General features: G+C 42.4%; 2 protein-coding genes and 1 pseudogene across 3 annotated transcripts; 2 read left to right on the top strand and 1 right to left on the bottom strand.

Annotated features, from left to right (window-relative positions):
- Window positions 1–36,553: 36,553 nt before the first annotated feature.
- Window positions 36,554–70,464, top strand: ABCB10 (ATP binding cassette subfamily B member 10). 2 transcript variants are annotated; one of them, XM_070364905.1, is made up of 13 exons: window positions 36,556–37,120; window positions 46,411–46,611; window positions 47,348–47,550; window positions 52,402–52,536; window positions 53,290–53,436; window positions 54,549–54,684; window positions 56,891–56,986; window positions 58,129–58,338; window positions 60,126–60,205; window positions 61,333–61,513; window positions 65,759–65,802; window positions 67,819–67,853; window positions 68,314–70,464. In XM_070364905.1, the coding sequence occupies exons 1-13, from the start codon at window positions 36,637–36,639 to the stop codon at window positions 68,543–68,545; spliced, it is 2,184 nt and encodes a 727-aa protein (XP_070221006.1). In that variant the 5' UTR covers window positions 36,556–36,636; the 3' UTR covers window positions 68,546–70,464. The 2 variants fall into 2 exon arrangements, with proteins under 2 accessions (XP_070221007.1, XP_070221006.1); XM_070364906.1 differs by lacking the exons at window positions 67,819–67,853; window positions 68,314–70,464 and adding an exon at window positions 65,996–67,804 and having other exon boundaries at window positions 36,554–37,120.
- A 6,704-nt stretch (window positions 70,465–77,168) lies between these two features.
- Window positions 77,169–132,842, top strand: NUP133 (nucleoporin 133). Its single transcript, XM_005896705.3, has 26 exons — window positions 77,169–77,466; window positions 79,483–79,601; window positions 84,100–84,203; window positions 85,333–85,440; window positions 87,470–87,604; window positions 88,480–88,650; window positions 90,277–90,432; window positions 90,744–90,814; window positions 94,013–94,160; window positions 96,107–96,254; window positions 96,992–97,149; window positions 98,742–98,833; window positions 101,980–102,143; window positions 103,505–103,599; window positions 105,910–106,134; window positions 110,538–110,660; window positions 111,272–111,371; window positions 112,240–112,491; window positions 113,139–113,272; window positions 115,543–115,701; window positions 116,320–116,455; window positions 119,407–119,525; window positions 120,938–121,018; window positions 122,945–123,009; window positions 124,678–124,766; window positions 132,098–132,842. Exons 1-26 carry the CDS (start codon window positions 77,285–77,287, stop codon window positions 132,232–132,234), a joined length of 3,471 nt encoding a protein of 1,156 aa, XP_005896767.2. The 5' UTR covers window positions 77,169–77,284; the 3' UTR covers window positions 132,235–132,842.
- Window positions 80,820–81,640, bottom strand: LOC102272284 (sodium/potassium-transporting ATPase subunit beta-3 pseudogene; annotated as a pseudogene).
- Window positions 132,843–133,109: the final 267 nt, after the last annotated feature.

Here is a 133,109-nt window from a genome sequence, read left to right as displayed (position 1 = left end):
CACTTTGGATCAGTCAGTTCAGTCACTCAGTCATGTCCAACTCTTTGTGAGCCCATGAACTGCAGCACACCAGGCCTCCCTGTCCATCACCAACTCCCAGAGTCCACCCAAACCCATGTGCATCGAGTCGGTGATGCCATCCAGCCATCTCATCCTCTGTCGTCCCCTTCTCCTCCTGCCCCCAATCCCTCCCAGCATCAGGGTCTTTTCCAATGAGTCAGCTTTTCGCATCAGGTGGCCAAAGTATTGGAGTTTCAGCTTCAGCATCAGTCCTTCCAATGAACACCCAGGACTGGTCTCCTTTAGGATGGACTGGTTGGATCTCCTGGCAGTCCAAGGGACTCTCAAGAGTCTTCTCCAACACCACAGTTCAAAAGCATCAATTCTTCAGCACTCAGCTTTCTTTATAGTCCAACTCTCACATCCATACATGACCACTGGAAAAACCATAACCTTGACTAGATGGACCTTTGTTGGCAAAGCAATGTCTCTGCTTTTTAATATGCTGTCTAACTTCCCTGGTGGCTCAGACAGTAAAGCGTCTGTCTACAATGCGGGAGACCCGGGTTCGAGCCCTGGGTTGGGAAGATCCCCTGAAGAAGGAAATGGCAATCCACTCCAGTACTATTGCCTGGAAAATCCCATGGACAGAGGAGCCTGGTAGGCTACAGTCCATGAGGTCACAAAGAGTCGGACACGACTGAGCAACTTCACTTTCTTTCACTTTAATATGCTGTTTAGGTTGGTCATAACTTTACTTCCAAGGAGTAAGTATCTTTTAATTTCATGCCTGCAATCACCATCTGCAGTCATTTTGGAGCCCCAAAATATAAAGTCTGCCACTGTTTCCAGTTTCCCCATCTATTTGCCATGAAGTGATGGGACCAGATGCCATGATCTTCGTTTTCTGAATGTTGAGCTTTAAGCCAAGTTTTTCACTCTCCACTTTCACTTTCATCAAGAGGCTCTTTAATTCTTCACTTTCTGCCATAAGGGTGGTGTCATCTGCATATCTGAGGTTATTGATACTTCTGGCAATCTTGATTCCAGCTTGTGCTTCTTCCAGCCCAGCATTTCTCATGATGTACTCTGCATAGAAGTTATATAAACAGGGTGACAATAGACAGCCTTGACGTACTCCTTTTCCTATTTGGATCCGGTCTGTTGTTCCATGTCCAGTTCTAACTGTTGCTTCCTGACCTGCATACTGGTTTCTCAAGAGGCAGGTCAGGTGGTCTGGTATTCCCATCTCTTTCAGAATTTTCCAGTTTATTGTGGTCCACACAGTCAAAGGCTTTGGCATAGTCAATAAAGCAAAAATAGATGTTTTTCTGGAACTCTCTTGCTTTTTCAATACTTTGGATACTCCCCTGTGAGTGACTGAAATTCAAAAAAAATTACCCTAATGTGTCTGTTATGATCAAATGTGTTAGTGGGTGGAAATAAAACGGATACTGTCCCTGGCGTGAATTTAGAGAAGGGGGCAGGTATTAATCAAATGATAGCCAGAAACGTAATTTCAATCTGTAGTGCACGCTGTACTATACTATGGATGCTATGGAAGAGTATACCCAGGGATCTGAAGAAGTAGTTCAGCTCAGACCTGGACAGTGGCTGGGAGTTAGCCAGGTGGAGTTCAAGAGGGAACCCACTACACCAAGGAGTCCAGCAGGGCTGAGGCAGTGTAACAAGCCCACACATAACTGGCACAGCTTTGGGCACCATCAGGAGTTCAGCTTTTATCCCTGGTGTGGTGGGAGCCACTGCAGGATATAAAAGTTTCCCTCTTGATATCACTGGCAACAGGAGGCATACAGACATCACGTATACAACTGGAATTCAATGTCTGGGTAACTAGGCATCATTCACTGAACCCAAAATGCCAGGCACTGCAGGGCACTGCTGAGAGATGGAAGCCATCTGCCCTACCAAGTGGCCCCTGGGGCAATGAACTGAGAGCAGCCTCCAACCAAGAGCCAGTGAGGACCTAACTCTGCCAACAGCCACACAGTTGAGCTTGGGTGCAGACTCTGCCTGGCCAAACCTTCAAATAAGACTGCTCCTGGCTGACCTGGAGGCAGAGGCATTGCATAAGTGTACAGATTCCCAACCCACACTGGAGTTTGGGATGGTTTCTTGTGTAGCAGTAGATAACCAGCCCATCTGTCCCACTCCACAGTCTACTCTCTCAACTAGTACAGTACAGACAATGACAGAATTACTGATTTAAAAAGTGATCACTGGCAGGCACAAGGAACACAGAACAGAGGGCCCAACGAAGTTCACTGCAGTTGTGCAGGGGAGAGAGGCAGACGGCTGGGGCCAGAGTGGCCACAGAAGACATGGAGAGAAGAGGATACATGCACTGAGTGCTTCAGAGTGCGATTTGGCTGGACTCTGTCCTGGATGGGATGGGAGGAAAGAAGAAAGGATATGTGGCTGATCCCTGTGGTTCTGGTGGCTAGTGTTGCCACCCACTGTGATGAAACTACTAGAGGAAGTAGAGCTTCAAGGAAAAGATAGTTTGCACCTCTTAGGTTTGAGGTGCTTATGAGAGAACCAAGTGAAGATGTCAGACTGGCCTTTGGAGAGGGACAGATGACTGTGCTCAGGAGAGGTCGAGCCTGAGAGGCTAGTTCAGAGGTTGTCTTCATTACAGTGCTTTCTGCCACTTGGAACAGAAACAGGACTCCAAGTGGCTTTTAAAATAAGGAACCTTATTCATTCATATAACAAAGTGGAGAGGTCAGGTATCTCATGTGCATCTCACTAAGGATTCTGCTCTGTCTGTAATTCCACTGCTCTTCTTGGCTGCCTTCATCACAGGCCGGCTTTCCTCAAGGTTGTGAGAGGGCTACTGACAGCAGCCTCATCAATGTCCCGTGGGCATGTGACCTTACTTTGTAGATCTGACATCAAACCTCCAATTTAAATTAGGCCTGCTAATCACTGAGCCAGGCCTTGACACAGGCAAGAATCCTTGACATGTAGTTGGAAAGTTTGGAAATAGATGTGGTGGCCAAGAATACTCAGGAGGCAATCAGGGCTTAAAACGTGAAGTTCTTGACATTTATAGGTCAGAAAGGAGTTACAGCCAACTAAGGAAGAAAAACAGGCGTGGGCTTTTCCTCCAGAAACCTAGAGGAGAAAATGCTTCAAAATCAGAGTGGTCAGCTTACTACCAAGAATTCAAATGAGATAAGGATTCGAGAATATCCATTAGATTTGAGGGGTGGGGGCGGAGCACTAAAAGTTATGATTGAATAATGAATTAGAGCATTGAAACTGCTCGAAAAGTTAAAAGGTAATAGGAAGCAAATATGAACACTGTGAAGGTGACACAAAAGGGAAGAAGGACAGAACTGGACCACAGTGCTGAGACAACTGGCTATCCACAGGGGAAAAATTAAAATTAGACCCCTACCTCACTACATGTGAAAATCAATTTGAGGTAAGTGAAAACCTAAATGTGAAAGGCAGAAACACAAAGCATTTAAAAGAATATCCTCATGACTTTGAGACAGGAAAGAAGAAAAGGATTGATTAAGTTTAAAAACATCCATTCATCAAAAGAACCACAAAAAGAAATAATGGACAGGGTATGAATGGGAGCTGGTACCTGTAACGCGGGAGGGACAGAGACAAAAGTCTAGAGCTGTACTTTGCAGGAGAACCAGCTGTGGGGCTGGGAATGTGCTCTGGTTCTGTCCTGTGGAACGTTCTGTGAGGCTGGGAATGTTATCCTGTTCTCTACTGTCCAGTAAGGTAGCTAGTAGCACATTTCAGCATTTGAAATAGTGATAGTGTAACTGAGGACGTGATTTTTTTTTAATTTAATGAATTTAACCTCTTGAGACTATCTGGCTAACATATTAGTCTGCAGAATTCTAAATTACGAAGAAATCGTGTAAACCAGTGAGAAAAAAAGCCTACAGTCAATGGGGAAGAAAAGCAAAAGTCTTAAAGAGAAACACTCCAGAAAAGAAACTCAATTGGTCAGTAAACAAATTTAAAATTATGCATCCTTGTATTACTCAGGAAAATGCAATTTAAAACAGTGAGATTCTATTATAGACACATCAGACTAACAACACCATAAAAGCTCAACAGTGCTAAGTGTTGGTGTTTTGGGACCCTCCTAACACAGGTTGGGAATGGATATTCCTGATGTCTTTCAGACACGGTCTGGAATCACACAGCGAAGCTGGAGAAAAGCAGACTCTGCCATCACCTACCATCCCACCGCTGTCTGGGCTGCAGGCTCACACTGCCCAGGAGTGGACCCTGAAACTCACACAACAGTGTTCTCCATTCCCCAGAGCTGAAAACAAACTCAGTGCAGCTGAGGAGAAAGGAAATGTTCATTATTGAGTAGTCACATGGTGATAAACTGCAACAGGAAAACCCGACAGAGCTACAAGCAAGGAAGTGGATGTCCCTCACAGTGCTGAGTGAAGAGAAAGAAAGTCCTCAGAATGTATCCATGTACACAGAGTTCAAATCTCACAGAACGAACCATAGTATTTTCTAATATGTGTTCAAAGACAAACTGTAAGAGGGCTGGAGTCCAGGTCAGAAGGGGCCACCAGCGTGCCGGGCGTGACTTAGGTAGCGGTGGCCCCCGCAGGCACTCGAGAACTGCCGCTTATGTGTTATGTGGCGCAGCTAAGCCTTATTTCCATTATGTTTAAAACATTTCCAAAAGAGTAAAAAGTTGAGGTGAGAGTGCAGGGTGGAGCTAGTGCAGGAGACGTCTTAAAAGGGGCAGAAACAGACGTGTGAAAGCAGACAGAATTCGTTTGCCTGCTTTTTTGTTTTTGTTGATTTTAATGAAAGTTCCCAAAGCAAGGCTTTTAAACTTTTAGACTTCAACCTGTAGGAAAAAAATATGTTTTATACTGTGACAGAGAACGCATAGATACAGGGTTTCATTGAACCTAAGACTCCATTGATTATGAGGCATTTTTAAACTCTCATCAAATGATGAACTATGCTTTATCATTGTTTGTAAGTTTTATTTTATGTTTATGTGATGCTTTTGAACTGTTGTGTTGGAGAAGACGCTTGAGAGTCCCTTGGACTGCAAGGAGATCCAACCAGTCAATCCTATAGGAAATTAGTCCTGAATATTCACTGGAAGGACTGATGCTGAAACTGAAACTCCAATACTTTGGCCACCTGATGTGAAGAACTGACTCATTGGTGGGACCCTGATGGTGGGAAAGATTGAAGGCAGGAGGAGAAGGATGAAATGGCTGGATGATATCACTGACTTGAAGGACATGAGTTTCAGCAGGCTCTGGGAGTTGGTGATGGACAGGGAGCCTGGTAGGCTGCAGTCCATGGGGTTGCAAAGAGTCAGACACGACTGAGCAACTGAGCTGAATTGAACTGATGTTTATTTGAAGCACTTTCAGACTTATACAGTCTTTGAAGTGAAATACATTGGTATCGGTTTTCCTAAAGCTTCCTCACCATGAGTCCCAACTTTCTGAGTCAATCATCAGTGTCTAAATTTGCCCCTCTTTGACCTCAAATACACCTTGGATGGAACATCTCAGAAGACGGCAGAGTCTTGTCTCTAGGATTTCATTCCAGGCCATCAATACCCATCTGGCAAGGCTTGATGTTGGCACCTTCTTTATCTTGGTGTCAATAGAAGCTTTCTGAAAGCAAACAGGCTTCTTATTCCTTCCTAAATCATCCTTAAATATTTTGCTGGCAGAACTAACGAGTGACTGCAGCGTTGAGGGCCTGGCACCTGGACTAACAAACCACTTCACATGTCACAACTGCTACCTGGCCAAGGGCAGGTACGTTGCCATCCAGTTGTGAGGCCCATCCTCTCCTGATTCCAGAAATGTTCAAAAGTGTGTTTTGTAAATTCCATTGTAGACTCAAAAGAATACAGCACATAGAAAACCATTTCCATGTGTGATGTGCTGTGAGATATTAACTTTAATACTGGTCACAACACATGCATTAAGTTCATGGCCCACAAGGGGCTTCCCTGGTGGCCCACTGGTTGCGAGTTCGATCCCTAGCTGGGGAACTAAGGCCTCACAAGCCATGCAGCAACCCCACCAAAGACGTTCACAGCCCCTGAGTGGGGCCATCACAGGCAAATGGGTCAGTGCTGTCTAGGCCTCCTGAATGCTGGCAAGAGAAGCCCAGAGTGGAGAGAGGTGAGCAAGAGGCACGTCACTGGCAGAGAGAAGCTTGGCAGCAGGAGTCAAGGAAAAGAAAGGGCAAGGGAGACAGGCTGTAGATTAAAGAATGAGCTTCAGGACCCACATAGGTTTAATCACTGGGATTATTATTAAAACTGTATTAGGTTTTGTTCACATCATTCAGCTTTGATGACCGATATGTTTCCCAGAGCAAGTGACTTTTAGCCCCTCTGAACTTGAGACTATTTTTTTCAAAATATGAAGGAAAAAACAAGAGAACTAGAGAGTTGCCCTGATGCTGACATCTTGTCTGGGACAGCCCCAGTGACCCTGCTGCCCTCAGCCTGGACTTGAGCCCCCTGTAACCTCTCCACACTGCTTCCCTCTGGCTTCCATGAGAAGCAGTGCCCTTCTGAGACCCCTGAGGTGCCTTGGCAGCCACAGGGCATCCCTTCCTGGCCTCACCTGAGTCTGCTCTGCTCTGAGCTATACTGGGATGGTTTTGGACTTATTCTCACACGGTCTTATGTTCTGATAACATAGTTCTTAAGAGTCAGTGGTTGCAGGCGTGCTTAGTCATATTCGATTCTTTGCAACCCCATGGACTGTAGCCTACCAGGCTCCTCTGCCCATGGGGATTCTCCAGGCAAGAATACTGGAGTGTGTTGCTGTGCCCTCCTCCAGGGGATCTTCTCAACGCAGGGATTGAACCTGAGTCTCCTGTGTCTTCTGCATTGGCAGGTGAATTCTTTACCACTGCACAATTAGCTCGCTCATTTTTGAAGGTCCTGGAGAGCTTCCCTTACTCCCCCCATCCTTTCATCTTCTTGGTGAAATGCAAAGAGTGAACCCTTTGAGGAGATGAAAGGTGGTTCTTCTCTGTGGAGCCCCACAGTGCAGCAGCAGGACTGGGCCTTAGGTTGTAAGCAATGTTCAAAGCAAAGCTATGGTAAATAAGAAACTCTTTGGGGCAATGCTCTGGTAACTGAGACATTTGGAGGTGGGAGGGGAGAGGGGAGTAGATAAAAAAGAAGGGAGCAGGATCATAATAAAAGGTACCACTTATAGACTATACTCTGTGTGCCAGGCGTCAGGCTGGATACCAGAGACTCTGTGATAAATCAGATGAGCTGGCACAGGACCGGCACTTTCGTCTTCCAGACCAGAGAGGCCATGGTCTCAGCAGGCACTCAGACAGCACTGAGCTTAAATGTTCGCTGACAGGTGGAATGTCAGCACCGTAAAATCCATCTGCTTCTCAGACGTGTGCACAACAGCCCACGAAATTCCTGTGAGCCGTGATGCTGCAGATCTGACATCTTATCAAAAACAAATACCTAAAATACTTCCAGCAGGTCAGCAGGGGTGATGCAGCACAGGGCACTGTCTACTGGTGTGGTATCCTGCAAGTTCAAAGAGAAGAATGTTAAGTGTGTCCAGGAATTTTAAGATAATGTAAAAAAAAATGTATTACACTTAAACCTACATCAACTAAGCCTTTTCAATATTTGTGAGTGGTGCCCACTTCTAGAAGAGGTTATCAAGACTGTGTCATGTATGGTAACTATTTCACACTTCCAGATTTGCTTAACTACTACCTCAGTCTTTCAGTTAACAGAGAGGTCAGATGTGTGACTAGGTACTCAGATACCTGAAATGTTGGCGTGTAGGTCGAACACTAACAGCATTTCCTAAGCCTTCCTGGTAACTTGTTTCGTGTGGGTTTTTTGTACCCAGGCATTTAAGCAGTTCCAAAGAACTTGAATGCCCTGCTGCTGCTGCTGCTGCTGCTGCTAAGTCACTTCAGTCGTGTCTGACTCTGTGTGATCCCATAGACGTCAGCCCACCAGGCTCCCCTATCCCTGGGATTCTCCAGGAAGGAACACTGGAGTGGGTTGCCATTTCCTTCTCCAGTGCATGAGAGTGAAAAAGTGAAAGTGAAGTGGCTCAGTCGTGTCCGACTCTTCGCGACCCCATGGACTGCAGCCCACCAGGCTCCTCCATCCCTGGGATTTTCCAGGCAAGAGTACTGGAGTGGGGTGCCATTGCCTTCTCCGTGAAAGCCCTAGATCTAGCCTATTAAGTAAAAACAAATTTCTTCTGCAGGTCAGTTGATTTAAAACAATGCTCAAAATCGAATTTGATGACAAATTTCAACACTTTGTCTAAAACTTAACTCATTTTTTTTCATGTTATACGTTCTCTGACCTGATGATCCGGTCCCATACAAAAGCAGAAAATTGGCAAACTATTTTTCTTAATATTTCATTTACTGCTTTAAGACCACAGAGATGTAGGTCATGTGTTTCTAGCATTTTTTGTGCCTGACCCAACCTGTGCATATGCAGGTCAGGAAGCAACAGTTAGAACTGGACATGGAACAACAGATTGGTTCCAAATAGGAAAAGGAGTTTGTCAAGGCTGTCTATTGTCACCCTGCTTATGTAACTTATATACAGAGTACATCATGAAAAACACTGGGCTGGAAGAAGCACAAGCTGGAATCAAGATTGCCAGGAGAAATATCAATAACCTCAGATATGCAGATAACACCACCCTTATGGCAGAAAGTGAAGAGGAACTCAAAAGCCTCTTGATGAAAGTGAAAGTGGAGAGTGAAAAAGTTGGCTTAAAGCTCAACATTCAGAAAACGAAGATCATGGCATCTGGTCCCATCACTTCATGGCAAATAGATGGGGAAACAGTGGAAACAGTATCAGACTTTATTTTGGGGGCTCCAAAATCACTGCAGATGGTGACTGCAGCCATGAAATTAAAAGACGCTTACTCCTTGGAAGGAAAGTTATGACCAACCTAGATAGCATATTCAAAAGCAGAGACATTAGTTTGCCAACAAAGGTCCATCTAGTCAAGGCTATGGTTTTTCCAGTGGTCATGTATGGATGTGAGAGTTGGACTGTGAAGAAAGCTGAGTGCTGAAGAATTGATGCTTTTGAACTGTGGTGTTGGAGAAGACTCTTGAGAGTCCCTTGGACTGCAAGGAGATCCAACCAGTCCATTCTGAAGGAGATCAGCCCTGGGATTTCTTTGGAAGGAATGATGCTAAAGCTGAAACTCCAGTACTTTGGCCACCTCATGCAAAGAGTTGACTCATTGGAAAAGACTCTGACGCTGGGAGGGATTGGGGGCAGGAGGAGAAGGGGACAACAGAGGATGAGATGGCTGGATGGCATCACTGACTCGATGGACATGAGTCTGAGCGAACTCTGGGAGTTGGTGATGGATAGGGAGGCCTGGTGTGCTGCGATTCATGGGGTCGCAAAGAATCGGACACGACTGAGTGACTGAACTGAACTGAACTGAAATGACCCAACCTGTGAGAAGGCAACCAACCCTTCTAGGCATATAACAACATGCAGTGCTGGTGTCAAGCTGGTCCAGCTGGACAAGCAAGCAGTGGCCAGCATGCTGGAGCTGTGATAAGACACAAAGATAATCTCCATAAAGATTCAGGAGCTCGCCTATCAGGTCAGGGGCCTGCTGGGACACACGTGCAAAGTGAAAGACCAATTGCAGCTCCTGGCATTCCTCCCCACAGAGAGAGAAGCCTCTCTGAATTCTGGTGAAACATTCCACCCTCAGGACAACCCCTCTAGTCCACACACCCCATCACACAAATGTGCATGGGGCATGGAACAGGAAAAACTCTTCACCAGGCCCAGGCTGCAGGCAAAACAGTTCTGCTCGGGCCACATGATCCAACAGTCGTGAAGCTAGTGGAGATGAGGCTGTGAGGAGCCGATGGTCAGCTCAAGGGAGAGGCACGATGCAAGCCTAGCTCTGGAAAAAGGTTGTCCTATCTGCTACTTGAAAAATAGCTCCTGATTACATGACTCGAATGGTAAAGAATCTGCCTGCAATGCAGGAAACTTGGGTTTAAACCCTGGGTCAGGAAGATCCTCTGGAGAAGAGAATGGCTCCCCGCTCCAGTATTCTTGCCTGGAGAATCCCATGGAAAGAGAAGCCTGGAGGGTCTACAGTCCATGGGGTCACAAAGAATGGGACATGACTGAGTGACTAACATGTTCCACTTTTCATGCTACAGGCTCTGGGAGGGCTAAAGGGCCCTGCATCAGCACCGTCCAACACGTGCTACGTGGTGTCAGATGCCTCAGTTCACAGGGTCGGGGAGCCCAGAGACAGCCCGTCACAAGATGGTGCATCCAGTTTGAGCCCGAGCAAGACAAGAGGGCACATGTGAGCCATGTGAGCAGTAGCCAAACGCCCACCCACCATGGCTGCAGTGGCACCCCTCCCTCAGCTGACAGGGACGGCTACCTGAGGGGGCTTCCCTACAAACAGCTGAAGCGGGAAGAAAGTGCCCAGACTCAATTTATGAGGGGGAGGCTCAATGAGAAAATTCAAGTCAGAAAATGGATTGCAGCTTCATTGTAGCCACACTCAGGAGTGACCCTGAGAGATAGCAGAAAGGGGAAATCTCCTAGAGGACAGTGTACCTGGTTATGTGCTCTGAGCAAAAGAAAGGGGGCCCAGAATGAGAATATACAGGGGCTCACGGGCAGTGGTGAATGACCTGGCTGGCTATTTCAGTGCCATGGAAGACCAAGGACAAGGAGGTTGGAGATGGAGGACCCCTACATGGATGGCCATCAGGGCCTGGGCTCAGGGTGGGAAGAAATGGGAAGAGCAAGCCATGCTCAGCAGAAAGCATCCACTGCGGAAGAGGCACCAATCAGCTACACCGATGACCAACTCAGCCTGTGGATGTCAGCCAATCTTCATCATCAGCCACCCCGGCAATGGAGAGATGGACACAAATATGGAATGACCACAGTGCCAGAGATGGACAGCTGACATGCAGCCCATCATGTGGACTCTCACTGGCCAAGCCTGATCTAGCTACCACTGTCTGGATGTCCAGCCTACCACCTCCCTGGTAGCACTATTTTTTGATACAACCAACCACCTACTTCGTGGCAACTTTACATCACCCTGGAAAGGCTCACAGTTTGTCCTACAGGAATAAACCCTGTTCCAAGCAGGATTGCCCTTCCTTCCCAGAGAACTACAGCCAGCCCCAAATTTGGGGGCTGTGAAGTGCCTGACCCACCTGGCGCTCACCCTAGAGACCCACTTCAGCATCCCACGTGTCCCAGCACAGGCAGGACCCAGGCACTGAGGGGAGGCCCTGCCTTAGCACAACAGAGGAGCCACCTGGAAACAACATTCTGCCAGAATGAGATGCCATCTTCCAGGTCTCATGTTCTGGGTCTGAGGCCTCTGTGCAGCTGTGTCTTCACTAGACAGGATCCAAGGATCCAAGAACCAAGGACATGGGAGTGGCCTGCTCACCATCCTTCTTCAGAGCCCACTGCCATCCCTACCCTTCTGCACTCTGCAGAGTCAGGGGTCCCAAGGTGAGCCCACCCTTGTCACAAAACAAAGTGTGTACAGAAACAAGTGGATACGGCTGCTATCTGGATGCTTGGTACCCATGTGTCCAGAGACCCAGAGGTAAGAGGACAAGCCCCCATCTTGGCAGGAGTACCTGGCTGTGAGCATCAGGAAGAAGCAGGGCTGCTGCCTGACCACAGGGCAGTGGTCACTCAAGTGGTCAGCCTGTGTTGGCCGGTGGACTCCCCCTTCCCCGTTATGCCCACACATGCTTGAGTGAAACAACCCCAAGCTGGGAAGAAGATTGTACCCTCAGAAATGAGGGCTGGGGTCACACCAGCAAGCCAGTCTCCAGGACTAGCAGAAATGACAGGTGAGGGCAGGGGGACTAGAACAGCCAGTGGAGGAGGAGCCAGTGTGTGCTGGCTGTGGCCCCAAATCCACGAGCAGTGACATGCTACCCTCCAGGGGTCAGGAGCCGCTTTGGGGATGAACACACCCAAGTGCCCTGGAGCAGCTGCTCCCCAAACCACAGGTAGTGTGAAGCCCTGTGGCATGGGAGGCAGCCAGGGCTGCCAGGAGCTGTGTTCTTAAACCTCTCTCCGAGACAGAACTCACTGGCCGTGACACTGTAGCCACAGTGTCTGGGGGCTCCATCCAGCCTTCAATCTGCCATTATGCTCTTCCAGGAACTCCCAGTCAAGGACTGGGCATGACCTTGTTTGCCCAAAGTTGGACTCCTTGAAGGGACAGCATCGACCCCAGCATTCCCACTGAGCTGAGCGAGCCTTTGTCAGATGTACATCCTATGTGAAGGCCCGCCTGCCTGTTCTGCTTCCTTCCTCCATTCCTTCCACTTGTGTCAGGCCCCCATTATGACCCGCGAGCTTTCCCTGCTAAGTTTTGCTTCTGCTGATTCTCCTCAGTCTTTCCTAAGCTCCACCTCACTCCCCGCCTTCCGTGAACATGTGGCCATAAATTGGGTGTCTGTCTACAACAGTCTGTAGTGCCTCAGTTCTGGAGCCGGAAGTCCAGACTCGAGGTGTCAGAGGTATCAGTAGGCTGACGGAGGAATGGGCCCTTGCCTCTCTCCTATCTTCCAGGGCTCGGGTTCCAGCGACCCTTGGTGTTCCCAGCTTGGGTCACCCCAATCTCTGCCCCCAGCCTGAACACAGTGCTCTGTCCTGTGTGGTGGTTTCTTTTCTCTTGAGGGCACCAGTCATATCGGACTAAAGGCCACCCTGCCCCAGAGTGACCACCTCCAATTTACATCTTAATTATATTTGCAAATATCCGCTTTCAAAATAGTCGCGTTCACAGGTGTTGGGGGATAGGGTTTCAACATATCTTTTTTGTTGGCAGCCAGAACATGATTCAACTTACACACCGCTAGTAACTCACTTACGTTCAGTGTCTGCTTCCAGAGGCCACAACTGACACAAAAGGTAAAAAGGTGGGTGACATGTCAATTCAGTTTACACAAAGAATTACTCAGTCATCTAGCAGGATGTACCATGTTTGACTTTGTTATTTATCATTTCATTGAAGCCCCAATACTGTGAAGCAGCAATATATAGATTTCTATCAGACAGAAAAGGTCGGCCCAGAGGTTATTGTCCTCTAGGACATTAACCCATTGGCCAGTTCATTTCAATATTCCCTGGACTGACTGCAGATCTCTACTTCTCAAATTCCCTTCTGAACCAAGCATGTCATCTTGCTGGTTCCCCACTAATCTCAGGATGAATACAATCTCTGACAGGTGTTCCTTTTGTATTCATCTGAGAGTCGCACTGTATACCTGTTAACACTGTACTTCACCACCACCTTGGACCTCCTTGTGACTATGAATTCACCTCCTGGCACCTGCATCCCTCCTCCCAGGAGCCCTGGGCATCCCACACTGAAAGAACACATTTTTGTGGGTCAGCCTTGCAGAAAAACCATGAGCCCATAAAGTTGACACTAGAAATGCTTAAAGCTCAAAGGTGACAAATTTCCATTGTGTTTTCTCAACTGATAAATCTAGGAAGTTGGTAAATAATAGGAAACTGAAGAAGGCCACTAACAGAATTGTTTAAATTCAGATTTTGCACGTGAGAATAATGCATTGTCTGCAGTTTGAAAGGGCTCTAGTACCTAATTCAAACCTCACTATGATATTACACACATTTTTATGGATGAGAAAACTGACTCTCAAAAGAATGTGAGCAATCTTAAGCTATCACCTGGCATGGCTGGGAGTCAAGTCTACATTTTCAGTCTCTACAGCAGCCTTCTTCACACCTCAACTTCTGGAGAGGGTACTCTTCCTAAAAGTTACATCATGTGTGTTTTACCCATGTTGCCAATACATGTGAGTCTAATAATTATGCATACAAAAAAAGTAATGGGATATCTACCAGTAATTTCTAAAGTAAATATCACCATTATTTCTCTATATCTTAGCATAATATAAATTATTGAAAGTGAAAGTGTGTGTCCAACTTGTGTCCAACTCTTTGCAACCCCATGGACTATACAGTCCATGGAATTCTCCAAGCCAGAATACTGGAGTGGGAAGCCTTTCCCTTCTCCAGGGGATCTTCCCAACCCAGGGGTTCTAAAGTGAATCCAACTCTAAAGTAAATCATATGTATTCTTTTTTTATTGAAATATATTTGATTTACAATGTCTTGTTAGTATCAGGATACACCACAGTGACTCAGTAATATATGTGTGTGTGTGTATATATATATGCTACACTAAGTCACTGCAGTCGTGTCCGACTCTGTGCGACCCCATAGACGGCAGCCCACCAGGCTCCCCCGTCCCTGGGATTCTCCAGGCAAGAACACTGGAGTGGGCTGCCATTTCCTTCTCCAATGCATGAAAGTAAAAGTGAAAAAGTGAAGTCACTCAGTCGTGTCCGACTCTTAGCGACCCCATGGATTGCAGCCTACCAGGCTCCCCATCCATGGGATTTTCTAAGCAAGAGTACTGGAGTGGGGTGCCATTGCCTTCTCCGATATATATATATATTCTTTTTTTGAGATTCTTTTCCCTTATATTAATAGACTATTATAAAATATTGAGTATAGTTCCTTGTGCTATAAAGTAGGGCCTTGTTGATTATATTTTATATATATATATATATATATATAAATGTGTGTGTTAATCCCAGCCTTCTAATTTATTCCTCTACTCACTTCTTCCCCTACTTTGGTAACCATAAATTACTTTTCTATGTCTGTGAGTCTATTTCTGTTTTGAAAATCATTTTTCTGGATTCCACATATAAGTGATATCATATGATATTTGTCTTTCTCTAACTTACTTCATTTAGTATGATAACCTCTAGGTCTATTCATATTGCTGCAAATGGTATTAATTCTCTTTTATGGCTGAGTAATATTCCATTGTATATTTACACCATATCTTTTTTGTCTATTTATCTGCAGTGGACTTTAGTTTGCCTCCATGTCTTGGCTATTGTAAATAGTGTGGCTCTAAATGTTTGGATTTGTGTTTCCTTTTGAATTATAGTTTTCTCTAGATATATGCCCAAGAGTGGGATTGCAGGATCATATAGTAACTCTAGTTTTAGTTTTTTTAAGGAACTTCTGTACTATTCTCTCGAGTGGCTGCAATTTACAATCCCACCAACAGTGTAGGAGAGTTCCTTTTTATTTACACCCTCTCTCGTATTTATTATTTTTAGACTTCTTGATTATAGCCATTCTGAAGGGAGTGAAGTGATACCTCGTTATAGTTTTGATTTGCATTTCTCTAATAATTAGCAGTGTTGAACATTTTTTTCATATGCCTGTTGATCATTGATATTTCTTCTTTGGAATAATGCCTATTTAGATCTCTCCATTTTTTGATTGGGTTGGGTTTTTTTTAATATAAAAAAGTTGCATGAGCCTGTTGGTATATTTTAGAAACTAATCCCTTGTCAGCTGCATCATTGGCAAATATTTTCTCCCGTTTTGTTTTTATTTTCATTAGGAGATGAATTCATTTTAGGAGATGAATCAGAAAAGATACTATTGCAATTTATGTGGACAAGTGTTCTGCCTGTTTTCCTCTAGGAGTCTCATAGTATACAGTCTTACATTTGACTCATGTTTCTTTAATACAAGGGTAAAATTTTCCCCTACCACCTTTCATTCTGTGAGTGTGTGGTATGGCAGTTATTGAGCCTGGAAAGCATACCCTGAATTTGGAGATGTGGAAGACCAGTGCTTGATTCAACCTAAATGCTCAAATGGGATGTGTGCGCAAGATGAGCAAAACTGTGCTGGGATTAGTCTCCACTCCCAGCGTTTGTCAGGATGGGATCACAAATGCGTCCTGTGGACCAGACGTGGGTCATGCCAGAGAGTTCCCTCATGTGGTCATCATGTGCCCTACAGATACTCTGTGAGGCCAGAGGGGACCCAAGCCTCAATTCCTAAGGGCTGAGGAAAGAGGACCAAGTGAGTACTTCTAATAGTGTTGCATCAGCCTGGATCACGGAACAAGGATCCCCAGTAGACTCTCCTGGGATCCCGTGGTACCACCTGTAAGAGGCAACTGACTCATTAAATGTCACTGAAACATCTACCCTGCCCAGAGAGCAGAAGGCAGCCTGAAGACTGTGCCAGTTCAAAGAGGGGCTTTCCTATTCCATATGCCTCTCCACCTATCACATCCTTTTCCAACACTGGAGGACCAAGAAACTGGATAGGATGCGGGTGCAGGAAGAGAGAATAAGAGGCTGACTGCAAGACAGGGAAAATGGAACAAAGCCTTGTCCTGATCCACAGGGGCCTGCCCTGATCCACAGTGGGGAAGGTAAGGAGGTTTGGTGCTTAGTTAGAATGCACTGTTACCTCTGAATAGCAGGAAATCCTTGTGCCTGCCTGCCTTTTCTTCTAAGAACAAGGGAAGTTTACCTCTGCTCAATAAACTTTATAAGGGCTGTGGAAGACGAAAATAAAATTGAATTTCAAGTATGTTACAAATACTGATTGTTTCACATACCAGTTATATGCATATCAACACCCAGTAAGAAGGAAACCTGTTTAGCTTTGGCTTAAGGTGCTTACTAAGTAATCCATTGTTGTGCAGAAGCTTTTAATTTTAATTAGCTCCCATTTGTTTATTTTTGTTTTATTTCCAATATTCTGGAAGGCGGCTCATAGAGGATCCTGCTGTGATTTTATGTCGGAGAGTGTTTTGCCTGTGTTTTCCTCTAGGAGTTTTATAGTTTCTGGTCTTATGTTTAGATCTTTAATCCATTTTGAGTTTATTTTTGTGTATGGTGTTAGAAAGTGTTCTAGTTTCATTCTTTTACAAGTGGTTGACCAGTTTTCCCAGCACCACTTGTTAAAGAGATTGTCTTTTCTCCATTGCATATTCTTGCCTCCTTTGTTAAAAGCTTCTGCACAACAAAGGAAACTATAAGCAAGGTGAAAAGACTGCCTTCAGAATGGGAGAAAATAATAGCAAACGAAGCAATGGACAAAGAATTAATCTCACAAATATACAAGCAACTCCTGCAGATCAATTTCAGAAAAATAAATGACCCAATCAAAAAGTGGGCCAAAGAACTAAACATACATTTCTCCAAAGAAGACATACAGATGGCTAACAAACACATGAAAAGATGCTCAACATCACTCATTATCAGAGAAATGCAAATCAAAACCACAATGAGGTACCATTTCACGCCAGTCAGAATGGCTGCTATCCAAAAGTTTATAAGCAATAAATGCTGGAGAGGATGTGGAGAAAAGGGAACCCTCTTACACTGCTGGTGGGAACGCAAACTAGTACAGCCACTATGGAGAACAGTGTGGAGATTCCTGAAAAAACTGGAAATAGAACTGCCATATGACCCAGCAATCCCACTGCTGGGCATACACACTGAGGAAACCAGAATTGAAAGAGACACGTGTACCCCAAAGTTCATTACAGTACTATTTATAATGGCTAGGACATGGAAGCAGCCTAGATGTCCATCAGCAGACAAATGGATAAGAAAGTAGTGGTACATATACACAATGGAATATTACTCAGTCATTAAAAAGAATGCATTTGAATCAGTTCTAATGAGGTGGATGAAACTGGAGCCTATTATACAGAGTGAAGTAAGCCAGAAAGAAAAACACCAATACATACTAACACATATATATAGAATTTAGAAAGATGGTAACGATAACCCTGTATGCGAGACAGCAAAAGAGACACGGATGTATAGAACAGTCTTTTGGACTCTGTGGGAGAGGGCGAGGGTTGGATGATATAGGAGAATGGCATTGAAACATGTAAATTATCATATGTGAAATGAATCGCCAGTTCAGGTTCAATGCATGATACAGGGTGCTTGGGGTTGGTGCACTGGGATGACCCAGAGGGACAGGATGGGGAGGAGGTAGGAGGGCTTCAGGATGGGGAACACATGTACACCCATGGCTGATTCATGTCAATGTATGGCAAAACCAATACAATATTGTAAAGTAAATAAATAAATAAAACTGAAAAAAAGAAAAGTAATCCAAAATTTGGAAAGAGGCAAAGAGGATTACTAGCTGCTGTTTCTGTGTCCAGCTCAAAGTTTCTAACAAGCTTCCTAGAAAAATCTTCTTAGTATTGATCAGGCTATTTTACAATTCTAAAGGAGATTAATGTGAAGAAAATTGATAATACAGAAAATGATATTTGTCTTAAGAGTAGAGACAACATCCAAAACCATTATTTATTGCTCTGTGGGAAATTATCCATGCTTGTAGTAATGGAGCAATCTCATTCTACATTAAAAAAAAGTCTTTCCTGATTAACATATGGACTCTTGTTCCTCAAATGCTCCTTGAAGCTTTACCACCCTGCCGGTCCCCTCATTAATGACTTAATCAATCCCTGACACATTGTGATTTTATATTTATATGAAATAGTCATACAAATGACTTTGTAACTTTTTGAAAATTAAACTTTACAACTGTTTCCAAAACTTACTTAGCTGTCAAAACCCTATAAGCTTTTTTCCTAATCTCATGAAGCCCATTGATGTCCCTGGGAACCATATTTCAAGGAATTTACTTTGGAAACAGCTGCCAAGGCAGTCTATTAGGAGAACACAGGCAGTGCATGGCTTGTAAATAGGCATGATGATCCTTGAGAGTCCCTTGGACAGCAAGGAGATCAAACCAGTCAATCCTAAAGGAAATCAGTCCTGAATATTCATTGGAAGGACTGATGCTGAAGCTGAAGCTCCAGTACTTTGGCCCCCTGATGCAAAGAGCTGAGTCATTGGAAAAGACCATGATGCTGGGAAAGATTAAGGGCAGGAGGAGAAAGAAGTGGCAGAGGATGAGATGGTTAGATAGCATCACTGATAATGTACATGAATTTGAGCAAACTCTGGGAGACATTGGAGGACAGAGGAGCCATGGGGTCGCAAAGAGTCGGACACAACTTAGCAACTCAGTAACAATGAACAATGATGATCCTCATTGATTAAGCAAAAGGAAGATTTCAGGCAGTCCAAAAAGACTAAAAATCAAGACAGTACCCCAATTCACACATTCCTTTCATCCCCCAATCAACCCTGAGAGTAAGGTGAAGTACTACTGTTTGGGAAGATAGAACTAAAACATCCTCATGTCAAATATTTTATTAGGTATTTGAATTTTGGCATAGATACATAGATACATGTAGGAACATATGAGATTGCTTTTTAATTAAAAGGTTCTTATTTTATTGATGGCTACTTGGAGAAGACCAATAATCACAAAACTATATATTGGAATTACAGGTAACTGCACCCTCAGAGAAAACTGAGCAATGTCCACCTGTTTAACCAACTGATTCCATCTGCAGAATCAGGATCAAATCTAAGATGCTATTAATGTCATCTCCTTACTTCATTTAATAATTTGTCATAAATGTTTCCCTTGTCATGAAATATTGTTCTGCATGATTTTTAATGGGCTCAAAGTAGTCCATTCTAGGGAGGTACCAAAATTTATTTGACGAACTATGGACCATTGAATTATGGACTATTCAGGTTGCTGCAAATTCCTAACACTTTCTTTAGGCTGCATTCCTAGAAGTAGAATGTTAAAATGAAGTGTATTTGTCAAAAATTTTTTAACATGTTGCCAAATCGTCTTCCAAAAAGATTGTACAATTAAGAATTCCACCAATAGATTTATGAATGTGCTGTTTTTTTTTATTCTCCACAAAATGGGGTATTGTACTTTTAAATATTTTGGTTTATTATACTGATTAATATAACTGGTTATTTAACAGACTGATATCTCATAGATTTAATTAGCATTTGATTACTGGTAAGGTCAATACTTTTCCATAAATTTTGGTCAAGTTTTCCTACTTGTGTGTTTATTTTTCCACATGAACTTTAGTATCAAATTGATTAAAACTAGAAAGACTATTGGTATTTTTATTGAGGTTGTGTTAAATTTCTAAATTAACTTACAAAGAACTAATGTGTTTATGATACTCAGATGTTCTATCCAAGAACACTGGATGTATTTCCATTTGTTTAAAATTCATTTTTGTATCTTTTAGAAGTGTTTCAAAGTATACTTAAATTTATATTTATGTTTAATATTCATCCTTAAATACATTTACTATATTAAGTTGTCTAATTGTGTATCTGAAGGCTCTTTTTTTTTTTTGTATGCAGTTACTGTATTTTGTTATCTTAACGAAACCTTTTGTTGACTCAGTTTTATCATTGATTCTGAGGTTTTTTTAGGGATACTATTGTATTATCCCTAGTAATAAAAGTAAACTTCTTTTTACTTCTTTTTTTAACCAATTCTCCTACTTCTAGCTGATTTCTTTTTCTAATTAGCATTGGCTAATACCTCTAGTACAATGTTAAATACTCATGTAGATAATGGACATCCTTTCCTTTACTTGACCTAATAGAAATGCCTCTAGTATTTTCCCTTTAAGTGAGATGGCAGTTTAGAGCAAAGATATATGATATTATATATAAATATATATATATATGGAAAGTATCCATCAATTTATATTTTTAGGATTTCTTTTTTAAATCAGGAATAAGAGTTGAACTCTGTCAATGATTTTTCACAGTCTAGGGATATAATATTATTTTTCTCCTTAAATCTGTTAATATGATAAACAGTTGACCCTTTAACAACATGGTTTGAACTCCAGGGGTCCACTTACACTCAAATTTTTTTCAGTAGTAAATACTATGAAAGTCAGTGTTAGTCGCTCAGTAGTGTCCAACTCTTTGCAACCTCATAGACTGTAGCCCTCCAGGCTCCTCTGTCCATGGAATTCTACAGGCAGGAATACTTGAATGGGTAGCCAATCCCTTCTCAAGGGGCTCTTCCTGACCCAGGATTGAACCCAGGTCTCCTGCACTGCAGGCAGATTCTTTACCGTCTGAGCCACCAGTGTAGCACTACACAATCCATGATTGGATTCCTCCATATCCTCAAACGGGAACTGGGGATATGCAGGAACCTCAGACACAGAGAAACTATATATACTAAGGGTCAACTATAAATTATTGGATTTGCAACTGACAGGATCAGTGCCCCAAACTCACATGTTATTCGAGGGTCAACTATATTATATTAATGAATTTCCTAATACTGTACCAACCTTGCCTTTCAGGATTAAATTGTTTTTGGACATGATGCATTTTTTCTTGGTCATATTTTGTGGCATGTGACCAACCAGGGATCAAACTTGTGCCTCCCTGCAGTGGGAGGATGGAGTTTTAACCAGTAGACCATCAGAGAAGTCTTGATGCATTGTTTTCTTAATGCGGTGTTTGATTCTATCCACTAATACATTGTTTGGTATCTGTCAAGGACTGAACTGTGTCCACCTAAAATGCTGAGTCATAGCAAACACCCTCTTTCAACAACACAAGAGAAGACTCTACACATGGACATCACCAGATGGTCAACACCGAAATCAGATTGATTATATTCTTTGCAGCCAAAGATGGAGAAGCTCTATACAGTCAGTAAAAACAAGACAAAGCGGACTGTGGCTCAGATCATGAACTCTTTACTCCAAATTCAGACTTAAATTGAAGAAAGTGGGGAAAACCACTAGACCATTCAAGTATGACCTAAATCAAATCCCTTATGATTATACAGTGGAAGTGACAAATAGATTTAAGGGACTAGATCTGATAGATAGAGTGCCTAATGTACTGTGATGGAGGTTCGTGACATAGTACGGGAGACAGGGGTCAAGACCATCCCCAAGAAAAAGAAATGCAAAAAATTAAAATGGCTGTCTGAAGAGGCCTTACAAATAGCTGTGAAAAGAAGAGAAGCCAAAAGCAAAGGAGAAAAGGAAAGATATACCCATTTGAATGCAGAGTTCCAAAGAATAGCAAGGAGAGATAAGACAGCCTTCCTCAGTGATCAATGCAAAGAAATAGAGGAAAACAATAGAATGGGAAAGACTAGAGATCTCTTCAAGAAAATTAGAGATAGCAAAGGAACATTTCATGTAAAGATGGGCTCAATAAAGGACAGAAATGGTATGGATCTAATAGAAGCAGAAGATATTAAGAAGAGGTGGCAAGAATTCACAGAAGAACTGTACAAAAATGATCTTCACGACCCAGATAATCACGATGGTATCATCACTCACCTAGAGCCAGACATCCTGGAATGTGAAGTCAAGTGGGCCTTAGGAAGCATCATGACAAACAAAGCTAGTGGAGCTGATGGAATTCCAGTTGAACTATTTCAAATCCTGAAAGATGATGCTGTGAAAGTGCTGCACTCAATATGCCAGCAAATTTGGAAAACTCAGCAGTGGCCACAGGACTAGAAAAGGTCAGTTTTCATTCCAATCCCAAAGAAAGGCAGTACCAAAGAATGCTCAAACTACCATACAATTGCACTCAACTCACACACTAATGAAGTAATGCTTAAAATTCTCCAAGCCAGGCTTCAGCAATATGTGAACCATGAACTTCCAGATGTCAAAGCTGGTTTTAGAAAAGGCAGAGGAACCAGAGTTCAAATTGCCAACGTCTGCTGGATCATGGAAAAAGCAAGAGAGTTCCAGAAAAACATCTATTTCTGTTTTATTGACTGTGCCAAAGCCTTTGACTGTGTGGATCACAATAAACTGTAGAAAATTCTGAAAGAGACAGGAATACCAGACCACCTGACCTGCCTCTTAAGAAAACTGTATGCAGGTCAGGGAGCAACAGTTAGAATTGGACATGGAACAACAGACTGGTTCCAAATAGGAAAAGGAGTACGTCAAGGCTGTCTATTGTCACCCTGCTTATTTAACTTATATGCAGAGTATATCATGAGAAATGCTGGGCTGGAGGAAGCATAAGCTGGAATCAAGATTGCCAGGATCAATAACCTCAGATATGCAGATGACACCACCCTTATGGCAGAAAGTGAAGAAGAACTAAAGAGCCTCTTGATGAAAGTGAAAGACGAGAGTGAGAAAGTTGGCTTAAAGCTCAACATTCAGAAAACTAAGATCATGGCATCTGGTCCCATCACTTCATGGCAAATAGATGGGAAAACAGTGGAAACAGTGGCTGACTTTATTTTTGGGGGCTCCAAAATCACTGCAGATGGTGATTGCAGCCAATAAATTAAAAGACGCTTACTCCTTGGAAGGAAAGTTATGACCAACCTAGACAGCGTATTAAAAAGGAAAGGCATTACTTTGCCAACAAAGGTCCATCTATGGTTTTTCCAGTGGTCATATATGTATGTAAGAGTTGGACTATAAAGAAAGCTGAGCACCAAAGAATTGATGCTTTTGAACTGTGGTGTTGGAGAAGACTCTTGAGAGTCCCTTGGACTGCAAGGAGATCCAACCAGTCCATCCTAAAGGAGATCAGTCCTGGGTGTTCATTGGAAGGACTGATGCTGAAGCTGAAACTCCAATACTTTGGCCACCTGATGCGAAGAGCTGACTCATTTGGAAAGACCCTGATGCTGGGAAAGATTGAAGGCAGGAGGAGAAGGGGACGACAGAGGATGAGATTGTTGGATGGCATCACTGACTCAATGGACATGGGTTTGGGTGGACTCTGGGAGTTGGTGATGGACAGGGAGACCTGGCGTGCTGCAGTTCATGGGGTCGCAAAGAGTTGAACCTGACTGAGCAACTGAACTGAACTGAAAATGCTGAGTCCTATGCCACAGTACCTCAGAATGTTTGGAGACAGAGTTTTTAAAGAGGTGACAAATTAAAATTAGGTCTTTAGGGTGGGTCCTAATCCAATGTGACTGGTTTCCATACAAAAAGAGGAGATTTGGACCCAGATAGGCATGCATATGGAAGAAAGGCCAGGCCGTGTATGGACTAAAGGAGAAGGTGGCTGTCTGCAAGGCAAGGACGAGGCCTCAGAAGAAATCAGACTTGCTATCCTCCAGGACTGTGAGAAAATAAATTTCTGTTGTTTAAGCCACCAAGTCTGTGGTATTTTGTTCAGGCAGCCCTAGCAAATAATAAAGTATCTTAGCCTTGATAATCATAAGTGACATCAATCTGTAATTATTTTTGCTATCATTTTAAGCGGAAACCAGTATAAATGGTATACTGGCTTTACAAAAGATTTCCCCAACATCTCTTTGTTGAAGTTAATCCTCTAATAGACTCCTCAAAAGGAACTCATAAACTCCATATCTCCCAAGCTTTTGCATACTCAAAACAATTTTTCTATAGTTTTAAGACTTGAAGGACAACATAGTGGGTTGAATGGTGTCCCACAAAAAAAGATGTTCAAGTACTAACCTCTGATACCTGTACATCACCTTATTTGGAAAATGGATTTTTGCAAATATGCATGTGTGCATACTCAGTCACTTCCGTCATGTCTGACTCTTTGCAACCCTATGGACTGTAGCCCAACAGGGTCCTCTGTCCATGGGATTCTCCACACAAGAATACTGGAATGGGTTGCCATGCCCTCCTTCAGGGGATCTTCCCAACCCAGGGATCGAACGCATGATCTTATGTCTCCTGCATTGGCAGGTGGGTTCTTTACCACTAGCGCCACCTGGGAAGCCCTTTTGAAATAAATAAATAAATATCTGCAGTCTTGGGATCAGAGTATCCTGGGTTTAGTATGAACCTGAAATGCAATGACTGATGTCCTTCTAGAAAAAAGAGAGTGAGATTTTAAACACAGAGACACAGAGGGAAAGGCTTTGTGAAGCCAGAGACAGAGATTGGAGTCATGCAGCTACAAGCCAAGAATATGGAGAGCTGCTGGCATCTGCTGGAAACCAGGAAGGAAGCTGGAACAGATTGTCCCTCAGGGCCACCAGAAGAAGCCAATGCTGTCATCACCTTGATTTCAGATTTCTGGCCTCCAGCACTCTGAGAGAAAAAATGTCCAGTGTTCTAAGCCATCAAGTTTGGTAATTGACTATAACAGCTGGAGGCAACTAGCACGGACTGAAATCTTCGTTCACATTTTGTTCAGTGCTGTTCCACGATTGCCTGCCTTGTGTGTTACTTGGGAGAAGTCTGAAGTCCGATGGCTGTCTAATTGTCCTGCCCTTGCAAGTTATTTAACATTTTTGCCTGGAGGCTCTGAGAACTTTTTCTTTAAGGTATAATTTACTATACTAGGTCTCAGAATTGACCATTCTGTGTCAATTTTCTCAAATAGTTGTGGGTTCTTTCTTATAAAGAATGATGGAGATTAGTATTTTATTTGTTTCTCTTTTTGGCTGCATCATAGCCTGCAGGATCTCCGTTACCCGCCTAGGGATTGAACATGAGCCACAATAGTGAAGGCCTAGAAACCTAACCGTGAGGTCAGCAGGGAGCTTCCACGTGGGTTCTTTATATAGTAGATTCAAGTTATTTTTATTTTGGAATTTTTCTTGGATTATAGGTTGAAATATTAGTTCTGGTCTATTGTTTTGATATGCTTCTCTAATTATAGAAATTTTGGACCTTTATTACCTACCTTCCATTTCAGCCATTTATTCTCTGGCCCTTTATACTTCTTTTTCTCATTTTTATCCTTTGAGGTTTTTCTGACTTTTAATACTTCTCATCAGATTTTTAAAATTTAAACTATTCTCCCTTGGGCTTGGGCACTTTGGCATTTTTTCTTTAATTTGAGATGAGCTTTGAGTTCAATCAACTCATTTCCTACTTTTTGTGTATTTTGTTCTTAGTTCATTAATCTCTTATTCAATATTTTCTTCATATCCCAAATGCTTATTTGGAGATAATTCATTTGCTTTTCTTTGTTGTATTATAATTTTCTTATGCTTTGTGCTCATTTAGGGGGGAAGGAGGGCTTCCCTGATGGCTCAGACAGTAAAGAATCTGCCTGCAATGCGAGAGACCCGGGTTTGATCCCTGGGTCCAGAAGATCCTCTGGAGAAGGGAAGGGCAACCCACTCCAGTATTCTTGCCTAGAGAATTCCATGGACAGAAGAGCCTGGCAGGCTATATAGTTCACAGGTTCACAGAATCAGACATGACTGAGCAACTAACAATTTCACTTTCAATTTTTATCAGTTGAAATGAATTTATTTTCCTTATCTGTTTCCTACTTAAAATAATTTTGTGTTGATGAAAATTCTCCATTCCATGAATGGTGGTTTAGGGTTATATCACAAGATCATAGCTCAGGACTGCCCTCTCTTGTCAGTGTAACAAAGTTCAATTTCTTTAATGAATGACTTTCTTTAGGAAAGGAAGAGAAAAAAATTGTATGACCTTTGATTTCAGTTCTTATAATACCAAATTTCCTTCTCTCTTTTTTTCTCTGTACCACCAAATCTTCAAAGAACACTTTTCCTTTCCTTTTAAACTTTCTTCCCCTCTTCTCCTTTTCCCTTTTTGAGCCAATTACCTTGGTCCAGCTCACTTTTAGTTTCTTGCCTTGTAGTCAGTGTTTGATCCACTAGAACACTGTCTCTCTTTTAAAAACTTAGTTTCATCCTTAGGTTCTCCTTTCTCTTGTGATCTTAGGTTGACTTTTTTTAAAAAAAGACAGTTGGTGATCAGAGTTTTTTTCCACTTGTTTACTTTCATTTTTCGTTGTTCTGGATCAGTGTTGCAATGCATGGGTTTAGTTGCCCCGTGGCATGTGTGGTCTTAGTTCCCCAACCAGGGATTGAACCCCAGTTCCCTGCACTGGAAGGTGGACTCACCACAGGATCTGGTACTTATCAAGAGACTAATTACATTATAATCATATCATCATTCAGTCTTTACTTCAGGAAAATTTTTATTTCCTATTTCATTTGTATCTTCTTGTTTTCCTCTCAGTAAAATTTTATTATCTTCACAATTGTCTTGCCTGTTGCTTTTGACTCCTAGGTGTTTTATATTTTTATTGCAATTCTTAAGCTATTTTTTGCAGTGTATTCTTTACCTTCATAAAGGAACACTATTGTTTTTGTCAATTTTGGATTCAACTACCTTGTAGAATTCTTTTACTATTTTTTCACTTGACTCCCTTAGTTTTTGAAGGAGACACAACTATCATTTGCATATAATGATATTTTATCTTTTTTTTGCTGATAATGACACCTCATTGATTGCTATCTCTTCCGATGGCTGGGACCTCCAGCACACATGTAACAATAGCAGGAATGACCAGCATCTTTGTCTTCCTTCTGTTTTAGATAAGAAATACCTCTAGTATTTCACTACTAAGCATAACTGAAGCTGATGATTCGACATGCTGTTGTTGTTGCTTAGTCACTAAGTCACATCCAACTCTTTGAGACCCTGTGAACTGCAGCACATCAGGCTTCCCTGTCCTTTACTCTCTCCCTGAGTTCGCTCAAACTCATGTCCATTGAGTCAGTGATGTCATCTAACCATCTAATCCTCTGTCGTCCCCTTCTCCTTTTGCCCTTAATCCTTCCCAGCATCAGGGTCTTTTCCAATGAGTTGGCTCTTTGCATTAAGTGGCCAAAGTATTGGAGCTTCAGCTTCAGCATCAGTCCTTCCAATGAATACTCAGGACTGATTTCCTTTAGGATTGACTGGTTGGATCTCCTTGCAGTCCAGGGGACTCTCAAGAGTCTTCTCGAACACCACAGTTTGAAAGTATCAATTCTTCAGTGCTTTACCTTCTTTATGGTCCAATTCTCACATCCATCACTACTGGAAAAACCACAGCTTTGACTATACAGACCTTTGTTGGCAAAGTGATGTCTCTGATTTTTAATGAACTGTCTAGGTTGGTCATAGGTTTTCTTCTAAGCAGCAAGCATCTTTTAATTTCATGGCTGCAGTCACCATCTGCAGTGATTTTGGAACCTAAGAAAACGAAATGTGACACTATTTCCACTTTTTCTCCATCTATTTGCCATGAAGTGATAGGACAGGATGCCATGACCTTTGCTTTTTGAATGTTCAATAGATTCAACAGACTAGATCCATTGAATGACAGAGTGCCTGAAGAACTATAGACAGAGGTTTGTAACACTGTACAAGAGGTGGCGACCAAAACCATCCCCAAGAAAAGCAAATGCAAGAAGACAAAGTGGTTGTCTGAGGAGGCCTTACAAATAGCTGAGAAAAAAAGAGACGCAAAAGGCAAAGGAGAAAGGGAATGATATACCCAACTGAATGCAGAGTTCCAGAGAACAGCAAGGGGAGATAAGAAAGCCTTCTTAAGTGAATAATGCAAAGAACTAGAGGAAAACAATAGAATAGGAAAGACTAGAGATCTCTTTAAGAAAATTGGAGATACCAAGGGAAAGATAGACATGATAAAAGACAAAAATTGCAAGAACCTAACAGAAGCAGAAGATATTAAGAAAAGGTGGCAAGAATACACAGAAGAACTGTACAAAAAAGCTCTAATGACCCAGATAACCACAATGGTGTGATCACTCACCTAGAGCCAGACATCCTTGGAGTGTGAACTAAAGCGGGCCTTAGGAAGCATTACTACGAACAAAGCTAGTAGAGGTGACGGAATTCCAGCTGAGTTATTTCAAATCCTAAAAGACGATGTTATTAAAGTACTGCACTCATGCCAGCAAGTTTGGGAAACTCAGCAGTGGCCACAGCACTGGAAAAGGTCAGTTTTCATTCCAATCCCAAAGAAAGACAATGCCAAAGAATGTTCAAATTACCATACAGTTGCACTCACTTCACATGCTAACAAGATTATGCTCAAAATCCTTTAACCTAGGCTTCAGTAGTACGTGAACCGAGAACTTCCAGATGTACAAGCTGGATTTAGAAAAGGCAGAGGAACCAGAGAAAAATTGCCAACACATGCTGGTTTGATATAGTATTTTTTAAATCAGGTGTGTGTTGTACAAAGTGGCAGTTCTATTTTTATTGTGTTAGTTTAATACTAATAATATTTTCTTAAGTCTTTTAACATTGTACTGGATTTGATTTGCTGTTAAGAAATTTTCCATTTGTCTGTGTTTTGATTTTGTGGATATCTTTAACAGCAGTTATGAATAAAGCTGCTATTCATAATGGCTAATGAATTCCATAAATTGAATTAAGAAACCTATCTTTTTCTATGATTTGATACGAGAATTAATTACTCTTTAAAAATTTGGAAACAACTTGCCACATTTTCTTTTCTTTTGTTCTTTTTTTATTTTGCCATGCTGCCCAGCTTTCAGAATCTGTTTCCCATCCAGGGATTAAACCTGGGCCACAGCAATGAAAGCCCTGAATCCTAACCAGTAGACCACCAGGAACTCCTCCACATTTTTCTTTTAGGTACTCCTTAGTATCTTAAAAATTCTCTTTTTCCTTTATCTCTACATAGATTATCTTTAATTGTTTTCTTTGATTTTTGAATAATGGTGAAAAATCCAAGTTACAGAAGGACACTTACCCTTATATACCATTCACTTCTCCCCAGAAGGAATCACTGCTTCTTGTGTATCCTTCCTAACATATTCTGTGAATGTGAGTATAAGTAGCTGTCAGTGTATTTATATTTTATTTTTTACAGAGATATACTATACTACACATGCAGTTCTGCACCTTGCTGTTTTCATCGTATATCTTAGGGTATGGGTCCAAACTGGTCCATGCAGAGCTGTCTCTACATGGTCTTCCATTGCCTGAATGTACCTCAATTTAATTCATTTAATTAATGTCCTGATGCTGGACCAAAATGTACAGCCTTGCTATTGTAAACAATACTGTAATAAATGTTTTTGTACACATTATTATTCTAAGTGACACACCTATTAGAAAGGCTAAAATCCAAAACACTGAAACAGCAAACGCTGATGAGGGTGTGGAGCAACAGGAACTCTCATTCATTGTTGGTGGGAACGCAGAATGTACAAACACTTTGGCAGGCAGTTGGATGGTTTCTTACAAAACTAAACATACTCTTATGATCCAACAATTGTTCTCCTTTATGTTTACTCCAAGAAGTAGAAAACTATATGCATACAAAAACCTGCCCACAGATGTCTACAGCAGCTTTATTTATAATTGGCAAAATTGGGAGGCAACCAAGATATCTTTCACTAGGTGAGTGGATAAATAAACTGTGGTACAAACAGGCAATAGAGTTAGTCAATAATAAATATAAATGAACTATCAAGCCATGAAAAGACATGAATGAAACTTAAATGCATGTTATAAGTGAAAGAAGCTAATCTGAAAGGCTACATACTACATGATTTCAGCTGTATTGTGTTCTGGGAAAGGCAAAATTATGAAGACAGTAAAAAGATTAGTGGTTGTTGGAAGCTACAGAGAGAGAGGGATGAATAGGCAAAGAGTAGAGGATTTTTAGGGCGATGAAAATACTCTCCATGATACTATAACAGTGGATACATGTCACTATACATTTGTCAAACTCACAGGATGTATAACACCAAGAATGAACTCTAATGTAAACTATGGGCTTTGGATTATAATGATGTGTCAGTGCAGATTCATCCTTTGTAACAAATGTCCCATCTGGTGGGAATGTGGTGGTAGGGGAGGTTGGGAATGTATGTGGACAAAGGTGGTACATGGGAAACGTTTGTACTTGCCACTCAATTTTGCTGTGAACCTAAAACTTCTCTAGAAAAGAAAGTCCACTTTTGAGGTCATAGGGGAGATATTTCAGGGTTAAAGGACACATACATTTAAGTTTTTAATATACATAATGCTGCTGCTGCTAAGTCACTTCAGTCATGTCCGATTCTGTGCGACCCCATAGACGGAAGCCCACCAGGCTCCCCCGTCCCTGGGATTCTCCAGGCAAGAACACTGGAGTGGATTGTAATTTCCATCTCCAATGCATGAAAGTGAAAAGTGAAAGTGAAGTCGCTCAGTCATGTCTAACTCTTCGTGACCCCATGGACTGCAGCCCACCAGGCTCCTCCATCCATGGGACTTTCCAGGCAAGAGTACTGGAGTGGGTTGCCATTGCCTTCTCCGTTCCTAGAGCTACCTTAATACAAAACAACAACAACAACTGGATAGTTTAAAACAGATTTACTGTCCCATGGTTCTGGAGGCTAGAAGTCTGAAATCAGGCTTTTTAAGAGCTATGCTCCCTCTGATACTTGTGAAAGAGTCCCTCCTTGCCTCTCGGCAGCTTCTAGTGGCTTGGTGGCCATCTCTGGCATTCCCTGGCGTGCCGGCGTGTAACTGCCATATCTGCTTTGTCATCACAGGGCATCTTCCTTGTGGGTCTCTGTCTTTGCAGGGCCATCTTCTTATAAGGATACACCACTCCTAATCCAATATGACCTCATCTTACATCTGCAATAACTCCATTTCCAAGTAAGGTCCCATTCTGAAGTCCTGGGGTTTAGGATTTAAACATACCTTTTATGAAGGGACACAATTTAATCCATAACAACCTTTCACTAGATTATTTTGGTAGAAGGTGAGAGAAGATGAAAGTCAAAGATTTTGACCCCTTCTTTATCCATAGCATTCAGCCTACCTGAGCCACATGGGCATTGGCTGTAAGCACACAGTGCGGAAGAGTTACCAAAAGTTTAGATTTCAGAGGAACTTACAAAGCATTTCTGCCCCTGGTGGATCCTACCCCTTTCCTCGTTTGTGATTCACTGAACTGCATGCTCCTCCTTCAGTCATCACCCTGCCACCCTGTCCCTGACAGGATGAGCTGCAAGCTGAAGAAAAAAAGAAATGAACTAAGAAAGGTGAAATGACCACCCCCTCCCCCGCCCCTGCAATCAGATTACAGATCAGACTGTCGGCTGGGGGATACTTTTGTCCACTTCCTGGGCTATTGTGCCTCCTGCTGTCCACCTTGCCGCCTTTTTAAAAAGACAAGAACCCACAGGTAGAGCTATCCCTGAAGTAATCTCAACTGATCTCAAGTTTCGACCAAAGGACGTCCTTTTTGAATCTGACACCTGTTGGCCACCTAATCTATTAAGAGTCTATTCATCAAAGGCCAGATTTTGCTACTTGGTTCAGTTACCTCTCCACCAAGAGTCCTCTGTCTCACTGTGGGTAGCATTTGAACTTTCGCTTGTTTTCTCAGAATTAATGTGCAGCCTTTCCCTGTTTTCCTGAGGAATTTTGTACTATTAATCCACTCACATCTAAGTGGTTTGTTTTCTTTTTTCCCGAACACATTTTAGAACATTTCTTGCCTTTTTCAGTGGCCAAGGGATTTTATGGTAACTTCTGAAAAGGTAATGAAACGCTACTGTCATTTTTAATTTACTTTGGCTGCGCTAGGTCTTAGTGCTCTGGTTGGGCTTTCTCTAGTTGTGTTGTAGGCTTCTCTTATTGCGGCCCGTGGACTCTAGAGTGCACAGGCTCAGCAGTTGCAGCACAAGGGCTCAGTAGTTGTGGCGCCTGGGACTGGTTGCTCTGAGGCATGTGGATTCTTCCAAAACCAATGATCAAACCCACGTCCCCAGGATTTGCAGGCAGACTCTTAACCACTAGACCACCAGGGAAGGCATATCCTTATTTTAAAATGGGAAATGCATTATTATATATATATATATATATAATATATATATATATATAATATAGTGGATTGACAAAAACATTTATTCAGGTTTCCTGTAATATCTTACTGAAAAACCCAAACATTTTGGCCAAACCAGTATATTGGATATGTGTGTGTGTGTGTGTGTGTGTGTATTTAGAGTCGGCAAATCACTAGACCATTCAAGTATGACCTAAATCAAATCCCTTACAATTATACAATGGAAGTGAGAAATAGATTCTAGGGATTAGATCTGATAGACAGAGTGCCTGAAGAACTATGGATGGAGGTTCGTGACATCATACAGGAGGCAGGGATAAAGACCATCCCCAAGAAAAAGAAATGGAAAAAGGCAAAATGGTTGTCTGAGGAGGCCTTACAAATAGCTGAGAAAAGAAGAGAAGTGAAAGCAAAAGAGAAAGGGGAAGATATACCCATTTGAATGCAGAGTTCCAAAGAAAAGCAAGGAGAGATTAGAGAGCCTTTCTCAGCGATCAATGCAAAGAAATAGAGGAAAACAACAGAATGGGAAAGACTAGAGATCTCTTCAAGAAAATAAGAGATACCGAGGGAACGTTTCATGCAAAGATGGGCACAATAAAGGACAGAAATGGTAGGGACCTAACCATTTCTTCCTAACCAGAAGAAGATATTAAGAAGAGGTGGCAAGAATACACAGAACTGTACAATAAAGATCTTCATGACCCAGATAACCACGGTGTGATTATTCACCTAGAGTCAGACATCCTGGAATGTGAAGTCAAGTGGGCCTTAGGAAGCATCACTATGAACAAAGCTAGTGGAGGTAATGGAATTCCAGTTGAGCTATTTCACATCCTAAAAGATGATGCTGTGAAAGTGCTGCACTCAATATGCCAGCAAATTTGGAAAACTCAGCAGTGGCCACAGGACTGGAAAAGGTCAGTTTTCATTCCAATCCCAAAGAAGGGGAATGCCAAAGAATGCTCAAACTACTGCACAATTGCACTCATCTCACATGCTAGCAATGTTCAAAATTCTCCAAGTCAGGCTTCAACAGTACATGAACGGTGAAGTTCCAGGTGTTCAGGCTGGATTTAGAAAAGGCAGAGGAACCAGAGATCAAATTGCCAACATCTGTTCGATCATTGAAAAAACAACAGAGTTCCAGAAAAACATCTACTTCTGCTTTATTGACTATGCCAAAGCGTTTGCCTGCATGGATCACAATAAACTGTGGAAACTTCTTAAAGAGATGGGAATACCAGATCATCTGACCTGCCTCCCGAAAAATCTGCATGCAGGTCAAGAAGCAACCGTTAGAACTGGACATGGAACAACAAACTGGTTCCAAATCAGGAAAGGAACGCATCAAGGCTGTATATTGTCACCCTGCTTATTTAACTTATATGCAGAGTACATAATGAGAAATGCTGGGCTGGAAGAAGCACAAGCTGGAATCAAGATTGCTGGGAGAAATATCAATAACCTAAGATATGCAGATGACACGACCCTCATGGCAGAAAGTAAAGAACTAAAGGGCCTCTTGATGAAAGTGAAAGAGTAGAGTGAAAAAGTTGGCTTAAAGCTCAACATTCAGAAAACGAAGATCATGGCATCCAGTCCCATCACTGCATGGCAAATAGATGGGGAAACAGTGGAACAGTGGCAGACTTTATTTTTGGGGGGCTCCAAAAACATTGCAGATGGTGACTGCAGCCATGAAATTAAAAGACACTTACTCCTTGGAAGGAAAGTTATGACCAACTTAGACAGCATATTAAAAAGCAGAGACATTACTTTGCCAACAAAGGTCCCTCTAGTCAAGGCTATAATTTTTTCCAGTAGTCATGTATGGATGTGAGAGTTGGACTATAAGGAAAGTTGAGCACCAAAGAATTGATGCTTTTGAACTGTGGTGTTGGAGAAGACTCTTGAGAGTCCCTTGGACTGCAAGGAGATCCAACCAGTCCGTCCTAAAGGAAATCAGTCCTGAATGTTCATTGGAAGGACTGATGTTGAAGCTGAAACTCTAATACTTTGGCCATCTGATGCAAAGAACTGACTCCTTGGAAAAGACCCTGATGCTGGGAAAGATTGAAGGCAGGAGAAGGGGATGACAGGATGAGATGGTTGGATGGCATCACTGCCTCAATGGACATGAGTGTGAGTAAACTCCGGGAGTTGGTGATGGACAGGGAGGCATGGCATGCTGCAGTCCATGGGGTTGCAAAGAGTCAGACACGACTGAGGGACTGAACTGAACACTTTTTTTTCCTTTTTTTGGTGTGATGATCATATAAGTCCAGAGGATCCTTTAGCCAATATTTATTCCCTGCTTCTTTCCCCCACTGGGTTTTTTTTAAAAGAACCATGGGTGTTTTCTCTAGATTCTATGTTAGTAAATAAAAAAAATCTTCCTCATATATCATGATAGGTGGGTGGGTTTTTTTTTCAAGCATGACAATTTTGTCAGGGATAATTTTCAGATTATCATCTGACTGATTGTTAGAAGTGCAGGCAACACAGAGAGTTATGGTATCTTCATGAGCTACACTTCAGGTATTTTCTTTTTTGACTCCAGACCCTAGAGAGTGCTGGCTGAAAATGTTGGACTTCATTCTGGAGAAGGCAGAAAGAAAAAACCCTTTCCCAGACAGCAGCATCAACAGTTTTCTGGAAAGTAGAAAAGAGAAAAGAGGAGGAAGATTAGACTTGAATTAAAATTGTCACTTTTTCTCCCACTGGGACGTCATTATTTGACTTGATGTGGGGTATGGGGCACTATATCTCCCTTGCTTTCAGAAGTCATCTAACAAAGTCTCAGGAGGACTTGCTTACTTATAAATCAGCAGCGTAAGCTTCAGTCATATTACACCTTGCATTCTAGAAGGTAGAGGCCAGGGAGAGGCGGTGGGGGTGGAGTGGTGAACTATGGACTCCATGCCCCTCTAGGTTCAAGAGGTTGGAATTTAGAGGATGGAATTTAGAGGATTCCTGTTGTCTTCACAGGATTTAGGGTGGGATTTAATCCTACATTACCTCTCCATTATGGGTACTTCACCTCAGAAGTCCTACATTCCTGACCTACCAGGGCCCCAGGTAGAGGTAAGTGAGGCACTCTCCTGGGGGCAAAATTTAGGGAAACTCTAAATAGCTCCATAATCAAGATAAATGGTATTCTAAAGAAAAAAAATTTTTGAAAAATTGCAAACAAAGCTGCTAATTGCTTTATTTTGTAAACAAAACTCTGAGGGCTGAGATCAACGTGGGAGAGAGAGGTGGGCTGGCCCAAGTGCGGGGACAGATCCTTCATTTGAAATTTTGATACATTGTTCATTATGGACTTTTGCATTAATTTTGATTTTTTAAAAATTTGAACTAAAATATATTTATCTTGATTATTAACCTTTTTTTTCCCCCCGAAGCCATAAATATTGCAACTGAGGCAATATTTCACTTTCACTGGCCTCATCCGAGTCCCAGCCTTTAAAATACTGACAGGTCAACAAAAAGCTACCCACATTTCCTAAAACATTATTCTTAGATAAGGACCAGGCCCTAGAGTACGGATGTCAGGGCGTGAAGTCCCTGCGTCCCGGTGGGTTTTGACCCTAATCTGGGCTTTCCGCACCCGGGTATTACACACCGCGTTCTGCCTGGTCTTACCGGGAGCAGTCAGCCGGCGCACCCGGGCCACCTCTGCTCAGTGCACGTCTGTCCACCTTATGAGATGACCCCTCTCCTCTCAGAGCTACCCGAGTTTCACCCTCCGCCAAGCCCGCGAACACCAGTAGCCCTCTGCGGTCAGAAGCCGGGTACGTGTGATCGCTCCTGCGCTCTCCCACGCGCCCGCGTGACCAGAGGTGCGCGCCGCTCCCAGCTTCTTCCGAGCGGTCCAGGGGCGCGAAATGCGCCCTGCGGGGCAGTGCGCAAGCGCGGCGGCACATCGCGCTTTCTTCCGCTTCCTCCACCGCGGGGCCGGCGGCGCGCTGGCTCTGTGCCGCCCGGTTGGGGGCGCTGCCGACGGTCGCGGGCCCCCGGGGTGGTCGGGGCCGGACTCGGCGCCCCGGGGCGGGGCCGCGCGGGCGGGGATGGGGCGGGCGCGGGGGCGGCTAACCGGGCGGGCGAGCGGCGGCGAACGGAGGGGGCGGCGGACCGAGGCGCACGGTCGGACGCGGCGCCATGCGCGGTCCCCCGGCTTGGCCGCTGCGACTGCTCCTGAGGCGCGGCGCAGCCGCCCGCTCCCCCGAGACCAGGACGCTGTCGACGCACCCGGCGTTTGCGAGGCCTGGGGGCGTGGAGCCGGCGCTGCTCGCGGGTGGCTGGGCCGCGCGAGCCCCGCGGCGGTGGGCGGGCGGGGGTCCCGGCGGCCCCGCGGGCGGCGCGGGCCTGGCGCGGCTCCTGGCGCTCTGGTCGCGGCACCCCGGGCTGTCTAGGTGCTGGGCGCTAGCCGGGCCCGTCGCCTCCAGGCTCCCGCGCTCAGCGCTCCCTGGCTGCTCGACCTTGGTCGCGCGGGCCGCGGGAGAGGCTTGGCGGCGCGGGCCGGCCTTGCCTGCGGCCGCGGCGACTCCCGGTCACGGCCCGTTGCTGCGGCCCGCGGCGGCCAGGCGCTCGGAGGCGCAGAAGCTCCTGAGCCTGGCGCAGCCCGAGCGCCGGAGGCTGGCAGGTAGGGCCCTCCTCTCGGTCACCGGCGACCTTTCCCGTGCGAGGTCCGGGGCCGGCGAGAGGGGCACTGAGGGGGCGGCAGGGGGCCTGGGGCCATTGGAATCGGTGAAGAGGACAGGGTGCTTTTATCTGGGCGTCCTCCCTGGGGGTACGGACGGAGCGCGCCTGCTGTAGCGGTGTGGATCCGCAGGTGCGCGGACAAGGTGTAGCATATTATGCAAGTGGAGCGGCATCTCCTTGTTACAGTGGTCAAGTCTTTCGCTTTGACTTTGCCAGTGTTCTCAAGTGACCTGGGTTGTTTGGTTGTTTGTTTTTACCCTGTCTTTGTAAAATTAATCGTAGACTCTAGTGAACTTATTTTGTAATATGCCCTTGCACTAAAAAAAAACACATACGCATTATTTGCTTCAGATTAATTTCTTAAGCAGCCAACATTATTTTTACTCCGTGAAGCAAAACGATGTAAACCTGTCAGGTTTGTCCCGTTTTTGCCTCACTGAGTGGTAGGCAGGAAGTTACTAAGCTCTTCAGAAGAGTCAGCACTGGCTATGGTCAGTGATCGGTAAACTCGAGAAGGGTTGAGAAACTGCAGATCACAACCCAACTAAGTCTTAACTGAGTAATTTTAGAAAGTAAAAATGAATATTTTTAGAAACAAAATTCAGATTTTGTATAGTCTCATTTTTAGCCGTAAATGGAGAAATGTTTAAATGCAAAGTCCTTGTAAGATCTAAACGGTTTTGAGGTTTCTCCAAATCTTCATTTCTTTTAATAAATATTGAGTCTTGTGTGCTAGGCCCTTGGGTTTCATTGTTGAGCAGAAGAAAACCTGGTTCTTGCTCCTGCTGGGGCTTGCAGTTTAGTAGGGGAGAGGCATTAATGAAAAGATCATATGACTAGAGATAAAACTGCAGGTTTGATGAGGGTTGGGAAAGAGGGCTTGTAATGTTCTTAGACTTGAAGCAGTTGAGAATCCCACATTTTTTGTTACAAATCTGTTGCTTTAGGAAGGATAGTCCTAGAGAGTGATCTGTGATATAGGGCACGCTGGTGTGGTAGAGGAGGGCAACAGAGTGGGAACATTTTACCTCCCACTGACTTTTACGGCTTAGTGGGTTCTTGGTATTACGGAGGTATAAAGAGAATAATGTTGTCACTTGGTTGTGTGTGTATTTTTGATGGAAAATTTTTTTCCTTGTTTCTCTTTTAAAAGAAAAACTTGAGACTAGAAGTTCTCATTGGACTATGAGCTTCTTGGGAAAAGAGCTGTGTCTGCTTCATCTTTCTGTGTCTAGTCCTTAGCGTGTGTGTGGCACCGAATAGGGCACAGAGTGCCTTCAAAGAAGGAATAAGTGATGGTCCGACCAGGCCCAGGTGGAAACCTGAGTTTAGAAACCCTGAGCACTGCAGGGTGTGTTCATCATCTTCATATGTAATTAAAAATAAGTGTAGGAAATCCAGTTTTGTTTCTGAAATTTTAGATGTCAAGGAAGTTTTTAGGTATCAGGCTCAGGCTCTGTGGCGCCCACGCATTCTGGCCATGATAGGTGGCCCAACCCTGCCTCTGCGCGTGGTCACGCTCCCTGTACCTTTGTGCCTGTTCCTACATGTCCTGTCTGTTAGCCTGCTCAGAAGACAGCCTTTAAGGAAGCAAGAGCTGTACCTCCTTTTATTTTAAGAAGGGGAGCTAGTTAGATTTGCTGCCTTGAATAAGTGTGAATGTATAATTTGAGGGAGTAAGTCTTGGATTGGTACACTAATTTTTTCCCACCTTTCAAACAAATAATCTGCCTGCAATGCAGGAGACCCCAGTTTGATCCCTGGGATGGGAAGATCCCCTGGAGAAGGGAAAGGCTACCCACTCCAGTACTCTGGCCTGGAGAATTCCTTGGACTGTATAGTCCATGGGGTCACAAAGAGTCAGATAGGACTAAGTGACTTTCACTTTCACAACAAAATATATACATATTGTATTTAACAAGATGAAAGCTCCTTATAAGGACATAGGGTTGCCTCAAAAGACAATATACTATTGTCTATATACTATGTTGCAGCCACTCTGAATGTTGACATTTGTAAGATTGAGAGAACGTTGAGGGGGATCACCATTAATTTGTAACTTATCCTTGTAGGAGCAGCCTTAGATGTTGGCCCATCTCTTTGCAATGCTGGAAATAACGAGCACGTGTGTGTGTGTGTGTGTGTGTGTGTGTGTGTGTTTACTTTAAATCAAGAGGCTGAAAAACTGAATTGAAGAGAAGGAATTCCAATGTTTGTTAATTTTTAGAGAAAGGAATACAAAAATTCTTCTTCAGAAATTGAACTATATGATTGAATAGCAGTGTTTTCATCTGTGTTCTGCAGTTTGCTGAACATGCTGCCTTAACTGTGTGACCAGAAAGCTTTGATCTTAAGTGATTTGTATCAGAAACTTTAAAAACAGGGTCTGCCGTCTGAGACGCCTGTAGGTATCTGCTGAAGACTGTCATGTCTATCTCTCTTCTGAAGGAACCACAGTCCTTGATGCGCCCCTTGGCCCTTCCTCCCTGTGTCTCTCTTTGTGTTGGAATTTGTAGATATCTTCCAACAGCTGTGGCCTACAAGGTTGCTCTGCAGTCATTTTTCACTGATAATTTGTCTTATCGTCTTGGTCACAGGAGTCTTAAAAGATGAAGGAGCTCACTGAGGAGCCCCTGTGGCTGATGGGATAAGAGGTAACTGGTCCGAGCTGTGCTCCCGGTCTGGCAGATAGAAGAGGCTGCTGGGGCGTCCAGTGAGTGGGAGGGTGGGAGCACCGTGCGTGGAGTTGGGAGCTAGGAGTGAGCCCAGGGCCTGAGGGGGTAGTGGGATGACAATGACGGAGAGTCTTGGTGCAGTGGGCACCACGGAGATTGTCTTGCTCATAATTCCCAGGTGGAAAGAAAGAAAGTGAAAGTCACTCAGTTGTGTCTGACTCTTTGTGACCCCATGGACTGTCCATGGAGTTCTTTAGTCCAGAATACTGGAGTGGGTAGCCTTTCCCTTCTCCAAGGGATCTTCCCAACCCAGAGATTGAACCCAGGTCTCCTGGATTGCAGGCCAATTCTTTACCAGCTGAGCCACAAGGGAAGCCCAAGAATACTGGAGTGGGTAGCCTATCCCTTCGCCAGCAGATCTTCCTGACCCAGGTCTCCTGCATTGCAGGCAGATTCTTTACCAACTGAGCTATCAGGGAATATCAATATCCCAGGTGGGTCACTGGTCAAATGTGGAAGTTGCATGTCCAGCCCTCCACCCCCAAGCTGTTCACTGAAACATGGATAAGGACTTGTATGGTTTGAGATGAGGACAGTTCTTAGAACCTGATGCCCGCCAGGAGCTTTTGCTACATACATAGTTGAATATTACAGAGCTAGACCATTAAGTGACCAGTATGAAGACACTGAGGAAACCAGTGGAGGTGGTAAGCAAGGAGAGGGCGAGGCACGCTTAGGATGGCTCATCCTGCAGCCCAGGTCGGGAGTGAACAGTTCTCACAGGGATAGTGCTGGTGGCGCAGTGAGGCTGAACCTCGGAAACAAAATTGTTCCAGAAAGCCTGCAAGTGTATTTGCTTCGGAAATAACCACGTTTCAGAGAAAACCTGAACATCCTGTAGCTGTGCTGTGAAACGTGCTAGTCGGAATTGATTCAAGAGTGAAATACCAGATATTGAAGGGACTTAGTATGGGGAAAAAATGTGAATTTTCTTTACATTTTAATGTTCATTGATGACTAATACTTCGGATATATTGGATCAAATAAAATATGTTATTAAATATTACCTGTTTCTTTTTAATGTGGCAACTAGAAGATTTTAAGTTCTATGGGCAGCTCGCATGGCATGTGTGCTGGACAGAAGTGCCAGGGGATCTTCCAACCCAGGGATCTCCCAGTGGCAGGTGGATTCTTTACCACTAGCGCAAGCTAGGAAGCCTAGTATGTTGATAGATAATAGTGCATACTTATCATTGACTTAGCTTCCCTGGTGGCTCAGATGGTAAAGCGTCTGCCTGCAATGCGGAAGACCTGGGTTCGATCCCTGGGTCGGGAAGATCCCCTGGAGAAGGAAATGGCAACCCACTCCAGTATTCTTGCCTGGAAAATTCCATGGACCGAGGAGCCTGGTAGGCTACAGTCCATGGGGTTGCAAAGAGTCGGACATGACTGAGCAACTTCACTTCACTTCACTTCATCGTTGACTGGATACTGACACTGGGCTGGAGACATCATGTCTGTGTGTCATTTCTCACACTTCCTTGAGGGAAAGGTTATTTTTATTGCCACCTTCTAGATGAATAAACTGAGGTGCAGAGAGTTTGAATGACTCAGTCGAGGTCAGACAGCTAGATGACAGCTAGGGCACTCATCCTGCCAGTCCCAACTTCAGAATTCCCCACGTCTCCCCAAATCTCAGGTCCTGTGGAGTCTAGCTCTTCAGAATGTCTGCATTCATTGTCACCATCCTGTCCCCGCTGCCCCTCCTCCCCACTTCACCTTAGTTCCCCTCTTGCCTGGAGCAGGGCAGCCTCAGGTCCTTTCATTTCACTCTACAGCCGGAGTGAGTCGTTTAAAATACTGTCTCAGGAACACGTGTATACCTGTGGCGGATTCATTTCGACATTTGGCAAAACTAACACAATATTGTAAAGTTTAAAAAAAATAAAATTAAAAATAAAGTAAAATAAAATACTGTCTCGCTACCCAGCCTGAGGCCCTGTTAGGCCTGCCTTGCTGCAGCGGCCCTGTTCTCTGAGAGCCTGGAGCCTCCTACCTTTTCTCTGCACCACAGTCCCCACATCAACATTATCCGGCAGCGGCAGCCTTTCTGCTCCCTGGCTGGCCTCACCCTCCCCAGCAGAGGTCCCTGCTGTTTTCTCAGCTTGGCTGTGGGAAGATGAAGAAGACAGATTTTTGTCTCAGAATATGGTTCTGCAGTAGATGAGCTGGGTGACCTTGTGCAAGCTCCCTCTAAGTGCTTGAGTTTTTCTCTGGAAAATGAGGATGGTGAGAGCATTGTTGGAGGAGACAGTGCGTAGCAAATGCTTCAGATAGTGGTGGGTAGTTAGTGCCTTAGTCCGTGAGTGACATGGGGCTTGCTGCACCTGCCTAGCTCCGTGGGCAGATGAGTCCTTAAAAGCGCTGTCCTGTGTCTAGCGTAGACAGGCTGTACAACCTTTGCCGCCCCCAGACCTGCCGGTCCAGGACCTGGGTACTGGCCACAGCCCTTCTCCGAGCAGCCTGCCTTTCAGGTTTTCCTTCTTTCTTTTCAAGGAGATTGCTCTCATTCTTTGAATGCCATGACTGGATAGACTTAGGGTAACAGAAAAATGCTTCAAAATACTTGTTAAGAGACAGTAACAGTCAAGCAAGGAAGAGGAGTAAGCAAATGCTGAATGAACCATGGGAAAAGATGGAGACTATCCAGAAGGATTGTGGTTTATTTGGCTCATCCGGTCTGGGGAAGAATCAGAGATGATAGCTGTGGTGCAAATACATGATTCATGAATGTTAGAGATGGTGTTGTGTAGTAAAACCTTAACAGAAATCCAGCTAACCCAAAGCAGAAATTTTTTTTTATTTTGTCTACATTTAACTTGTAGAAGATCCAACAAGTCCATCCTAAAGGAAATCAGTCCTGAATATTCATTAGAAGGACTGATGCTGAAGCTGAAACGCCAATACTTTGGCCACCTGATGCAAATAACTGACTCATTTGAAAAGACCCTGATGCTGGGAAAGATTGAAGGTGGGAGGAGAAGGGGACGGCCGAGGGTGAGATGGTTGGATGGCATCACCGACTTAATGGACATGATTTTGAGTAAACTCCAGGAGTTGGTGATGTACAGGGAGGCCTGACGTGCTGCAGTCCATGGGACTGCAAAGAGTTGGACACGACTGAGCGACTGAACTAAACTGAACTTGTAGAAGAAAGAGGCAAATGGCAATAATAATTTTTTTTTTTAATTTAAAGGAGAGATCCTGAAATGATTTTTTTTAAGGTTGATTATTTTGGCTTTGCTGGATATTTGTTCCTGTGAGTGGGCTTTCTCTAGTTTCCGCAAGTGGGGCTACTGTCTAATTGTGGTGCAAAGACTTCTCGTCACAGTGGCTTCTTGTTGTGGAACACAGACTCCAGGCTTCAGCAGTTGCGGCACGTGGGTTTAGTTGCCTTGCTGCATGTGGAATTAGTTTCCTTAACACCATGTCACCTGCATTGGCAAGTGGATTCTTAACCACTGGACCACCAGGAAGTCCCTGGAACAAATTTTAATTCAGCCAAATTCCTTTCTTTTTGTAATCATTACATTACTATGTAAGAACTAGTGTGTGTTCATGCTGTACAGGCTCTTATTTGGAATCATAACTGAATTTGAAAACTAGAGGCGGGAGGGAGAGATGAACCCTGGTAGCACTTTGCATATACGTTACACTTAGGGAAGTATTTGCCAAAGGGAAGAAACAGACTAGAGAGACTACCTGCTGATGACAGATGAAACAGGTCTTCCGGGTTAATTCCTGGGTTGCCAGGACACTGGTTTCTGTGGCCGTGCCCTGCAGAACCTGAGCTACACATGCTCCCGGGACCCTTGGGCTTTCAGTCCTCTGAGCACAGCTATCAGGAACACAGAGTTTTGAAACAAGATCCTGAGTCTTACAGCAAGATAAAATGGCACTTGGCCAGGTTTATATTATGCAGTCAGGCATGAGGGTTTCCTGGCTCCTGTAAAGGAGTCATTTCCACATGGACTTTCTGAGCTACCTACCAGATCTTATATTTCTCTTTAGGCTGTTGTTGAACTTTTACATACTTTTCTTTCCCTCCTTTGCCAAAGTTCAGTTTGTTCATTCATCCAGCCAGTATTTATTGAGCTTGTACTATATGCCTATCCCTGTAGGCAGTCAGGATATAACAGTGAACAAAATAGAAATCTTTTCTCCTAATGGAAAGATACAGTAGATCAGTGAAACTTCCCAAAGGCTGGGAAATGGTGGAAAGAGAATGAAAGGTGTGTCAGGGTTTGTATTATAGATGGGGTTGCAAAGCAGGCCTCCTTTGAGGGGAGGTGTTAGAAGACCCCCAGGAGGGAGAGAGTATGGGCAGTATTCCTGACTTAACAAGCTCATATTTCTCCTAGGGCTGTTTGCCAGCTGAACTACTGATTGGCAGAGTTTGCTCTTAACTCTTTGTATTAACATTTTGTAAAAGTGAAGTCTTTCACCGAAGTGTTAGCTTTAGGCAAGACATAGAGAAGCTATTTGCAGGGTGTTGGGAGCACCCATCCCCCACACTGTGTCCACTTAGGGTCTTCGCCATTGACTGATCAGTGATGGTGCTAGCAGTGGGGGTGGTGGGGGGGGGTGGTCAGGAGATACAGAGGGAGCCCCGGGAGGACTGAACTTGGAAGGTTCACAGTGGCATACATATGCACCCTGCCCCAGTCACCTGGTGCCACTCTGCAGAAGGAATCTGTTACTTGTTTGTTACTTCCCTGGAGATGTTTTGTGCACGCGTGCATGCTAAGTCTCTTCAGTCACATCTGACTCTTTGCAACCCTGTGGACCGTAGCCCACTAGGCTCTTCTGCCCATGGGATTCTCCAGGCAAGAATACTGGAGTGGGTTGCCATGCCCTCCACCAGGGGATTTTTCTGATCCAGGGATCGAAACCTGCGTCTCTTACATCTCCTGCATTGGCAAGCGGATTCTTTACCACTAGCGCTGCCTGGGAAGTTCTTTGACCATGGCTCAGCTGTAAACGTAAACATGTGGATGTGTGTGTTTAGTTTTGAAAGGTCATTGGGTGTGTCAGTTTAGGGCCTCCAACAAGCAGATGTCAGAACAGAATTAGATGTTCAAGAGATCTACTGGGGTGAACACATGTGAGAGATAAGGCCAAAGGAAGTAGGAGTAGGTGGGCAGAGTCTTTGGTCACAATGCAGGTCTGAAACCATGATCCTCCTTGAAAGCTTCTATTTACTTTCTTAAACTGGATGCCAGTGGAGAGGTACCAGGTGTACATTGCAGACATAAGAATTTCTAGGGTTGTTTTGTGCCTACATGAACTTAAGAACCAACTAGCAAAAAAGCCCCACAAACATTTGTGTCCTTGGCTTTTCTTGATAACAGTGTGTCTTAGTGGATTGCCTCATGTTGCTTTCCATAGAGTCACCTCAGTGTTTTTAATGACTGCATAATATGTATAAAATACATGTTCCATGATTGATTTAACTTTTCTTCACTGAGGAATGTTTGGAGTATTTTGAATCTTTTGTTGGTATAAGCAATGCCTTAATGAACACCCTTGAGTGTACCTTTTTTTTGCATACACATATGGGAGTGTATCTACACATTAGAGATAGAATTGGTGGACAAAAGGGAGTGTGCAGTTACATTTTGACCAGTAGGATGTCATCACCTTCCACTGCAACTGTACCAGTTTGCATAGCTACTAACAGTGTAAATGCCGCTTCCTTGCAGCTTCACTAACAGGGTGTTGTCAAACTCTGAGCTTTGCCATCCAGTAGATGAAAAATGATACATCTTTGTGGTTAAATTTGCATTCCTTATTATGAATGTAGTTATCTGTGACACATGCTGTTCCTAATTGGATTTTCTCAGTATTTTCTTTTCTGAAAGGATTCTGTGCTTTTGTCTTTTTTTAAGGAGTGTGAACAGTTGTGTTCTTGCCTATTTTTATAATCGTGGTGATACTCTGGTACTTTATTTCCCAAAGCAGTCATATTAAGAAGGAAGGCATCACATATGTAGTAGATGCCCATACCTGCTTTCCATAGCCTACAGTCTTGTGAAATATTAGACATAATCAAGAGCTTTACCTGCATAGTTTGATCTTCAAGCTAAGATACAGTTAGATGCCAAGGAATAACTACATATAGCATGAAGGTAGGAAAAATGTCATCTGAGTGGAACCCCTAGATCAAGAGGCAGGAGGGAGACCAGAGTGGATTTTTGTGGTTAGCTCTCAGTTACTGCTGGGGAAGAAGAGAGGAACAGACCAGGGTGAAGCCAGGTCGTCTGGTCTGGATACTTGGGTAGGATTAGTGCCCTCTACAGACACCCTGCCTGATAGGGCCCCAGAACCAGATCTGGCTCTCCTCTTTAGTCAGGGTCCAGGAGCTAAAGGGAGGAGACTCCCAGCCTCTGAGCATCACACGCTCTGAAAAGTTTATTCGGGAAAGAAGCTGATGAACTCAGCGCCCTATTCCTTGGGCAAAGCACCGATGAACTGGAGAGTTGCTTGTGTTTTCCAGCTGCAGTTGGGTTTCTGGCGGTGTCCAGTGTCATCACCATGTCCGCCCCCTTCTTCCTGGGGAAGATCATTGACGTCATCTACACAAACCCCTCTGCAGACTGCAGCTCCAGCCTGACCCGCCTCTGCCTGGTGCTCGGAGGCGTGTTCCTGTGTGGTGCCGCAGCCAATGCCGTCCGTGTCTACCTCATGCAGACGTCAGGTGCCGGAACCCTGCTCCTGGGCGGCCTGGGTGGGGCGGGTCTCGTGGGATCCCTATGCTCTGGCCCCGCCCCCCAGGTTGGGGATCGTGGTAGACAAGGGACTCTGTGCTCACCCCTCCTCTCCCAGCATTAGAGCTCAGTTGCCTGTGTGCCTCCAGGAGTTTGGGTGGTGGTGCGCAGCCGCTGAGCTGCCCGCGCGGGGCAGCCCCTGCACGTGGCGACGGGCGATGCTGCTAAGTAGCGCTGTGTGTTCCCTGGATACCCTTTCTGTCCCTTCCTTCTCTCCATCCCCGCTGAGCTGCCCTCGGGGGCAGCCCCTGCACTTGGTGTTGGGTGATGCTGCTCAGTGTTGCTGTGAGGCCTGTTAGTTGATAGGCAGTGACACCACCATGGTGACAGAGCCTGGGACACCCGACTCCACGTCGATGGCTGGCCGTTTAGCTGATAAACTGTAGATAATTAACCAGATCTTGACATTTGAAAGTTCAATCCAGGAAAGGATTGTGAAAGAGAAGCAGAATTAGGCTGTGAGAAGTTAGTGTGATAAAAGTGTAGACTCCACTGTTGATCACTGTGCCCTGTCATTGGCCCCATGGCCCGTGGTCACTACGGGGAGCTCTGCGCTGGCCAGCAGCGCATGCGCGTGGCTGTGTCTGGTCTTCCACCAGGCCATTACTTGGGCAGCTGCACGTATGCAGCTGAGCCCCCACTGATGCAGCTTCTTTTGCCTTGCAGGTCAGCGCATCGTGAATAGGTTGAGGGCTTCTCTCTTCTCCTCAGTGCTGAAGCAGGAGGTGGCTTTCTTTGACAAGACACGCACAGGAGAGCTGATCAACCGTCTGTCCGCAGACGCAGCCCTCCTGGGGCGCTCAGTGACGGAGAACCTCTCAGATGGCCTCAGGGCTGGAGCGCAGGCCTCTGTTGGCATCGGCATGATGGTACGTCCCTCAGCTGCTGTGTCCCGTCCGAGCACCCTGGCAGGGTGAGCCGCACTCCGGTGAGCTGTGCTCAGTACTGTGCCGAGGCCTTGGGGACCCGGGCAATTGACTTGTTGTTGGCACCTGAACCTTCACTTCTTATCTGGAGAACAGACTGTGGCTTTTACAAAAGCCCTGTTGCCTGGGTTCTAAGAACGTGTGAGGGTGGGAATGAGCCCAGATAGGAAGAGCCCTGGGTGCCGAGTGCTGGACCGAGGAGGAGCACTAGTCTGTCAGTCTGTCCAGCCATCTGTCCTCAAAGGCAGGAAACTACTACTGTCAGTCATCTCTACAGGACCTGAGGGTTGTCCCTGTCCTCCTCCTGTCAGGAGCAGGATGGGCTCCCTCTGCACAGACAGGCAGCTCTGCAATCATTTACCCTCTCCACCCATCACATCTGTTTCTCCTTAGCTGCGGACTGGAGCCCCTCACATCTGCTTGCCTCCATTCGTACCAGGTGTCTGAAGACACACCTTCTCCTGTGCTGCTGGCCGGGAGAAACATAGTGCAGGCCACGTGTGCAACTTAAATTTTCTAGTTATTGTTGTTCAGTCGCCAAGCAGTGTCTGACTCTTTGTGACCCTAGTACATGGACTGCAGTACACCAGGCCTCCCTGTCCCTCACCATCTCCCAGAGTTTGCCCAAGTTCATATCCATTGAATCAGTGATGCCATCCAACCATCTCATCCTCTGTCACCCCCCTTCCCTCCTGCCTTCAGTCTTTCCCAGCACCAGGGTCTTTTCCAGTGAGTTGGCCACAGTATTCACATCAGGTGGCCAAAGTATTGCAGCATCAGTTTCAGCATCAGTCCTTCCAATGAATACTCAGAGTTGATTTCCTTTAGGATGGACTGGTTGGATCTCCTTGCAGTCCACAGGACTCTCAAGAGTCTTCTCCAGCACCACAGTTTGAAAGCATCAATTCTTCAGTGTTCTACCTTCTTTGCGGTCCAACTTTCACATCCATATATGACTACTGGGAAGACCATACATACCCTTGACTATATGGACCTTTATATATAAAGTGATATCTATGCTTTTTAATATACTGTCTAGGTTTGTCATAACTTTCCTCCCAAGAAGCAATTGTCTTCTAATTTCATGGCTGCAGTCACCATCCTCAGTGATTTTAGAGCCTAAGAAGAGGAAATATGGCACTGCTTCCACCTTTCCCCCTTTTATTGGCCATGAAATGATGGGACTGGATGCCATGATCTTAGGTTTTTTTTAATATAGAGTTTTAAGCCTGCTTTTTCACTCTCTTCTTTCACCCTCATCAAGAGGCTCTTTTAATTCCTCACTTTCTGCCATTAAAGTGGTATCATCTGCATATCTGAAGTTGTTGATCTTTCTCCACTAGCCACATTTCAAAAAGGAAAAAGAGGAAATTCAATAGCAGTCTAGTGGTTAAGACTTCACCCTTTCACTGCTGAGGGCCTAGGTTCAATCCTGCAAGCTGTGTGGAGTAGCCACAACAGTTTTTTAATAAAACAGAAAGAAAGGTGAAATGAGATTAATTTTGATAATAATTTTACTTAACTCAATATAAACAAAGTATTATCAATTCAACATGTATTTAATATAAAAATTATTAATCAAATATTTTTCATATTCAGTTCAGTTCAGTCACTCAGTCATGTCTGACTCTTTGCGACCCCATGAATCACAGCACGCCAGACCTCCCTGTCCATCACCAACTCCCAGAGTTCACTCAGACTCACGTCCATCGAGTCAGTGATGCCATCCAGCCATCTCATCCTCTGTTGTCCCCTTCTCCTCCTGCCCCCAATCCCTCCCAGCGTCAGAGTCTTTTCCAATGAGTCAACTCTTTGCATGAGGTGGCCAAAGTACTGGAGTTTCAGCTTTAGCATCATTCTTTCCAAAGAAATCCCAGGGTTGATCTACTTCAGAATGGACTGGTTGGATCTCCTTGCAGTCCAAGGGACACTCAAGAGTCTTCTCCAACACCACAGTTCAAAAGCATCAATTCTTCGGTGCTCAGCTTTCTTCACAGTCCAACTTTCACATCCATACATGACCACTGGAAAAACCATAGCCTTGACTAGACAGACCTTTGTTGAATCCTAAAATGAAAAATGTCTCTATATTGAAAAGCAGAGACACTTTTCATATTAGGATTCTAAAATATACTGTATATTTTATACTTACAGAACATCTAAGTCTGGAAGCTTTCACTGGAAATAATCAGTATTTAGATTTTGTAAAATTTGTGGTTGAAAAGCACACACCAAAATCTCCAGACATACTTAAAACTTTATTAGTAACTGAATAGAAATGGAATATCAGGTTTTAAAATTTAATTTTAGTTAAAGCTAAAATCTAAAGTGTAGTTTCCCTAGCACAATGACCACCTCTCAGGTGACCAGTAGCCATCAATGCTGTCATCTTGGTGCAGTTCTAGACCCTAGAATGAGGACTGTGGCTGATTTTTCCTCATAGGTGGAAAAGCTGAAGTTTCTGACCAGTGTCCCAGAGAGCATTCAGTCTGGAGCAGAAGGCTGTGTTGCCAGAGTGAGCCTGTAAGGTCTACCATACAGAATGGAAGACAGCTTTGAAATCTTGTGTACACTCAGCCAAGAGAGAAGCAAAGCTCTGGGAGAAGGCCCTCCTGTACTAAATAAAGCACCGTTTCCAGATATTAATAGTCTGGGGCTCAGGAAGAGTAGCAGTTGAAGGACAGGGCGTCAGAGGGGGCCTGTCTCAGTACCTTGAGCTGCATAACAGTACCACGAGTGGGGACTCAAACAGCAGAAGTGTATTTCCCACAGCTCTGGACTCTGGGAGTCCAAGGTCGAGGTGCTGACAAAGTAGGTTCGTTCTGAGGCCTCTTCCCTTGGCTTGCGTGCAGCCACCCTCTCACTGCGAGCTCTGTTCACGTGGCCTTTCGCCTGTGCTTGTGTGGAGAGAGCTCGCTACTCTCTTAAAAAGATAGGATCTGGGCCTTCACCCTTATAACCGCATTTTACCTTAATTCCTTCCTTAGAGGCTCCATCCACATCCAGCCCCGTGGGGGTGTAAGGCCTGTGAGTTCTGGGGGGACACAGATGCTGAGCTGGAGAAGGCAACGGCAGCCCACTCGAGTACTCTTGGCTGGCAAATCTCATGGATGGAGGAGCCTGGTAGGCTGCAGTCCATGGGGTTGCTAGGAGTCGGACACGACTGAGCGACTTCACTTTCACTTTTCACTTTCATGCCATGGAGAAGGAAATGGCAACCCACTCCAGTGTTCTTGCCTGGAGAATCCCAGGGAAGGGGGAGCCTGGTGGGCTGCTATCTATGGGGTCGCACAGAGTCGGACACGACTGAAGCGACTTAGCAGCAGCAGCAGCAGCAGATGCTCAGCTTATAGCAGGGCCTCGTGAGGATGCATGCCCTGGGATCTGGCCTTTAGCTCTGGAGGGACTGACATATCCATTCTTTCTCACGGGTCCCTGGATCCGACTATGGTAAGCCTGCTTCCAAGAACCTAATGATGTCTGTACCATACTGTCAGTTTAGTAGTTTACATGTGGGGTCTTCCTCCCACCATTGAGATGTGTGTTCCTGATTCTGCAGCACTCCTTTCCGTGACAGCACCTGCCTCATCCTTCAGAAGGTTATCTCTAAGCATGGAACTGGAGCACAGGGAGGGAGGGTCCTGAGACCATCCCCAGGCTCAGGGACAGCAAGGGGTGTTCCTGCCCTGCCGTGCAGACAGCTTGCCTGGGCTGTGTTGTGTTCAGACCTACTTGATCGCCTCGCTGCTCCACCTGTGTCCTGCAGGCCACTGACACCCCAGTGCCTGCTTGTCTGTTCAGGGTGGCCCGTCCCCAGAGGTCAAGGTACTGAGCTCATTGCTGCCTCAGAGCCTCAAGACCACAGGGCACTCCAGGCTCTCTCTCTCTCTGTCTCCCCTGTTTTCTCCCTGACTCCCACCTCCCTCTCGCCTTAGACGGAACTCCCCGTGAGTCAGTTACCTCCAGGTGCCTAGGACAGTGTCTGCTGCCTGTAGGCCTTAGGTGCTCAGTTGTTGAATGAGTAAAAAAGTGAATGATTGCTTGATCCATCCTTCACTTTACATTTCAGTCTGCAGCTTCCCCCAGCATTTTAGGAGAGTCTTCCACTGATGATACTATTTTATAATGAATAATGATGCTAATACCATTTAAAATATAACCACCTAATTGCAGGCTTGGCTATAGGAAAACCCTATTGTGTTCCTTACTCTTTGGGCAACTCCAGTTGTTAGGAGACTCCTTTTGTTGAGTCCAGATCCATTTGCCTGAGATTCCAGTCCTGTGAGCTGTGGAAACAGCTCTAACTTGGTTGTCACACCTCTGCAAGTCCTCCTTCAACTTTGTCATGTGACGTGGGGATTTTTGGTCTTGCTGCCATCTGAGTCATCTCAGGGAGACATTGCTCTGGTTGTTCAGAAGCCCTGATGCAGACTTGAATACAGAACTCCTGGTGTGGTCTGGCCAGCGTGGAGCAGAAGGGGTCTCCTTCCTCCGTCCCCACTGCTCTGTTGAGTAGTGTGGTCTGATTTGCATAGCACTGGCCCAGCGTTGCGCCGGTGGTGGTACAGCATTGCAGGGCAAAGGGCCTTCACAGCCTCAGAGGCTGTCTGTCATGTTACTCCCGCATGGCGGCTGAATATTCGTGGGGCTTTGTGAAGACCAAGAATGTCTGAAAAGTTCTACCAAACAGGACCTTTAGGCCTACCTGTTAATTTAAACATACACATGTTTACAGTGGGCAGTGAGAGTATCTTGCTACTCTGTGTAACACGTATGTTTTGGGTTTTTTGACAGTTTTTTGTCTCCCCTAAACTGGCCACTTTTGTTTTGAGTGTGGTGCCTCCAGTATCCATCATTGCTGTGCTTTATGGCCGATACCTACGGAAACTAACCAAAGTCACTCAGGACTCCCTGGCACAAGCCACTCAGGTAAAGGCCCCTCCCTGGTGTGGTCTCCACTTGGATGAACTCAGAGCCAGGTTATCAGTGGGCAGACCCTAAAGAATGTGTTTAACCTTTCCAAAAAGTACGTCCTTTTCCTCGTGTTAGCCCTGCAGATCCTAGAACCCAAAGTACTCTGCGTTCTAGACTTAATTTCTACCCACACCTCAGCACTGATCCCACTTAACTACATCATATGAACTTATGTCACTGTTTTTTATAGGATGAAAAGGCTAATCATATTCTGAAAATAGTTGTTCTGGATGATACTCTATCCTTTATTAACTAATAAATGTAACTTTGTAGTGCTGTCCTTGTAATGCTGTCCAGTTTTGTCTTTTTTAAAAATTAAAAATAATCATTGTATTTTCATTATAAAAACCATGCATATTTATGAAAATAAAATTTTGAGAAATATAAGGAGAAAAAATGCATAATCCTGGCTCCGAATGAATGTTATTAACATTTTGGAGTCTATCTTTTTTATCTTATCTTTCTCACTGCATAAAAATATATTTATCTGCCAACCTTCTCACTTATTTTTCTATCTACCTATATATATGATGTGTGTATGTATGGATACATATTTGTTTCCAAAAGCAGGATTCTTCACATACTCTGCTTTGTAGTCTGTTTTTCACTTCGTTGCATATGACAAGCAGTTTTCTGTTGATAGTATCTTAAACATGAGAACCACATTTTAATTTTGCCTCCCCTGAAATGTTTGTATTATTCTCCCAGCTAGCTGAGGAACGTATTGGAAACATAAGAACTGTTCGAGCTTTTGGGAAAGAAATGACTGAAATAGAGAAATACACCAGCAAAGTGGACCATGTGATGCAATTAGCAAGGAAAGAGGCATTTGCTCGAGCTGGCTTCTTTGGAGCAGTAAGTTGATTATTTTGGAAAGAATGAAAAGTGTAGACGTCGTGATCAGGAGAGATTTGTATTGGATGATTTTATTTATTCTATGTATGGCTGTTGCCATACATAGAAAATACTTCCCTTCTCTCTCAGAACTAAGAATTACCATTCTTAAAAATATTTTGGTGAAGGAGGGGGAAGACAAGTAAATGTAATTAAAGGAAAGGTGGTGAGACCAAAACTGTGGATCAGGCCCTGATTCAGAGTATGGTCCAGACCGGGCACATCAGCTTCACCTGGAACCTGGTTAGACACGCAGATCCCCAGCTCCACAGAACTCTTAGAATGGGGCTGACGATCTGTCCTTTAGCCCCAGGTCATTCTGGTGTAGGCAGTTTTAAACCCACTGAGGATTAGCCAAAATAATCTCAGTGTGTTCCAGAAAGGGTTATAAGAAAGTTGACCACATTGATCACAAGGAACTCACGTAGGACACCGAGCTAGAAAATCACCATGATGGCAGAGTCACGATACTTTCAAAGTGGAAAGATGGTAGAGGTGATTCAGTGATGGCCGTAACTGAACAGACAGGAAGCCCTGAGGAGGCACACTTACACACTATGTACATAATGCACAGCAGAGCAGATAAGTCCGGTATCTTATCTGGCTTCTCAGTGCAGCCTGCCCAGCCCACCATGGTAGAATACGTCAGTTTCTTCCACTTAGGGGAGGCATCCTTAACATCATTTTTTTTCCTTTGCAAATTGATTAGATTGAGTAAAACAGGAATCTGATGGGTGGCTTAGTATCTAGGTTTCCATGTTTATGAGATTATTTCCTTCAATATTATGATATTTCAAAAATATTTTTGAAGGACTTAACCTGACTTTCCAGCAGTTAGGATCCATGCTTCCATTGCAGGAGGCAGAGATTTGATCCCTGGTCAGAGAACTAAAATCCCACGTGCTGTGCAGTACAGCCGAGAAAAAAGGGTTTTAAAATTCAGATTAAAATGTATTTTGGGAAAATCTTGCCTGATGGTTAAATGCATAAAGGAAATCCTGCACAGTGTGAATGCTTTTTGCATTTGGGGTCTTTGGTTCTCACCTGACTTCTGTGTTTTCTTCCCTTAACAGACTGGGCTCTCTGGGAACCTGATCGTGCTTTCTGTCCTGTACAAAGGAGGGCTGCTGATGGGCAGTGCCCACATGACAGTGGGCGAACTCTCCTCCTTCCTCATGTATGCTTTCTGGGTTGGAGTAAGCGTCGGAGGTATATAATTTAAATAGGCTTGGGGAATTAATGAAAAATCAGGTTATAGTTTCCGAAATGAAAACTTAACTTTCCCATTATTCCACCACTCATCAATTAACTAACTGCAAAATCATTTCCTAGAATGTTACTCCAACCTGACTTTGAAGGACAGAATAAAGACGAGTGTGATCCTCCCTGGGTTGAGAGGTGTTAGATTTTTGCAGGCCCCCTGCCCCCCCGAGCTCACAGAGCACAGGGTCTCACTGGATCTGTTCCCAGCCAGCATGCAGGGCAACCTGTTCCCTTTCATTGTAGCATGGATGCTGGGGAGGAAGGATGGTATGTGCAGGAACCTCATCCTCTGATGGTGATGCTTTCATGATGGGCAGGTTGCTGGTGGGGAGAAGCCAACCATGTTCAAAACTAGTGAACAATCCAAAACAGAAGTGATAAAGTCCGCGAGACACAGTTGCTTGCTTTTGTAAAGAGTCTCTCAGAGCCCTGCTTTCCTTGTCCACCCCTGAGTGAAGGGAAGCGAGCTCCTTGGAGGCAGAACTGTGTGGAGTCTGCAAAGCCCCAGCCAACCTGGAGCAAATGATTTCCTGCTTTTTGTTTTCCTTCCTTTCTTTGAAAACCAAGATGGAAAGGTTAGATCAACAGCCTCAAGTCTGGTTAAAGGAGCTCAGGTATCCCACAGGGTCACCTCAACTTTTTGTTTTCAGGGTTCCAGAGTTTTCTCCTGGTTAAAGGAGAGGCTTTTCCTTAGACATCCGCAGGCAAGTAAGGATATTTTCTGGACTGAGAGTTCCACAGATCTATTTAAAATAACATTTTACTTCTGCTGGCTGGTCTTGAAGAAAAATCTGAGCCAAGGTTTCTGGTGCTGAGTGACTTGCGAGACAGACCAGTTCAGGATGCTGGAGCGATGATGGTGTTGCTTCTTTCTTTACATCCCTGGGGTTGGGTCTGACGGGGTATAGGGTTCATACCATGTGGTCATGTTCCCCGCTCCGAACAGATCTGCTGGCCACCACCTGCCCTCTCTGTGACCTTTCTGTGCCCGTTTCACACTTAGCCATCGTCAGCTTTCCTCCTGGCCCCCAGTCTTGTGCTTTCTGCCACATTTGACTTGATCTTTCTTAGAAGTTTTCCATTTTAATGAACTTTAACTTAACAACATATTCTTTGATGGAGTGTGCTTTTAACATACTTAAAAAGTCATCTCTGAACCCAAGGTCATGTAGGTTTTTCTCTTATGCTGTCTTCGAGGAGCTTTATGGTTTTGCATTTTGTGTTTAGATCATTTTGAGTTAATTTGTGAAAGATGTAAGGCCTGTGTCCTGATCTGTTTTTTGCACACGGAAGTCTAGTTGTTGCAGCACCGTTTGTTGAAAAGTCTACCCTTTCTCCATTGAATTGTGTTTGCTCAACTATTGAAGGGTCATTGACTATATTTATGTGGCTCTGTTTCTGCCCGGTGCATCCTTAATTTAACCTGAAGGTTTTAGTCCACTCTATCTTACACAAGTATCAATATACTCTAGGATATTTGAATTGCATTTTTTCAGCACCCTTACTGAGGGGAAGTGTTACAAAGTATATGTTCTGGCAGTTGACATGGACCAGTGAATGTGGGGTTTTAAATCATAGTTCAAAGATGACTTTTAAGCAGAGGTCGTTAGTGTATCTAAAATTGCCAGATTTCTTTTCAGTTTCTAGCCTAGTAAATGTTGTATTTGTTGAGTCTGAAAGATGGGTTGATTTTGTGGATGTGTCTTTTAAATGAATGTTGGGGTACCTTGTATTCCTTTTTAATATGAGATAAGCATTATATTTTATTTTTATTGCTTTTGACGAAGCAGTCTTTTCTGTAACATTGTGATTTTAATTCAGTGGTTAACTAGTATGACTATATATATTTGTAAATCCCCTGATCAGACCAAAGCCTTATGAGAGATAATGAAATTGGAGGAGGAGAAGCTGAAGGAAAACAAGGGTATGAGACAGAGGGAATTCTGACGGACCCATGGACTGCAGCCTACTAGGCTCCTCCGTCCATGGGAGTTTCCAGGAAGAGTACTGGAGGGGTCGCCGCTGCCTTCTCCTGAAAGTGACAGATTTTGAGTTAAAAGCAGGCTATTGCCACTGTGCTCAGAGGGCTTGGGGTAGCAGGGGGCCATTTATTGGCCGATGATGGATGTGTGCCCTTGCTTCTCATCCTCAGGTCTCAGCTCCTTCTACTCAGAGCTAATGAAGGGACTGGGTGCCGGAAGCCGCCTCTGGGAGCTCCTCGAGAGAGAACCTGAGCTTCCTTTCAATGGTGGGTCTGAACTGGGTTTGCTTTTCTTTGCTGGGATTAAACATGTGTGATTTAGGACAGTGAGACCAGCTTCCTGCCCTACCTGGGAAGGATGAGCATGAACTAGACACCATCTTTACCACGACAGGGACGGACAGGGCCATCGGAGGGTGGGCAGTGAGGACAGATTGCTATTGGGTGCTGCTGGGGGCCCCAGGGTGTCCCTGGAGGTGGGGACCTGACCACACAATGTGCCCCCACCGTTTCCCTCCCTGCAGGTGACGTGTTACCACACACAGCAGGAGGAAGTGTGTGCCGCTCAGGAGTGCAGACAGGAAGGGCCTGGCCAGGCCACCAGAATTGTCTTCCTTAGTGATTTTGACATTTGGGGGCAGGGAGAAAAGGAAGAGGGTTCATGCATAGAAAAACCTCTGAGTTGCTTGGCTTTGGGGATTGGGTGGAGGACGCTGATGCTAATTGGCTTCGAACCATCTCCTTCATGAGCTGCTTCACTGGAAGCCCGTGCTTGGGGCAGCTGTGGCCTGGGCCGAGCAGTCAGGCTCAGTGGAAGAAGCAGCGATCACTGTCGGCTACTCATTGGCCCCAGGGCAGTAGTGAATGCCAGCGTCCTCCACTGTGATAGACCGGTAGGAATGAGGCAACTGGGAGAGATGGAGCCACTTCTCCCAGTCAAGAGCAGGGTCACCCCCGGATAGAACTGACCTCTGACCCCCTCGAGCTCTGGGGCTGTTGTGCAGCGCCTTCCTGTTCATCATCCTCTTAAAACAAGTCTTTAGAGAAGGTGAGATAAACCCTGGATGAGGGGCCTGCAGAGGCAGCCCACAGGGAGAAGGCCATTGGATTCAGCTGGCAGCTCTTGGCCGGAAGCTTCGTCAGCTGCTGCTTGTATCAGTAGGCCTGGGATGTGGACTTGGGCCTCTGAGGGCTGCGAGGCTCCAGCATAGTGGCCAGTGTGCTGTGCTGCTGGTACAGAGCAGGCTCGGGAGCACGGGACTCAGCTTCCTCCTGACTGGCCTGCGAAGTGCCCAGACTCCAGAGCTCGCTGTGCTGGGCCGAGGCCGTGGTCAGGTCGGTGGGGCCCTGGGCTCAGCTGTGCACATGTGCTTGGCGCTGAGTGATTTGTGTCCCGTCTTACCTTTCAGAGGGAGCTGTTTTGAATGAGAAAAGCTTCCAGGGTGCTTTGGAGTTCAAGAACGTGCATTTCGCCTATCCAGCTCGTCCAGAGGTGCCCATATTCCAGGATTTCAGCCTTTCTATCCCATCAGGATCTGTCACAGCACTGGTTGGCCCAAGTGGTGCTGGCAAATCCACAGTGATTTCCCTCCTGCTGAGATTGTATGACCCTGCTTCTGGTGAGTGGTTTAGCGTGTTGTGGGACAGGGGCCTCTCTTGAGCCCTTCTACTCCTGAGCCCTAGGAGAGGGTCTGAGTGTGCAGAGGCCATGCATTGTGTGAGTTCTGAGTGCCAGAGGGTCTGTTCCCAGGGAGGAAGTCCCTTAGACAGCAGTGTCACTTTTCGGGCTGTGAGCTCACCCAGAAGGCCTGTCGGGCATGTTGTCCTTTGTGTCCACGTCCTCGTCTCCTGTGCTGTGTCTTCTGCTCCTGGAGCGGGGATCAGAAAGGTGCCTCTGTGGGGCTCTGACGGCAGCATGTGGAGAACGTGCTGCCTGCGCCGTCCGAGCTTGTGCAGGCGCCCGGGTCTCCTTGTAAGCCCACCATCCCTCCCACCCGGGGCCGGCATGCAGACAGGGCACGTGGCTGTCAGTGAGTCAGTCCTGTGCTGCTCCACTGATGCTGTCTTGAAGTAGTAGATATTTTCTCACTTTGGTGTTTATTTTTAACTGCATTATAGCATCTTTTAGAGCAAAGAACACATTCTGTTACTTACTTATATCTTTTAAAAAACAGATATAATTGACATTTAACATTAACTAACATTGACATTAGTTTCAGGTGTACAGCATAATGATTCACTATGTGTAAATATTGTGAAATGATGTATATATTGTGAAATGATCACACAATCATTAGTGTGATGTTAGTGTGCCAAGGTAACATCCCTCACCACACGTAGTTGATATCCTTCTTTATATCAGAGTTTAGAGAAGATATTCTGTGTGTGTTGGTTTATTTTTGGATTAAGGAAACGTTGTTTCTCCACAAGAAAAAAACCATTGGTAAAATAAAAAATGGGTTTATTTATTTTTGGTCATGTGATTTGTGGGATTTTAGTTCCCCGACAAGGGATTGAACCTCGGCCGTCAGCAGTGAGAGATTGCAGTCCTAACTGCTGGACCACCAGGGAATTCCCTAAAATCATGAATTTAAAGAGCAGGTCTTATAGTCTTTTTGGTTAGAACACCGTGAGAGCTGGTTGTGTGCCAGATAATGATCTGATGTGCAAAACCACCAAGTGTGTTAGTGGATATCACTACACTGTCTGCCTCTGGAATCACTGCCTGGACTTACCTTCTACTTGCTATAAAATTCTGAGCTTAGGAAAATCCTAGCGAGAGGGATGCAAAACATTGAGTCTCTGGTTTCTTCATCACAGTGGACAGATCAGGGAGAAAAGGATCTGCACTTATATTCCTGCCTTGTGGAGCCTGTACAGAGCGCTTAGGCTTTCTAAGTCAATACCTTGGGTTTTTTGTAGGTGTGTGAAAATTTATTTTTGGCTTGTATAATTCCATATACCTAACTGAGAAAGAATCGGATTTCTTGTGTTGGTCACTCATCGTAATCAAGAGGCATGATTTCGTTCCCTCAAGGTGTAAAGGAAATTCTGTCAGCTTGGGTCAACGAATTACATCTGATGGTGAAACACTGCCATCGTGTCAGTCAGATAGCAGACTCTTCTACATCTGCACTGACACAGGAGGGAAGGCAAGGTGGCGGATGAGCTAGGTGGGCTGGTCATCCACCCATCGCAGGGAGAGAGTAGATGCAGATGATCCAGAAAAGTCCCTTCCAGCTCTGAAAGTCACTGAAACCCACTGGTTTTAGATTCTGTTTGGAGATTTTGAGTATCTAATCTTTAAAAAACTGAGTCTGGAGTTTTGCTGCCAGATCCTGTCTGTGTGTGTATCAGTCACTGGCCCCATGGCACCCACTGACCTCTTTCCCTTCTTCCCTGCAAGGAACAATCAGCCTTGATGGCCATGACATCCGTCAGCTAAACCCAGTCTGGCTGAGATCCAAGATTGGGACAGTGAGTCAGGTAAGAGGAGAAGGGTCCATTTTTATTACACTTTCTTTTAAAATTGCTTTTGTCATTTGCTTTTCTCTTGGTCTTGAACCTTTCGAAAGAAAAGGAATGGATGTTTTTCAGAGGCAGTAAACTAACCTCTTTGGGCAGGTTGTTTATGTTTGTAGTGCTGTTTCCTGAAGGCCTTAAACATTTTAACCACCTGAAGCATCATCTTTTTCCAAAGGTAGAGACTGTCATTACTTGTAATACAGGTAGTCTAGAAGATTGGGGAGAAAAAGATACAGCTTTTTAGCTTCTTTTGACTCTTTCTTAGTTCTCATTTTCATTAGTAGCTGGTCTACTGTTTTGCCTGAAGGGTTTCAGAGATAAGCAAGCAAAAACTATGCTAAGAGCCAGGTCCCCTTGCAAAGAGGTAGAGGATTTCAAGAACATTAATATGGTCTCTTTGATGAAGCTGTTTTTCATAAGACCACTTAGTGCAGGGGGATTTTGACAAGCTATTTATATTTCTATTACCAAGTTTTGTGCACAACAGACAAACCCAAGCCTTCCCCCACTCCTGGGCTTCTCCCTCCAGTGAACCTCCCCTCAGCCCACTCCTCTGGGGACGGGTTGGGGACAGTGATGGGCTTGGCTCGGGAGTGCTAGGGTAACAGCAGTGCCATCCTCATTAAGGATAGAGGAAGAAGCTGGGAGTTTGTTAGCTTCTTAGGACAATTCCACAGAACAATTCTCTGCAAATGCCACTTTCCCATCTGCTTTGTGTTTCAAGAAGTGACAGAAAGAGATGGATTCTCCCTTTGTCCTTGGAGGGCAGGCAGCTGGAGAACGCAGACGGGGTCGAGGTCTTCCTTGGGAAAGGGGACTTGCATTTACAGAGCATCTGCTACATGCAGGGTGAGGGCAGGATCCTGCAGTGGTGATCTTCAGATGGTAAAGTCAGTCCTGCTCATGCTAACGTGAATTTTTTGGACACTGTGGGGTAAATTGATGGAGAATGAGAAAATAGAACCTCCCAAAAATACCCAGTATGTTTTCTCTGGGAAAAGTTCTTAGATGTAAGTATTGTACTAAGCTCCACTGTATTACTGGCCTTTTGAAATTTTCAATAAGTATGTTTTCTTTCCAATGTGTAGGAGCCAATTTTGTTTTCTTGCTCAATTGCGGAGAACATTGCTTATGGTGCAGACAACCCCGCCTCAGTGACCACTGAGCAGATAGAGCAGGCAGCCGCTGTAGCCAATGCAGCTGCTTTCATCCAAAATTTCCCTCAAGGATTCAGCACTGTGGTCGGAGAAAAGGGCGTTCTCCTCTCAGGTGCGTTTTTGTTACTCTTCGTTGCAAAACATCTCTGCTCCAAAAAACTCTCCAAACATTTCCTATCACAGTGTTATTTTTTAATTTTTTAAAGGCTTTTGTCCTTAGAGTTTGTTAAATGAACATTTTTGTTTTCTCAGATCTCTTTTGTATGTGACAATTCCCCAATTCCCTTCACTTTCCACCCCAGAGGTGTTTCCAGGCTCACACTGGATGTCCCACTGGGCAGTATTCAGCCACAGCTGCTTTTTCTCATCTGAGAATAGATGTTTTACAATTCAAGATCCTTGAAAGTAAGACAGATACTGGATGGCAGGATGACTTGTCCTGGGAGGCAGAGACTGAGTCAGAGTAGACGTGCAGCTGGAGGAGATTGTGTGTAGACCCAGGGCTGACAAGCTTTTCTATAAAAGGCCAGAGAGTAGATGATTTAGGTTTGTAGGCTACCTGTGGTCTCTGTCACATAGTCATCTTTTTTTTTTTTTTTAAATAACTCTTTTAAAATGTAATAACCACAGAGAGGCCCTGGTACAGACCTGACCCAGGCAGAGTCCATCATATCCTGTTCTGGACAGTGGGAGCTCGCAGGCCTGTGGCACCACTGGGACTCCAGTGGTGGGACTCCCTGTGATGTCAGCTCAGGCAGTGAGTCAGGTCGCATTATGGGGGCCAAGTTACGGCAGGGAAAAGGTAACAGTTCTGCTGCTTTCAAGTGCAGGAGTGGGACCAATGGATAGAGAAGTAAGTTCAGTTCAGTTCAGTCAGTCATGTCCTACTCTTTGCAGCCCCGTGGACTGCAGCCTGCCAGGCTTCCCTGTCCATCACCAACTCCCAGAGCTTGCCCACACTCATGTCCATAGAGTCAGTGATGCCATCCAACCATCTCATCCTCTGTCGTCCCCTTCTCCTCCTGCCCTCAATCTTTCCCAGCATCAGGGTCTTTTCCAATGAGTCAGCTCTTCGCATCAGGTGGCCAAAGTATCGGAGTTTCAGCTTCAGCATCAGTCCTTCCAATGAACACCTAGGTCTGATCTCCTTTAGGATGGCCTGGTTGGATCTCCTTGCAGTCCAAGGGACTCTCAAGAGTCTTCTAAACACCATAGTTCAAAAGCATCAATTCTTCAGCACTCAGCTTTCTTTATAGTCCAACTCTCACATCCATACATGACTACTGGAAAAACCGTAGTCTTGACTAGATGGACCTTTGTTGGTAAAGTAATGTCTCTGCTTTTTAATATGCTCTCTGGGTTGGTCATAGCTTTTCTTCCAAGGAGCAAGCGTCTTTTAATTTCATGGCTGCAGTCACCATCTGCAGTGATTTTGGAGTCCCCTCCCAAAAAATAGAGAAGCAAAATTTTGGTTAAACACAGTTCTATTTTGTTTTTATTACAAATATTGAGAAGTGCTTCCTTTCACGATGATCTTTGTAACTGGATCTGCACGAGCAGGGCCAGAGGCCTCCATGTCAGAGTGAGGGCTGGAGCAGGAATCCCTTCCAGCACTAAACTTTTTGCTTGAACTTAGGCTATAGATAGTTTAACACAAAAATGTTCTAAGACTGTTGTGTATGATTTGTTAAAACTATAGGCAGTAGATGAAAACCTGCTTTTGATGGATGGGGTAAGTTATGGCCATAGAACTGTTTCTGCGTCTCTGGGACAGCGTGTCCTTGGGCAGGATGCTGGGAACTTACGAGATGGAGGTGCAGAACTGGGAGTGCCTGTGCTCTGCCCACCGGTGCATCACCTGCTCTCTGGGGGCAGAGTCTGTGTGTCCTTCCCTTCACCAGGATTCCCAGGCTCTGTCTCCCAGTGAAGTAACCGAAGGTTTCAGTCCACTGTGGAGGAAGGGGTGCGCTTCTAGCCACAGACGCCCTGTGTGCTTATTGGCACCTGGGATTTTCAAAGCTGACTAAAGCCCTTACTGGCCGCTCTGCCCACCCACACTGAGCATTCGGACCCCCACCAACCAGAGAAGTTCAGATAGAAAGGGTTTTTCCTCCCTCCCTCATTGTGAGGATGGGTACAGCTTTCAGCAGTACCATTCGTTTCAGTTTGAATGATTAACTTCTTTTAGATGAAATAAGAAGTATATTCAGCCAATAAAATTCATTACCAAGAATGGAACTGAGTTTTCTCACATGATGAACTAAGGTAGAAGGAATGAGTAGTGTCCTGCTGTGAGACTCCATCAGCTTTAAGTTAGGCTAGTGGCCCTGGAGAAGAGGAGAGGGCCAGTGGAACAGAATTGAGGAGGGGAGTCACCACTTTCTGTCCTTCTGCATTTCCCCTGCTCACCCCACCCACTTTGTTTGGTAAAGTTGGAGCTGACAGACAAGGCAGGGGGTTGGGGCTGGAGTGGCTGCTCTCTCTGCCGCCCCCGGTCTCACACATGCACAGCTCCCACACATGCAAGCTGCTCCCTGGGCTGGGAGAGAGAGCCAGTGAGAGTGGAAGCACAGAGTCATGCTTCAGGCAAACAAGGGCATTACCATTCCAGCTGCCTTTGCTCTCATCCAATTCACGCACTGCTCTGAACCCCAACTCTCCTGAGTTTCCTTTTCCTTTCCTACTACAAGAGGCACTCTGTTGCGGGGAGGGGAGAGCAAACGTGTGTGGTGATAAGCACAACCCATGCACAGTTCAGCAATACGTGAACTGTGAACTTCCAGATGTTCAAGCTGATTTTAGAAAAGGCAGAGGAACCAGAAATCAAATTGCCAACATCCACTGGATCATCAAAAAGGCAAGAGAGTTCCAGAAAAATATCTATTTCTGCTTTAATGACTATGTCAAAGCCTTTGACTGTGTGGATCACAATAAACTGTGGAAAATTCTGAAAGAGATGAGAATACCGACCACCTGACCTGCCTCTTAAGAAACCTGTATGTAGGTCAGGGAGCAGCAGTTAGAACTAGACATGGAACAACAGACTGGTTCCAAATAGGAAAAGGAGTTCGTCAAGGCTGTCTGTTGTCACCCTGCTTATTTAACTTCTATGCAGAGTACATCATGAGAAATACTGGGCTGGAAGAAGCACAAGCTGGAATCAAGATTGCTGGGAGAGATATCAATAACCTCAGATATGCAGATGACACCACCCTTATGGCAGAAAGTAAAGAGGAACTAAAAAGCCTCTTAATGAAAGTGAAAGTGGAGAGTGAAAAAGTTGGCTTAAAGTTCAGCATTTAGAAAACTAATATCATGGCATCCGGTCCCATCACTTCATGGCAAATAGATGGGGAAACACTGGAAAGAGTGGCTGACTTTATTTTTGGGGGCTCCAAAATCACTGCAGGTGGTGATTGCAGCCATGAAATTAAAAGATGCTTACTCCTTGGAAGGAAAGTTATAACCAGCCTAGACCACATATTAAAAAGCAGAGACATTACTTTGTCAACAAAGGTCTGCCTAGTCAAGGCTATGGTTTTTCCAGTAGTCATGTATGGATGTGAGAGTTGGACTATAAAGAAAGCTGAATGCCAAAGAATTGATGCTTTTGAACTGTGGTGTTTAGAGGACTCTTGAGAGTCCCATGGACTGCAAGGAGATCCAACCAGTCCACCCTAAAGGAGATTAGTCCTGGGTGTTCATTGGAAGGACTGATGTTGAAGAAGCTGAAATTGCAATACTTTGGCCACCTGATGCAAAGAGCTGACTCAGTTGAAAAGACCCTGATGCTGGGAAAGATTGAGGGCAGGAGGAGAAGGGGATGACAGAGGATGAGATGGTTGGATGGCATCACCGACTCAATGGACATGAGTTCAGGTAAATTCCGGGAGTTGGTGATGGACAGGGAGGCCTGGCGTGCTGTGGTTCATGGGGTCGCAGAGTCAGACACGACTGAGTGACTGAACTGAACTGAATGCACAGTGCAGACCTCGGCAGTGCACTGACCAGCTGTGAGTCCTCCTGCAGGGTGTTCATGGCACAGTCTTTCATCTGTGAAAAGGGATCATTATAGAATCTACTTCACAGGCTTGTTTTTGAGATGAAATGAAATAATATGTGTAATGCATTTAGGAAATGCCTGGTACATAGAAATCCCTCAGCGTTAGCCATGATAATAATTCTTATTTTAATCTCTAGAGTGATGAGGAGGTAATATATTTCAAACATGTTTCTATTCTCTCATCTATCTCAACTTGATACCTTCAGATTGTCACATAGTGTATCAGTAAAGCCTATTACCAAGAATTTTTGTTAAGACCTTCAGTTTAAAATATATATATATTGTCATTGTCAGGTGGACAGAAACAGCGAATTGCAATTGCCCGTGCTCTGCTTAAGGTAAGCCTGAAGGCACTTGGTTGAGGGGTTTTGGCATTGTTCTTAACTGGGGACCTTGTAATTAGTAATGTACAATTTTTCTCCTTTCTTTTTGGAGGAGGTGGGTAGGTATATTGTGGACAGCTCTGGTGAAAGATGAGTTGGGAATTCCACTGACTGTGTTCAAATTTAACAAGTATTTCTTGTGTACTAGGAGCTCAGTACAGTGCTGGAATTATCAGAGGGAGAAAAGTTTAACACATAGATCTTCCATCAAGTAGCATACTGAGTATTAAAGAAAAATGAATGTCTATATGTTTATAACTGAGTCACTTTGCTGTACAGCAGAGGTTGGTACATTGTGAATCAACTATACTTCAATAAAAAAAATAATAAAATTAAAGAAGCATACAGTCTCTAACTGGAGAAACTAATTACATCAAAATACCGAAACAGTATAAGTATACTTACTTGTATAGTATTTAATAACCTGCTCAACTGAATCTTGGGCTTCCCTGGTGGCTCAGTGGTAAAGAATCCACCTGCCAGTGCAGAAGATGCAAGAGATGCAGGTTCAATCCCTGGGTCAGAAAGATGCCCTGGAAGAGGAAATGTTAACCCACTCCAGTATTCCTGTCTGGAGAATCGCATGGACAGAGGAGCCTGGAGGGCTACAGTCCGTGGAATCACAAAGGACACGACTGAGAATGAGCACAACAAACTGAATGGTACAGACTTGAAATGCTTACACGAGACTCCTGAGAGGAAACGGAGAAGCTGAAACTCACAGGCACTGGCATATTTTAGGAAATGATGGCCTTCTCCTTTGTTAAATAAGTACTCTCCTCAGATTTAAAGGTGATTTAAAAAAAAAACAACAGCTTTACTGAAGCATGATTTGCATATCATAAAACTGAGTAGTTTTAAATGTACTTTTCAGTGACTTTTAGTAAATTTACAGAGTTGTGCAACCATCATAATCCAGTTTTAGCACATTTCTATCACCTTGATACACCTGAGCAACCTTTCTGCATTCCCAGCCCCACCTGCCAATAATCTACTTTCACTTTGTCTAGATTTGCCTTTCTGGACATTTCAGGTAAATGAAATCAGACAGTGGTCTTCTGCTTCTAGCCTCCTTTCCTAGTATAGCTTCTAAGATTCCTCCGTGTTGTAGCCGTATCAGTACTTTGCTCCTTTCCAGTCCTTCGTAGGGACAGAGCACAATTTGTCTATGACTCATAGGTTAGTGAACACTTGAGTTATTTCTGGTTTAGGGCTGTTAGAAATAGCACTGCTCTGAATGGTGTACAAGTTTTTGTGTGGTTATGTTTTCATTTCTTATGGATAGATTCCTCGGCAAGGCTAGAATTTATCTGTTACATACACTGGCTGACTCTTCTTTCTTTTCAGTTTTGTGTGTACTGCTCCCAACTAAACTCCAAGAGGACCCCGAGAGTTAGACTATCTGACTCACTTTAGAGCCCCATCTAATACTTTTAGTTGTTTCGCCTGCAAAATAAAGCTACACTATAAACATCCGGTTCATTGATCACGGTGACAATGGTTTAAAGTCATCTCTAACTCTTCCATTTACAAGCTCATCTCAAGCACATATGAACTGTCTTTCATCCTTTGTAGACGCTTTATTGTGGTAGAATTCACACGCTAGATTGTTCGCCCATGCACAGCATATAGTTCAGTGCCCGTATATTCAGAGTTGTGCATCCATCACTGTAATCAATTTTAGAACCTTTTCTTCATCGCCAAAATAACATTGACACACACCCACCCACCTTATTTCCCCATTTACCCCAACCCCAGGTGACCACACATCTGCCCTTACAGATGTACCTGTTCTGGACATTTCCTGTAAATGGACTCATAGACTTTTATGTCCAGCTCCTTTCATTACGGTGTTTTCAGGAGTCATCCATGTTGTATCATGTATCAATACTTTATTTTTTTTTATTTCTGAGAGTTATTTTTTTCTAATAAAATTATATCTTTCTTATCTTTTTAATGTTTTTCCTTCAGAATCCCAAAATTCTTCTCCTAGATGAAGCAACCAGGTGAGGATATCTTAATGTGTAATTATATTAAATCAAATTCTTTCTTTATCACAAACTTACTCTTCTGTATTTCAAGTGACATGGCTGAGAACACCTTACACTTTAAAGGGATGGGATATGAATTAAGCATGTCAGTTGGGAGGCAGGGAACAGGATGAATTGTGAGTTGAGGGTTCTAGGTCCAATTCAGACCTTTGTGATGAATCCTTCATCACTTACCGGCAGATGTTAAGAATCCTTTTTAACTTACATGGCAGTTCTCTGGAGATCAAGGGTTCAGAGCTTCTTTTTTTGATAGTAACTTTATAAAATTTAGACAGTTGACCCAGGGAGTTGCAGTTTTGATCACAGTAGAGGTTAGCTGCTTATGAGGGGCTCACGTGTGTGTACCAGGAAACACACGCGTGAACAGTGTGCGTGGCACTGACGCCTTTGCCTTCCCGTGGGCTCTCCTCTTTAGTGCCCTGGATGCTGAGAATGAGCACCTCGTACAGCAAGCTCTAGACCGACTGATGGAAGGAAGGACAGTGTTCATCATTGCCCACCGTCTGTCCACGATTAAGAACGCCAACGTGGTAGCTGTCCTTGACCAGGGGAGAATCATCGAGTGTGGGAAACATGAAGAGCTGCTTTTGAAACCAGATGGGATGTACAGGAAATTAATGAACAAACAGAGTTTTATTTCAGCATAAAGAAGCAATTACTGGTATGAGAGGTTTTAAAGCAAAGCTGCACTGCAAGGGGAAAAAAAAAACTCAGACTGTATGAAATCTGTAAATCAGAGTTCAAGTCCTTTGAAATCTGCCTATTTTTTCCAAAGTTTGTAAAATAGTTTTGAGATGGATCTGTTCTGAAGACCTTTTTATTCAGAATTTATTAATTATAACTTTCTAAATGGTCTAGAGCACTGAAGTTATTTTCAGGTTTTGTATTTTATTTTATCTTAGAATATTTTGATTAATAGAGCATGGCACTTCATTTTCTTTTATCTGCTGTCATAAATTGAAGCTGTTGTCATACGACAACTTTTAACAGAGAATTACAAATAAAAAGCCTAGTTATTTTAGGCCAGTTCACCAATCACTGTGTATCTCTTGGTAGTGCTCTACCTACCTTGGGTCTCATCTTACCAGGTAGCATGAGAGACGGTGAAAAATCTAACCCTCTATTTTATCCTGCTAATCTCATAAAGAAAACTATATATATATTGTTTAATTGCTAAGTCGTGTCCAACTCTTTGCAGTCCCACGAACTTCAGCACACCAGGCTTCCCTGTTTTTCACCATCTCCTGGAGTTTGCTCAAACTCACATCCATCGAGTCAGTGATGCCATCCAGCCATCTCATCCTCTGTCGTCCCCTTCTCCTCCTGCCCTCTATCTTTCCCAGCATCGGGGTCTTTTCCAATGAGTCAGCTCTTCGCATCATGTGGCCAAAGTACTGGAGCTTCAGCTTCACCACTAGTCCTTCCATTGAATATTCAGGACTGATTTGTTTTAGGAAATATATATATACAGAAATAGGTAATGTCACATGGCAAGGCGGGGTCATTTATATTCCCTGTCTCCTCTGTCTTCAAAGGGATGAAAGTATAGGAATATGTGTTCCTCTGGGCTGAGACTGTGTTGCCATGTGTGCAGTTTTTCGCATTTTTGGCACTTGAGAGCCTGATGAATTTTAAAAAGGGAAGAAGCCCCATCCTTTGAATATGAGAACTCTGTTTTCATTATTCGTGTATTTGGGAAGTGAGGCATGAACTGCCAGGAATTATCAAAAAAGATGTAATTTTACACTTAGATTGTCTGTAGGCATGTATCTTGAAAATTATCTTTTAAGAGTTTATAATTCCTAGTCAAATTTTACAGTGTTTTTTCAGTTAAATAGTTATGAAATTTCATTCAATGAGGCTAAATTCCAAAATTATTAATATAGCCGTAATTTCAATCTTAAAACATTTGAAGGAAGCTTATACATTCTACAAAATGTCAAGAAACCTTAAGAGCTTTTCACCGTCTGAAAAGAGGATATAATTAACCATCTTTCTTTTATTTGTTATTACAGTTAAAGCTAAACTTCTCAAAAATTCCTCAAGCAATGTTTTCAGCATTGCTTTGGATTTGTTGTATTTATATCAGCACTATTAAGTTGCCGTTCCCTCAAGAAAAAGTACTTTTCTGTAATGATAATGTCAGAACCTAAGAAGTAACAACATTGATATGACTGAAAAGGAAGTTTTCTCAGGTCCTAAGTATTGTGATTAGCTTCCTGATTATACTGGGAGAAACCACTACGTCCTGATAAGCATGGAGCATCAGCTTTTATTCTACATAAGGGAATTCATTAATGAATTCAGTGAATAAATGAACTCTGCTTTTTGAATTTAAACAGTACCTCTGTGACAGTCATCTTTAACAAGCTTTACTCATGTTCTTCAAGGTTTACTACTCTGGTGGTGTTCTCAAAAAGCAGACAAAACACAACTACAAGGTTGGATCTGAAGGAAATCTCTTTGTGCCATAGTATTTACAAAATTGAATGTGATCATTATATTTTATTTTCTAATACAAGGTATTCCCTTTTATATGATGGATTAAAATTTATAGTGAACTTTATCTGTGTTTGTCATTTCTTGTAAAACTTTTTACTACATTCAGTTTCTTACTAGAATTTATAAAGATTCAAGACTAAAAAAACATTACACACCTAGGAAAGTGAGAGTAATTGTAAGTTCCATTCCTTTCATCCTAATCTTTTAAAAAATTTTTACTTACTTACTTTTGGCTGTGCTGGGCTTTCGTCGCTGTGCATGGGCTTTCTGCAGTTGAGAGTAGCTGGGGCTACTCTCTGGTTTGGCTTTGGGGCTTCTCCAGGGCTGATCCTGTGGCTCAGTAGTTGTGGTACACAGGCTTAGTTGCCCCTTGGCATGTGGGCTCTTCCCAGACCAGAGATCATAAGTGTCCCATGCATTCGCAGGCAGATTCTTATCCACTGCACCACCAGAGAAGTCCCTAAGATTTTTAATGTCCTCACTTGTATTTATAAACATTGTTTAGTTGCTTCAGCACAGTAAGGGAGCATCTCCTGCCATGTGTCAGACAACAAACTGTGCTGTAGAACTGATGATAGATGAGTGAGGTGTAGTTTCTGCCCTCTAGAAGTTTCCAGTGTAGAAGGAGCCGTCAGGTATATAAAAAAATTAATTACAAGAGAACAGTTAACACCTCTGTGACATTTAGCTAAGATAGAGTTTGGTGCCACTCTTTATTTTCAGAGTGCACATGTTACCACATTGGTTACTTGGACAACCCTGTAATTTAAATAAATACCTATCCCTACTCACAGATGAGGATGGAAGTACAGGCAGGTTGTGCATTGATGCAGCCAGCCTTGATGCCGCATACAGGAAGATGCCAGAAAAATGGGCAGGGCTGGCACAGGGGCCATCACCACCACATGGGAAACAGTTTTCATTGTGTGTGCATGGGAGCCACTGAAGGACATGTAACTCATGTGGGCAATATGAAGATGAGCAGAAAGAAAGCTTAAACTATGTGAAAACCTCCATGTGAAGATGAAATACACATTAATGACCCGAGTGCTCTGTCCGCTCATCCAGGTTCCTCTCTGCGTGTCTCTAACCTTGGACCTTGCTGGTTCCCGTGAAATAGTCACAAATTAAGCCATTACAGGCTGTGCCCTGTATTTGGACCTTTATGAAGTAGGGCTCTACTTAGGAACTCCATTTAAGCTCCATTTTCCCATAACAGTGCCAAAGCTGTTAGAAAACAAATGAAAACAAATGTAAATGTCACAAAACGTTAAGTACACTAGTGAGGGAAGTTTGTGGAGACTGCATTGTCAATGTTTGTTTGGGGATGTTTTTGTATGTTTTTACATCTGAGACATCGTCGGGCTTAGCTGGTAATCTCCATTCAACTCACTCAATAAACATTTACAGAGCACCTTCTGTTCTGTTGGGCTCTGTGCTAATGCTGGCTGGGCCTTCCTCAGGAAGTTGGTGCTGGTGGTCTACAGCTGTGACCTCTTACCTGTTTTGTATGTCCTGCGAAGCTAACGAGGGTTTTTACAGTTTTAAATGGTTTTTAAAAGTTCATAACACTTGAAAGTTACATGAAATTCAAATTTCATTGTTCAAAAGTTGCTTTATTGGGGTGCAGCCATACTTACTTGGCAACAGGCTGTAAGCCAGGGACTCATCCTCTCTGTCCCTTGACAGAAAGAGTTTGCAGCCCCCAGAACTGGTGATAACAACACATGTTCTTCACTGCTTGAAGGATGTTTAAACTATGCTGAAATTTAGAGTTATTTCAAAAAATTCCCTTGCCACTAGATGAGATTAAAGGGATGCCTTGGAAATGATTGCACGCATACATGCTCAGTCGCATCCGACTCTTTGTGACCCTATGGACTGTAGCCCGCCAGGCTTCTCTAGGGATTCTCTAGGCAAGAATACTGAGATGGGCTGCCATGTCCTCCTCCAGGGGATCTTTCCCACCCAGTGATCAAACCCGTGGCTCCTGTGTCTCCTGCATTGCAAGTGATTTTTTCACCGCTGAGCCCTGGATAATATCCACGATAAGTTCGTCACTGCACCCCTGCCTTCCCATTTGAAGAGGATCATAATTACTGTGTTGCTGAAAACAGAATTCTGACAGTCCTACCACATCTGCAAGAAATAATCCTGACTGCTTTCTTATTGATGGCTGCAGTAATGAGTTCTACATCAATCAGTTTGGTCCTCACTGAAAGAGCTGCATTTTAGGAAGCTGGACAGAGGGAGGCACATGTAGGTTGAGCATCTCATAGACACACACATACTGCACTTGTGAGGGATTTTTCTTTTTATTTTAATAAAACAAAAATGGACTTACATTGGACATATTAATTTTTAACCAACCTGTTTTTAAATTTGATGACAATATTTCCCTACATTTTTAAGTATTCATTACACACATCCACATGTGTTCTTTTTAACCTATAGCATTCTATAGTGTTAGTATATTATAAATCTATTGTTAGATTTATCTTTCCATATTTTCTGCTGTCATAAACAATGCTGCCTATATATCTTTGTTATGATTTATTTTTTTCAAATTTCTAAAAGTGTACACTATTTGATTTTACAGTTTTTTTGACATCTTCAAATGTGATATTTCTATTCTCTAATTCTCACAAGGGGGCACTACTAGCAACTTAACAGAGACTCAAAAAGGTGACACAGATAGTAGAGAGAAAAGGTGGGGATTTGAAACGTCTCATTTAATTCCAGAGTCTATACATTCTCTCAATTACTGTTGTTTTCCTTGTTGAGTCGCTAAATTGTATCCAACTCTTTTGTGACCCCATGGACTGTATCCCGCCAGGCTCATCTGTCCATGGGATTTCCCAGGCTGGAGTGGGTTGCCATTTACTTCTCCAGGGGATCTTCCCAACCCAGGGATCAACCCAGGGATCAAACCAGAGTCTCCTGCATTGTCAGGTGGGTGGATTCTTTACTACTGGGCAACCAGGGAAAGCCCTCTTAATTACCACACAGTAGTTACCCAACTTCATGGGAAATAGATGGGGAAACAGTGGAAACAGTGTCAGACTTTATTTTTGGGGGGCTCAAAAATCACTGCAGATGGTGACTGCAGCCATGAAATTAAAAGACGCTTACTCCTTGGAAGGAAAGTTATGACCAACCTAGATAGTATATTCAAAAGCAGAGACATTACTTTGCCAACAAAGGTCTGTCTAGTCAAGGCTATGGTTTTTCCAGTGGTCATGTATGGATGTGAGAGTTGGACTGTGAAGAAAGCTGAGCACCGAAGAGTTGATGCTTTTGAACTCTGGTGTTGGAGAAGACTCTTGAGAGTCCCTTGGACTGCAAGGAGATCCAACCAGTCCATTCTAAAGGAGATCAGCCCTGGGATTTCTTTGGAAGGAATGATGCTAAAGCTGAAACTCCAGTACTTTGGCCACCTCATGCGAAACGTTGACTCATTGGAAAAGACTCTGATGCTGGGAGGGATTGGGGGCAGGAGGAGAAGGGGACGACAGAGGATGAGATGGCATCACTGACTCAATGGATGTGAGTCTGAGTGAACTCCAGGAGTTGGTGATGGACAGGGAGGCCTGGCGTGGTGCAATTCATGGGGTCACAAAGAGTCGGACATGACTGAGTGACTGAACTGAACTGAGTTACCCAAATGTCCTAAGACAAAAAAAAAAAAAGTCCCAAGACAGACGTCTCCATAACACCTGGGAATGCAAATTTAGAAATGCAGATTCTTAGCCCTCAGCCCAATGAGTCAGACACCGAGGTGGGGCTCATCGGTCCAGCTTAACCAGCCTTCCAGGTGGTGCTTAGGCTGGAGAGGCCTTTGCACTACACTATTCTTTCTTCTGGACTTCTAAAGTGGCTGTTGCTACTGCTACTGCTAAGTCGCTTCAGTCGTGTCCGACTCTGTGCGACCCCATAGACGGCAGCCCACCAGGCTCCCCCGTCCCTGGGATTCTCCAGGCAAGAACACTGGATGTGTTGCCATTTCCTTCTCCAATGCATTAAAGTGAAAAGTGAAAGGGAAGTTGCTCAGTCGTGCCTAGCGATCCCATGGACTGCAGCCTACCAGGCTCCTCTGCCCATGGGATTTTCCAGGCAAGAGTACTGCAGTGGGATGCCATTGCCTTCTCTGTCTAAAGTGGCTACACTAGATAAAATGAGGTGAAAAGATAAATAGGGAAATGGCAGCACTAGGGAGGGATAAACAAGTACCTGGCTGGCTGCCCCAGGTATATGTGCTGCACATCTTCTGTTCTACTCGCCTTCTCCACTATTTCCTCCAGGAGGTGGGCCCTCCCACCGAGAGTACTGTCCTAGTATTCTCCTCCTTCACATTCTGGCCTCCTCACACTGAGGTCAGGGCACTTCCATTCCCAGCTGTTCCCTCCTTCTGGGTGGCCTTGAGTTGGTTGTGTCTCCTGATCCACAGCCATGGCCTGGTGACCCCTTCTTTTCTTGGCCCACTTGTTCTTAGCAGCCTCAGGGCTCTATACAATCTCTGCTGCTGCTAAGTCATTTCAGTGTCCAACTCTGTGCGACCCCATAGACAGCAGCCCACCAGGCTCTACGGTCCCTGGGATTCTCCAGGCAAGAACACTGGAGTGGGTTGCCATTTCCCTCTCCAAGGCATGAAAGTGAAAAGTGAAAGTGAAGTCGCTTAGTCGTGCCTGACTCTTAGCGACCCCATGGACTGCAGCCTACCAGGCTCCTCCATCCATGGGATTTTCCAGGCAAGAGTACTGGCGTGGGGTGCCATTGCCTTCTCCATCACCTTTATTAAACTCTCTACCCAGCTCGAGAGTGCTGTTTCCTTTAGGATCTTGTTTGATAGTCTACAAGGCCCTTCCCGGGCCCTCATTTCTCCAGATTCCTCCGCTTGTAGTCACTTGTCATCGGTTGCTTTGTCTAAAGACCCTGGAATCTACCAGGCTCTTTGCTGCTTCTGGTCCTTTGCCAGAGGATCCACGGCTTCAAATACTCTTCCTCTTTGTTTGCCTGGCTGAGGGCTGAGAGAAAAGGACATCTCTCAGAGGCCTTTGTAGATCTTCCTCCAAAGTCAGATACCCAGTCATTCTCTATCAGACACCCTCCTCTTTTCTTCCATTGTGGTTGTGTAAATAAATTTGTGTTCATTTGTTCAGGACCTGTCTTTCTCATTGGCCTGTGATCTCCACGAGGGCAGGGCCCATGTCTGCTTTGCTTACAGTTAGAAACTTAGCACTTAGCATACAGGCTGGCACATGGAAGGTAGTCAATAAGAATGAATGAATGACTGTCTGTTCACCATCCTCCAACAGTCATACATCTGGACTCCATGTCAAGTCACATAGTATGGGACAATGCAAAAGGCTGGGCTTACTGAAATTATCATTCAGTACTCACCTCAGCTAGCTAGGGGTCAGTATCCTGTGTTTTCATAGCCTGAGTTTCCTCAGGGCTCACCAGCTTACATGGTGGCAGCAATCACTGATGACTATGACATCCTTTGTTTACTTATATGGCAGGCAATATTCCACTTATCTGGAAGGACAGTGTTGAAGACCATCCAGAGGCGAGAAGACCCCAAAAAAGGCAAAAGGATAAAAAAGAGGGAAGTGTGAGCACTTTAACCAGGGCAAAGGCAATGCAGATGTGGTTTCTACTAGAGATGCTCAGGAGTACAGTGTCCCAGGTGCTACAGTGGAGGAAAGTGTGAAGGATGAGTCTAGAATAGAGCTCTTCTTTTTGCACTGGCCAACTAACCAATTTTATCCAACGGGGCAGAGGTGGTAGTGAAACAGGAATCCTAAAGAAAACCTGAATTCAGCTTTTAATGAGTAGATTGTGAGGCATGCGCAGGATATCCAGGTGAAAGCGGTCCACTAGGGCTGTCAGACGGAGAAGGCAATGGCACCCCACTCCAGTACTCTTGCCTGGAAAATCCCATGGACAGAGGAGCCTGGTAGGCTGCAGTCCATGGGGTCGCTAAGAGTCGGATACGACTGAGTGACTTCACTTTCACTTTTCACTTTCAAGCATCGGAGAGGGAAATGGCAACCCACTCCAGTGTTCTTGCCTGGAGAATCCCAGGGACGGAGGAGCCTGGTGAGCTGCCGTCTATGGGGTCGCACAGAGTCGGGCACGACTGAAGCGACTTAGCAGCAGCAGCAGGGCTGTCAGAAGCCTATGGTTTTTTATCAGGACCTGCTAGAGATACAGACTTGTTATGTCACTAGCATGAAGGAGAAATGACAAATCTAGGGAACAACATCTATAACACTAAATGTGAAACCAGTGTCAGCTTTTACAGTTTTCCTCCCTTATTTTGGACCAGGGAATGAAGTCTTTTCATTTCCCAAGAGGTTCAAGAAGGACCAGAGTGCCGGGGCTTTGCGTTTCAGCTGCTGGAGGGGCAGCCCCACCCTCCAGACCGGAGAAGAGCCCGTGCTTTTCCAGTTTCACTTCCCTGGAAACTCTGGACTCTATCTCCTCCACTGATCCGCTCCAGGGCCTCTCGCTCAGGTTCCCCCTCAACTTCGAGGGTCCGCAGCTTTCACAACGCCCCACGGCTCGGCGTTCTCCTTTACATCATCAAAGCGCGCCCCATTCCGGTTTCTCCTGCTGGCCCGGCCAAGCCTCGATACTCAGCGCTGCATCTCCATGTCACCACAGCGCACCCTACCTCTCAATTTTTGCTGGGGTCTCGACCGCGCCCTGAGGCTCGCGCAGAGCTTGGACGTCATCACAGCGCACCACACAGCCTGGCGCTGCTCTTTGACGTCTTAATCGCGCGCCCTCCCGCCCATCAGGTGTTCGGTCTCCGCGCTCGGGCTGCGCTTTAGCCCCACGGCTTGAACGTGCCTTGGCTGTTGCCTGTCCTTTGGACCATGTTCCCGGCAGTCTCCTCTCCGCGGACCCCGGGGACCGGAACTCGAAGAGGCCCCCTGGGCGGAGTCGGGCCGGGCTCCACGCCCCGGGCGACCAGCAGGAAGGGTCTGACTCTGGGGTCTTCTCTCAGCTCCCCCGTGCTCTTCTCTCCGGCCGGCCGTCGGAGCTCCCTGAGCTCGCGGTGAGTGGTCATCCTGGGTTGGGTTCGTCGACTCACAGGCTCACGGGCCTCCAGAAGCCACGAAACCAGGGACGGCGAGGGACGCCAGAGTGTTGGGAAAATAGACATCCGTCACCCTTGCACCCTTGAGTGATTATTTCAGCCTCGCTTTGATTAATTCATCAATTGAGTCTTTGCTTCACACACTTTGCATGGATTTACCTTTGTGTAGAGGCAGCAGCAGCAGAGGTGGAGTAAGCTCCGAGAGTTGGTGATAGTCAGGGAAGCCTGGCGTGCTGCAGTCCATGGGGGTGGCAAAGAGTCGGGTACGACTGAGCGACTGAACTGAACTGAGAGATGGACAGGGGCTTCCCAGGTGGCTCAGTGGTAGAGAGTCTGCCTGGTAAGCAGGAGACGCGAGTTCGATCCCTGAGTCAGGAAGATCCCCTGGAGAAGGAAATGGCAACCCACTCCAGTTTTCTTGCCTGGAAAATTCCATGGACCGAGGAGCCTGGGGGGCTGCAGTCCATGGGGTTGCGGAGTCCAGCAGGACTTAGCAACTAAACAGCAACAGAGATGTTGAATTAGAATCTGGTGATTAGAATCAGGTGGTTACCTGCCTTGTTCTTGTTACCCCTGTAATCTAGTGTAGGTCACACATGGTCTCCTCATCTGCGAAATGGCAGTAATGAACCTAATCTGAGCCTGCCAAAGGAGTCAAAATAAAATGCCACGATGCAGATGTAAAGTGATGGTGGCAATGAAAGCCTCAAACCCTGTAGAATCATATTTGCCTAACATACTAACTCCCTGTTAACATCTGCTGATTGATAAAGGGATTTTAGTTACAGAAGTTAACCCTGAAGCTAAATTAATAGGGGAAAGACTTTGCATAAGCAACGAAATAAGAATAGTTGTTGTTACCAAATAAAAGTGTGGCACACCAGTGCACGTCACTTATGAGACCATGCTCTGCATCTCCCCTTTCATAGTTAATCTCGAAGCACATATGTTTCTTGAGTGGTTCCCTTTGAAGTCGTCTATCAAAAATGAATTTGCCTCTGTAAGAAAATGGGAATATTGAGTCTTGAACTCATATTTAAAATTTATGTATAGAAAATTGCAATATTTTAAAGGATAAATGATTTTTAAAGAATACCTTGTATTCCTTGACATTTGTAAAGTGCTCTTCAAATGCTAATCTTGTGATTGTTTTCTACTCCTTTTGACAAAAGTCAGTGAATGAAAGTTACACTTTGTTTTCATCTTTTTATTTTAATTTCTTCTTAACTTTTGGTGATCAACTCAAAGAAAAACCTTTGTTATATTCAGTCAGAAATAATGCTGTCAACCACTCTGTATGTGCACTCATTTAATGATAAGAGAATCCTATGATAAGAGAATAACTTTTGTATTGATATATTTATACTTTTTCTGAATGTTAAGAAGAAGATAAGAAGGAAATATAATCTCTACTGCTGTATCTGTTATTGAAGAAGAGGTAACAGCAGATACTCATGACCCTACTTAATTTCTTGACTTTGATGGTATATCTAGTAAAATCTTATAGATTTGATGAGAGCTTAAAGATGATGTAACCCAATGTTTGTAAAACTTTTTTGACCATAGAGTATAATAAACTGGACTCTATGTTCTATTTTGTTTTTCAAAAATGTTGAATGAAACCCTCAAAATGACCTATAATTTGAAAAATACTGATTTAGTCCAACCTTCTTATTTCACAATTAAAGAAGCAGAATTATAAAGAGTTTAAGTGACTAGATTATACATCTAATTACTGAAGCATGAGAATCGAAGCCAGATTCTGTTAGTTTTTTTTTTTTTTTAATGAAAAATACATGTACACAGTATACAGGAGCCAGAGTTTTTCACTATTAAAATAGTTTTTCACTATTTCATCTTTATTCTTGTTTATCAAAGATTTTCTCTCCATTGTGAAAATATATACATAACGTTATAATGAATAATGGAAAAATTTTAAGTTATGAGTAAAATAATATGGTCTTATTTCTTTAGAGGAACACCTACGCGAATATTCCCACACCACTCCATAACTGAGTCTGTGAACTATGATGTGAAAACATTTGGATCTTCTCTCCCTGTTAAAGTCATTGAAGCCTTAACATTGACTGAAGGTGGGTGTCATTTTCCATTTGTCTCTATTAACAATTCAAATGAAGCCTAGGTCTGGCATGAAGATAGAAATTTGTGCTTTCTCTGGTCACCTGGTAAAGAATCCATCTGCAATGCGGGAGACCCCAGTTCGATTCCTGAGTTGGGAATATCTGCTGGAGAAGGGATAGGCTACCCACTCCAGTATTCTTGGGCTTCCCTTGTGGCTTTGCTGGTAAAGAATCTCCCTGCAATGCAGCAAACATGGGTTCAATCCCTGGGTTGGAAAGATTCCCTGGAGAAATGAACGGCTGCCCTCTCCAGTATTCTGGCCTGGAGAATTCCATGCACTGTATAGTCTATGGGGTCTCGAAGATTCAGACATGACTGAGCGACTTTCACCTTACTTCACTGGTGTACCTTCACTTCCTTGGGGAGAAATAGTTGACTTATTTGGTTTTTCATTGTGTTTGAGAAATATAACAAATTTGGGAAGCAGAATGAGCTCATTTTAGCACAATCAAAATAAGTATTTATGATTGTACATACTGTGTATGCAAAACTCAGTCCAATTTCAAAAGTTGTTTGAGTATATGAAGTTTAGGTTTTTTAAAAAATCCAAAAACTACTGCCCTACTGCCTCACATTATTGGGTTTAATAATGCATCCTCTATTTTGGATCTGTGTAGTACCCCAGAAGCTGTATGCATAATTTTTTTTTTTACCTTTCATGCTCACTTTTATTTTCCTTTTTCCTTCTCACATAAGAACTTTTCCACCCACCAATTTTCTTATAGCTGTAAAGTCATTTGATGTTGATCAGGTACCATTTTATCCCCTAAAACTTTGGTGGCATCAAAATATGACAGTTAACCAGTGTTAAATCTATAAAATATTTATATAGCACAGAACTTGAAGCATTAGACACTGGGCAATTAAACCACATAAAAATTGGACAAGACCCTTGTCCTGCGTGTTCAGAATCAGGTGTTCACAGCCCCTATCTGGTGCAGTCCCTATCTGGTGATTTTACATGATTCAAAAGGCAGCAGAGGCAACAGGCAAGTTACTTTGAAGGACATGGAATACTATGATCCGGAAGAACGTTATGTTGTTACTCCAGTGTCATGTACCGCTCCACCTTTCTCCAAAGGTGGTCTCGATAATTCTGAAATGGCAGGTCTGGCTGATACAGGATAAAGACGACAACACAACACTTACCCTGTGGAGATATCCTCCTACTATGCATGTATGGTGATCTTGAATGCAACTCGTCTTGAAATCTTGTTTTTAGGTTTTTAGGTTGGGTGATCCATCAGTCTTGCACACAACTGTTAACTTCTTTTATGTCATCCTTATTGCCAAAGATAGCTCACCTAGTGGCTGTAGATAGCTCCCATCCAGTTTTTTCCTGTAACATGAAAAATATTTTAAATCTATCTTTCCCCTGGGAAGATAAGTTGGTAGAACTGCTGGGCTTTCATTCTTTGCAATACAGTCTGTCCTTGGTTCTCATTGAGGCTTTAATCCAATCATTCTGTTCATTTTCACAAGAATACAAAGGTTTCCTGTGTTGTAGCCAAGCTTGGCATCATCCACACCTCTGCATGCTTCAAGGAAGGCAAGAGGAAACTGACATGCAGTATAATCTGGACCTTTCTGCTCAGAAGAGTTTCCATTGTTATATTCTGTGAGATTCTGTTCTTCTAAGCCATATGGCTTTAGAAATTTCTTAAGCTCATCAGTGTACCTTCTATAGGACTCTGGATTAGACATGCCAAATGAAAAATCCAATACCATCACTAGTTTTGGAAAAACCATGTAAGTCCTGAACTTGGAATCTGGTCATGATATTTTGGAATCTCATTGTTCAGAGTGAAGTATAGCCCACATTGTGCATGAAAAGAGTGCGGCCAGGCTCCCATAAAAGAGGAGGTGGAAGAGCAAGATCAAACCCCAGGTCTTAGCAGTGCACCCCAGGAACTCTCATGGTCAGGTTTTAGATGAAGAGCTTCCACTTGGCCAGGCTCTGTTTGAAGGACTTCTTGTCTTTCTTTGTCATGGTGTGTGCTGACCGCACGGGGAGTGGTGGCACGGTGGTAGAAGAGGCGAGAAGGGCGGAGGCTTGTCCTGGTTTGAGCAGCAGCAGAAGGCAGTGTGTCCAAGGGACCCTCCTCGCTGTGGTGAGCACTCAAGCCGACTGCTCTGCACCATGCCAGGCTGGGCTGCTGCTCTGGCCAAATTCGTGTTATCAGTTTTGTGCACCATTAGAAGATTCTTCTGGCAGAAAATCAATATTTTTATTTATTTTTAAATATTTGTTTATTTTTGGCTGTGCTGGGTCTTCATTGCTGCTCCCAGGCTTGCTTTAGCAGCGAGCAGAGGCTACTCTCTAGTTGAAGTGCATGGGCTTCTCATTGCAGTGGCCTCTCTCATTGCACAGCACAAGCTCTAGGGCACGCTAGCTTCAGTAGTTGTGGGGTATGGGCTCCAGAGTGCAGCCAAAGAGGTGACCCATGGGCTCAGTTACCCTGCAGCCTGTGGGATCTTCCAGAACCAGGGGTGGAACCTGTGTCCTTGCATTGCAAGGCGGTTTCTTAACCAGTGGACCACCAGGGACACCCGACTGGTAGAGAATTAGAGTGGAAGTGTGGAAGATGTGGTCAGCACGAGCTTGAGAAAGGTGCTCTTAAGGCTGAGAAGTTGGGGTGACTCTAAGAGCAAAGTTCAGAGCATCCTTTGATTTCCTGGAACAGTGTTTTTCAAACTGCAGGTAGTGACTGAAATCACTTTAGTGGCTCATGACCAACATTTTCTTAAAAAATGAAGTAAAGTAGATTGCACAATGTCAGAGTGTATCTCATTTTGTTTTATTTAAATTGTGTATGACTACATTGTGCTGTGAAATGTATTTCATACTTGGAATGACAGTCAAAACAGTTTAAAGTACTCCATTCCATAAAAGGGAACATTTCTTATCAACTTGAACTAGCACATCTTACCAATAAGTTCATGGGAGCTTCAGGTACAATTATTTTCAGACGGCTGAACTTCTAACCTCTGTCATGCATTGTTCCTGGTTTAAATATATATTTTCTTTTCCCTTCTAAAAATTTAAGCTTAAATTGCATTTAAGCCTTTGTCACACTCCTGGTTCATGCCATCAGATCATGTTAATAACAAATAGTACACAGGCTCAGAGGAGAGAGTTTCTAGAAATCAGGATGTGAAAACTGAAGACTATGTAAACTTGAGAAGATCTCATCCTCACATGGAAATTTCCAAGCCCTAGTCAGTTGGTGTACTGAGTCAAGGTCCTCAAGTGTTCACCAGTGGAGGATTTGGAGCTGCCACGGTGCTTTTAGGGAAAGAAAACACCAATCAGGTATTCCATTTCAGCAAAAAGGCCACACTCAACCTAGGTATGATTTGATATTTATATTTTAGCTTGTGCCTTATTGGTGCCTTTTATTTTGCCCCTCTATCCTGTCTTCAAATGAAGAGCAAAGCTCATATTGATTAAATTTCTAGGACTGTTAATGCATTTACACAGGTTTAGCACCAAAACTTACAGCAGCAATAGAATAGTCTTCCCTTAGCCACAGGCAGAAGTTCCAAGACCCCCAGGGGTTGCCTGAAAGAGAATAGCACTGAACCCTGTATATACTGTTTTTCCTATACATACATGCCTATGGTTAAGTTTAGTGTATCAATTAGGCACAGTAAGAGAATATCCACATTGCCACATCACTTCTCTGTGCTTTGTGGCCACGTTTTAGTAAAACAAAGTTACTTGAACACAAGGGCTGCAGCACTAAGATGGTGACTCTGATAACTTAGACTGCTGCTGAGTGGCTCATGGCTGGGTGGCGGGCACAGCGTCCATACACTGGACAGAGGAGTGAGTCACGTCCCCGTCAGGACAGCGGGACACTGCCAGATTTCGTCACAAACTTAAAAGTGTTATTTCTAGAATTTTCTATTTAATATCTCAGGCCCCAGTTGACTGCAAATAACTGAAACAACAGGTGAAACCGAGGAAATCTAACCCCTTTAGGTTAGCATGTAATAAAGTAATCTATCATACATTCAAAGAGCTCTTATTTTGAAAATCTTGTTCTTTTGCAGGAACATGATTTTTCCTTGAAATGTTTTATGTATTTAATGAGGGGTTTATTATTTGTGTTGCTTTATCAAAATAAAATCATGAATTTTACTAAATATTATAAAAAGTGAGATAAATTTGTAACAAAAAATAAGAAATATTAAACCTAAGACCAGAACATAGTTTTTACCTTTCAATATAGTTATGAGTGGTTGTCAAAGTTAAATGGATCTCTTATTTTGGATATTAATAACTCTTGAATTATTCAAGAGTATTTTTGTTGTGAGTTAATCTTGTGTGTGTGGTGGTTACTTTTTTGGGTGAAGAGTATGGCAGTAAGGAAGATTTTGGTGTGAGAAATTTTCGCAGTTTTAATTCATACTGTAAGATTAATTACGTACCTTGTTTTTTTTTAGTTGATGATCAGCTGACTGTTCACATAGATGAAGGTGGATGGGCTTGTCTGGTCTGCAAAGAGAAACTCATTATTTGGAAGATTGCTTTGTCACCTATCACTAAGGTAATGATTCTTTAAAGAGGTGGAGGGGGAGAGAGGAGAAAATTCCTAATTGGCTCTGAATTTTTACCCTAACTTTTTAGAGTTGTTGGAAATCTGTAATTTGAATCGACTCAAGCATTATAGATTTGCATTTTTATAGTAATATGAAATACCAAGCATGCATACACTTTTGTGTATTGGGAAAAAAGTTTCTCTCCTTATCATGATTTTAAACAAGATATATTTTATTTACATTTAATAAAGTTAAAGACATTGACATTTTTAATGAATGTCATGCTAGTCACTCTGTGCAGTGAAGTCTAAGACTAAATGCCATCCACATAAACTAATGAACTGAGTTTTGAAGAGGATAGGAATGTGTTGCACTGAATCTACTGAATCATGTGTAAGAAAATAGGAAAGAATTATACCAATTTTTAGAATGCTAACTGAACTCTTCATTGTCAGCTTTTCACACGGGGGCTTTCATTTGTGTGTTCACTGCTGTGCTCTCGGCAGCCTCTTTCTGTGCACTCCAGATCAGGCATACTCTCTTGCAATACTCATGCTCGCTGGGCCTTTGTTCCACTGGGACTCAGGCTCCACCTCACCTAAACTCTTCGCGTGTACTGGTCTCTGTACACCTGCTGTCTGGAAAACCACGTCTGTAGTTAGGGGCGTAGGTGAAGGAGAGGTCCTGCAGTGGCGTCCTGAGTTAGCAGAGGAAGCCTGGTACTGGCCAAGTCTCGGAAATATTTTCTAGGCGACTTTGAATACTTACTCTAGTCATGCCAATTTTAAATGTCAACTCAACAAATCAAGATTAGACTGGGAAAATTCCATAGGAATTCCACACAGTTCTTTCAACAATGGACTTTTTTTTCGTCTGGGAAGAGATTGGAGTAGTTTCTGTTAAGGGTCTGGTCTAGCTGTTAAGTTTTCCTGATTCTGTATCTCTTAAAATATTTTGTTTTAAAATTAGTGAAAATGATGATGGAAGCCTGATCAAAAAGGTGTGAGAAGAAAGTATTTCTAGAATAGTATTTCTAGCAGTGAATTAGAATCTAAAGTATGCAGAGAAAGTGAAGTCAGGTGCATGGTCAAAAATTGGATTTGAAATGAAAAATTTTTTGTTTGGATTTTTTTATAGTTATCTGTTTGCAAAGAACTTCAGCTGCCACCTAGTGATTTCCACTGGAGTGCTGACTTGGTGGCTCTCTCTTACTCTGCTACCTCAGGCGAAGCACATTCTACTCAGGTGGGTGACTTAAATGCTTACTGAAGTACATTTTTTTAAGATAAGGGAGTTGTAAAGTTGGGGAGATCACCCAGTTGGGTTTTGAAACATAGCTGTAAAGCTGCAGAAATCAAGACAGAATGGTTGTGACAGAGGTAGACACACGGGGCACTGGAACAGAACGGTGTAGACATACAGACCCACGCAGAGACGGTGCACTGGTCTTTGACAGGGGTGCAGAAGAAATTCAGTGACGTGGGATGGTCTTCTCATTAAAGGGTGTTGGAACCATCGACCATCTTTAGGAAGAAGAAAAAATTCTTCCTGAACCTCATGGACTTCCCTGGTGGCTCAGACGGTAAAGCGTCTGCCTACAATGCAGGAGACCTGGGTTCGATCCCTGGGTCAGGATGATCCCCTGGAGAAGGAAATGGCAACCAACTCCAGTTCTCTTGCCTGGAAAATCCCATGGACGGAGGAGCCTGGTAGGCTACAGTCCATGGGGTCACAAAGAGTCGGACACAACTGAGCGACTTCACTTCACTTCAAACCTCATGGAAAGATGAACCCCAAATGGATCATAGGTCTAAATGTAAATTGTAAAACTAAAAACTTTTAGAAGAAAACAGGAAAAAAATCATCATGACGTGGGGTTAGTTGAAGAGTTCTTAGAAATGACCAAAAATGTGACTCATAAAAGAAGAAAAATCAATAAATTGGACTTAATCAAAATTTAAAACTTGGCTCTGCCAAAGACCCTGAGAAGAAAATGGAGAGAGAGCTACAGATTGGTAGGAAATACTATAAATCAAACATCCAATAAAGGACTTGTACCCAGAACATAAAATGAATTCTCAAAACTTAGTAAGAAAACAAACAACCCAATTTAAAAAGTAAGGCATAGGACTTGAACACTTTACCAAAGAGAATATAAGGATGTCAAATAGGGGAATGCAGATAAAACAAGTGAGATACCAGTTCACTCTTACTACAGTGGCTGAAATTAAAAGCACTGACACTGCCACCTGCTGGTGAGATGTGGAGCAACTGGAGCCTCATACGTTGCTGATAGGCATGCAGAATGGTGCAGCCACTGATCTTCACTTTCTTAGAAAGTTAAAGTGCCCTTGCCATATGAACCAACAATTCCATTCCTGGCTGTTTATTTTAGAGAAATTAAAGCTTATGTTCACACACACACACACACAAAACAATAGACTAATGTTATAGCACCTTTATTTGTGATAGCCAAAGGTGGAAACAATCTGAATATCCTTTAGCAAGTGAATGGGTAAATAAACTGATTCTTTCATAGGATGAGATACTGCTCAGCAGTAAAAAGACATGAGCTATTAATCCATGAAACAACATGGGTGAATCTCAAAGGCATTGTGCTAAATGAGATAAACCATTGTCAAAAGGTTCTATTCTGTATGATTTCGTTTGTTTGGCATTCTCAGAAAGACAGAACTATAATAATGGAAATGGGGATTGCCAGGGGTGAGGGTAGGGGAGGGTGTGACCAAAGGGAAAGTGTTATGGAGCTTTGGTGCTGATGGACTCTCCTGTATCCTGTTTGTGGTGGGACTTACAGGAGTCTAAAAGTGAAAGTTTTAGTTACTTAGTCATGTCTGACTCTTTGCGACCCCATGGACTGTAGCCACCAGGCTCCTCTGTCCATGGAATTCTCCAAGCAAGAATACTGCAGTGGGTTGCCATTCCCTTCTCCAGAGGATCTTCCCAACCCAGGGATTGAACTTGGGTCTCCCACACTGCAGGTAGATCCTTTACCATCTGACCCACCATGTGTTTTAAAATTCATAGGACTGTAAAAAGTGAAACATTTTGTATGATCTGAAGAGAAACCAGGGTATAAAAATTCATAGAATTATAAAACAGGAGAAAATGTCAATTTTACTGTATGATAATTTTTTCCCCTGATTTCTGTTCATTAGTAGTGCATTGCCCTGATTTCTTTATGTCAGTGTCGTCAGACTACCGCTTTGGGCTCCTTATCTTGTGTTTGCTGAGTGTTATGATCTTGTTTCAGGCTGTTACTGTCATGGTTGCCACCAGAGAAGGATCCATCCGCTATTGGCCAAGCCTTGCGAGTGAAGACACCTACACAGAGACGTTCATAGATCTGGGAGGTGATAAGACCTACAGTTTCCTAACAGCAGTACAGGTATACGATGGATATTCTTTTATATTTATTGGGAAACTGTCATTTGGCTTGGAAATCAGGTTTGGATGACTAAAAATTTGTGATTTTGAGCAGATCATATAGGTAGGGGTGGGAGGAGATCAAAAAAGAGGCAAGGAAAGAATGGCACCCCACTCCAGTACTCTTGGCTGGAGAATCCCATGGATGGAGGACCCTGGTGGGCTGCAGTCCATGGGGTCTCTAAGAGTCGGACACAACTGAGCGACTTCACTTTCACTTCTCACTTTCATGCATTGGAGAAGGAAATGGCAACCCACTCCAGTGTTTTTGCCTGGAGAATCCCAGGGACGGGGGAGCCTGGTGGGCTACCGTCTATGGGGTCTCACAGAGTCGGACACAACTGAAGCGACTTAGCAGCAGCAGCAGCAGCAGGATTTGAGCACTTAAACCGAGGGAAGCCCTTCTTGTAGGACTCTGACCTATCAGTGGAGCATAGTAGCCAGTGGTATTCGTTTCTGTCAGAACCATCTTTAGAGAGTGATTCAGAAACTCTTAGGGGAAGAATGGTTTGCTAATACATATTCTGCTGGTTTACCAAAGAAGTAAAATCTGATTCTTGATTTGTTGAACCTACATAATGTGAACCTATAACTTAAAAATCAGAATTTACAAAAAAATGCAATTAAAAAAATGGCTATGAAGTTTTTCTGTGCAGTATTAAGTGAATGGATCCATAAATAAATGATTTTTTTAGAATAGCACTGTTCTTTTTTTATTCTTTTAGATTTATGTGGAGGTTCCAATGATTTCCCTCAAAGCATATCAAAGTGATTTGTGTTCATTTTCTTTTCTTAGTCTTAAATGCTTAACTGAACTAATTTCACATTTGTTCACAGGGAGGAAGTTTTATTTTATCCTCATCGGGGGGCCAACTAATCCGCCTGATACCTGAAAGTATAGGAAAAATTCATCAGCATATCCTGCCTCAAGGACAAGGCGTGCTTTCAGGAATTGGTCGGAAGGTTTCTTCTCTTCTGGGAATTTTATCTCCTAGTAGTGATCTCATTGTAAGTTGATAAAATAACCTTGTTTTACTAGCTTGTTTCTTAGTGAAATCAGTAAGTTGGCAGTCTCCTATGAAGTTAGCGTTGCCACTGTATGAGCAGTGGTGTCCGTGAGATGAAAACTTTGATCTTTCAGTGAAGCATTCTTATTATGATGATTAGATGAGTTCATACTGACCCTCTTGCATCCTCTGTAACATTAATTATTCTTAAGTTTTATAGATTATCTCATAAGTTCATTTTTTGAATTAAAACTATGATGTAAAGTTATGCATGTGTTTAAGGATTAGTTTTGCTTTCTAGACGTAACCAAAAGTGTGTTTCCACCCCCGAGCCTCCAGCTGTGTGTGTGGATGATGTCTGCTGGGCTCTGCCTCAGACTCTGGAGTAGTGAGTGATGATGCTGGGAACTAACATGTGGGGGCATCTGCTCTGCCAGGTGCCCTGTGTGTGTGATCTCCTGTAATTATTGTGATCTGTAATGTATAGAGCTTCATGTCGCATTTGTGTTAAATAATTGAGGAAATGGCCTCAGTGAGGCTACCAAAATTGCCCAAAGTTCAAAGCTGCTCAGCGACAGATGCATGCCCACACATCTGTGTGAACTAAGAGCACATTCCCCTGACCCCAGCTTTTTTTAAACATTTTATTTTATAGGAGTATAGCTGAGTAACAGTGCTGTGGCAATTTCAGGTGGACAGTAAAGGGACTCAGCCATACGTACACATGTATCCGTTCTCCCGTAGACTCCCCCTGCAACCAGGCTGCCACGTCACACTGAGCAGAGTTCCCTGTGCTATGCAGCAGGTCCCTTTGCATTAGCCCTGTTAAATACTGTGGTACCACATCCTTTATTAAACTGTGCTTTTCCCTCTGATTTCAGATTGCTATCATTATCTGCTTCTTTAAATGGTCTTTGAACCTAAGCCTTAACATATCTAGAAAAAAATTGCTCATATTCTCTTCTCTCCTATTGACTTACAAAACTCATTTTTCTTTTGACCTATTTCTAATGGCACTGTCACCTTTTTTCAGAGACCCAGGTATGAAATCCTGGTGGGGGGGGGGTGGGTGGTGTGTGTGTGTGTGGAGGCAATTAGGGTTTTAGTTCAGCAGTCATGTATACGCAGTTTCTAAGTTGGGGTAGATGTGTTCTTCAGAAGCAAGGAAAATGAAGTGATATAACCATGTGGAACTACACACACCCCTCCAGATTCCTTCTCCTGTAACACAGCTCTCGTGCTCACAAGCTATGGATATTATCTTCTTAGCTTACTTGGTTTACAAACTGACATTCAAGACTGTGCTGTGTGTGAACCTTAGTTTTGCTTCTTTCCTAGCTATAATCCACATTCCAGTTTAGCAGGACTGTGTTTTGTTCTTTAAAGAGTCTCTGACTTTCCTGCCTCCCTACTCTCCCAGGCTCTTCCTGGGCCTTTTGCCTGTGAAAATCCTCCTTACTCTCAAGGTCTATTTCAGAATCACTTCTTCCCTTGAATCCTAAATGGAGAATTCTGCTAGGATTACTAATCAAATAGCTATAAAATATACAATTTTTTAATTTCAGGAAAATCATCATTGACATTAGAATTTAATAATCTATAAACTTTTTTTCTCCTCTCCATACAGCTTTCAAGTGTCCTTTGGGATAGAGAGCGAGCGAGCTTTTATAGCCTGACAAGTTCAAACATCAGTAAATGGGAATTAGATGATTCTTCAGAAAAACAAGCACACAGTTGGGATATAAATAGAGTCCTGAAGGAAAACATTATTGATGCTATCTGGGTAAGGAACAGTAACATTCATCTCTGTCATTTTTATTTATATAAGATTGCTAGTTCCTTTAGTTGTATTTATTAGAACACATTTCAGTGTAATACACCAAGTTTTAGTCATCAGATAAGCTGAGATGGAGTATTCAATCTTTAGAAGTATTGGGACTCACTGGTTTACTTAATTTTTAAAATGCATACATTACTCATTCAATAAGTTTGACTTACTGTGGATGAGGCAGTTTCGTAGGTGCTGGGGATATAAAGGTGAAAAGAAATGATTCTTATACTGAAGGAGCTTACATTGTTGATATTTTCATGTAGGGATCTGAAAGTAACTATGAAGCTATTAAAGAAGGGGTCAACATTCGATATTTGGATTTGAAGCAAAACTGGTAAGCAATTCATTTGTCATGCAGAACATAGGTAGTCGTTTGAAAAAACAGATTGATGTTTGTTATAGAATAATAAGCACCCTTGCTATCTCTTCTTCTGATGTGTCTAACCCTAATCTTATATTATTCCGCCTTATTGAATCACTTTGTCTGGCAGTGCTAATTCATTTCACAAGTGTCGGCAGTTTTCGGCCTTCCACTGAGTGTCCCATTAGCTGTCTGCCCTTGTTAGGGATCATCTGTTCTGCTCGCATAGCTGGAGCTTCTGAGAGCTGCCTGCCCCGCTGCTGGGTGTGTTCCATGCTGTCGTCTTTGCTGACTCAGTGGAGATTCTGGGGGCTCTTCTCCAGTCCTTTTTTTGTTGCTGAAGGAGCTTTAGCCTGAGTTTGTGGCTGTATTGAATAAAGGAAGGATGGATGAGGTTTTGTCCTGGCGGTACAAGTTAGAACTCAGTCATTGTTTATGACTGAGTCACTCAGAGTGAATTTCCTCTTAGAACCAATGCTCTTAGTGGTGCTTAAGATCTCAAGTTAGTCTGATAAAGCTACTTAATCCCATGTTATTGTTTAGCTTTAATATTATGGTCATATAGAACTGAAAAGCCATTTATAATACAGCTTTTGTGATATCGTTTATAATGAATGCCAACATATGATTTGTAATTCTTTAAAACACAGCTTACTGGAAGTTAGGATAATTTTTTTTTTTTTAGGATAATTTTTATGTGTTTTAGAGTAGTTTAGTGGAACAAATTCTACTTGTTTCTTGGCTTACAGTTCTGCTGTTTAATTTTTCTGTCGTGGGCTGTTGAGACTTGTCAGGATCCTTCTTTGTAATTTCTGAAAAACTTCTATGTAAACTATCAAAGAAGTAAAAATAATGTATATGCTTAATTTCCAAAAATATTTTAATTAAATACAGTTTATCTTGTTTTAATTTATCTTTACTGGACCTCCATCATAAGTTTAGAACTGGTACCAGGATGCAGCCAACTGTGGGGAAGAGGATGTGGACATTTTTTCACATGTAATTTTCGGAATGGAGACATAGGTTGAGCACAGAGAAGCATGCATAGGACTTGCTGTGCTGAGGCAGACACAGAATGCTGTCGTGCCAGCATGACTTGATTCTTGTGGGGCCTATGAGATGCAGTTCTCATTCGCCTTCTTGGCCCCCTGCCACCATTGCTCCCAATGATCCAGTCATCACTCTCTGTGTCCTCAAGTTCCACTGACCCTTGTAGACTGTTCCACGTCTGGATAGGTGTCTTCTGTTTAAGAAGCATGTGTCTCCCTCATGCTTGTTGCTCTTCCTTGATCAATTGTTGAAATTTTTACTGATTTGCAAATTAATTATCTTTCTATCATCTTTACTACCCAAAATAGCTTCATGTTATTTTAATCATGAAGTTTTTTTTTTGATAGAGATGTCAAATGAAGCTGATCTAAGCAGCCCTTCCTGAGGAATTCTTTATTAGCTATGTCTCTGGGCCTCATTGGCACCTCTTACCGCACAGCAATCCAGTCTGTGGAGTAACTTCAGTTGACTCACAACAGCATGGCCATCTCTACCTCCCTACCTAGTGCAGAGGAGGGCTCTCAGGACTGAGTTCTCTGTGGCCTTGCTCACTGCCCTCTTAGCTGTCATCCGTGAGCTGTTTAGGTCACTGCCAGTATGTTCCAATTTGGACCAGTGTCCTTGAAGTTTTCGAGGAAATTCAGGTAGAAATGGTAAGAGTTGGGGAGCTGGGAAAAGGAAACAGTGGAGAAGGAAAATGAGAGCTGTATCAGGACTGCTTGATGTGAAGTGCATGTCATCTATTCAGTAGCTTGCTTTATTATTTTTAGTTGTCGGTAGAGAGTGCTTGCCATCCTGTTAATATTTCTGAAACTTGAATGAAAGTTGTTAAAAATGCTACTAAATATTTCAGGAGTTGAGATTAGAGACCATTTAATTTTTTTTTATGTTCGGGGCAACAACTTTGATAGACTTAAGAGGACCACATACATTTTTAAGATGGAAAAAAGTTTGTTTTCACCTATACAGCAGCTTGAATATACAGTAGCAGTTCTATGATTGGTTATTAAAGGTAAAACCAAAATGTTTTTCTTCTGTACAAAAGTAAACTTTAAAAAGCAGATTAGATCAGGGTTAGCAACCTTTTCTGTAAAGGGTCCAAAACTATATTTTTAGGCTTTAGGGACCATGTGGTCTTCGTTTTAGCTATTTTACTCTACCAGTGGTAGTATTAAAGCATCCATAGACAGCACACAGACAAGGGGGCATGGCCGTCTTGCAGGACAGATTTATTTACAGAAACTCATCTGTGGCCAATTTGACCTGAGAGCTGCACTTTACTAATCCCTGTGTTTGATGATTTGTTGGTCTTTTTACGTCAGATTTATTGAGTTATATTTTACATAGGGTAAATATTTTGTACCCTTTTTAGTGTATAATTTGGTGAGTTTTGATGAGTGCATAGTCAGTTAACTACAACCACAATCAAGATACAGAACAATTCTATCACTCCAAAAATTACTTTGAACTCCTTTGTCAGGGGCTTTCTGGGTGGCTTAGGGGTTAAAAAAAAATCTGCCTGCCAGTGCAGGAGATGCAGGAGGCACGAGTTTAATCCCTGAGTTGGGAAGATCCCCTAGAGGAGGAAATGGCAACCCACTGCAGTATTCTTGCCTGGAAAATCCCATGAACAGAGAAACCTGATGGGCTATTGTCTGTAGAGTCACAGAGTCAAACAGGAGTGAGTATGCACGCACACACTCCTTTTTCAACCCCTTCCTTCACTTCCAGCTCCTGGCAACCATTGACGTCTTTTCTGTCCCTATAGTGTAGATGGCATCATACAGTATAAAGCCTATGGAGTCTGGTTTCTTTCACTTAGCATAATGAATTTGATATTCATTCAGTGGTTCCTTCCTTTTTACTGCTGAGTAGCTTTACCAGGATTTGTTTATTCAGCAGTTGAAGGATATTGAGTTGTTTCCATTTTTAGGCAGTTATGAGTAAAATCACTATAAACATTTGTACACAGGTTTTTGTGTGAAGATAAGTTTTTATTTCTCTTAGGTAAATATCTAGGACTGGGCTTGCTAGGTCATATAGAAATGCATGTTTATCTCTTTAAGAAATTGCCAAACTGTTTTCCAAAGAGACAGTATATCTTTCTTTTTCATTGATTAGCGATGGGCTCCTAATTTTGGCAGCAGCATGGCACCTGGCAGACAGCCCCTGCCTTGTCTATTACTCTCTGATAACAGTAGAAGATAATGGCTACCAAATGTCAGATGCAGTGACTGTGGAAGTCACTCAGTATAACCCACCTTTTCAGGTAAGATTTCTGTTTACAAGCTAAATGACCAAGTGACAGTAACTTGCTGAGTTTTTTCTCCCTAACTGTTGCAAGGTCAGATTCTTTGAGATATTCACCTGTAGGGCTTAGAAATATGTTTAATTTAATTTTTAAAAATCTCTTTATTGGGGGACTTTCCTGGTGGTTCAGTGGCTAAGACTCTGTGCTCCCAATGCAGGGGACCCAGGTTCAATCCCTGGTCAGGGAACTAGATCCCTCATCCCACAACTAAGAGTTTGCATGCTGTAATAAAAGATCCCACACGCCCCAACTAAAACCTGGTGCAGTCAAATGTAAATACATTTTTTAAAGTAAAATCCCTTTGTTTATTTATTGTTATTAGCCACGCCGTGCAGCTTGCAGGGTTTTAGTCCCCTGACCATAGATTGAACTTGGGCCCTCAGCAGTTAAAGCAGAGTCCTAGTCCACACTGGGCCACCAGGGAATTCCCAGAAATACGTTTTAAACAACTAGTGTTTAGGCAGTGCATTCTGTTTACCATCTCGTACTCATCCTCTGTTCAGCCTTAGCTAAAGAGAAGTGAGAGTGGGAGCCCTTGACAGTGAGCAGCAGCAGCATGTTTCTCCTGCTGTAGCTCTGAAGGGATTTTCATTTCTGTATTACTGAGTAGAAAGAAAACATTGATGATGAACTGCAGAGTGAAAAATAGGAAGAAACTTGATGGGAATTGGACTTTGGTTTTATGTGCTGTATATTACAGAAAAATGCTCTTTTTGCTCAAATAGGATCATATTTGTAGATAACTGCATTATATATTTATTAAAATTCATGTGAATAGTTAAAAGGAAAGAGTTGTGGACATGAGGGGATGGGGCGGGTGGGGGGGAGTAACGAAAGAATACCATTAAAGCATATACATTACCATATGTAAAATCAGGTAGTCAGTGGGAATTTGCTGTATGACACAGAAAATGCAAATGCTTGAGACAGCCTAGAGGGGTGGGATTGGCTGAGAGGTGGGAGGGAGGTTCAGGAGGGAGGGGGCATATGTATACCTGTGGCTGATTCATGATGATATATGGCAGAATCCGATACAATATTGTAAAGCTTTTATCCTCCAATTAAAAATAAGTAAATTTTTTAAAAAGACAAGCTGTCTAATTTTAAGCTTCTTGATGGCAATTTAACATTGTTTAATAACTGTTTATTTAGGAGAGGCCTACACAAGGTTAACTTCATTTAACCTTGTGCAGCATCTAATTCTATTGAACTTATTCTTAATACAATTTGCATAACTGACTACTGTAAGGAAATCTTAATTTGATCTTTTATTTCAAATAGAAATAAATCTTATGTGTTCTGATTATACAAGAAAAACACACTCAGTGTTAAAATTTTTCACAGACAATGCGAAAGGGATAAAGAAGACAGTTTGAGAATTAAAACATCATGGGATTCCACTTTTATGTTTGTAAAATTCTTTTAATAAACAAAGTATCCTTTTGAGCTTTTGCTAATTTTATGACTTACTAAGTCTTATTTCTATTTCTCTAATTTCATTTATGAACAAATTATCTCAGTTTTCTTGTGCTTGATATCTGGACAGTGAAGAAAGAAACAGTATTTATCAGGGATTGTTTTAAAAGTATCTCTAAATTCTAAAATAATGAACTGATTTTATTTTTTCTCATGTTTGTTAATAGGCTTTTTAGTTGAAATCTTACCACCATGGAAACATTTTCAAACTTTGCTAGTTATTTGCAACTCAGCAAATGATTTCTCTGATTGATGTTTATAAACTTATTTCTGTCATGTTTTGTAAATCATCTCAGCTAATTTTAACGAGGAAAATCAGTGAATTATTTTATCATTTTTATGAGATAGTGTACAAAAGTATGAATTATGAAGTCATACAAAAGTATTTTTTGTTTCAATTCTTATTAAATACAATCTTTAATTTTCAGTCTGAAGACTTGACTATATGTCGGTTGATGGTCCCAAACTTTTCAAACCAGACTGCCTGTCTATATACTGAAAATGCTGTCTACATGTGCTCCACAGGAACTGGGAAGTTTTCTCTTCCTCAGGAGAAAATTGTTTTTAATACACAAGGTGGGTAATCAGTTTTAGAAAGTAGGATTAGGAACTCATTAGTCATTCTGAGAAGTTTTTGTTCTCTTTGCATAAGCTTTGCTTCAAATGTGATACCTGTGATGATTCAGTACCATACCTATAGTAGCTGGTCAGTAAGAGTGACTTATTCTGAGTTGATATTCTTTAAACAAGTTTGTTCAGACCCCTGGGTGAGAAGAGTCCCAGGCACTGGACTCATGCAAGGGGGCTGTGGTGGGCGGCGGGGGAGGGAGGTGTTGGGGGAAGCCAACCAGGAGTAGGAAAAACAAGCAGATAGTATTTATCTGAAGGGGCAAAGGACAAAATCCAGGTGAGCAGCAGCATGGCACCTTGATTGTCTGGTCCCAGCCCCAGAGCCTTGACTGGTTGGGTGGGATGCTGTTAAGGCTGCAGGCAAACTTAGACTTTTCCTTGCCCCGCTGTTGGCTTACTCAGTAAGTCAGAGTAGGACTGACGAGCTGTTGCTCTGTGTTTTGCAGACGGGACGATTTTCTTGTTTGGCTCACTGTACTCACTGCTTTTGCACAGCACCATGGAGGACTCAGCCTGCCTCTGCAGATAGCGAGGAGCCTTGACTTGATGCAGGGTTATAACTGGGTTCAGAGTAGGAGTAACACAGTAAAGGGCTGTCAGCAGGATCTTCTGCTTAGGGAAGTAGATTTAGGAGGGTATTGTTTGGTAATATGTATTTGATTGCGTATTTTCCTTTCTCTTAGGAGACAGTATTTTAGGAGCTGGTTCCTGCGGGGGTATACCTATCCTTTTTTCTAGAAACAGTGGATTGGTGTCTATTACTTCAAGGGAAAATGTGTCCATATTAGCAGAAGATCTTGAAGATTCCCTAGCATCTTCAGTTGCTGGACCAGGCAATGAGGTAACATGGTTTCATAATTTTTTTTTTTTTAAATATAGTTGATTTTGCTGTAGTTGTGTAGTTGCTAAGTCATGTCAGACTCTTGGCGACCCTATGAACTGTAACCTTCCAGGCTCCTCTGTCCATGGGATTTCCTAGGCAAGAATACTGGAGTGGGTTGCCATTTCCTTCTCCAGAGGATCTTCTCCACCCAGGGATCAAACCCACGTCTCTCACATTGCAGGCAGATTCTTTACCACTGAGCTACCAAGGAAGCCTGTTACAAAGGATTTAAACATTTTTATTGGACTATTTCCCACAAATGTTTGAAAGTCATACAGTTTTAAGAGTTATGATGAAGACGTTAGTTCTTTTCTCTCTCTCATTTCCTTTGTCCTCTTATTCAGAAGCAACTACTTTTAAGTCTCTTAGGTGTTTTTATTTTTTTGATGTTTTCCTCCATATTTCTAAGTAATATGTGTATATCACTGTCTCTCATTCATTATTTTTCATCATCTGTAGACCTCCTGTTATTGAAGATGAGGACTTGGGGTAACTTACACTCCTCTGCCTTGCCTTTATCATTCCAGTATACATTTGTTCCATTCTAATGGCAGTGTGAATGTTGTTTTACAGTCCAGAGTGTAGTATGCTGATTATATTTATTTAGTGTACAACTTCATGTGATGCTTAGAGTGGACTAATTGTATATTTGCTTACTTTTGCCTGATATCAGGTTTAATCTCCCAACATGTTCCAGCAGCTCTGTAGATGTCTTTCTCTCTAGCTTTGCCCAGTCACATGTAGAAACCCTGTGCCTGCTGTCTGTTCCTTGTCCTTGGGATCTGTTGCCACACCGCTCGAGTTTGCCTGGTCTCCTCCCCACTCTCACTTGGGGCTCTTCCCTCTGCTTTCCATCTTTGTGTAGCTGGAACCACAGATGTATGGGGGGTTTTTCTTCTTGGTATTCTGGGATGATTTTTGAGGGGAGAGTGGGGTAAAAACTGTCATTTTTTTCGCTGTCATCTTGAAGCTCATAATCTGTGAGATTTTTATCCTTCTTTTAAGCATTAATACCGTTTTGAGTAATTTCTGTTTGAAGAATACATAAAGTATATAGACTTTTTGTGTAATTCAAAATGAAAATGATTTAGTAACAGTTTCAACAGAAAGTAACTTTTTGAAAAACTTTCATTATTTTGTAATCATGTAGTTTTCACAATCCTGCGATATGTTCTGAAGCTATCTTAACAGTATTCCATTTCTTTTAAATTTCTGTAAGTTTTTCTTTAAGCTTGAAATCAACCATTATGATTACAAATATACTCTGTGATGTAAGGGTAAGCCTATCCAAAGGTTGTGTTGTGATGAAATCCTCAAATAATTTTACTCACAATATAATTCCTGAATTATATGTACATTTTCTGTAGGACTTTAATTAATCATTTGATGTTCCCATAAATGTCTTAAGTATATAAGTCATTGATACAGAGAGTGTGGCAAACAGTTTGTGTGTCTGTGTTGTTTTCCTCATACCTTGGTCTAATTTTTTTTGTAGTAACTAAGAATATTCTTATACCTTCAACTCTAAACTATAGTTTATTATTTTACAGAGTGTGGTTTTTGATACTTCTACCAAGAATGAAACTATTGCCCAGGAAGATAAAACCAAATTGCTCAAAGCTGCTTTTTTGCAATTCTGCAGGTATAACAAGTTTTTAAAATTATGGCTCTTTTGATGTCCAAGGACACTTTACTGACATTTGCTACTTACTTGTTGACTAGTGGGAGTGAGTTGAAGGAATGATGCCGTCACCTAGATGTTTTTCTGAGCTTGGTACTTGAACAACCTCTGGCTCTGATTTTGGTAGCCAGGGGAGGGTTCCAGCCCGGCTGGGAAGAGCGTGACGTAACACAGCCCTGGCGCGTGTTGCAGCAGTGTAGCACCAGAAGTGGGAGTTGCAAAGGTAGCTTGTGAGCGTCTTTTATGTAGGATGTGAAGGCAGTGAAGTTTCATACAAAAGGTCATCCTAGCTGTTGTGAAGTGTTGGCCTGGTGGTCGAGTTTTGTACTGTTGCAATCACCACAGAACTCTCTGGCTTACTTAATATAGCTTCTGGTCCTGCAGTTCGGCTGTTCGGGGTTACGCTGGGGGTGGCAGTTTTCTTGGTCCTGCCTGAGCTCGTGCATGGTCTGAGGTCAGTAGCCAGCTGTCTGGCTACACTTGCCCACGTTTTGGGGGCCCTGACTGGTCAGCTCCATCTGCCTCACATGGTGTCTCTTCATCTAGCAGGCTGCCCTGGCCTCTCTCAAGCCTCAGGGTTCCGGGAGCAGGAGGGAGCAAGCATTGCTACATAAGTGCTCCTCAAGTCTCTATCTGGTCATGTTTACTAATATCCCAGGGGCCCTGGCGAGGTCCGGGGGAGCCCCCCAGGGGAGGGCGCTCACAAGAGGGTATGCACAGGGTAGAGCAGACAACTGCACTCGCTCCATCACACTTGCTGACTGGGTACAGTCATCTCTGCTTGTCCCCCACACACATTCTGCATAGTATGTGTCTGGTACCTTCCTTAAATGTTGTGCATTCCATTTATGTTGGAAGTAACACTCAGGAAAATTGTGATCCAGCCGTTGCTCTGCCCCTAGTTAGCTGTGTGAGACTGGACAGACCGCTTATCGTTTCTGGGATTCTGGTTCAGCAAATCTTTGTTTTTAAGAGACATTCATACTGTACTGCCTCCATTCCCCTCACTCTCAGCTCATGGTCCCGTAACTCCACTCCTAGTGGTATCTGATGCACGGAGGCGCCCTCTCACACAGGGGCGTCAGCTTGAAAGGGGCGGTGCGCTCATGTCTGGAAAGATCTGGGCCGTTGTAGTGACGGTCTGCTAAGCTTAGTTTCTTGTCCAGAGGAGGGCACCATTAGGTCAGTTTTTGATTTCTGTTTTTATATAATATTCTTTTAATCTTGTTTTATTGCATAGTGTTCAATCTGACTACCAAGATTTGGATAATACTATGATTTTATCTTGTATAATTTTATCCTTTAATTAACAGCTCTGACAGTCTTGTCTCATCTCAACATTTATATGGTAATAGAGTCATTGTACTAGTTTCCTGTGCCTGCTGTAATAAATTGGCACAAACTGGGTGGCTTAAAGCAATAGAAATTTATTCTGTCACAGGTCTGGAGGCCTGGTGTCCAAGATGAAGGTACCAGCAGGGCCAGCTCCCTCTGAGACTCTGGGCCAGGACCATTGTTTGCCCTTCCCTGGCTCCTCGGGGCTGCTGGCCACTGGCTCTCTGGGCCACGTCTGCACCCCTCACTTGTCTCCACTGTCACCCGTGGCTGTCTTCCCTGAGCACCTGTCCTCACGCGTCCTGGTAATGACACCAGTCATTGGATTTAGGGCCACCCCAATCCAGGATGACCTCATCGTAACTCAGCTGATCATATCTTCAGAAACCTCGTATCCAATAAGGTTACATGCTGAGTTTCTGAGTGTACTTGGATTTGGGGAAACACCATTCAACCCAGCATAGTCATTTCTAAATGTTTTACTGGAGAAGATGATTAAGTACAAAAGGGGTCCCTGACCTTAAGTGCTGATAAGTGTAGTAACCTTAGGACTGGTGTTATTGGGCTTCTAACACAACTGTGCCTTCTACTTATACTGTTTAGCATGAAGTACCATGAGGTTAACAAGTAATCATTTCTGGGATGGTATCAGCCAATAGTCTTTAAAAAATTAAGACTTTTCACAAATGAAATTATGATACCTTTAAAGCAGCATTTCTCAGTCTTCTCACTATTGACCTTTGAGGCCAGATAATTTTTGTTGTGGGGCTGTCCTGTGAATTGTAGAGTGTTTAGCAGCATCTCTGGCCTCTTCCCTTTTGATGCTGGTAGCATGCTTTTCCCCCAGTCTGACAACCAGGATTATTTCCATGTCTTCTCCAAATATTACTCTTTCTTTCCTAGCCTATGTTCCAGCCACATTCAGTTGTTTAGACTCATCTTTACATATCAGATCTAACCAGTGGCCAGAATTTCCCTCTTGTATCTCTTTCTCAAAGCTGTCTAGCTGTCTACCTCCTTCTCTGCTGCAGCTATGGCTAGTGGAAACTACTGTCCTCTCTTGCCTGGATAAATTTCTGCAGTAACTTCCTCACTGTATTTTTATCCCTCATGTCTGATCTCCCATCTCCATAGCATAGTTAGAATGATCTTTTAAAACTGGAACAAATCACATTTCCTTCTAAGCTCACACTCTGTCACATGTTTTCTGAGACCTGTACACTGTCCTTCAGTTACTGGTGTTCCTGAGAGGTCTGCGCTGGACCCTTCTTCCCTCTCTCCTCTCTGGGTGATTGCCATTCCCCAGGCCTTCACTTCTCTTGACGCAGGCGTGCCGGGTCCTGTCTCTGCCGCTGTGTCTCCCTCCTGCAGTCACCCCAGCCTTCCTGCACCTTCTCCTGCAAGAAGGCTCCCTGCCCCGCTGGTGGTTTGTGTTTCTCCTCCGTGTGCTCTGTGGCCCTCTGTTAGTTTCCGACTATATGTGTGTCACTGCCTGCTTGTCTTACTCCTCCTGCCACTGTAGACTTTGTGAAGTCTTGGGATGGTATTCTGATGTTTTGTTTATTGTTCTGTCTCCGGAGCCTGCATATTGTAAATGTTCAGCATATATTTGTTGAATTAAGGAATGGATAATTGTTGTCTCCCTTTTAAATAAATGTTATTAAAAGTGATAAACTTTGGGCTAACATATGGGATTTTAACTTCACAATTAACTTTCATGGTGAATTTAGTACTTTGAGTTGTAATACTTTTGTTTCCTAATTTTATTTCAGAAAAGATTTAGGTCATGCTCAAATGATAGTTGATGAGCTGTTTTGCTCTCACTCTGATTTGGACTCCGATTGTGAGCTAGACAAAGCTGTCACCCAAATCAGCGTGGACCTGCTGGATGACTACCCAGCTTCCGATCCGCGATGGGCTGAGTCTGTGCCTGAGGGTAGGAGCATCTGAAGTGTAATGTTGCAGGGAGGTTTGTTTCGAGAAGAATATTCTGCTTTTTTTGTTCAGGCATTTCTTGGTGCATATTTTTTTTTTATTTTATGAAACAATTTAGTATTAATTCAGTATTTTGTAAAAGGTTGTAACTTTACTTATAGCAGATTTTAAAAAGGACTCAGTGCAGGTAGTTCCCTGGTGGTCTAGTGGTTAGGATTCAAGAGTGTTCACTGCCATGGCCTCATTCAGTCCCTGGTGAGGGAACTGAGATCCTGCCAGCCATGCAGCACACCCAAAATAAGGAACAGCAACAACAAAAACCCTACCTCATCTATTTTACTTACATAAACACACACATACACACAGAAAGGGCTCAGAACAGATCTGCATAGTAGAACAGAAACGGAGGAAACATTGGAGCAAATCCTATATGTTGTCTGAAGTAGATTAATTAGCTCTACTTAGCTTTGTCAGCATTTTATTTCTAAAAGGAAATTGGTGGCATAGGTAAACATTTGGCAGTTACCGGAGAAGGCAATGGCACCCCACTCCAGTACTGTTGCCTGGAAAATCCGATGGATGGAGGGGCCTGGTAGGCTGCAGTCCATGGGGTCGCTAAGTCGGACACGACTGAGCGACTTCACTTTCACTTTCCACTTTCATGCATTGGAGAAGGAGATGGCAGCCCACTCCAGTATTCTTGCCTGGAGAATCCCAGGGATGGGGGAGCCTGTTGGGCTGCCGTCTATGGGGTTGCACAGGGTCGGACACGACTGAAGCGACTTAGCAGCAGCAGCCCCAAATTAAATGATAATTTTAGTGTAACTCCTGAATTTGGCCAATAGAAATTATATGTTTTTCTAACAGCAGCAGTGATCAAACCTTGGCCTGTAGAAATGGGCAATGTTCTGCCCTGGGTCTTCTCCAGATTGTTCCTCTTACCCTCCAGGCAGCATTGGGCTACCCGTTGGTTCCCAAGGACCATGGAACTGTCTCAAGAATCCTTTCTCTCCCTAATTTCCTACCTAGTAAGTAGCAATAGGCTCCTTGGAGACTTGGGAAGGAAACAGCAGTGCTCACCTTCTTTGACTGTTTTGAACTGTCAGGCTTAGAATAATACAAAGTGATGAAGCCAATAGTAATATATTTCTTTTTGAATAACTGTGGTATGAATTTTATCAAAGCCCCAAAGGTTTCCTATAGATTTTGAACCTCTTGGGTAATGTAATTAATAATCGCATTGAAAGGTCAGTTCTTTCCTTTTGTACAGATTTTTCTCACTTTTAGTAGCAGTAGTTGTTGTCAAGCCACTTGTGTCAAGCCACGTTGTGTCACGTGTTTGTCTTGTTATTGTTTCACCAGAAGCACCTGGGTTCAGCAACACATCCTTGATTATTCTCCACCAGCTAGAAGACAAGATGAAAGCCCACTCTTTCCTTATGGACTTCATCCACCAAGTAAGCATCCCAGTTGCTGTGAACCCTGAATGGCTGGACTCCTGACTTTGCTGTGCCTTCTGTGGCTCTCTCATGACAGCAGGAGACCCTTTCTTGCTAATTCTGAGGTGTTTCATTGGGTGGGACATGACTGCTGTTGTCCATTTTCTTTGCTGACTTAAGTAAATAATTCCAGGGCTGGTAGGGACCTGTTACTGCAAGAATCAAAGCTGCATTGAAATAAGATGAAAAGGAGAAAAATAGTATACTTCAGCAAAAATGTTATTTTAACTTTTCTTGTTACATTTTATGACACCCTGCTTTTCCTTCAGTTGTACTGTGTACTTTTATGTAAAGTTTAGGTTTTCCTGAGTTGATTTTGTATCGTTAGTGAAGAATCTGAAGGCGATGACAGGTTTTTCTAATATGTAGATGTTTAATTTCGAGGTGCCATTAGCATCAAGTACTCATTTAAAGTATTCCTCTTTTTTTAAGGGAGAGGGAAATTCCCATTTATATTGTGCCCAAAATTAGACAGTGTTTTTGTTGCTAGACAGAGTTGTTACATAAAATCACCCATCCTTGCCTTGTTGATCAATTGTGTCTCCAAGGCATAATCCAGAAAAGTTAGATTATTCCCATTTTTCTGTGTTTTTCTCCCACATTAGAAACACCTCTGCTAAAAAGACTGCAGTCAGCTCCGTAACAGAGCACTCTGTAGTGGTGGCAGCCTCAGTCCCCAGCAACTGCTGAGTAATTGAAATTGCTGCTGCAGCTGAGGAACTGAAGGTTTTTTTTAATTGACTAACATTTCAGTCACGACTTTGTTGAATAATGGCTACCTTATTGGACAGTGTGGTTCTAGAGGATTCCAGAAATGTCTTGGTTGTTTCTAATCCTGCATACCGCTTCACTTTTAATGCACGGTTTGGCTCCTGTCTGCTCTTACTGTCGTGACAAGACAACTTTATTTAGTCATTGAGTTCTTCCTTTTCTTAGTATTTTAGGTGGGCTACAGATCAATGGGAAAAAAAACATTTTCTCCTGATGTAATTGTCAAGTGTATCAGTTAACTATTAATACATAACAAACACCCCAGGATGTACTAAGTTGAAACAACTCAGTGGGTTTGACAGGTAGTCCTGCTGACTTCCATGGGCCCCTTCCTTGAACCACATTTGGGGTTGACTGATCTGGCACGTCCCCAGGTGTCTTGCCTGACTGGCAGGCAGTGCTGTTCAATCTGCTGGGGCCTCTTGGTTCCCTCCTACCTAGTCTCATCCTCCTCTAGGCTGGACTGGCCTCCTATGCCAGTGCTCTCCTTCAGGGAGCACTCTGAGGAGGTGAACTTAAGGCTGTAGGTTTCAGGCATCACATATTGTCGTTTCCACCAAAGTGTCATTGGTCAAAATAAGTCACAAAGCTAGGCCAGAATAAAGGGATTGGGAAATTGATTCTGCTTGTAGATGGGAGAAGTGGCAAGGTCATGTTGCCAAAGAGTGGGCTTGTTGGCATGGGAGGAGTCCGTGGCCCTAACACGCTACACTAAGGGAGCGCTTAGTTCTTGGAGGGCGGGAACAGTGGAGCTGGAGCTGGTGCGGCCGCTCTTGTCACAGCCTCCCTGGGCTCAGACCCTTGTGGAGTCGCACAGCTGCTGGCAGCAGTGTCTGTTGCAAAGGAATGTCTGTCCAGATCTAAAAATCCCACTCTGCCTACACCTTTATATTTCCTTAAATATTGAGAGCTTATTTCATTGAAAGATTTGCATTAATAATCAGGGAAAATGTACAACTACATACTTGTGTCTACAGAAATAGTTTTAAATATAAACTCTCCTTCTTGAGGCAGAAATAGGCATCAAGTAAAGAGACAGCTGATGCAGAGGGTTAGAGACCCCATCCTCCCCCTGGCTTTAGGGTTCTGGAACATGAAGACTGCTGAGTTTCTAGTTCCAAAGGTCTGGAGTTGAGGGGAGTTGATTAATGTAGGTAGAAAAGAACAATTTTATAATTCTTTGATAACCATAAGCAATCATTTGAGGAGTAAGGTAGGCAGAGACAACAGTAGTTGACAGAATCTCTGGGGTCACTGTAATCTTAGAAAAGAAACACCTGTACTTTCTTATAGGTGTAAATTGCCCTGGCTGGTTGCGTGTGTGTGCGTGTGTGTGTGTGTGTGTAACAGCCCCAAAGACAGACAGCAGGAGATTTTTCTGGGGGAGACTGGGGCCAGCCTCTCTGTGCCCACTGTGCTTCTGGTGGAAATACGACTGCATCCTCCTCTGTTTTACTTTGAATGCTCTCTAAGAACACATGTTCGTCTTTCCACAAGGTCGGCCTCTTTAGACGTCTCAGCACTTTTCCAGTGAGAGGGATGCCAATGGCCACGCGGCTACTGCTCTGTGAGCATGCCGAGAAGCTGGCTGCCGCCATCATCCTCAAGAACCACCACTCGAGGCTTCCTGACCTCATGAACACAGTGATCCTGATGGCTTTGAACAAGAGGGACTGTGACGTCCCGTCCAACCTGACCCCTGCAGATGTCTTCTTTAGAGAGGTGAGATGAGCCCCCTCCTCCCCTTAGCATGACTCTGGAGCACTGCCATTTACTGAATGGACCCCCAGCAAGGAGAGGGTTGAGGACAGACGATCTCGTGGAGTTTTGAATTGAACTCCATGTTTTCTGGTTAAATTATCACTCAGAAGCATCACTCACTGATCACTTTCCCTGTAAATGAGAGCTTGGGAAGTTGATGACAAAGTCCTCTCTGTCATGTCTGATGTTGTCTTTGTGCTTCTCCACACCCCTCTTGACTCTGCCCTGGAGGGTGCCTCCACAGTGGGCTCCCCTGCCCCTCCATTTCTCTTGGCTCTGATGGAGCGGCAGCACCATCGGGTCAGAGCTTGGAGCATTGTCCCCACCTTCCTTCCTTGCTGCTTCTGCCTGTTTGTTGTGCCTGCTGTTGGACCAGCCTCCTCTTTGGCTGCCCTCTTTGTGTGTCCAGCAACTGCTCCATCCCAGTGCCCCTTCAGGCCTGGAGCGAGTCGTGGCTGTCCTGTCTGGGTGGCCTTACTCCTGCCCATTGCTTTGTAGATAGTCCCTTCTCTAAACTCTTCTCAGCCGCCTGCTAGGATCCTGCTCTGCATCTTTTTTTTGACTGTGCTGAGTCTTCATTGCTGTGTGTGAGCTTTTCTTGTTGTGGAGCACAGGCGCTGGACGCGAGGGCTTCAGTAGTTGCCCTGTGGTATGTGGAATCCTCCGGACCAGGGATCCACTTTGTCTCTTCCATTGGCAGGCGAATTCTTAACCACTGGGCCACCTGGGAAGTCCCTCCACTTCATTTTTATTTTTTTTTAATATAAATTTATTTATTTTAATTGGAGGTTCAGATTTATCTTCAGAGAAAAAGAAAACCTGTAAACTTGGGAGGGAGAAGAGATGAAGGTGCTGGAAGTCAGCCCACAGCTCTGGTACCTGAGTGAGCGCTCCCAGCCTTGTGAAGGACAGGGCTGCCTCCCGTCTCCATGAGTGAACACTGATACCACGGCCCGGGGCCGGCTGTCTCAGTGGGGACCACAGGCCCTGCTCTGAGCCACCTGCAGCAGTGTTTTGGGCATGCTGATAGGCTGCTTCTGGAGTTCATAGTCCTTCCTGGAACTCCCTCCTATCTTTGTGGCATTATCTGAGTTTAGAAACAGTGCTAGCCTTCCCCCAACTCTGTGGAATGTGGAATTGTTTTTTGCTTTTGGGAAACTTCTCTGTTTGGTGCCTCTAATTTTGTTTCCTTCCTCCTACAATTTAGCTATAATCTAGCAACTAGTAGCCTCTGCCAAGAGTCTTTTTTATTCTGAATATTTGATGTACTGTAACCTGAAAATAATTTGACACTGAACTATGTTCAGATCTGTTGACTCCGTAAATGTATCTAGTTTGAAGAAGACATCATTTTTATACGTTTGGGCTTGTTTTCTAGGGAATGTAAGGCAAAACACTTTTCTGTTTTGTTTTGTTTTTTAATCAAGGAAGTATGCCTGAAATCTGAATTAAAACAAACCAAGACAATTCACCTCAGATTTTATTATCTAACCAAACTACTGTCATTTTTTGTTTCCCTTTTTGTCTTTTCTCCCCCATGTTCACCTTTTTATTTGAATATTGGATTTAATAAGGAAAAAGATGCACTAAAAATATGTTGTAGAAAAAAATACACAAAACAGGGTCATTTTTTAAATTACAGTCACCATAAAGAGAAGGGTAGTTCCAGGTCCTGTGGCATCACAGGACATCACATGTCCCATAACTGTTCTTCATGCCCCACTGAGGATGGGACAGGAGAAGGTTGATTTGTCCTCCAGATACAATGTCTTAATTGTCCTTTCCTGCCTCAGCCACATGGCAGGGTTGGTGCATTTGCACAGATCTTCAGTTGTAGTGGAGGGAGAGTGGCTCGTGAGCACAGTTCAGTTCAGGTCAGTCAGAAACAGTGCTCCTGACCAGTTTCTTTTTTATTGGGAAGGTGCACTCAGTAATTTAACAAATTATCAAATCACTTATGTTCATAATATTCTGAAGGGACAGCACTACTTAGGTGGACTTGGATAAGATAAGCATAACAGTGGTAAATTAGCCAGAATTGGACATTTTCCTATTTAAGGCATGATGGAATTGTCACCAGAGAAAGTAAACAGAAGCAAAATAATTTAATTGCTCATCCCCTGGATTTTAAGATTTTGAGCTATGGAAAATGGAAATTAAGTTTTGGTAATCAGTGCTAGCATCTAGGATGTGCTACGTGTTAGGTTGCTTCAGTCATGTCCGACCCACCCACTGTAGCCCACCAGGTTCCTCTGTCCATGGGATTCTCCAGGCAAGAATACTGGAGTGGGTTGCCATTTCCTTCTCCACCTTTTTGTCTTTATTCATACATAATTTTACATGATAAAGGTTTTTTTTTTAAATTATTAATGACAGATTGAATTGAGCAAGAGCCTGATTCCTTTTTCGACTTTTAGATCAAAGTACTAAGCATACTGGTTAATCGAGTATGTGTACATTTTCCAGTTAACTGGGGAAAAAAAGAAGAGTCTGAAACTTATCAGTTAGATGGATACATAATTGATGAGTAGTACCGTAGGACATGACAGGAGAAAAAAATTTTAAATATGATTGGTTCCTCAAAAGAATACTCCATATAGAAAATGATAATGTTTAAGATTGTTTACATCACCATTTATCTTCACTTCTCTTTACATTTACTGGTCTTTGGGTAAAGTTCTAAAGGTCCTTCCACATGGCATAATCATAATAAAAACAGAGAATTCAAGAAAAAAGAGAATTCAAGAGAACTGAAGAAGGAACACATAAGTTTAATATGTATCAATTTTTTTTCTTTTTACCTGTCCATCCACTTGGAAGTGGTAAATTACATTACAGACAGGTATTAGCATTTTAAGAGATGAACTGGTTAACCCACGTTAGGCTCTGATTGGTGGGCAAGGTGATCTTGCAGTCCAGGTAAAAGATCAGACTCTGCTTGAAGGTGCAGCCTCCACCTTGCCTCCAGTCTGGGAAGCAGCCCCACACCTCCTGGGGCTTTAAAAAGCGAGTTCACAGCTTCAGAACAGGGCTTCCAACTGTGTTGGTACAGCTTATGAGCAATGTTTGAAACCACTGAACACGTAACGTATGTGATAAGGGTATTTAGCAAATGTTTTGGCATTTTATTTGCTTTTATGTTATTTTCTGCCTCTATGTCACATTTACTTTCATTATCTTTTTCACATTAACAGTGTAAAAAACTCTTACAAATTCACTGTGCCAGAGGTTTATTGCTCGGGCTGTTAGGGTGACTGAGTGACATCAGAAATACTAAAGGAAGGACAAGATTTGCAAGACAGGGGTTTTATTTGGGCTGCGTTGTGCGTGTGTTTATGTCTTGTTCCTTCAGCTGGTCTGTAAACTCCTTGAGGGCAACAAATCTGATTTCCATTTCTTCTTATCTTTGCGTGCCCAATGCTAACTACCAAGTAAATATCCACTTGATAAATAAAGGAGGGTGAAAGCTTAACTGTGAGCTGAAACTGGAAGCAAATGTTTCAGTGCTTAACATTTTTCCTCAGTTACCTTTATGTGTTAATAATTAATGATAAAAAAAAAAAGAACAGTTATAAGTTATATATTTAGTTTCTATGTAGCTATTGTTGCTGCTGCTAAGTCGCTTCAGTCGTGTCTGACTCTGTGCAACCCCATAGACGGCAGCCCACCAGGCTCCCCCGTCCCTGGGATTCTCCAGGCAAGAACACTGGAGTGGGTTGCCATTTCCTTCTCCAATGCAGGAAAGTGAAAAGTGAAAGTGAATTTGCTCACTCATGTCCAACTCTTAGCGACCCCATGGACTGCAGCCCACCAGGCTCCTCTGTTCATGGGATTTTCCAGGCAAGAGTACTGGAGTGGGTTGCCACCACCCTCTCCAACGTAGCTACTACTATTCTATAAACATTTCTATTATGTCTAAAGAAAATAAATTCTTCAAAGAAAGAAATTAGCCTGTTCATTAGCCAGTTGAATCACTATTTTTATCCATTGGTTCATTTGTTTAATTCATTAGTTTAGGGTCTTACAGTGTAATGTGACTAATACTATTTAAAGGTGGCATTGAGCCTTCATAACTCTAATAAATATTTCAGTGACTTGATATTTAAATAAAAAGTCTACCTGCTAACAGTTCAGAATTTGCTTATTTAGCAGACTGTTATTTGGGCTCGCTGCCTTTTAAAAGTTAGGAGATTCTAGCTTTCCTTGGTTTTTAAATTTGTTTTTGTCACTGACCATCCCTCTGACTACTAAGCAGAGGATGTAACTTAGTGAGAAAAGCCTGCTGGGTCGAGTCTAGGCAGTTGTGATGGTCAACTGTCAGCATGGTTCCTCTTACTAGTGGGTGCTGTCTCTGTCCTCCGCAGGCGTCCCAGGTAGATACCATCTGTGAGTGTTTACTGGAGCATGAGGAACAAGTCTTGAAGGACACGTCCATGGAATCAGTTGAATGGGCGGAGGTGGTGATCAATGTGAACAGTATTCTCAAGGTACAAACATATGAAGATTCTAGCAAATCAAAGCCCAGACCGTGGACAGAGGAGAAAGTGGTTTCCATATTCCTACTGTGCATCACCAGCAATCCATAATGGGTTAGCCATTTGTTAATTCCAAAAAGTTAGGAAAACATCAGTAATTTTATCAGTCAATTAGCAGACATTTTGAGTGTGTGCCTTATGCATATTAAAAGTTTCTGTTTGCTAGAATAAACCTTTTATTTTGGAGAAGGACATATATATCATTGTAAATGTATTAATTTTATTGTAATTTTCTAAGCAATTGTCAGACACCACTTAGCAACTGAGAAACAACAAATAAGTTTCTCTTTTTTAATTACTCAAAAGCTCAGTTAAAACATTCCACTTAATTTTACCTCATGGATATTATAGTGATGATTTTCCTACTTCGGTTACCATAATTTTCTAAAATTGAAGTTAGATTATGGAGTAAAACAAATTTCAAATGCAGAAAGAATCAAAAAGTAATCCTACAGGCCTGTGCTGAGTAATTTTTTGTAATAATAGAACTTGATGTTTCAGATAATCTCAGGGATCCTGGGATCCCTCATTTCCGGCATGTGATAACACATTTCGTTTTCCAGGACATGCTCCAAGCTGCTAGTCACTATCGACAAAATAGAAACTCCTTGTATAGAAGAGAAGAGTCAGGAGAAAAAGAACCTGAGTATATTCCATGGACAGGTGAGATTGCAAGCATTGATCCCAATTTTCAGATTCATCAGCAGCTGCTCAAATTATATATTTTTTTCTTTTTTGGGGGTTGTGCCTGTTCTTTGTTGCACACAAGGACACACGGGCTTTTCTCTGGTTGTGGCTACAGGGGCTACTCTCCGTTGCCATTTACTGGCTTCTCGTTGCAGTGGCTTCTCTTGTCGTGGAGCACAGGCTCTAGGCACACAAGCTTCTGTAGGTGCAGCATGTGGGCTTAGTAGTTGTGGTACATGGGCTGCTGCTGTGTGGCATGTGGAATCTTCCTAGACCAGGGATTGAACCTGTGTCCCTCCATTAGCAGGTGAATTCTTAACTACTAGGATGTCCCAAAATATATTTCTAATGGTCTGTTATTTTTGGAAGTCATATTATTCTCCTAGTACAAGTTTGTAAATGAAATAAAAAATAATATAAGTGACATCTCCAAAATGAGCAGATCTTATGAAAAATCACTTTATTCCCTTGAAATAATTTGCAGCTGTCTCTATAGCTTAATTTTTTAACTGATACTTGTGCATCTACTAGGTTTTAGTATGTATAGTTATTCATAGAAGCAGGCCCTGAAAGTAGTGACTATATTTTATGTTGATTTAACACACAGAAGTAAGTGGAGTAGCATTAAAGGAATTTAGAAGGAAGAAGAGTCCGGTTTACTTGATTCTGCTGAGGCCATCTCCATAGAGAAGATGGTTTTGAGCAGTACATAGACAAGTGTCTACTGACCCCCTGTTTGATTTTTTTCCATCAAAGGTGACAGGATGTAATTTTTAGGCAGTTGGTCTTCCCTGTAGCCATTATGGAACCCTTACTTGTCCTATTATTTTGTGTGATTTCACAGCAACCAGCGGTCCTGCTGGCATCCGAACAGCAATAATGCGCCAGCATAGGACTGTCCTGAAGATGGTTTATCCTCAGGCAGACAGCAACCTCCGAAACGTTCTAACAGAGCAGTTAGTAGCACTGATTGATGGCTTCTTGGATGGTTATGTTTCTCAGCTCAAGTCTGTGGACAAATCCAGTGATCAAGAAAGATATAGCAGTCTGGAAATGGAATACCTACAGAAAAGATCAGATCTCTTATCTCCACTTCGTAAGTGCATATTTAATAGTGAGGGCTGTGGGTCTTTGAGTCTACAGAACGAATGGAGGAGTCAGATCATTCAGGCAGTGGTATTCAGTACAACATTGTTAACCCAGTTGTAGCTGAGAGCTTAAGCAACACTTCGTATGTATGTCTTTCTGTGTTCATCTGTTCGGCCTTATTGTCATTACTTACCTGGTTTCCTAGACAATGCTGAACATGATTTACAAAGGAATAAATTATCAGCGTGTGGAGACGGCTCTCAAAGAACTTGTTACCGTCTGAGACCTTCATAGGAATGGCTAGACCATAGGGCAGAGCAGATAAGGGCCATTAGAGGGTGTGGATGGGTGATGAGACTGCAGCAGAGGACATAGCCGGACTGTCATAGCCACGATTCACAGGAGGAGCTTGCCTTGCTATGTGAAGGAGGGGAGTAGCATCTTAGGTGGGCAGTGATGAAGGAAGGGCTGAATATACATCTTTAATGAGTTTATATGGATTATGAAACTAACTGCCAGTAACTAGAAAGGTTTCCATTAAGTACTTTTAGTAAGTAATAGGAATAAAGGCGAAATTTCAAGGAATATTATTTTTTATTACATACTAAGTTTTCACTAACAGGATTTTCTTCCCATCTGTTCTCATTCCCACAGTCACACTAGGCCAGTACCCATGGGCTGCTTCATTGGCAGAAAAATACTGTGACTTTGATATCTTGGTACAAATGTGTGAGCAGACTGACAACCAGACCAGGCTACAGCGCTACATGACCCAGTTTGCTGATCAGGTAATGAACACAGCGGTGCAGGCGGTGGATCCTGTAAGAAGGCGCTACCATTTACGTCTTACTTAGGTTGTGGTTTTTTTTTTTTTTTTAATGTGTGTCATTTTATTTATTTATTTATTTTTGGTTGCACTGGGTCTTCATTGCTGCACTCAGGCTTTCTCCAGCTGCGGTGAGTGGGAGCTACTCTTGGTTGCAGCCTGTGGTGTCTCCTTGCAGTGGCTTCTCTTGTCGCAGAGCACAGAGCCTAGGCACGTGGGCTTCAGGAGTTGCAGGTTTGGGCCCTAGAGCACAGGCTCAGTTGTGATGCTTGGGCTTAGTTGATTCATGGCACGTGGAATCCTGACAAATGAGGGATCGAACCCATATCCCCTGCATTGACAGGCAGATTCTCATCCACAGAACCACCAGGGAAGTTCTTACTTGGAGGTTTTGGAAGACGATGCAGTCTTTTTGCAGTTTACTGGATACTAATTTGTACATTATGTTTCTTTGTAAATTGTCAGACAGTTTTTTATATATAAATATTACAGAAGGATTCTTTGATGTTTGAAAAATATGTCAAGACTTTTTATTTCTATTTTTGTATTTTCAAAGTACTTAGGTTAGTAATATTGGTAGAGTTCCACAGTTTGAATGGAAGATCTTGGGAGCATAGGATGCTAATGTTAAGAAAGCTCAGATTCCCATTTACCTAAGACTCTTGTTTTCCTTCTTTGACATCATGCTTCCTTTTTTTTAATACCTAATTTTTTTTTTAAGTTCCCATTATGACACTATCTATGTAAATTTAAGTTGTTCCTTAAAGCCATTTTATTTAGCCAGTTGGTCTTTATATAAAATCTGATTTTTATAAAAAATCAAGATGTTTATAAAAAATCAAATTTTATAAAAAATCAAAATGTTTATGTTTATAAAACATAACATTGTATAAAATTCAGGAAACCACCATAAAGAAAAAAGAAGATAAAAAATCATTCATAATTCTACCACCAGAGAGAACTCTTTTTTAAACATTTGGTTTAGTCTTTTTAATCTATGAAGCATGTTTTATTAACTGCTTATTTCACTTAATACATAACAGACATTTGTCCATATCATTGAATATCACACAACCACATTTTTAATGGTGTTATGGTATTTCATGGACTGGATATAGCTTATTTGATCAGTACCTGATTTCTGGACCTGGCTTATCTTGTATTTCATAATAGTGCTAAAGTAAGTACTTTGTGCTTATTGTAATTTTTATTCTTTTTAAGGATTCTTATTCTCTGTTGACATTTTCCATGCATTCTACTTTGTTTCTTTTACTTTAAAAAAAAAAAAAAATTTGTTTACTAGTTAAAGTTCTTTTGTGCTAATTCCAAAATGATTGTTCTTAAGTCTGCTTCTGTTATCTACATATTCATAGTTTTCTGCTTCCTAAGTTGTATTTTGGTCTTTGTGTGTGTTAACCATAAAGATGGAAATCAGCAGTGGTTTTTCTCCCCTGGAAGGCAGATAAAATGAAAGGCAGATCACTCAATTCATCAAGAATAGAGGTAGGCCAGGGCTTGATTGCTGCTTCTGTTACATTCATTCATTCCAATGAATTAATTGGTTTCAAATATCTAATGGGACTGGTGATTCCTTGCAGAATTCCCCATTTTGTGGAAACATCTCATAAGTAATGTGTGAGCCTACAGGACACTTGTCTTCCTTTCCAGCCCAACCTCTTACTCTACTGCAGGATCCAGCAAATGTCCTGGGCATTTGGAGCCTCGCTAAATACTGATTTATCATGCCAGCCACATGAATGCGTGGCACACGGTTCCACCCTGGAATCTTTCACCCTGGAAGGATGGAGTCCCAGTAGTGTCCAGTAGACCTTCCTGTAATGAGATCTTGCTCATATGTGCTGTCCAGAATGGGAGTCTCTGGCCACAGATGGCCTTTTGAGTACTTGAAATGTGACTGATGTCTTTGAGGAATTGATTTTTACATTTTAGATTAAGTTTAAACAGCTACATGTGAGCAGTGACTACCGTATTGGACAGAGCACATCTAGATTCTGGGTAACGTTGAGCAAGATCCCCATTCTGAATCTGATGTCCTCCTTTGTCAAATGAAGTCATTTGAGGACCCTACAATTAGGAACGTGGTGTTTAAAAACAGGATTTCCATGCTGAAGTCTAAGACCTTTGGGGAAAAAACAATACTTTTTCATCAGAAATGTATTTTTTGAAACTGTATTACTAAATATTATTGGATTCTTGCTTTGTTCTTTACAGAATTTTTCAGACTTTCTCTTCCGTTGGTATCTGGAGAAAGGAAAGCGAGGCAAATTATTATCTCAGCCCATTTCTCAGCATGGACAGTTGGCGAATTTTTTACAAGCTCATGAACATCTCAGCTGGTTACATGAAATTAACAGCCAAGAATTAGAAAAGGTAAGGTTTCAGCTATATGGATCAGATTTAGGTAATTTTTAATTTAGTTTTTAGCTAGTTTATTTTTTTATAGTTAAATATTACAGATTTTTAAAAAATGTCTATCTTTCTCTCACATAATTTGATAAAAGTATTTTTCATTTATAATGGTATTGCCATTACTTGTTATATCTCAGTTAAAAGAAATGAAGCCTATTGTAATTTGACTGTATTTACAATAAAATAAAGCACAAAAACTTCAACAGATAAATAGCAGTCATTGGCCATTTTTTGTAATGAGTATTTTCTTATAATAGAAATGTTCAAATTATCAGTAAAAACATTAAATAAATTCACGTTTCTCCTTGACAAGGTGTTGTAGTGAATATATAATTATTATAGAGCAAACTTTTTATACATGTCTCTTTTCCCAGTGACCAGTGTGAGTGGCTGATATTTTATTGTGTGATTACTCTCAAAGTATGCTGCTGATCTGTTTTAAGTTTTCCTAATAGTGACTTGATCTTTCACTGATACAGTTTGAGGCGGGGAAACCAAGTTTGGGTTTTTCATAATCATTATTTTAACTTGACTTAATACTGAGAATTTTACCACAGTTTTCATATTTTGTTATTGTAGGCTCATGCAACACTTCTGGGTTTGGCAAATAGGGAAACTCGTTACTTTGCAAAGAAGAAAACCCTTCTTGGCTTGAGTAAATTGGCTGCATTAGCATCAGACTTTTCAGAAGATACACTGCAAGAAAAAATTGAAGGTAAAAGGCCATATTTGAACAAGAAGATGTACAAGTCAATCATGCTGTCAGTGTAACCTTAGAATGCATTCCTGTTATCAGTTAATGGGATCCTTTAGAGACAGGAGCCATCCCCTTTCTAGTCAGTGTTCTTAGACAATTACTCAGTTACATAATTAGGGTTCTCTTTTTATAGAAAAGTAATTTGTGCTTTAAATAAGAATTCCTAAAGAATAAATTCAAATGATTTGGACAGAGTACTCTGATTACACCTTTAGCAAATCATATGCTAAGAACAAACTGCCATGCCAAGAAACATGACGTTTATTCAGTGGGTTTACGGTAGGTGGTGGTAATTCTGAAGCTCTTGATTTCGGAATTCAAAAATTGTTGATGTCATAGTAGTGAAACTATTCTGTTTCACATTCTGTGTATTGTAGACTGAGAAAATGATTGAGAATATTATTTTTGAGAACCAAAGGGAATAGAGGTATAAATATAGAAGGAAGGTGAGAAATAACCCTATATTATTGCATTTGAATTGCGTGTATCACATGGAATCATGGTTGTTTTCTTAAATGTATTTCTTGGCTGTCTTCCTGAAAAGTCCTAAGAGCAGTATCACCCCTGATAGCATGAGTATACCTAATCCCATGCTTTGGGGAGGTGTCTCACCCTGTGACTCAGGGTGAAGTGTATGTAAATAGGGTACTGGTGGCAGCAGTGGTCTGTCTGGGGTCTAGATTCACATTCCACTGCTGTCACTTTCTTCCTCCAAGGAGTAGATGTAGCGGAAGGAATCTGGACAGAAATTAGACCACACTTGTTTCACATGTTTTTTCCAGCTGACTAGCTTTGTGACCCAGAAAGAAAGTGAAAGTGAAAGTTGCTCAGTTGTGTCGACTCTTTGCAACCCCATGGACTATACAGTGCATGGAATTCACCAGGCCAGAATACTGGAGTGGGTAGCTGTCCCCTTCTCCAGGGGATCTTCCCAACCCAGGGATTGAAGCCAGGTCTCCCGCATTGCAGGCAGATTCTTTACCAACTGAGCTATAGTAGTGACCCAGGGTACACTACAAAATGCGTAGTTCTAACAGTCAGAGACACTGGGTGTTCCTTGAGAAAAATGTTTTACTTTTTGTAAAATTGAGTACTCAAATCATAGGATTAGTATTTAACTTTTATTATTGAAATTATTTTTCACTGTGGGAAGAAATTATTTTTCACTGTCTTTTATTTTTAAATGCTAATGGTGCCTGTTGTTCTAGAGAAGTGTATATATGTTTTGCAAGGCTGGTTGGTAGTCCGCAGGGGGAGCCGTGTTTTAACCTGGCCATCAGAGAGAGAGCATATTAATAAAACTATTAAAATTTTTTTTTTAATTTATTTTTATTATTTTTGGCTGTGCTGGGTCTTTGTTGCTGCATGCAAGCTTCCTCTAGTTGCAGTGAGTGGGAGCTACTCTCTAACTGCGGTGCCCAGGCTCTTCATTATGGAAGCTTCTTTTGTTGTGGAGCACAGACTCTAGGGTATGCAGGTTCTAGCAGTCATGGTGCACGGGCCCACCTGCCCTGCAGCATGTGGAATCCTGGACCAAGGGTCAAACCCATGTCCCCTGCATTAACAGGTGGACTCCCAACCCTTGGACGCAGGGAAGTCCCCAATCAAAACATTTTAACAAGAGGTTTTGCTTCTGGTTTTCCCCCTTACATCTGGTTATTGTCTTGCATTCGATCACTTCTTCTTAGCTTTCGCTTTCTTAGTACAATGAGAATATTTTCAGGCCTCAGTAATTTCCTGCAGACTATTACCACATTATGTCTAATTGAAGGGAATAGATATTTAAAAGGTAACTTTATATTGCTTATATAAAAATTTATTTGTGGAAATTTGTAAAGTATAGAAAAATAACAACAAGAAAATAATATAATAATATAATCCCACTACCCTAAGGTGACTGCTGCTGCTGCTGCTGCTGCCAAGTCACTTCAGTCGTGTCCGACTGTGCGATCCCATAGACGGAAGCCCACCAGGCTCCCCCGTCCCTGGGATTCTCCAGGCAAGAACACTGGAGTGGGTTGCCATTTCTTTCTCCAATGCATGAAAGTGAAAAGTGAAAGGGAAGTTGCTCAGTCATGTCTGACTCTTAGTGACCCCATGGACTGCAGCCTACCAGGCTCCTGCATCCATGGGATTTTTCCAGGCCAAGAGTACTAGAGATGACTACTGTTACTTTTTTCTCTATCCTTCCAGTGTGTTTTCTTAGGTATGGAAATTGCACAAAACAATTCCATTTAGTTTTTACAAGATTGGGATCATGTGGAATGATGCCAGTATTTAAATGAGCATATCTGTGCTTTAGTCATTCCATTTTGCTGTAACTGCTGTTAGCAAACAGTTCTCAGCCCTTTTCCCCTGCAACCCAGCTTGTTCTCATGGGTGAAGCCAGGTCATGATGGTTTATGCAGACCCAGAGCCTCTGTCAGCTCATCATATGGAGATAAATAACCATTGCTAGCTAACAGGATTGGTGCACAGTCCTCTGGGTGTTGTTCTCCTGGAAAGTTCTCATCATGTCCTTTAGTGAACAAGATTATACGAGACACTCCCATAAGGTAAAAAGAAGTACTTTACAGAGTAACCTTAAAACAGACTGAGACACTTCAGATTTGGGGGACTTCTGTCTCTGAAATTGCCATCTGCTCTTCAGTCACTTCCATCAGGTTTGTTTTCTTGGCTCTTCTCTCTTTGATATTTCTGGTTGCTGGGACAGTCCATATGACCTGGGTAAGACCATGAGTATTTGTAACATAGTTAGGAATCAAGAATAAGCAGAATTAATAACATTCTCAGATCACTGAATAGTGATGGGATTACCTTCAGAGCTGTTCCTTTTTCTTTTTAGATTTATATTTGTTGATGACAGAGTAAAAGTGAATGTTCACACTGCCCCCTGTGTTGTCTTCTAGAAATGGCTGAGCAAGAGCGCTTTCTGCTGCACCAGGAGACCCTGCCTGAACAGCTGCTAGCTGAGAAACGGCTGAGTCTCAGTGCCATGCCTGTACTGACCGCATCGCAACTCATTGGCGTACGTGCTTTTCACATCCCTACGCCGTCTTAGTCTCAGAACAACCTGTGTTTCCTTGGCCCCTTAGTACAGTTTCTCAGAGTAGACATCTTTCCTTTTCCTGTTTTCCTGGTCACTGTCCTCGGGAGTCAGGTATCAGAGCTGCTTAGGAGCAGGATGCCAGTTAGCAGAAAGCGGAGGATCAGCCTCTGCCCCTAGTAGCTCTGTCTGTTCCTCGAGATGCTTATCCAGGTGGCCAGAAGAAATTACTTCCATTGTGCTTTTCTAGTACAAGACAGATATGTATGAAGAGATATGGTTCAGGTTCTTTAAAAAGAAAGATGGTTTTAGGAACTGGATTTGCACAGCCTGTAAGTGCCATCCTCATCATTCCTCTGCAACATAGCAGGTTCCTGAGGACATAGCTAGATTAGGAGCTGCAGCCCAGAATAAGGCAGTTTTATTGTGTACAGTTACACCCTTAATTCTGCTTCTCTCTTTTCCTTTCAAGAAAGTATTTCAAATGTAAGAGCAATGTCTTACAGTCACCTTGAGTTTACCCTAATTATGTTACTAAGAAAGCAAGCAATTCAAAAACTTTGGTATTTTAGCCATTATTAGTATTAATAACAGATTTCCTATTGAGCTCACATTGAGCTCACAGCAGCTTCTCCTAATAGAGCATATCTAATTTAAAAACCTGAGGAACTGTTGCCTGTAAGACCATTGTTTTATATACTGGTAAGATGGAAAAAGTTTTACCAACTTTACTCTGATACATTATCAATTTTAATACTGCATTCCAATTTCAAATATGTTGACATTGGGGAAGAAAGGAGGTTCAGAAACAAATAAAATATTGTTTTCAAATGTTGTAACACAATGACAGCAAGTGGATAGCTTTTTTTCTGAAATGGTTTGAATATTGTCTTTGCTGTTAAAGGATTTTATGCAGTATTTTAAAAAGCAGTGTTATTAATAGGACATTTATGACGTGTTACAGGACATTTATGATTATATAGTTAGCTGTGATCTAACCAACCAGGGATAACCGTTGGTAACATACTGGTGTGTTTTCTTGTCTTTCAAGTAAACTGTAGACCAACTGCATGCTTTCTCATCAGTCTCAATGTTTAAAAAACTATTGAATGAAAGCATTTCAAAAGCATTATAGCCAACTTTAAAAATGCAAGAGCAATTTACTGATATTCTAAAGCTATATATACACCAACTTATACAAGTTAATTACTAAATGAACATAGGTGTATTTTAAAAGACAGTTTGTTGTGAGGTAGATGGAGTTTAATTTCCAAATGTGCCACTGTTCTTTGCTATAAAGATACCTGTAAATGTGGTAACTTCTCTGTAAATCTCTCTAGTCTTGTTTATAGGATGACTTAGAATAATTCTCCTGTTGTTTTAACTTGATACAGCTGTATATCTGTGAAGAAAACAGAAGAGCTAATGAGTATGATTTCAAGAAGGCTTTGGACTTGCTGGAATATATTGATGAGGTATGTAAAGTCACTTAATAATCTCAGGTAAGGATCACAATTTGTGTATAGTTTTCTGAAGAACTGAGTACATCTTGAAAATGTCTTAATTTTAAAAGACTACCTGGTTCAGCTACCAGTAACTCTTTTTTTTTTTTTTTTTCTGGAACTCTCTTGCTTTTTTTTTTTTTTTAATTTATTTATTTTAATTAGAGGCTGATTACTTTACAACCTGTAACTCTTGGAGTACATAAAAGTCTTTAGAAAAGCTCACCTCCTGATAATTCTCACACATTTCCAAGTATCTTTTTCTCTGCAAAAATAAAAATTGCTTTTAAAGGTCCTGACATAGTTTTTCTCTTTTATTTAATGAGTCATTGTTAGTTTCTCAAACTGATAGGCTGCTTTGTCAATTTATTCTTCATAGTACTCACCCCAAGAGAAGCTGTTTCTCAGCCTGCTTTGAAAAAAAAGATTGTAATGATAATTTTGTAGGGCAAATAGTCATCTGCAACTGAGAGTAGTTTGGTAGATTATAAAGACATGTTGATTTTTTTTTTTTTTTTTTTACATCCTGCTCCGGAGCAGGAGGAAGAGTTTCACTTAGTTCAGTTCGCCCTTCCAGGCTTCAAGCCTCAGTCGCCCCCGCCGACCTCACACCCTAGCTCAGACATGTTGATTTTTATGTTCAGTTCAGTTCAGTCACTCAGTCGTGTCCGACTCTTTGCAACCCCATGAATTGCACCACGCCAGGCCTCCCTGTCCATCACCAACTCCCGGAGTTCACCCAAACTCATGTCCATCGAGTTGGCGATGCCATCCGGCCATCTCATCCTCTGTCGTCCCCTTCTCCTCCTGCCCCCAATCCCTCCCAGCATCAGAGTCTTTTCCAATGAGTCAACTCTTCGCATGAGGTGGCCAAAGTATTAGAGTTTCAGCTCTAGCATCAGTCTTTCCAAAGAACACCAAGGGTTGATCTCCTTCAGAATGGACTGGTTGGATCTCCTTGCAGTCCAAGGGACTCTCAAGAGTCTTCTCCAACACCACAGTTCAAAAGCATCAATTCTTCGGCGCTCAGCTTTCTTCACAGTCCAACTTTCACATCCATACATGACCACTGGAAAAACCATAGCCTTAACTAGATGGACCATTGTTGGCAAAGTAACATCTCTGCTTTTGAATATGCTATCTAGGTTGGTCATAACTTTTCTTCCAAAGAGTAAGCGTCTTTTAATTTCATGGCTGCAATCACCGTCTGTGATTTTGGAGCCCAAAAAAATAAAGTCTGCCACTGTTTCCACTGTTCCCCCATCCATTTGCCATGAAGTGATGGGACCAGATGCCATGATCTTAGTTTTCTGCATGTTGAACTTTAAGCCAACTTTTTCACTCCCCTTTTTCACTTTCATCAAGAGGCTTTTTAGTTCCTCTTCACTTTCTGCCATAAGGGTGGTGTCATCTGCATATCTGAGATTATTGATATTTCTCTTGGCAATCTTGATTCCAGCTTGTGCTTCTTCCAGCCCAGCGTTTCTCTGTTTAAAATCTTGACTCTCTCGTGCTTCCTGATAAAATCAGGTTATCTCGGAATAATCGGATACAATTTCACATAAAGTTATTGATAGTCTTACTCTCCTGAGTCAACTTTAACATCTTACAGAAAGGGAAATTTGCCAGGCTCCTCTGTCAATGGAATTCTTCAGGCAAGAATAGTGGAGTGAGTAGCCGTTCCCTTCTCCCAGGGATCTTCCTGACCCAGGAATCGAACTGGGGTCTCCTGAATTGCAGGCAATTCTTTACCAGCTGATCTACCAGGGAAACTCTTAAAATTATAAAGTAAAGCTTAACAATATTTATATAGTATTATGAGCTGACATAACTAAAATTTAAACATATATTTTTTAAAATCAGGACTTAATGAAGATTTTTTTTTGTTTTGCTGTGAAGGAGGAAGATGTAAATATAAATGATCTAAAACTGGAAATCCTTTGCAAAGCTCTTCAGAGAGATAAGTAAGTTCCCATAGTGTGAATCTAAGACATGATTTTGGGATAGGACTCTTTAGGAAGATTATGAGATCATGCATCAATTCATTTTATAACCTAATTGTATTGTAATATGTATTATGAAAATGTTAATAGTTTCATTAGCAATCCTAATTTTTTTTATTCAGTAATTAAGGAATTGCTTAAGGATTTAGGACCACTGGAGTAATGATTCTCTACTTTTGATTTTAAATTTTGCATTGTCAATTTGCACAGAAATATATATGTTCCTTATTTTCTCAGAAGTTGGGCTAGTTCTTCATAGGAAGACTTGAGGCTACTTTTTTTTTTTTTTAATAAGAGATTAGTACAGGTTGAGAATCATTATTGTCTCCTAAGTTACTGAGATCTCTTTTTAACTGTAATCTCCTTGCAGAGAAGGATTTCTGTCCACTGGAATGGTGGTGTTAAGATTCATTGGCAAAGAGAGACTGAGAATATCAGTTGTAGAGATGGATTTTTCCCAGGGAAAGAATTTCTTAAAAAATTTTGGCCACACTGCATAGGATACAGCATGTTAGTTCCCCAAGCAGGACTTGAACCCACGCTCCCTGCAGTGAAAGTGTGGAATTTTAACTATTGGACCGCCAGGGGAAGTCCATACTTTTAAAAAAAAAAAAAAAAAAAATTGGGGGCCAGAAAATAGTTTTAAAGAGAGCATGACTTGAGTGCTAAAGGCCTTCTCTACTCAATTTTCCTTCATGTGGCTTTGAGAAGTTGCAGTGGAACTATTTTTACTAAAGCATTTCTTCCGGTGATCACTCATAGATAGTTTAAATTGTTGTCAGATATGGTCTTGGAGGTCATTCTCTGAAGCATCTAGCTCTGCCTGTTGGGTTCTCCTTCCCAGTTGTAAGAAGCATACTATGTCATTTGACTGGAATTCCTTGTCTTGGCTTCAAAGTATGAGGGATGTGGCCACTGATTACTACAGAGCATGGTTCTGTGGGTTTGTATTTCAGTAGCAGATAATCTCAACCAGATAAAGAAAATTTGGTTACATCAGGCACTGGTTGCCATTTTATGAAAAACAGAATATATTATAATATATTTAAACTACGTTTAAACTATTGTCTGTGCTCTGAAAGGTCATACTTTGGGGTCATTACTAGGTTTGTTACTTACTTACAAAATTTTCTTGGGAAAAATACCTTACTACTTGGTTTGAACATTAAATGCATACTACCTGGCTGTAGCATCTTATATCTAATATAGAGACTCTGGGTATATCTAGAGACTCTGGGTATATCTGATTTGAAGCTCCTTTATTTAAGCAATTTTCAATAGTGTCACAAAATTCAAGATTCTTTACCCCCTGTTGTTGCTGCTGCTGTTTAGTCGCTAAGTTGTGTTTGACTCTTTTGCAACCCCATGAACTGTAGCTCACCAAGCTCCTCTGTCCATGGGATTTCCCAGGCAAGAATACTAGAGTGGGTAGCCATCTCCTTCTCCACGGCATCTTATCAACCCAGGGACTGAACCAAAGTATCCTGCACTAGAGGCAGATTCTTTACCTCTAAGCCACCAGGGAAGCCCACTACAAATACCAAAACAAATCCACAACAGAAAACAAGTCATTTATTTCAGATTATGGCCATGGTTTCATTTTCTCCTCACAGTGGTTTTGTTTTTTAGCTGGTCCAGTTCGGATGGTAAAGATGATCCAATTGAAGTATCTAAAGACAGTATATTTGTGAAAATCTTACAGAAACTTTTAAAAGATGGTAAGTGATTGGTTAATATTGGAAATTCCAGTGTCACTCCTTGGTTTGAACTCTTAGAATAATGGAGATTTGCCTAGGTATCAAATACCAGAAGGTTAAAATTAAATGGTATTGTACTTAGATTTGTTTAAAATAAAGAGAGGGAACTGTGTCATGGCGGAGTTGCCATCTGCTTGGCCAGTTAACTCTTGTGAAGGTTGAAAATCTGAAATGCAATTTTTGTGGTGTGTCCTATACTAAACTGGCATACCATGCTTGAGAACAAACCACAAAATATTCTACCAGTTCATTTTGGATATTAAAATTAGTTTTAAGGACAAAATAAAAGGAAACAAGGGAGTATGTTTTGTGTATGTTTTGTTCCTGAGACAGAGAACAAACTTCTATTTCCTGATCAAGATCCAAATAAGTAAAGAGGCTTTTATAGTTAAATGTTTGTTATGAAGGGAGATGAGGTAGAGGACACTTAACTTTTACTTCCTTTCATATAACTAATATATGGAGAATGTTAGACTAGAGATGAGAGATTTTGTGCATTTTATACACGAAGGTGTAATCACTCACACTCACCTAGAGTTGGACATCCTGGAATGTGAAGTCAGGTGGGCCTTAGGAAGCATCACTACAAACAAAGCTAGTGGAGGTGATGGAATTCCAGTTGAGCTATTTCATATCCTAAAAGATGATGCTGTGAAAGTGCTGCACTCAATATGTCAGCAAATTTGGCAAACTCAGCAGTGGACATAAGACTAGAAAAGGTCAGTTTTCATTCCAATCCCAAAGAAAGATAATGCCAAAGATTGTTCACACTACTGCACAGTTGCACTCATCTCACACGCTAGTAAAGTAATGCTCAAAATTCTCCAAGCTAGGCTTCAGCAATAACCAGACCACCTGACCTGCCTCTTGAGAAACCTGTATACAGGTGAGGAAGCAACAGTTAGAACTGGACATGGAACAACAGACTGATTCCAAATAGGAAAAGGAGTACATCAAGGCTGTGTATTGTCACCCCATTTATTTAACTTCTATGCAGAGTACATCATGAGAAATGCTGGGCTGGAAGAAGCACAAGCTGGAATCAAGATGGTTGGGAGAAATATCAATAACCTCAGATACGCAGATGACACCACCCTTATGGCAGAAAGTGAAGAAGAACTAAGAGCCTCTTGATGAAAGTGAAAGAGGGGAGTGAAAAAGTTGGCTTAAAGCTCAACATTCAGAAAACTAAGTGATGGCATCCGGTCCCATCACTTCATAGCAAATAGATGGGGAAACAGTGGAAACAGTGTCAGACTTTATTTTTGGGGGGCTCCAAAATCACTGCAGATGGTGATTGCAGCCATGAAATTAAAAGACGCTTGCGCCTTGGAAGGAAAATTATGACCAACCTTACAGTATATTAAAAAGTAGAGACATTACTTTGTCAAGAAAGGTCTGTCTAGTCAAGGCTATGGTTTTTCCAGTATTCATGTATGGATGTGAGAGTTGGACTGTGAAGAAAGCTGAATACAGAAGAATTGATGCTTTTGAACTGTGGTGTTGGAGAAGACTCTTGAGAGTCCCTTGGACTGCAAGGAGATCCAACCAGTCCATCCTAAAGGAGATCAGTCCTGGGTGTTCATTGGAGGGACTTATGCTGAAGCTGAAACTCCAGTACTTTGGCCACCTGATGCTTAGAGCTGACTCATTTGAAAAGACCCTGATGCTGGGAAAGATTGAGGGCAGGAGGAGAAGGGGACGACAGAGGATGAGATGGTTAAATGGCATCACTGACTCAATGGACATGGGTTTGGGTGGACTCCAGGAGTTGGTGATGGACAGGGAGGCCTGGCGTGCTGCAGTTCATGGGGTCGCAAAGAGTCGGACACGACCGAGTGACTGAACTGAACTGAATACACGAAGACAAGTATAACTCATTTATTATAGAATTATTAAATCAAAAAGATGATGTTAAATCCAGGCAATGTGCAAAATAGGCTAACCTGTATTTACCAATCTTTTAAGATACAAGGACACTCTGTTTAAAACCACCTGGAATAAAGTACACAATGACAGAAACTGTTGTAAACTCAGCAGCCCTTCTAGATGGATATGAATTTTATTCACGATGCTGACATTTGCATACATGTTATGCAAATGTTCCATACCTACGTCTGCAGGACACATTATTTGATCTGTATAAGACATGCCCAGCCCAGTGCCTGGTAGATAGTAGTCACTCATTAAACTTTTTTTCTTTAAAAGGCTAGAATTATTTTACAGATTCACATTCATAGTTCTTCTGTAGTAGATTGCACTCTGCGGCCCTCTGCTTGAGACTCCCTGGTTTAACTGAAATGACGAGGGCCTCAGAGGAGAACCATGGAGCTCAGCACACCAGCCAACATGTGAGTGAGGTGAAAGAGCAGCGACCTCTTGGTGCTTACATGCCACAAGTTTCACTCTGGATAGAACTGTTGACCTCAGTACTGACCTGGAGGTTTGTTTATGAAAAATAGACTGTTGACTACCCCACATTGACAGTAGGTTTAATGAACACTTTTATTTTCAAAGATGAATAAAGAACACAAAGGCAGTTAAGCCATTTCATTGTCAAAAAATAAAAATTTTAAATTAAATAATGGAGATAACAAAAGAAAATATCTTTTGCTTAAAAATACTTGAAATTCAGACAGTTAAAATATATCTCCTAGGCTTTCTCTTTTCTATATTTGGAATTGAAGAAATAACTGGATATGGTTGATTTCTTTGTGCTGTTGAAGAGATTCATTTGGGTCCAAATCTGATGTTTTCCATGAAGTTAGTTCTTGTAAAGGTGCCGCTGAACTGAATTGTGGCTAATTAAGTATATGATACTATTTAAAGTTCACCTGGCAGTTTTTGCTATCTTTAGATTATATATTGTAGATGGAAAACAAATAGAAACCTATAATTTTACAAAAAGGATTATTAAGTTTTGACCAAGGACAAAAACAAGTGGAAGCTATTATATTTATTATATAATGATATAATATAAGTAATATATATTTATAATGTTATATATATATATAAAACAATACCAAGTCAAGGCATTTATCTTTGGAATCTTTTAATAATATGACTTCCATATTATTTACATTTACAAGAGTAAATGTTTTTAAAGGGCAGATTCTGGAGGTAAATATAGATAGCTTCCATTGTATTTTGTAGACTTGGGCAACCTAACAATTACTTCAGCTTATGGGATAAATTTAGCCTGTAGATATATTTAAGTTACCCACCTGGAGCTTTTCAGTTTTTATGTTTTGTTTTTAATATTTATATGCTTCCTTAATATGCTTTTCAGTTTTAAAGTATATTATAATGAGTGAAGTCACTCAGTCATGTCTGACTCTTTACCACCCCATGGACCCTGCCAGGCTGCTCCATCCATGGGATTTTCCAGGCAAGAGTACTGGAGTAGGTTGCCATAGAGGAGGAAAAAAATGTGTGTCATTGCATGGAATTTAACATTTTTCCTAATTAGTCTCTGGCATTTAATATTGAGAAGAGCTCTTATAAAAGTCTTATTTTCTATGAGAGAACAGAAAGAGAAATTAAGGAAACAATTCCATTCATCATTGCAACGAAAAGAATAAAACACTTAAGAATAAATCTACTTAAAGAAACAAAAGACCTATATATAGAAAACTATAAAACACTGATGAAAGAAATCAAAGATGATACAAATAGATGGAGAAATATACCATTTCATGGATTAGAAGAATCAATATAGTAAAAATGAGTATACTACCCAAAGCAATCTATACATTCAATGCAATCCCTATCAAGCTACCAACAGTATTTTTCAGAGAACTGGAACAAATAATTTCACAATTTGTATAGAAATACAAAAAAACCTTGAATAGCCAAAGCAATCTTGAGAAAGAGGAGTGGAACTGGAGGAATCAACCTGCCTGACTGCAGGCTATACTACAAAGCCACAGTCATCAAGACAGTATGGTACTGACACAAAGACAGAAAAATAGATCAATGGAACAAAATAGAAAGCCCAGAGATAAAACCACGCACCTCTGGACACTTTATCTTTGACAAAGGAGGCAAGAATATACAATGGAGAAAAGACAATCTCTTTAACAAGTGGTGCTGGGAAAACTGATCAACCACTTGTAAAAGAATGAAACTAGAACACTTTCTAACACCATACACAAAAATAAACTCTAAATGGATTAAAGATCTAAATGTAAGACCAGAAACTATAAAACTCCTAGAGGAGAACATAGGCAAAACACTCTCTGACATAAATCACAGCAGGATCCTCTATGTTCCACCTCCCAGAGGAATGGAAATAAAAGCAAAAATAAACAAATGGGACCTAATTAAAATTAAAAGCTTCTGCACAATGAAGAAAACTATAAGCAAGGTGAAAAGACAGCCTTCAGAATGGGAGAAAATAGTAGCAAATGAAGCAACTGACTAAGAATTAATCTCAAAAATATACAAGGAACTCCTGCAGCTCAATACCAGAAAAATAAATGACCCAATCAAAAAATGGGCCAAAGAACTACACAGACATTTCTCCAAAGACATGTTTAACAAACACATGAAAAGATGCTCAACATCACTCATTATTAGAGAAATGCAAATCAAAACCACAATGAGGTACCATTTCACGCCAGTCAGAATGGCTGGTATCCAAAAGTCTGCAAGCAATAAATGCTGGAAAGGGTGTGGAGAAAAGGGAACCCTCTTACACTGTTGGTGGGAATGCAAACTAGTACAGCCACTATGGAGAACAGTGTGGAAATTCCTTAAAAAACTGGAAATAGAGCTGCCATACAGCCCAGCAATCCCACTGCTGGGCATACACACCGAGGAAACCAGAATTGAAAGAGACATGTGTACCCCAATGTTCATTGCAGCACTGTTTATAATAGCCAGGACATGGAAGCAACCTAGATGTTCATCAGCAGACGAATGGATAAGAAAGCTATGGTACATATACACAATGGAGTATTACTCAGCCATTAAAAAGAATACATTTGAATCAGTTCAAATGAGGTGGATGAAACTGGAGCCGATTATACAGAGTGAAGTAAGCCAGAAAGAAAAACACCAATACGGTATATTAATGCATATATATGGAATTTAGAGAGATGGTAATAGTGACCCTATTGCAAGACAGCCAAAAAAGACACAGATGTAAAGAGCAGAGTTTTGGACTCTGTGGGAGAAGGTGAGGGTGGGATGATTTGAGAGAATAACATTGAAACATGTATATTATCATATGTGAAATAGATCGCCAGTCCAGTTCGATGCATGAGACAAGGTGCTCAGGGCTGGTGCACTGGGATGACCCTGAGGGATAGGATGGGGAGGGAGGTTCAGGATGGGGATACACATGTACACCCATGGCTGATTCATGTCAATGTATGGCAAAAACCACTACAATATTGTAAAGTAATTCAGTTCAGTTCAGTCGCTCAGTCGTGTCCTACTCTTTGCGACCCCATGAATCGCAGCACGCCAGGCCTCCATGTCCATCACCAACTCCCGGAGTTCACTCAAACTCACGTCCATCGAGTCGGTGATGCCATCCAGCCATCTCATCCTCTGTTGTCCCCTTCTCCTCCTGCCCCCAATCCCTCCCAGCATCAGAGTCTTTTCCAATGAGTCAACTCTTCGCATGAGGTGGCCAAAGTACTGGAGTTTCAGCTTTAGCATCATTCTTTCCAAATAAATCCCAGGGCTAATCTCCTTCAAAATGGACTGGTTGGATCTCCTTGCAGTCCAGGAGACTCTCAAGAGTCTTCTCCTACACCACAGTTCAGAAGCATCAGTTCTTTGGCGCTCAGCTTTCTTCACAGTCCAATTAACCTCCAATTAAAATAAATAAATTTAAAAAAATGTTTTCTGACTTCTCTTAAAAATCGAAAGATTTGCTGCACTAGACTGAAATATTAACCTGGTGGCCATCACCTAGAGCCAATGAACATTTCCCACTTAGAATGGGGTCGTAAGTTTTTAAGAAAATTGATCTTTGGGAAATTGATATTTTCACAAGTGTAATACTGTTTCAGAGATAAAAAGTCTTTATTGAAAGTGTGTTGATTGTAATGAATGATGTGTAAATATTGCAGATTAAGTCTCATAACATTTATTATAAGATTTTTATTGTATAATAACTAAGTACCAAAAATGGTGCTTAGTTATTAGATGATGATGTTAAAATAAATTTTTAACATCATCACTTAGATGATGTTAAAAATAAACAGTATTTGATTTTGAGAAGCATGTGGTAATGTGACAGGTTATAAAATATTACCTTATTAATTTAAAATTATCAAATGAGAAAATTGTATATGCTGTTCTGTAACTACACAGATGCGTATTGGCTTTCCAGGTCCATAAAGGACTGACAAAGGCGTGGTTTCCCTCCTCCTGGTCTCAGAGAGAAACTGCCAGTATGTTACATACTGCAGATAGCTTTCATGGCAGTGTTCTAAAGTATTTCCTGAATAGGAGAATATAGAATTGTTGGAAATACTTGTTTTCTTTTTTTTTTTAATTTTTGAATAATTTTATATGTCTTTTCAAAAATAAACTTGAAATACAAAAGATAGTTGATCAAAATCAAGGAAAATATATATTACCAAAGTTGACTCTGGAAATTAATTTTAAAAAAATTAAGCGAACCAGTCACCCTAGGAAAAAGCATTAAAAACCAGTTCTCAAATAAGCACCTCTGCAGTCAGGCATTTCTGGAGTGTGGGGAGACCACCCATCCAGGTGAAACAATGGGTCTTTGATCTGGAGGACAGATAAATGTCTGAAAGTCTTTTAAGAAGATACAGTATAACTTTGTCTTCCTTGATAACTCAGGATTCCTGTCTTAACAAATTTTACAGCTGGTTTATAAGCAATCTTTCACTGATACCTTCTGCTTCTTTTACTGTATAGCTACTTGGAATGCTGTTTGCTTGGTCTTGAAATACTTGTTTTCAAGTGATTATTAACTTAAAACTTCCACACTGAAGGAATGGCTTAAGCTGTGGAGAAAAATGAAAATATTACAGATTGTTTTGATGGCTCTTTTGACCACTAGAGTCAAACATGTAGCCCAAATATATAGAACAGTCATGTAGCCCCTACTAAGTGAAGAATGTCATATTGTCAGGCCTGTGAGTATGCTTGGCAGATGGAAGGAATTTAGAACAGAGTATTTTCCAATAGCAGTGACGTTATATTTTAAATAGAAGCACAGGTGTTTCCATCATCCGTCATCTTAATTCATTTGAGAATTATGTGAAAATTAAAAAAAAAAAAACTTTCTGTGTTTGTATTTTTAGGCATTCAGCTCAGTGAGTACCTGCCCGAGGTGAAGGAGCTGCTGCAGGCCGACCAGCTGGGAAGTTTGAAGTCCAACCCTTACTTTGAGTTTGTTTTGAAAGCCAATTATGAGTACTATGTCCAGGGACAAATGTGACTTTTTCTAAAAATGGTTGTTTTTCCTGAAAATTTGTATAAGTGTGTCCTTATAAAAACTTTAGACCTTAAACATCTAGAAGTTTGTACAGTTTTATAACATATATTTCTGAGTTTTTTATACTTTATTTGTAAGCTACCACAAAATAGTTGTATGACTGTAGTTTTGGTTTTCAGTTACATGATATTGTTTTTTCTTCCTCTTTTCCATCGAAGTTTGTCAGTTGTTTTCATACCTACTACCATTCCTTTTTATCTCACTCCATCCAGGGTCCTGGTTCCAGCTTCTTGTATGCAAAGACCACTTCTAGGCTTTAGCTTCTATAACTCTAAAAACAGCAAGGTTACGTTAAGTTGTCTCTGAAATTGCTGTGACTCTTAGATGTTATGTACTGCAAAGTGTCTGGAATATTTGTTTTGATTTTGATTAGGGCTGGGAGCAGAATATCTAGTGGGATAAGTGTCACAATTTGCTAACTTATGAAATAGACACAACAAAGTGGGGCAATTCAGTGTGAGCTTGATAACTGTTTACTTCATTGGGAAAAATGTCAAATTTCTCTACATAAATAATAGAATATTAATAAAAATATTTTGGTGAATAAAGCATATTTATGTGGCCTTCTAGTATTCTTACCTGGGAAATCCCATGGACAGAGGAGCCTGGTGGGCTACAGTCCATAAGGTCACAAAGCGTCTGACATGGCTTAGCAATTAAACCACCACCACCACAACCTATTCAGTCAGCTTCATGCATTTCAGAACGATTTACACTGAATTCCAGCTTATCCTCAGTCTGTCTACCTAATGTAAGGAGTGAAACCTTTATAGAAACCTTTATGGATTTTCTTAGTATGGCAACTGATTTAACTGAAA

Source organism: Bos mutus, chromosome 28 (genome assembly GCF_027580195.1).
Source record: "Bos mutus isolate GX-2022 chromosome 28, NWIPB_WYAK_1.1, whole genome shotgun sequence".
NCBI classification, from domain to species: Eukaryota; Metazoa; Chordata; class Mammalia; order Artiodactyla; family Bovidae; genus Bos; species Bos mutus.
This window is presented reverse-complemented; position numbering and strand designations above follow the sequence as displayed.

What these genes read in the sequence shown, in the direction of transcription:
- ABCB10 (XM_070364905.1), top strand. Translation starts at nt 36,637, where the DNA reads ATGCGCGGTCCCCCGGCTTGGCCGCTGCGACTGCTCCTGAGGCGCGGC. An exon ending in AAAGGGCGTTCTCCTCTCAG is followed by an intron (nt 61,514 to 65,758) that starts GTGCGTTTTTGT and finishes TGTCATTGTCAG; the next exon opens with GTGGACAGAAACAGCGAATT. An exon ending in TTGCCCGTGCTCTGCTTAAG is followed by an intron (nt 65,803 to 67,818) that starts GTAAGCCTGAAG and finishes TTTTTCCTTCAG; the next exon opens with AATCCCAAAATTCTTCTCCT.
- NUP133 (XM_005896705.3), top strand. Translation starts at nt 77,285, where the DNA reads ATGTTCCCGGCAGTCTCCTCTCCGCGGACCCCGGGGACCGGAACTCGA. An exon ending in CGGAGCTCCCTGAGCTCGCG is followed by an intron (nt 77,467 to 79,482) that starts GTGAGTGGTCAT and finishes TTATTTCTTTAG; the next exon opens with AGGAACACCTACGCGAATAT. An exon ending in TGACCCAGTTTGCTGATCAG is followed by an intron (nt 113,273 to 115,542) that starts GTAATGAACACA and finishes TGTTCTTTACAG; the next exon opens with AATTTTTCAGACTTTCTCTT.